This window comes from Conger conger, chromosome 4 (assembly GCF_963514075.1).
Source record: "Conger conger chromosome 4, fConCon1.1, whole genome shotgun sequence".
Classification (NCBI taxonomy): domain Eukaryota; kingdom Metazoa; phylum Chordata; class Actinopteri; order Anguilliformes; family Congridae; genus Conger; species Conger conger.
Window position 1 is genome coordinate 33,123,964 of NC_083763.1, and position 126,244 is coordinate 33,250,207.

General features: G+C 40.5%; 1 protein-coding gene across 2 annotated transcripts; it reads right to left on the reverse strand.

The window, feature by feature from the left end:
• Positions 1–50,079: 50,079 nt before the first annotated feature.
• Positions 50,080–120,828, reverse strand: map3k15 (mitogen-activated protein kinase kinase kinase 15). 2 transcript variants are annotated; one of them, XM_061238259.1, is made up of 29 exons: positions 120,298–120,828; positions 118,829–118,968; positions 108,825–108,848; positions 101,970–102,163; positions 97,893–98,061; positions 97,002–97,108; positions 96,414–96,584; positions 95,972–96,084; positions 94,716–94,875; positions 93,570–93,720; positions 89,359–89,466; positions 88,994–89,043; positions 86,254–86,349; positions 85,938–86,025; positions 85,441–85,574; positions 84,300–84,427; positions 84,076–84,206; positions 83,525–83,630; positions 79,751–79,908; positions 71,338–71,521; positions 65,257–65,431; positions 62,574–62,748; positions 60,886–61,071; positions 59,221–59,326; positions 58,397–58,628; positions 56,354–56,466; positions 54,930–55,036; positions 52,834–52,910; positions 50,080–52,599 (listed from the first exon to the last, which is right to left on the reverse strand). In XM_061238259.1, the coding sequence occupies exons 1-29, from the start codon at positions 120,602–120,604 to the stop codon at positions 52,503–52,505; spliced, it is 3,987 nt and encodes a 1,328-aa protein (XP_061094243.1). In that variant the 5' UTR covers positions 120,605–120,828; the 3' UTR covers positions 50,080–52,502. The 2 variants fall into 2 exon arrangements, with proteins under 2 accessions (XP_061094243.1, XP_061094244.1); XM_061238260.1 differs by lacking the exon at positions 108,825–108,848.
• Positions 120,829–126,244: the final 5,416 nt, after the last annotated feature.

Sequence of the window (126,244 nt, forward strand, 5' to 3'; positions counted from 1 at the left end):
ATTCAAAATGGCTGACTTCCTGTTCACATATTTGATTCGATGCGAATAACAAATGTGTTTGTCCAGAGGAGTCCCACATGCATACCAAATTAGGTGAAGGTAGCTCAAAGTGCCTGTCCACAATAGAAGACAAAGCATTAGGGGGCGCTGTGGAGTCCCTTGGCCACGCCCAGGTCTGAGCATCTGATACATCCTGACAGCCAACACTTCTCATGTGTGTGCAAAATTCCGTGAGTTTCCATCCATGGCAAGCACCTCAAAAATGCAAAATACATTGAAAAAAAAGAGAATAATAATTATAGGGGGCGCTGTCTAGCCCCGCCCCGATTGATATGTATATATTTAATATTGTACTCCAACAGTGAACATATTTATAAAATATCAGCCAGATCGGACGATGTCGGAAAAAAAGTCATTTTTTTGCACGCAATATGTGTACTGTACGACTCGCCATTTCCATACCGTTTGAGATTTCAAAAATCCCTTCACAACATAGCGTAAGGACTATCTTACGATCATGCTGACCGCATTTGGTGTGAATGTGATGAATGCCCTAGCAGGAAGGCATACAAATATGATAAAGACCTCACTTCCTGTTGCCAGATGGTGGCGCTATAACATTGACCCGTTCTTGGGATATGGATGTGATTATACTCCAACAATAAACGTATTTCTAAAATATCAGCCAGATCAGACAATGTAGACCATGAAATTACGGCCACTTCCTGTTGGCGTGGCGTGACATAAAAATTGTAATTCTCCCCGTGACTGTCCCGTTTGAGCTATCAAAAATATCCTGGCAATTTCGCATCATGACTATCCTGAGACCATTCTGACCACAGTTGGTGTGAATGCGAGGAACCCCTTAGGAGGAGTACTTAAAAGTGCAGTACGTGTAAAACGCACAAAATCTAAAATGGCTGACTTCCTGTTTGCATATTTGATTAGATGCGAATTTGAAATGTGTTTCGCCTGAGGAGTGCTATATGCATACTAAATATGGTGCAGGTAGCTCAAAGTGCCTGCCCACAATAGATGACAATGCGATAGGGGGCGCTGTGGAGTCCCTCAGCGACGCCCAGGTCTGAGCATCTGAGAGATCCTGACAGCCACCACTTCTGATGTGTGTGCAAAATTCCGTGAGTTTTCATTCATGGCAAGCACCTCAAAAATGCACAAAACATTGAAAAAAAAAGAATAATAATAATAAATATAGCTGCAAGCAGCAATGAACGGGCCCAAGCACCATGGGCGCAACCGCCTTGGTGGCATAGTTGTGCCAATGACATGTTTCACAATATGTACACACTTTGGAAATAATCACCTTCCTGGACAACGTATAGTGTGCACAGGAATTCCCCTTTGATCAATGAAGTTGTTTCTGCTGCTATTGGAATGCATCAATGATATAAGCCTCACTTCCTATTGCCAGATGGTGGCGCTATAATATTGAGCCGTGTATGGTTTATGGATTTGATTTCACTCCAATAATTAACATATTTGTACATTTTCAGCCAAATTGGAAGATGTCACGTAAAATTTAAGCCACTTCCTGTTGCCAGATGGTGGCGCTATAATATTGAGCCGTGTATGGTTCATGGATTTGATTACACTCCAATAATTAACATATTTGTCCATTTTCAGCCAAATTGGAAGATGTCAAGTAAAATTAAAGCCACTTCCTGTTGCCAGATGGTGGCGCTATGCCATTGAGCCTTTCTTGGTATATGGATGAGATTACACTCCAAAAATGAACATGTGTGAAGTTTCTGCCACATCAGACAATGTAGAATGAAACAAAAATTACTTCTTGCTTGCACAGTGTAATAATATGCTCCAGTCCTGTATGGAGAGCAGAGATTAATTAATTTCAATAGATTTTACAGCGGGAGGCACAATTTACGCTTGAGAAGTCATTCGGTTATAAATATGCACTCAAAATAAAACCATTGGCGTAAAGAAACTATTCAACTTTATTGTGGCCGCACCGGGGATGGAACCACGGACCTTGCATGTCTTAATCCACTGTCTGAACCATTAAACTATACTGCCCTCTTATACACGTACGTTATCTATTGGCCAAAAGTTGTATGTTTCCTTTCATCCTGGTTAAGTAATATCTCTCCGAAGTGTCGGATAATATTGCATTAAACGTCGAGTTAGCCAGCATCATTCTTTTCCATTTCACTGGTAATTATGCTGCCTGAAACGCATTTGTTCAGCCAAATCTAAAGGAGATGCCAAGTCTCTGCCTTCAATCCGGTATTTTCATATTAAGTCAAAAATTCCTAGCGAAATTGTATGTTCTCTTAATTCGTGTTTAATGACAAGCAAAATAAACTAACATATCTGGCGATTTAACTGAAAGTTTTCTATTCATGTAAACACACGTAGCTGACCTGTTTTTTTGACTCACACAGACAGTGGACAGGCTGGCTGCTGTTAGCCAATGCGCGTCATCTCGCAACGACCTGCATGCCATACCTTTGTTGAACATAACGGTCTCATGTTAACACAGAGTTCGACCAGAGCCATCTCAAACGTTAACGTTTCTTTTTGACTTTTGACTCTTTTAAATATATGCTACTCTCCTGCCAGTTAAAGACAGTCATTAAATGTCTTTAATATTTATTTCAGATATTCTATTGAAAAATGAAAATAGATGCAAAGAAACGTCGGGCTGGGTGTTGTCAATACATTTTGTCACGTAGGCTGCAGCTGTAAATCATACATCGTTATGCCTACTGGCTCGCTAGAAAAAAAACAAAAACCTATCGTTGAAAAATCACTTGAAGGAAGAAAAATATAAAAGTTCCACTTTCTGCCAATAAATGGAATCCCCGTATCAGAAATGGGGGGAAGTTACAGCGACGCAGTTAGTCTGTGAGTAGAATAGATTGTGTAGACAACTTCACTGTTTCCACAAAGGTGATGTGCTTTTTAACAGGACTTGGTCAGTGTAATGATATAAATGCTAGCATTCGATTATGGTCAACGGTACCGAAAATGCCCGTTGCACCAGCCATCATAACAAATGTCCCAATATAGGATCGATTTAAACCTCTATATATTTTTATTTCACGTTGACAGTGTAGGCTATTATGTGTATTCCGACGCGAATTACATTTAATTGGGTTACGGCATTCACTTCAACCGAATGAAGTCAAATAGAAACGGCTCGAATTCCTTAATAAGGCTTCTTGATTTTCAAGCTAACTTTCCGAACAGCTGTTTTGTATTGAGTCCTTAAAATGCTACAACACGGTTTTTTTTAAACCAAATAACATTGAACGTCATTGCAAGATATATGCAATACCAACTTTTGCCAGTAGATGGCAGTCGCGTATTAGAAATGGGAGAGTCATTTGCGACTTGCGTTGAAGTTTTAAGACTGGATATAATGAGTCTCCAGCGAAAATAGTGAACTATTATTGCTTAATGGATGTGATGACACTCCAACAATGAACATATGTGAAAAGTGTTAGCCTCAAAATCAGGCAATGTAGAATTTAATACCTTTTTGAAATTATTTAATACATAATTGTATTAAAACATGAACTGTTTGGGCAGCATTACAAGTTAATTTTAAGGCTGACCAGAGCCATACCATTCCAAGATATTAAAAATCAGTTCATAGTTTTGTGTCAGGGCTATAATATCATGCTGACCACATTTTGTGTGAATGTGATGAACCCCCTAGGAAGAGTATTTCAAAGTTTGGTACGTTAAAAAACACTTAAAAACACACAAAATCCAAAATAGCTCACTTCCTGTTGGGAAAAGTTAAGGGATGCAAATGAGAAATGTGTGTGTCTTGAGGAGACCCTTATGGCTACCAGACGTGGTGCATTTACGTGAAAGTATATGTCCACAATATTAGAAAAAAGTCATAGGGGGCGCTGTGTAGCCACGCCCAGGTGAATGTGGATATGGATGTGATTGCACTCCAAAAGTGAATATATTTGTAAAATATCAGCCCGATCAGATGATGTAGAACGGAATTAAGCTCACTTCCTGTTTTTGGGCGTAACGTGTGTATTATACGCCTCGCCATTGCCAAACCGTTTGAGATATCAAAAATCCTTTCGTCATTTAGGGTCAGGACTATTCTAAGATCATGATGACTACATTTGGTGTGAATGTGATGAATACCCTAGCAGGAACGCATACAAACATGAAAAAAACCTCACTTCCGTTGCCAGATGGTGGCGCTATAACATTGATTTCTTCTTGGTATTTGGATGTGATTACACTCTAACAGTGAACATATTTGTAAAATATCAGCCAGATCAGACAATGTAGACCATGAATTTATGGCTACTTCCTGTTGGCGCGGCGTGACATGAAAATTGTACGCCTCGCCATGACCATACCGTTTGAGATATCAAAAATATCCTTTGGAATTAGTATCATGACTATCCTCAGACCACTTTGACCCCATTTCGTGTGAATGCAATGAACCCCCTAGGAGGAGTACTTAAAAGTGTAGTACGTGTAAAATGCACAAAATTCAAAATGGCTGACTTCCTGTTCACATATTTGATTCAATGCGAATGAGAAATGTGTTTGTCCAGAGGAGGCCCACATGCCTACTAAATTAGGTGAAGGTAGCTCAAAGTGCCTGTCCTCAATAGAAGACAAAGCATTAGGGGGCGCTGTGGAGTCCCTCGGCCACGCCCAGGTCTGAGCATCTGATACATCCTGAGAGCCAACACTTCTCATGTGTGTGCAAAATTCCATGAGTTTCCATCCATGGCAAGCACCTCAAAAATGCAAAATACATTGAAAAAAAAGAGAATAATAATTATAGGGGGCGCTGTCTAGCCACGCCCCGATTGATATGTATATATTTAATATTGTACTCCAACAGTGAACATATTTATAAAATATCAGCCAGATCGGACGATGTCGAAAAAAAAATCATTTTTTTGCACGCAATATGTGTACTGTACGACTCGCCATTTCCATACCGTTTGAGATATCAAAAATCCCTTCACAGCTTATGGTCATGACTATCCTAAGATCATGCTGACCACATTTCGTGTGAATGTGATGAATGCCCTAGCAGGAAGGCATACAAATATGATAAAGACCTCACTTCCTGTTGCCAGATGGTGGCGCTATAACATTGACCCGTTCTTGGGATATGGATGTGATTATACTCCAACAATAAACATATTTCTAAAAGATCAGCCAGATCAGACAATGTAGACCATGAAATTACGGCCACTTCCTGTTGGCGCCGCGTGACATAAAAATTCTACGCCTCCCTAGGACCGTCCCGTTTCAGCTATCAAAAATATCCTGGCAATTTAGCATCATGAATATCCTCAGACCATTCTGACCACAGGTGGTGTGAATGTGATGAACCCCCTAGGAGGAGTACTTAAAAGTGCAGTACGTGTAAAACGCACAAAATCCAAAATGGCTGACTTCCTGTTTGTATATTTGATTAGATGCGAATTAGAAATGTGTTTAGGCCGAGGAGTGCTATATGCGTACTAAATTTTGTGAAGGTAGCTCAAAGTGCCTGCCCACAATAGATGACAATGCGATAGGGGGCGCTGTGGAGTTCCTCAGCGACGCCCAGGTCTCAGCATCTGAGCGATCCTGACAGCCACCACTTCTGATGTGTGTGCAAAATTCCGTGAGTTTTCATCCATGGCAAGCACCTCAAAAATGCACAAAACATTGAAAAAAAAAGAATAATAATAATAATAATAATAATAATCCTTCCAATAACAATAGGGTCCTTCGCACCCTACGGTGCTTGGGCCCTAATAATAATCCTTCCAATAACAATAGGGTCCTTCGCACCCTACGGTGCTTGGGCCCTAATAATAATAATAATAATAATAATAAATATAGCTGCAAGCAGCAATGAACGGGCCCAAGCACCATGGGCGCAACCGCCTTGGTGGTCTAGTTGTGCCAATGACATGTTTCACAATATGTACACACTTTGGAAATAATCACCTTCCTGGACAACGTATAGTTTGCACAGGAATTCCCCTTTGATCAATGAAGATGTTGGCGCTGCTATTGGAATGCATCAATGATATAAGCCTCACTTCCTGTTGCCAGATGGTGGCGCTATATTATTGAGCCGTGTATGGTTTTTGAATTTGATTACATTCCTGAAATAAACATATTTGTACATTTTCAGCCACATCGGAAGATGTACAGCGAGATTAAGGTCAATTTCTGTTTCCAGATGATGCTGCTATAACATTGAGTCGTTTTTGGAATATGGATTTGATTAGACTCCAACACTGAGCATCTTTGTAAAGTTGCAGTCCCATCAGACATTGGAGAATTTAAGTATGACCACTTCCTGTTTGTCTGGCATGATGGGTTTTTTATGTGCCTGACCATTGCTATATCATCCCAGTAAATCAAAAATCTGTTTTGTCAGGACCATCCTAGCATCAAGCTGACCACATTTACCGTGAATGTCATGAACCCATTGAAAAATAATGCTTAAGAATGCAATATAAGGCTCACTTCCTGTTGCCAGCGGGTGGCGCTTTGCCATTTAGCCTTTATTGGAAAATGGATGAGATTACACTCCAAAAATGAACGTGTGAAGTTTCAGCCACATCAGACAATGTAGAATGAAATAAAAATAACTTCTTGCTTGCACATTGTGATAACATGCTACAGTCCTGTATGGAGAGCAGAGATTAATTAATTTCCATAGTTTTTACACGGGGAGGCACAATTTATGCTTGAAATGTCATTAGGCTATAAATATGCACTCAAAATGAAAACAATTGGCTTCAAGAAACTATTCCAATTCATTGTGGCTGCAGCGGGGATCGAACGGCTGAATTTGCGTGCCTTAATCCACCGCCCTAACCATTACGCTATACTGCCCGCTTATACACGAATGCCATCTATTGGCCAAATGTTTCCTTTTATCTTCGTTAAATAATTTCTCTACGAAGTGTTGGATAATATTGCATGAAACGTCTAGTTAGCCAGCATCATTCTTTTCCATTTCACCGGTAATTATGCTGCCTGAAACGCATTTGTTCAGCCAAATCTAAAAGAGATGCCAACTCTCTGCCCTCAATACAGTATTTTAATATTAATTTACCTTTCCTAGCGAAATTGTATGTTCTCTTAATTCGTGTTTAATGACAAGCCTAATACACTAACATAGCTGGCGATTTAACTGAAAGTTTTCTATTCATGTAAACCAACTTAGCTGACCTGTTTTTTGACTCACACAGACAGTGGACTGGCTGGCTGCTGTTAGCCAGTGCGTGTCATCTCGCAACGACCTGCATGCGATACCTTTGTTGAACAAAACGGTCTCATGTTAACACAGCGTTCGAGCAGAACCACCTCAGACGCTAAAGTTTCTTTTTGACTTCATGTGTTAATCTTTTAAAAATATAATACTCTCCTGCCAGTTAAAGCCTGTCTTTAAGTCTTTAAATGTCTATAATATTTATTTTAGTTATTCAATTCATATAATGAAAATAGATGCAAAGAAACGTCGGGCTGGGTGTTGTCAATACATTTTGTCACGTAGGCTGCAGCTGTAAATCATACATCGTTATGCCTACTGGCTCGCTAGAAAAAAAACAAAAACCTATCGTTGAAAAATCAGTTGAAGGAAGAAAAATATAAAAGTTCCACTTTCTGCCAATAAATGGAATCCCCGTATCAGAAATGGGGGGAAGTTACAGCGACGCAGTTAGTCTGTGAGTAGAATAGATTGTGTAGACAACTTCACTGTTTCCACAAAGGAACCAAAAATGTGCTTTTTAACAGGTCAGTGTAATGATATAAATGCTAGCATTCGATTATGGTCAACGGTACCGAAAATGCCCGTTGCACCAGCCATCATAACAAATGTCCCAATATAGGATCGATTTAAACCTCTATATATTTTTATTTCACGTTGACAGTGTAGGCTATTATGTGTATTCCGACGCGAATTACATTTAATTGGGTTACGGCATTCACTTCAATCGAATGAAGTCAAATAGAAACGGCTCGAAATCCTTAATAAGGCTTCTTGGTTTTCAAGCTAACTTTCCGAACAGCTGTTTTGTATTGAGTCCTTAAAATGCTACAACACGGTTTTTTTAAAACCAAATAACATTGAACGTCATTGCAAGATATGCATTATATGTGTTAATCTTTGAAATATATGATACTTCCCTGCCAGTAAAAGCCTGTCTTTTATTTTAGTTATTCAATCCATATAATTAAGGTGGATGAGAAAAAACGTTGCTGTGGGCTGGGTGTTGTCAGTACATTTTGTAACGTAGGCTGCCGCTGTTACTCATACATCGTTATGGTTACTGGCTCGCAAAAAGAAACAAAACTTGTCATTGAGTAATAACTTGAGAAACAATACCAACTTTTGCCAGTAGATGGCAGTCGCGTATTAGAAATGGGAGAGTCATTTGCGACTTGCGTTGAAGTTTTAAGACTGGATATAATGAGTCTCCAGCGAAAATAGTGAACTATTATTGCTTAATGGATGTGATGACACTCCAACAATGAACATATGTGAAAAGTTGTAGCCTCAAAATCAGGCAATGTAGAATTTAATACCTTTTTGAAATGATTTAATACATAATTGTATTAAAACATGAACTGTTTGGGCAGCATTACAAGTTAATTTTAAGGCTGACCATAGCCATACCATTCCAAGATATTAAAAATCAGTTCATAGTTGTATGTCAGGGCTATAACATCTTGCTGACCACATTTTGTGTGAATGTGATGAACCCCCTAGGAAGAGTATTTCAAAGTTTGGTACGTGAAAAAACACTTAAAAACACACAAAATCTAAAATAGCTCACTTCCTGTTGGGAAAAGTTAAGGGATGCAAATGAGAAATGTGTGTGTCTTGAGGAGACCCTTATGCCTACCAGACGTGGTGCATTTACGTGAAAGTATATGTCCACAATATTAGAAAAAAGCCATAGGGGGCGCTGTGTAGCCACGCCCAGATGAATGTGGATATGGATGTGATTGCACTCCAAAAGTGAATATATTTGTAAAATATCAGCCCGATCAGATGATGTAGAACGGAATTAAGCCCACTTCCTGTTTTTGGGCGTAACGTGTGTATTATACGCCTCGCCATTGCCAAACCGTTTGAGATATCAAAAATCCTTTCGTCATTTAGGGTCAGGACTATTCTAAGATCATGATGACTACATTTGGTGTGAATGTGATGAATACCCTAGCAGTAACGCATACAAACATGATAAAAACCTCACTTCCGTTGCCAGATGGTGGCGCTATAACATTGATTTCTTCTTGGTATTTGGATGTGATTACACTCTAACAGTGAACATATTTGTAAAATATCAGCCAGATCAGACAATGTAGACCATGAATTTATGGCTACTTCCTGTTGGCGCGGCGTGACATGAAAATTTTACGCCTCGCCATGACCATACCGTTTGAGATATCAAAAATATCCTTTGGAATTAGTATCATGACTATCCTGAGACCACTTTGACCATATTTCGTGTGAATGCAATGAACCCCCTAGGAGGAGTACTTAAAAGTGTAGTACGTGTAAAATGCACAAAATTCAAAATGGCTGACTTCCTGTTCACATATTTCATTCGATGCGAATGAAAAATGTGTTTGTCCAGAGGAGGCCCACATGCCTACCAAATTAGGTGAAGGTAGCTCAAAGTGCCTGTCCACAATAGAAGACAAAGCATTAGGGGGCGCTGTGGAGTCCCTCGGCCACGCCCAGGTCTGAGCATCTGATACATCCTGACAGCCAACACTTCTCATGTGTGTGCAAAGTTCTGTGAGTTTTCATCCATGGCAAGCACCTCAAAAATGCAAAATACATTGAAAAAAAAGAGAATAATAATTATAGGGGGCGCTGTCTAGCCACGCCCCGATTGATATGTATATATTTCATATTGTACTCCAACACTGAACATATTTGTAAAATATCAGCCAGATCGGACGATGTCAAAAAAAAAGTCATTTTTTTGCACGCAATATGTGTACTGTACGACTCGCCATTTCCATACCGTTTGAGATATCAAAAATCCCTTCACAGCTTATGGTCATGCCTATCCTAAGATCATGCGGACCACATTTCGTGTGAATGTGATGAATGCCCTAGCAGGAAGGCATACAAATATGATAAAGACCTCACTTCCTGTTGCCAGATGGTGGCGCTATAACATTGACCCGTTCTTGGGATATGGATGTGATTATACTCCAACAATAAACGTATTTCTAAAATATCAGCCAGATCAGACGATGTAAACCATGAAATTACGGCCACTTCCTGTTGGCGTGGCGTGACATAAAAATTCTACGCCTCCCCAGGACCGTCCCGTTTGAGCTATCAAAAATATCCTGGCAATTTAGCATCATGAATATCCTGAGACCATTCTGACCACAGGTGGTGTGAATGTGATGAACCCCCTAGGAGGAGTACTTAAAAGTGCAGTACGTGTAAAACGCACAAAATCCAAAATGGCTGACTTCCTGTTTGTATATTTGATTAGATGCGAATGAGAAATGTGTTTGGACCGAGGAGTGCTATATGTGTACTAAATTTTGTGAAGGTAGCTCAAATGCCTGTCCACAATAGATGACAATGCGATAGGGGGCGCTGTGGAGTCCCTCAGCCACGCCCAGGTCTGAGCATCTGAGAAAACCTGACAGCCACCACTTCTGATGTGTGTGCAAAATTCTGTGAGTTTTCATCCATGGCAAGCATCTCAAAAATGCACAAAACATTGAAAAAAAAAGAATAATAATAATAAATATAGCTGCAAGCAGCAATGAACGGGCCCAAGCACCATGGGGGCAACCGCCTTGGTGGCATAGTTCTGCCAATGACATGTTTCACAACATGTACACACTTTGGAAATAATCACCTTCCTGGACAACGTATAGTGTGCACAGGAATTTCCCTTTGATCAATGAAGATGTTGGCGCTGCTATTGGAATGCATCAATGATATCAGCCTCACTTCCTGTTGCCAGATGGTGGTGCTATATTATTGATCCGTGTATGTTTTTTGAATTTGATTACACTCCAGAAATAAACATATTTGTACATTTTCAGCCACATCGGAAGATGTTCAGCGAAATTAAGGTCAATTCCTGTTTCCAGATGATGCTGCTATAACATTGAGTCGTTTTTGGAATATGGATTTGATTACACTCCAACACTGAGCATCTGTGTAAAGTTGCAGTCACATCAGACATTGGAGAATTTAAGTATGACCACTTCCTGTTTGTCTGGCATGATGTGTTTTTTATGTGCCTGACCATAGCTATATCATCCCAGTAAATCAAAAATCTGTTTTGTCAGGACCATCCTAGCATCATGCTGACCACATTTACCGTGAATGTCATGAACCCATTGAAAAATAATGCTTAAGAATGCAATATAAGGCTCACTTCCTGTTGCCAGCGGGTGGCGCTTTGCCATTTAGCCTTTATTGGAAAATGGATGAGATTACACTCCAAAAATGAACGTGTGAAGTTTCAGCCACATCAGACAATGTAGAATGAAATAAAAATAACGTCTTGCTTGCACATTGTGATAACATGCTACAGTCCTGTATGGAGAGCAGAGATTAATTAATTTCCATAGTTTTTACACGGGGAGGCACAATTTATGCTTGAAAAGTCATTAGGCCATAAATATGCACTCAAAATGAAAACAATTGGCTTCAAGAAACTATTCAAATTCATTGTGGCTGCAGCGGGGATCGAACGGCTGAATTTGCGTGCCTTAATCCACCGCCCTAACCATTACGCTATACTGCCCGTTTATACACGGGTGCCATCTATTGGCCAAATGTCTCCTTTTATCTTGGTTTAATAATTTCTCTACGAAGTGTCGGATAATATTGCAGGAAACGTCTAGTTAACCAGCATCATTCTTTTCCATTTCACTGGTAATTATGCTGCCTGAAACGCATTTGTTCAGCCAAATCTAAAAGAGATGCCAACTCAATACAGTATTTTCATATTAATTTACCATTCCTAGCGAAATTGTATGTTCTCTTAATTCGTGTTTAATGACAAGCCTAATAAACTAACATAGCTGGCGATTTAACTGAAAGTTTTCTATTCATGTAAACCAACGTAGCTGACCTGTTTTTTGACTCACACAGACAGTGGACTGGCTGGCTGCTGTTAGCCCGTGCGTGTCATCTCGCAACGACCTGCATGTGATACCTTTGTTGAACAAAACGGTCTCATGTTAACACAGCGTTCGAGCAGAGCCACCTCAGACGCTAAAGTTTCTTTTTGACTTCATGTGTTAATCTTTTAAAAATATGATACTCTCCTGCCAGTTAAAGCCTGTCTTTAAGTCTTTAAATGTCTTTCATATTTCTTTTAGTTATTCAATTCATGTAATGAAAATAGATGCAAAGAAACGTCGGGCTGGGTGTTGTCAATACATTTTGTCACGTAGGCTGCAGCTGTAAATCATACATCGTTATGCCTACAGGCTCGCTAGAAAAAAAACAAAAACCTATCGTTGAAAAATCACTTGAAGGAAGAAAAAAATGAAAGTACCACTTTCTGCCAATAAATTGAATCGCCGTATCAGAAATGGGGGGAAGTTACAGCGACGCAGTTAGTCTGTGAGTAGAACAGATTGTGTAGACAACTTCACTGTTTCCACAAAGGAACCAAAATGTGCTTTTTAACAGGACTTGGTCAGTGTAATGATATAAATGCTAGCATTCGATTATGGTCAACGGTACCGAAAATGCCCGTTGCACCAGCCATCATAACAAATTATTCCGACGCGAATTACATTTAATTGGGTTACGGCATTCACTTCAATCGAATGAAGTCAAATAGAAACGGCTCGAATTCCTTAATAAGGCTTCTTGGTTTTCAAGCCAACTTTCCGAACAGCTGTTTTGTATTGAGTCCTTAAAATGCTACAATACGGTTTTTTTTAAACCAAATAACATTGAACGTCAAAGCAATATATGCATTATATGTGTTAATCTTTTAAATATATGATACTTTCCTGCCAGTAAAAGCCTGTTTTTTATTTTAGTTATTCAATCGAGTTAATTAAGATAGATGAGAAAAAACCTTGCTGTGGGCTGGGTGTTTTCAGTACATTTTGTCATGTAGGCTGCCGCTGTTACTCATACATCGTTATGGTTACTGGCTCGCAAAAAGAAACAAAACTTGTCGTTGAGAAATCACTTTATCCAAGAAAAAGAGAAACAATACCGAAAATTAGAAAGAATACTAACCTTTGCCACTAGATGGCAGTCGCGTATTAGAAATGGGAGAGTCAGTTGCGACTTGAGTTGAAGTTTTAAGACTAGAGATAATGAGTCTCCAGCGAAAATAGTAAACTATTATTACTTAATGGATGTGATGACACTCCAACAATGAACATATGTGAAAAGATGTAGCCTCAAAATCAGGCAATGTAGAATTTAATACCTTTTTGAAATTATTTAATATATAATTTTCCTATTTGGGCAGCATTACAAGTTAATTTTAAGGCTGACCATAGCCATACCATTCCAAGATATTAAAAATCAGTTCATAGTTGTGTGTCAGGGCTATAATATCATGCTGACCACATTTTGTGTGAATGTGATGAACCCCCTAGGAAGAGTATTTCAAAGTTTGGTACGTGAAAAAACACTTAAAAACACACAAAATCCAAAATAGCTCACTTCCTGTTGGGAAAAGTTAAGGGATGCAAATGAGAAATGTGTGTGTCTTGAGGAGACCCTTATGCCTACCAGACGTGGTGCATTTACGTGTAAGTATTTGTCCACAATATTAGAAAAAAGCCATAGGGGGCGCTGTGTAGCCACGCCCAGATGAATGTGGATATGGATGTGATTGCACTCCAAAAGTGAATATATTTGTAAAATATCAGCCCGATCAGATGATGTAGAACGGAATTAAGCCCACTTTCTGTTTTTGGGCGTAACGTGTGTATTATACGCCTCACCATTGCCAAACCGTTTGAGATATCAAAAATCCTTTCGTCATTTAGGGTCAGGACTATTCTAAGATCATGATGACTACATTTGGTGTGAATGTGATGAATACCTTAGCAGAAACGCATACAAACATGATAAAAACTTCACGTCCGTTGCCAGATGGTGGCGCTATAACATTGATTTCTTCTTGGTATTTGGATGTGATTACACTCTAACAGTGAACATATTTGTAAAATATCAGCCAGATCAGACAATGTAGACCATGAATTTATGGCTACTTCCTGTTGGCGCGGCGTGACATGAAAATTGTACGCCTCGCCATGACCATACCGTTTGAGATATCAAAAATATCCTTTGGAATTAGTATCATGAATATCCTCAGACCACTTTGACCACATTTCGTGTGAATGCAATGAACCCCCTAGGAGGAGTACTTAAAAGTGTAGTACGTGTAAAATGCACAAAATTCAAAATGGCTGACTTCCTGTTCACATATTTGATTCGATGCGAATGAGAAATGTGTTTGTTTAGAGGAGCTTCACATGCATACCAAATTAGGTGAAAGTAGCTCAAAGTGCCTGTCCACAATAGAAGACAAAGCATTAGGGGGCGCTGTGGAGTCCCTTGGCCACGCCCAGGTCTGAGCATCTGATACATCCTGACAGCCAACAATTCTCATGTGTGTGCAAAATTCTGTGAGTTTCCATCCATGGCAAGCACCTCAAAAATGCAAAATACATTGAAAAAAAAGAGAATAATAATTATAGGGGGCGCTGTCTAGCCACGCCCCGATTGATATGTATATATCTGATATTGTACTGCTACAGTGAACATATTTGTAAAATATCAGCCAGATCGGACGATGTCGAAAAAAAAGTCATTTTTTTGCACGCAATATGTGTACTGTACGACTCGCCATTTCCATACCGTTTGAGATATCAAAAATCCCTTCACAATTTAGCGTAAGGACTATCTTAAGATCATGCTGACCGCATTTGGTGTGAATGTGCTGAATGCCCTAGCAGGAATGCATACAAATATGTTAAAGACATCACTTCCTATTGCCAGATGGTGGCGCTATAACATTGACCTGTTCTTGAGATATGGATGTGATTACACTCCAACAATAAACAAATTTCTAAAATATCAGCCAGATCAGACAATGTAGACCATGAAATTATGGCCACTTCCTGTTGGCGCGGCGTGACAAAAAAATTGTACTCCTCCCCATGACCGTCCCGTTTGAGCTATCAAAAATATCCTGGCAATTTAGCATCATGACTATCCTGAGACCATTCTGACCACAGTTGGTGTGAATGCGATGAACCCCCTAGGAGGAGTACTTAAAAGTGTAGTACGTGTAAAACTCAGAAAATCCAAAATGGCTGACTTCCTGTTTGGATATTTGATTAGATCCAAATGAGAAATGTGTTTGGACCGATGAGCGCTATATGGCCACCAAAGTAGGTGCAGGTAGCTCAAAGTGCCTGCCCACAATAGAAGACAATGCGATAGGGGGCGCTGTGGAGTCCCTCGGCCACGCCCAGGTCTGAGCATCTGAGAGCTCCTGACAGCAACCACTTCTGATGTGTCTGCAAAATGTCAAGACTTTTTACGCATGGCAAGGCCCTCAAAAAAGCCCATTTGCCTGAAGAAAAAGAATAATAATAATAATAATAATAATAATAATAATAATCCTTCCAATAACAATAGGGTCCTTCGCACCCTACGGTGCTTGGGCCCTAATAATAATAATAATAATAATAATCCTTCCAATAACAATAGGGTCCTTCGCACCCTACGGTGCTTGGGCCCTAATAATCTTTACAATAACAATAGGGTCCTTCGCACCCTACGGTGCTTGGGCCCTAAATATAGCTGCAAGCAGCAATGAACGGGCCCAAGCACCATGGGCGCAACCGCCTTGGTGGCATAGTTGTGCCAATGACATGTTTCACAATATGTACACACTTTGGAAATAATCACCTTCCTGGACAATGTATAGTGTGCACAGGAATTCCCCTTTGATCAATGAAGATGTTGCTGCTGCTATTGGAATGCATCAATGATATAAGCCTCACTTCCTATTTCTAGATGGTGGCGCTATAATATTGAGCCGGGTATGGTTTATGTATTTGATTTCACTCCAAAAATTAACATATTTGTACTTTTTCAGCCAAATTGGAAGATGTCAAGTAAAATTTAAGTCACTTCCTGTTGCCAGATGGTGGCGGTATAATATTGAGCCGTGTATGGTTTATGGATTTAATTACACTCCAATAATTAACATATTTGTACATTTTCAGCCAAATTGGAAGATGTCAAGTAAAATTAAAGCCACTTCCTGTTCCCAGATGGTGGCGCTATGCCATTGAGCCGTTCTTGGTATATGGATGAGATTACACTCCAAAAATGAACATGTGTGAAGTTTCTGCCACATCAGATAATGTAGAATGAAACAAAAATTACTTCTTGCTTGCACAGTGTAATAATATGCTCCAGTCCTGTATGGAGAGCAGAGATGAATTAATTTCAGTAGATTTTACAGCGGGAGGCACAATTTACGCTTGAGAAGTCATTCGGTTATAAATATGCACTCAAAATAAAACCATTGGCGTAAAGAAACTATTCAACTTCATTGTGGCCGCACCGGGGATGGAACCGCGGACCTTGCATGTCTTAATCCACTGTCTGAACCATTAAGCTATACTGCCCTCTTATACACGTACGCCATCTATTGGCCAAAAGTTGTATGTTTCCTTTTATCCTGGTTAAATAATTTCTCTCCGAAGTGTCGGATAATATTGCATTAAACGTCTAGTTAGCCAGCATCATTCTTTTCCATTTCACCGGTAATTATGCTGCCTGAAACGCATTTGTTCAGCCAAATCTAAAGGAGATGCCAAGTCTCTGCCCTCAATCCGGTATTTTCATATTAAGTCAAAAATTCCTAGCGAAATTGTATGTTCTCTTAATTCGTGTTTAATGACAAGCAAAATAAACTAACATATCTGGCGATTTAACTGAAAGTTTTCTATTCATGTAAACAAACGTAGCTGACCTGTTTTTTGACTCACACAGACAGTGGACAGGCTGGCTGCTGTTAGCCAATGCGTGTCATCTCGCAACGACCTGCATGCGATACCTTTGTTGAACATAACGGTCTCATGTTAACACAGAGTTCGACCAGAGCCACCTCAAACGCTCACGTTTCTTTTTGACTTCATGTCTTACTCTTTTAAATATATGATACTCTCCTGCCAGTTAAAGACAGTCATTAAATGTCTTTAATATTTATTTCAGATATTCAATTCATATAATGAAAATAGATGCAAAGAAACGTCGGGCTGGGTGTTGTCAATACATTTTGTCACGTAGGCTGCAGCTGTAAATCATACATCGTTATGCCTACTGACGCTAGAAAAAAACAAAAACCTATCGTTGAAAAATCACTTGAAGGAATAAAAAAATAATAATAACCACTTTCTACCAATAAATGGAATCCCCGTATCAGAAATGGGGGGAAGTTACAGCGACGCAGTTAGTCTGTGAGTAGAATAGATTGTGTAGACAACTTCACTGTTTCCAAGCATGAAGCAAAAATGTGCTTTTTAACAGGACTTGGTCAGTGTAATGATATAAATGCTAGCATTCGATTATGGTTAACGGTACCGAAAATTCCCGTTGCACCAGCCATCATAACAAATGTCCCAATATAGGATCGATTTAAACCTCTATATATTTTTATTTCACGTTGACAGTGTAGGCTATTATGTGTATTCCGACGCGAATTACATTTAATTGGGTTACGGCATTCACTTCAATCGAATGAAGTCAAATAGAAACGGCTCGAATTCCTTAATAAGGCTTCTTGGTTTTCAAGCCAACTTTCCGAACAGCTGTTTTGTATTGAGTCCTTAAAATGCTACAACACGGTTTTTTATAAACCAAATAACATTGAACGTCATTGCAAGATATGCATTATATGTGTTAATCTTTGAAATATATGATACTTTCCTGCCAGTAAAAGCCTGTCTTTTATTTTAGTTATTCAATCCATATAATTAAGGTGGATGAGAAAAAACGTTGCTGTGGGCTGGGTGTTGTCAGTACATTTTGTCACGTAGGCTGCCGCTGTTACTCATACATCGTTATGGTTACTGGCTCGCAAAAAGAAACAAAACTTGTCATTGAGAAATCACTTGAGAAACAATACCAACTTTTGCCGGTAGATGGCAGTCGCGTATTAGAAATGGGAGAGTCATTTGCGACTTGCGTTGAAGTTTTAAGACTGGATATAATGAGTCTCCAGCGAAAATCGTGAACTATTATTGCTTAATGGATGTGATGACACTCCAACAATGAACATATGTGAAAAGTTGTAGCCTCAAAATCAGGCAATGTAGAATTTAATACCTTTTTGAAATGATTTAATACATAATTGTATTAAAACATGAACTGTTTGGGCAGCATTACAAGTTAATTTTAAGGCTGACCATAGCCATACCATTCCAAGATATTAAAAATCAGTTCATAGTTGTGTGCCAGGGCTATAATATCATGCTGACCACATTTTGTGGGAATGTGATGAACCCCCTAGGAAGAGTATTTCAAAGTTTGGTACGTGAAAAAACACTTAAAAACACACAAAATCCAAAATAGCTCACTTCCTGTTGGGAAAAGTTAAGGGATGCAAATGAGAAATGTGTGTGTCTTGAGGAGACCCTTATGCCTACCAGACGTGGTGCATTTACGTGAAAGTATATGTCCACAATATTAGAAAAAAGCCATAGGGGGCGCTGTGTAGCCACGCCCAGATGAATGTGGATATGGATGTGATTGCACTCCAAAAGTGAATATATTTGTAAAATATCAGCCCGATCAGATGATGTAGAACGGAATTAAGCCCACTTCCTGTTTTTGGGCGTAACGTGTGTATTATACGCCTCGCCATTGCCAAACCGTTTGAGATATCAAAAATCCTTTCGTCATTTAGGATCAGGACTATTCTCAGATCATGATGACTACATTTGGTGTGAATGTGATGAATACTCTAGCAGGAACGCATACAAACATGATAAAAACCTCACTTCCGTTGCCAGATGGTGGCGCTATAACATTGATTTCTTCTTGGTATATGGATGTGATTAGACTCTAACAGTGAACATATTTGTAAAATATCAGCCAGATCAGACAATGTAGACCATGAATTTATGGCTACTTCCTGTTGGCGCGGCGTGACATGAAAATTTTACGCCTCGCCATGACCATACCGTTTGAGATATCAAAAATATCCTTTGCAATTAGTATCATGATTATGCTGAGACCACTTTGACCACATTTCGTGTGAATGCAATGAACCCCCTAGGAGGAGTACTTAAAAGTGTAGTACGTGTAAAATGCACAAAATTCAAAATGGCTGACTTCCTGTTCACATATTTCATTCGATGCGAATGAAAAATGTGTTTGTCCAGAGGAGGCCCACATGCCTACCAAATTAGGTGAAGGTAGCTCAAAGTGCCTGTCCACAATAGAAGACAAAGCATTAGGGGGCGCTGTGGAGTCCCTCGGCCACGCCCAGGTCTGAGCATCTAATACATCTTGACAGCCAACACTTCTCATGTGTGTGCAAAATTCCGTGAGTTTTCATCTATGGCAAGCACCTCAAAAATGCAAAATACATTGAAAAAAAAGAGAATAATAATTATAGGGGGCGCTGTCTAGCCACGCCCCGATTGATCTGTATATATTTCATATTGTACTCCAACAGTGAACATATTTGTAAAATATCAGCCAGATCAGACGATGTCGGAAAAAAAGTCATTTTTTTGCACGCAATATGTGTACTGTACGACTCGCCATTTCCATACCGTTTGAGATATCAAAAATCCCTTCACAGCTTATGGTCATGACTATCCTAAGATCATGCGGACCACATTTCGTGTGAATGTGATGAATGCCCTAGCAGGAAGGCATACAAATATGATAAAGACCTCACTTCCTGTTGCCAGATGGTGGCGCTATAACATTGACCCGTTCTTGGGATATGGATGTGATTATACTCCAACAATAAACGTATTGCTAAAATATCAGCCAGATCAGACGATGTAAACCATGAAATTACGGCCACTTCCTGTTGGCGTGGCGTGACATAAAAATTCTACGCCTCCCCAGGACCGTCCCGTTTGAGCTATCAAAAATATCCTGGCAATTTAGCATCATGAATATCCTGAGACCATTCTGACCACAGGTGGTGTGAATGTGATGAACCCCCTAGGAGGAGTACTTAAAAGTGCAGTACGTGTAAAACGCACAAAATCCAAAATGGCTGACTTCCTGTTTGTATATTTGATTAGATGCGAATGAGAAATGTGTTTGGACCGAGGAGTGCTATATGCGTACTAAATTTTGTGAAGGTAGCTCAAAGTGCCTGCCCACAATAGATGACAATGCGATAGGGGGCGCTGTGGAGTCCCTCAGCCACGCCCAGGTCTGAGCATCTGAGACAACCTGACAGCCACCACTTCTGATGTGTGTGCAAAATTCTGTGAGTTTTCATCTATGGCAAGCACCTCAAAAATGCACAAAACATTGAAAAAAAAAGAATAATAATAATAAATATAGCTGCAAGCAGCAATGAACGGGCCCAAGCACCATGGGCGCAACCGCCTTGGTGGCACAGTTGTGCCAATGACATGTTTAACAATATGTACACACTTTGGAAATAATCACCTTCCTTGGCAACGTATAGTGTGCACAGGAATTCCCCTTTGATCAATTAAGATGTTGGTGTTGCTATTGGAATGCATCAATGATATGAGACTCACTTCCTGTTGCCAGATGGTGGCGCTATATTATTGAGCCGTGTATGGTTTTTGAATTTGATTACACTCCAATAATAAACCTATTTCTAAATTTTTAGCCACATCGGAAGATGTTGAGTGAAATTAAGGTCAATTCAATGTTCTAGTTTCCAGATGGTGGCGCTATAACATTGAGTCGTTTTTGGAATATGGATTTAATTACCCTCCAACAATATACATATTTCTAAATTTTCGGCCACATCGGAAGATGTCGAGTGAAATTAAGGCCACTTCCTGTTGCCAGATGGTGGCGCTATAACATTGAGTCATTTTTGGGATATGGATGTGATTACACTCCCACAACAAACATATCTGTGTAATATCAACCAGATCAGACCATCTGGAATGAAATTAAGACCACTTCCTGTTCCCGCAGCGAGACCTCAAATTGTACGCCTCGCCATAGCCGTACCGTTTGACATATCAGAAATATCCTTTCAATTTAGCATCAGGATTATCCTGAGACCATTCTCACCACATTTGGTGTGAATGTGACGAACCCCCTAGGAGGAGTATTTCAGAGTTTGGTACGTGTAAAAACACTTAAAAACACACAAAATCCAGAATAGCTCACTTCCTGTTTGGAAAAGTTAAGGGATGCAAATGAGAAATGTGTGTGTCTTGAGGAGACCCATATGCATAAAATATTCGGTGAATTTACGTGAAAGTATATGTCCACAATATTAGAAAAGAACCATAGGGGGCGCTGCGTAGCCACGCCCAGATGTATGTGGATATGGATGTGATTGCACTCCAACAGTGAATATATCTGTAAAATATCAGCCCAATCAGATGATGTAGAACGGAATTAAGCCCACTTCCTGTTTTCGCTTGTAACGTGTGTATTGTACGCCTCGCCATTGCCAAACCGTTTGAGATATCAAAAATCCGTTTGGCTTTTAGGTTCAGGACTATCCTAAGATCATGCTGACTGCATTTTGTGTGAATGTGATGAATACCCTAGCAGGAACGCATACAAATATGATAAAAACCTCACTTCCTGTTGCCAGATGGTGGCGCTATAACATTGACTTCTTCTTGGGACATGAGTGTGAGTATACTCACACAGTAAACGTATTTCTAAAATATCAGCCAGATCAGACGATGTAAACCATGAAATTACGGCCACTTCCTGTTGGCGTGGCGTGACATAAAAATTCTACGCCTCCCCAGGACCGTCCCGTTTGAGATATCAAAAATATCCTGGCAATTTAGAATCATGACTATCTTGAGACCATTCTTACCGCATTTTGTGTGAATGCGATGAACCGCCTAGGAGGAGTACGTAAAAGTGTAGTACGTGTAAAACACACAAAATCCAAAATAGCTCACTTCCTGTTCGCATATTTGCATTAATGCCAATGAAAAATGTGTTTCAATTGAGGAGCCACACATGCATACCAAATTAGGTTCATGTAGCTCAAAGTGCCTGCCCACAATAGACAACAATGCAATGGGGGGGGGGGGTCAGCGCAATAGGGGGCGCTGTGGAGTCCCTCGGCCACACCCAGGTCTGAGCATCTGATAGACCCTGACGGCCACCACTTCTGATGTGTCTGCAAAATTTCAAGACTTTTTAGCCATGGCAAGGCCCTCAAAAATGCCCATTTGACGGAAGAGAAAGAATAATAATAATAATAAATATAGCTGCAAGCAGCAATGAACGGGCCCAAGCACCATGGGCGCAACCGCCTTGGTGGCACAGTTGTGCCAATGACATGTTTAACAATATGTACACACTTTGGAAATAATCACCTTCCTTGGCAACGTATAGTGTGCACAGGAATTCCCCTTTGATCAATTAAGATGTTGGTGTTGCTATTGGAATGCATCAATGATATGAGACTCACTTCCTGTTGCCAGATGGTGGCGCTATATTATTGAGCCGTGTATGGTTTTTGAATTTGATTACACTCCAATAATAAACCTATTTCTAAATTTTTAGCCACATCGGAAGATGTTGAGTGAAATTAAGGTCAATTCAATGTTCTAGTTTCCAGATGGTGGCGCTATAACATTGAGTCGTTTTTGGAATATGGATTTAATTACACTCCAACAATATACATATTTCTAAATTTTCGGCCACATCGGTAGATGTCGAGTGAAATTAAGGCCACTTCCTGTTGCCAGATGGTGGCGCTATAACATTGAGTCATTTTTGGGATATGGATGTGATTACACTCCCACAACAAACATATCTGTGTAATATCAACCAGATCAGACCATCTGGAATGAAATTAAGACCACTTCCTGTTCCCGCAGCGAGACCTCAAATTGTACGCCTCGCCATAGCCGTACCGTTTGACATATCAGAAATATCCTTTCAATTTAGCATCAGGATTATCCTGAGACCATTCTCACCACATTTGGTGTGAATGTGATGAACCCCCTAGGAGGAGTATTTCAGAGTTTGGTACGTGTAAAAACACTTAAAAACACACAAAATCCAGAATAGCTCACTTCCTGTTTGGAAAAGTTAAGGGATGCAAATGAGAAATGTGTGTGTCTTGAGGAGACCCATATGCATAAAATATTCGGTGAATTTACGTGAAAGTATATGTCCACAATATTAGAAAAGAACCATAGGGGGCGCTGCGTAGCCACGCCCAGATGTATGTGGATATGGATGTGATTGCACTCCAACAGTGAATATATCTGTAAAATATCAGCCCAATCAGATGATGTAGAACGGAATTAAGCCCACTTCCTGTTTTCGCTCGTAACGTGTGTATTGTACGCCTCGCCATTGCCAAACCGTTTGAGATATCAAAAATCCGTTTGGCTTTTAGGTTCAGGACTATCCTAAGTTCATGCTGACTGCATTTTGTGTGAATGTGATGAATACCGTAGCAGGAACGCATACAAATATGATAAAAACCTCACTTCCTGTTGCCAGATGGTGGCGCTATAACATTGACTTCTTCTTGGGACATGAGTGTGAGTATACTCACACAATGAACATAATTGTGAAATATCAGCCAGATCAGACGATGTAAACCACAAAATTATGGCCACTTCCTTTTGGCGCGGCGTGACATAAAAATTGTACGCCTCGCCATGACCATACCGTTTGAGATATCAAAAATATCCTGGCAATTTAGAATCATGACTATCTTGAGACCATTCTTACCGCATTTTGTGTGAATGCGATGAACCGCCTAGGAGGAGTACTTAAAAGTGTAGTACATGTGAAAATGCACAAAATTCAAAATGGCTGACTTCCTGTTCGCATATTTGCATCAATGCGAATGAGAAATGTGTTTCAATTGAGGAGCCACACATGCATACCAAATTAAGTTCAGGTAGCTCAAAGTGCCTGCCCACAATAGACAACAATGCCAAGGGGGGGGGGGGTCAGCGCAACAGGGGGCGCTGTGGAGTCCCTCGGCCACACCCAGGTCTGAGCATCTGATAGATCCTGACGGCCACCACTTCTGATGTGTGTGCAAAATTTCAAGACTTTTTAGCCATGGCAAGGCCCTCAAAAATGCCCATATGACGGAAGAGAAAGAATAATAATAATAATAATAATAATAATAATAATAATAATAATAATCCTTCCAATAACAATAGGGTCCTTCGCACCCTTCGGTGCTTGGGCCCTAATAATAATAATAATAATAATAATAATCCTTCCAATAACAATAGGGTCCTTCGCACCCTACGGTGCTTGGGCCCTAAATATAGCTGCAAGCAGCAATGAACGGGCCCAAGCACCATGGGCCACAGTTGTGCCAATGACATTTTTCACAATATGTACACACTTTGGAAATAATCACCTTCCTGGACAACGAATAGTGTGCACAGGAATTCCTCTTTGATCAATGAAGATGTTGCTGCTGCTATTGGAATGCATCAATGATATAAGCCTCACTTCCTATTGCCAGATGGTGGCGCTATAATATTGAGCTGTGTATGGTTTATGGATTTGATTTCACTCCAAAAATGAACATATTTGTACATTTTCAGCCAAATTGGAAGATGTCGAGTAAAATTAAAGCCACTTCCTGTTGCCAGATGCTGGCGCTATAATATTGAGCCGTGTATGGTTTATGGATTTGATCACACTCCAATAATTAACATATTTGTACATTTTCAGCCAAATTGGAAGATGTCAAGTAAAATTAAAGCCACTTCCTGTTGCCAGATGGTGGCGCTATGCCATTGAGCATGTCTTGGTATATTGATGAGATTACACTCCAAAAATGAACATGTGTGAAGTTTTTGCCACATCAGACAATGTAGAATGAAACAAAAATTACTTCTTGCTTGCACATTGTGATAACATGCTACAGTCCTGTATGGAGAGCAGAGATTAATTAATTTCCATAGTTTTTACACGGGGAGGCACAATTTACGCTTGAGAAGTCATTCGGCCATAAATATGCACTCAAAATGAAAACAATTTACTTCAAGAACCTATTCAAATTCATTGTGGCTGCAGCGGGGATCGAACGGCTGAATTTGCGTGCCTTAATCCACCGCCCTAACCATTACGCTATACTGTCCGCTTATGCACGGGTGCCATCTATTGGCCAAATGTCTCTTTTTATCTTGGTTTAATAATTTCTCTACGAAGTGTCGGATAATATTGCACGAAACGTCTAGTTAACCAGCATCATTCTTTTCCATTTCACTGGTAATTATGCTGCCTGAAACGCATTTGTTCAGCCAAATCTAAAAGAGATGCCAACTCTCTGCCCTCAATACAATATTTTCATATTAATTTACCATTCCTAGCGAAATTGTATGTTCTCTTAATTCGTGTTTAATGACAAGCCTAATAAACTAACATAGCTGGCGATTTAACTGAAAGTTTTCTATTCATGTAAACCAACGTAGCTGACCTGTTTTTTGACTCACACAGACAGTGGACTGGCTGGCTGCTGTTAGCCCGTGCGTGTCATCTCGCAACGACCTGCATGTGATAGCTTTGTTGAACAAAACGGTCTCTTGTTAACACAGCGTTCGAGCAGAGCCACCTCAGACGCTAAAGTTTCTTTTTGACTTCATGTGTTAATCTTTTAAAAATATGATACTCTCCTGCCAGTTAAAGCCTGTCTTTAAGTCTTTAAATGTCTTTCATATTTCTTTTAGTTATTCAATTCATGTAATGAAAATAGATGCAAAGAAACGTCGGGCTGGGTGTTGTCAATACATTTTGTCACGTAGGCTGCAGCTGTAAATCATACATCGTTATGCCTACTGGCTCGCTAGAAAAAAACAAAAACCTATCGTTGAAAAATCACTTGAAGGAAGAAAAAAATGAAAGTACCACTTTCTGCCAATTAATTGAATCGCCGTATCAGAAATGGGGGGAAGTTACAGCGACGCAGTTAGTCTGTGAGTAGAACAGATTGTGTAGACAACTTCACTGTTTCCACAAAGGAACCAAAAATGTGCTTTTTAACAGGACTTGGTCAGTGTAATGATATAAATGCTAGCATTCGATTATGGTCAACGGTACCGAAAATGCCCGTTGCACCAGCCATCATAACAAATGTCCCAATACAGGATCGATTTAAACCTCTATATATTTTTATTTCACGTTGACAGTGTAGGCTATTATGTGTATTCCGACGCGAATTACATTTAATTGGGTTACGGCATTCACTTCAATCGAATGAAGTCAAATAGAAACGGCTCGAATTCCTTAATAAGGCTTCTTGGTTTTCAAGCCAACTTTCCGAAAAGCTGTTTTGTATTGAGTCCTTAAAATGCTACAATACGGTTTTTTAAAAATCCAAATAACATTGAACGTCAAAGCAATATATGCATTATATGTATTAATCTTTTAAATATATGATACTTTCCTGCCAGCAAAAGCCTGTTTTTTATTTTAGTTATTCAATCGAGTTAATTAAGATAGATGAGAAAAAACATTGCTGTGGGCTGGGTGTTTTCAGTACATTTTGTCATGTAGGCTGCCGCTGTTACTCATACATCGTTATGGTTACTGGCTCGCAAAAAGAAACAAAACTTGTCGTTGAGAAATCACTTTATCCAAGAAAGAGAAACCATACCGAAAATTAGAAAGAATACTAACCTTTGCCACTAGATGGCAGTCGCGTATTAGAAATGGGAGAGTCAGTTGCGACTTGAGTTGAAGTTTTAAGACTGGAGATAATGAGTCTCCAGCGAAAATAGTAAACTATTATTGCTTAATGGATGTGATGACACTCCAACAATGAACATATGTGAAAAGATGTAGCCTCAAAATCAGGCAATGTAGAATTTAATACCTTTTTGAAATTATTTAATATATAATTTTCCTATTTGGGCAGCATTACAAGTTAATTTTAAGGCTGACCATAGCCATACCATTCCAAGATATTAAAAATCAGTTCATAGTTGTGTGTCAGGGCTATAATATCATGCTGACCACATTTTGTGTGAATGTGATGAACCCCCTAGGAAGAGTATTTCAAAGTTTGGTACGTGAAAAAACACTTAAAAACACACAAAATCCAAAATAGCTCACTTCCTGTTGGGAAAAGTTAAGGGATGCAAATGAGAAATGTGTGTGTCTTGAGGAGACCCTTATGCCTACCAGACGTGGTGCATTTACGTGAAAGTATATGTCCACAATATTAGAAAAAAGCCATAGGGGGCGCTGTGTAGCCACGCCCAGATGAATGTGGATATGGATGTGATTGCACTCCAAAAGTGAATATATTTGTAAAATATCAGCCCGATCAGATGATGTAGAACGGAATTAAGCCCACTTCCTGTTTTTGGGCGTAACGTGTGTATTATACGCCTCGCCATTGCCAAACCGTTTGAGCTATCAAAAATCCTTTTGTCATTTAGGGTCAGGACTATTCTAAGATCATGATGACTACATTTGGTGTGAATGTGATGAATACCTTAGCAGGAACGCATACAAACATGATAAAAACCTCACGTCCGTTGCCAGATGGTGGCGCTATAACATTGATTTCTTCTTGGTATTTGGATGTGATTACACTCTAACAGTGAACATATTTGTAAAATATCAGCCAGATCAGACAATGTAGACCATGAATTTATGGCAACTTCCTGTTGGCGTGGCGTGACATGAAAATTGTACGCCTCGCCATGACCATACCGTTTGAGATATCAAAAATATCCTTTGGAATTAGTATCATGACTATCCTGAGACCACTTTGACCACATTTCGTGTGAATGCAGTGAACCCCCTAGGAGGAGTACTTAAAAGTGTAGTACGTGTAAAATGCACAAAATTCAAAATGGCTGACTTCCTGTTTACATATTTGATTCGATACGAATGAGAAATGTGTTTGTCCAGAGGAGCCCCACATGCATACCAAATTAGGTGAAGGTAGCTCAAAGTGCCTGTCCACAATAGAAGACAAAGCATTAGGGGGCGCTGTGGAGTCCCTTGGCCACGCCCAGGTCTGAGCATCTGATACATCCTGACAGCCAACACTTCTCATGTGTGTGCAAAATTCTGTGAGTTTCCATCCATGGCAAGAACCTCAAAAATGCAAAATACATTGAAAAAAAAGAGAATAATAATTATAGGGGGCGCTGTCTAGCCACGCCCCGATTGATATGTATATATCTGATATTGTACTGCTACAGTGAACATATTTGTAAAATATCAGCCAGATCGGACGATGTCGAAAAAAAAGTCATTTTTTTGCACGCAATATGTGTACTGTACGACTCGCCATTTCCATACCGTTTGAGATATCAAAAATCCCTTCACAACTTAGCGTAAGGACTATCTTAAGATCATGCTGACCGCATTTGGTGTGAATGTGCTGAATGCCCTAGCAGGAATGCATACAAATATGTTAAAGACCTCACTTCCTGTTGCCAGATGGTGGCGCTATAACATTGACCTGTTCTTGGGATATGGATGTGATTACACTCCAACATTAAACAAATTTCTAAAATATCAGCCAGATCAGACAATGTAGACCATGAAATTATGGCCACTTCCTGTTGGCGCGGCGTGACATAAAAATTGTACTCCTCCCCATGACCGTCCCATTTGAACTATCAAAAATATCCTGGCAATTTAGCATCATGACTATCCTGAGACCATTCTGACCACCGTTGCTGTGAATGCGATGAACCCCCTAGGAGGAGTACTTAAAAGTGTAGTACGTGTAAAACTCAGAAAATCCAAAATGGCTGACTTCCTGTTTGGATATTTGATTAGATCCGAATGAGAAATGTGTTTGGACCGAGGAGCGCTATATGGCCACCAAATTAGGTGCAGGTAGCTCAAAGTGCCTGCCCACAATAGAAGACAATGCGATAGGGGGCGCTGTGGAGTCCCTCGGCCACGCCCAGGTCTGAGCATCTGAGAGCTCCTGACAGCAACCACTTCTGATGTGTGTGCAAAATGTCAAGACTTTTTACGCATGGCAAGGCCCTCAAAAAAGCCCATTTGCCTGAAGAAAAAGAATAATAATAATAAATATAGCTGCAAGCAGCAATGAACGGGCCCAAGCACCATGGGCGCAACCGCCTTGGTGGCATAGTTGTGCCAATGACATGTTTCACAATATGTACACACTTTGGAAATAATCACCTTCCTGGACAACGTATAGTGTGCACAGGAATTCCCCTTTGATCAATGAAGATGTTTCTGCTGCTATTGGAATGCATCAATGATATAAGCCTCACTTCCTATTGCCAGATGGTGGCGCTATAATATTGAGCCGTGTATGGTTTATGGATTTGATTTCACTCCAATAATTAACATATTTGTACATTTTCAGCCAAATTGGAAGATGTCACGTAAAATTTAAGCCACTTCCTGTTGCCAGATGGTGGCGGTATAATATTGAGCCGTGTATGGTTCATGGATTTGATTACACTCCAATAATTAACATATTTGTACATTTTCAGCCAAATTGGAAGATGTCAAGTAAAATTAAAGCCACTTCCTGTTGCCAGATGGTGGCGCTATGCCATTGAGCCTTTCTTGGTATATGGATGAGATTACACTCCAAAAATGAACATGTGTGAAGTTTCTGCCACATCAGACAATGTAGAATGAAACAAAAATTACTTCTTGCTTGCACAGTGTAATAATATGCTCCAGTCCTGTATGGAGAGCAGAGATTAATTCATTTCAATAGATTTTACAGCGGGAGGCACAATTTACGCTTGAGAAGTCATTCGGTTATAAATATGCACTCAAAATAGAACCATTGGCGTAAAGAAACTATTCATCTTTATTGTGGCCGCACCGGGGATGGAACCGCGGACCTTGCATGTCTTAATCCACTGTCTGAACCATTAAGCTATACTGCCCTCTTATACACGTACGTTATCTATTGGCCAAAAGTTGTATGTTTCCTTTAATCCTGGTTAAATAATTTCTCTCCGAAGTGTCGGATAATATTGCATTAAACGTCGAGTTACCCAGCATCATTCTTTTCCATTTCACCGGTAATTATGCTGCCTGAAACGCATTTGTTCAGCCAAATCTAAAGGAGATGCCAAGTCTCTGCCCTCAATCCGGTATTTTCATATTAAGTCAAAAATTCCTAGCGAAATTGTATGTTCTCTTAATTCGTGTTTAATGACAAGCAAAATAAACTAACATATCTGGCGATTTAACTGAAAGTTTTCTATTCATGTAAACAAACATAGCTGACCTGTTTTTTTGACTCACACAGACAGTGGACAGGCTGGCTGCTGTTAGCCAATGCGCGTCATCTCGCAACGACCTGCATGCCATACCTTTGTTGAACATAACGGTCTCATGTTAACACAGAGTTCGACCAGAGCCATCTCAAACGTTAACGTTTCTTTTTGACTTTTGACTCTTTTAAATATATGCTACTCTCCTGCCAGTTAAAGACAGTCATTAAATGTCTTTAATATTTATTTCAGATATTCTATTCAAAAATGAAAATAGATGCAAAGAAACGTCGGGCTGGGTGTTGTCAATACATTTTGTCACGTAGGCTGCAGCTGTAAATCATACATCGTTATGCCTACTGGCTCGCTAGAAAAAAAACAAAAACCTATCGTTGAAAAATCACTTGAAGGTAGAAAAATATAAAAGTTCCACTTTCTGCCAATAAATGGAATCCCCGTATCAGAAATGGGGGGAAGTTACAGCGACGCAGTTAGTCTGTGAGTAGAATAGATTGTGTAGACAACTTCACTGTTTCCACAAAGGTGATGTGCTTTTTAACAGGACTTGGTCAGTGTAATGATATAAATGCTAGCATTCGATTATGGTCAACGGTACCGAAAATGCCCGTTGCACCAGCCATCATAAAAAATGTCCCAATATAGGATCGATTTAAACCTCTATATATTTTTATTTCACGTTGACAGTGTAGGCTATTATGTGTATTCCGACGCGAATTACATTTAATTGGGTTACGGCATTCACTTCAACCGAATGAAGTCAAATAGAAACGGCTCGAATTCCTTAATAAGGCTTCTTGATTTTCAAGCTAACTTTCCGAACAGCTGTTTTGTATTGAGTCCTTAAAATGCTACAACACGGTTTTTTTTAAACCAAATAACATTGAACGTCATTGCAAGATATATGCAATACCAACTTTTGCCAATAGATGGCAGTCGCGTATTAGAAATGGGAGAGTCATTTGCGACTTGCGTTGAAGTTTTAAGACTGGATATAATGAGTCTCCAGCGAAAATAGTGAACTATTATTGCTTAATGGATGTGATGACACTCCAACAATGAACATATGTGAAAAGTTGTAGCCTCAAAATCAGGCAATGTAGAATTTAATACCTTTATGAAATTATTTAATACATAATTGTATTAAAACATGAACTGTTTGGGCAGCATTTCAAGTTAATTTTAAGGCTGACCATAGCCATACCATTCCAAGATATTAAAAATCAGTTCATAGTTGTGTGTCAGGGCTATAATATCATGCTGACCACATTTTGTGTGAATGTGATGAACCCCCTAGGAAGAGTATTTCAAAGTTTGGTACGTGAAAAAACACTTAAAAACACACAAAATCCAAAATAGCTCACTTCCTGTTGGGAAAAGTTAAGGGATGCAAATGAGAAATGTGTGTGTCTTGAGGAGACCCTTATGCCTACCAGACGTGGTGCATTTACGTGAAAGTATATGTCCACAATATTAGAAAAAAGCCATAGGGGGCGCTGTGTAGCCACGCCCAGATGAATGTGGATATGGATGTGATTGCACTCCAAAAGTGAATATATTTGTAAAATATCAGCCCGATCAGATGATGTAGAACGGAATTAAGCCCACTTCCTGTTTTTGGGCGTAACGTGTGTATTATACGCCTCGCCATTGCCAAACCGTTTGAGATATCAAAAATCCTTTCGTCATTTAGCGTCGGAACTATTCTAAGATCATGATGACTACATTTGGTGTGAATGTGATGAATACCTTAGCAGGAACGCATACAAACATGATAAAAACCTCACGTCCGTTGCCAGATGGTGGCGCTATAACATTGATTTCTTCTTGGTATTTGGATGTGATTACACTCTAACAGTGAACATATTTGTAAAATATCAGCCAGATCAGACAATGTAGACCATGAATTTATGGCAACTTCCTGTTGGCACGGCGTGACATGAAAATTGTACGCCTCGCCATGACCATACCGTTTGAGATATCAAAAATATCCTTTGGAATTAGTATCATGACTATCCTGAGACCACTTTGACCACATTTCGTGTGAATGCAATGAACCCCCTAGGAGGAGTACTTAAAAGTGTAGTACGTTTAAAATGCACAAAATTCAAAATGGCTGACTTCCTGTTTACATATTTGATTCGATGCGAATGAGAAATGTGTTTTTCCAGAGGAGCCCCACATGGGTACCAAATTAGGTGAAGGTAGCTCAAAGTGCCTGTCCACAATAGAAGACAAAGCATTAGGGGGCGCTGTGGAGTCCCTCGGCCACGCCCAGGTCTGAGCATCTGATACATCCTGACAGCCAACAGTTCTCATGTGTGTGCAAAATTCTGTGAGTTTCCATCCATGGCAAGCACCTGAAAAATGCAAAATACATTGAAAAAAAAGAGAATAATAATTATAGGGGGCGCTGTCTAGCCACGCCCCGATTGATATGTATATATCTGATATTGTAGTGCTACAGTGAACATATTTGTAAAATATCAGCCAGATCGGACGATGTCGAAAAAAAAGTCATTTTTTTGCACGCAGTATGTGTACTGTACGACTCGCCATTTCCATACCGTTTGAGATATCAAAAATCCCTTCACAACTTAGCGTAAGGACTATCTTAAGATCATGCTGACCGCATTTGGTGTGAATGTGCTGAATGCCCTAGCAGGAATGCATACAAATATGTTAAAGACCTCACTTCCTGTTGCCAGATGGTGGCGCTATAACATTGACCTGTTCTTGGGATATGGATGTGATTGTAGTCCAACAATAAACAAAGTTCTAAAATATCAGCCAGATCAGACAATGTAGACCATGAAATTATGGCCACTTCCTGTTGGCGCGGCGTGACATAAAAATTGTACTCCTCCCCATGACCGTCCCGTTTGAGCTATCAAAAATATCCTGGCAATTTAGCATCATGACTATCCTGAGACCATTCTGACCACAGGTGGTGTGAATGCAATGAACCCCCTAGGAGGAGTACTTAAAAGTGTAGTACGTGTAAAACTCAGAAAATCCAAAATGGCTGACTTCCTGTTTGGATATTTGATTAGATCCGAATGAGAAATGTGTTTGGACCGAGGAGCGCTATATGGCCACCAAATTAGGTGAAGGTACCTCAAAGTGCCTGCCCACAATAGAAGACAATGCGATAGGGGGCGCTGTGGAGTCCCTCGGCCACGCCCAGGTCTGAGCATCTGAGAGCTCCTGACAGCAACCACTTCTGATGTGTGTGCAAAATGTCAAGACTTTTTACGCATGGCAAGGCCCTCAAAAAAGCCCATTTGCCTGAAGAAAAAGAATAATAATAATAATAATAATAATAATAATAATCCTTCCAATAACAATAGGGTCCTTCGCACCCTACGGTGCTTGGGCCCTAATAATAATAATAATAATAATAATAATAATAATAATAATAATCCTTCCAATAACAATAGGGTCCTTCGCACCCTACGGTGCTTGGGCCCTAAATATAGCTGCAAGCAGCAATGAACGGGCCCAAGCACCATGGGCGCAACCGCCTTGGTGGCACAGTTGTGCCAATGACATTTTTCACAATATGTACACACTTTGGAAATAATCACCTTCCTGGACAACGAATAGTGTGCACAGGAATTCCCCTTTGATCAATGAAGATGTTGCTGCTGCTATTGGAATGCATCAATGATATAAGCCTCACTTCCTATTGCCAGATGGTGGCGCTATAATATTGAGCTGTGTATGGTTTATGGATTTGATTTCACTCCAAAAATGAACATATTTGTACATTTTAAGACAAATTGGAAGATGTCGAGTAAAATTAAAGCCACTTCCTGTTGCCAGATGCTGGCGCTATAATATTGAGCCGTGTATGGTTTATGGATTTGATCACACTCCAATAATTAACATATTTGTACATTTTCAGCCAAATTGGAAGATGTCAAGTAAAATTAAAGCCACTTCCTGTTGCCAGATGGTGGCGCTATGCCATTGAGCCTGTCTTGGTATATTGATGAGATTACACTCCAAAAATGAACATGTGTGAAGTTTTTGCCACATCAGACAATGCAGAATGAAACAAAAATTACTTCTTGCTTGCACATTGTGATAACATGCTACAGTCCTGTATGGAGAGCAGAGATTAATTAATTTCCATAGTTTTTACACGGGGAGGCACAATTTACGCTTGAGAAGTCATTCGGCCATAAATATGCACTCAAAATGAAAACAATTGGCTTCAAGAACCTATTCAAATTCATTGTGGCTGCAGCGGGGATCGAACGGCTGAATTTGCGTGCCTTAATCCACCGCCCTAACCATTACGCTATACTGCCCGCTTATACACGGGTGCCATCTATTGGCCAAATGTCTCTTTTTATCTTGGTTTAATAATTTCTCTACGAAGTGTCGGATAATATTGCACGAAACGTCTAGTTAACCAGCATCATTCTTTTCCATTTCACCGGTAATTATGCTGCCTGAAACGCATTTGTTCAGCCAAATCTAAAAGAGATGCCAACTCTCTGCCCTCAATACAGTATTTTCATATTAATTTACCATTCCTAGCGAAATTGTATGTTCTCTTAATTCGTGTTTAATGACAAGCCTAATAAACTAACATAGCTGGCGATTTAACTGAAAGTTTTCTATTCATGTAAACCAACGTAGCTGACCTGTTTTTTGACTCACACAGACAGTGGACTGGCTGGCTGCTGTTAGCCCGTGCGTGTCATCTCGCAACGACCTGCATGTGATACCTTTGTTGAACAAAACGGTCTCTTGTTAACACAGCGTTCGAGCAGAGCCACCTCAGACGCTAAAGTTTCTTTTTGACTTCATGTGTTAATCTTTTAAAAATATGATACTCTCCTGCCAGTTAAAGCCTGTCTTTAAGTCTTTAAATGTCTTTCATATTTCTTTTAGTTATTCAATTCATGTAATGAAAATAGATGCAAAGAAACGTCGGGCTGGGTGTTGTCAATACATTTTGTCACGTAGGCTGCAGCTGTAAATCATACATCGTTATGCCTACTGGCTCGCTAGAAAAAAACAAAAACCTATCGTTGAAAAATCACTTGAAGGAAGAAAAAAATGAAAGTACCACTTTCTGCCAATTAATTGAATCGCCGTATCAGAAATGGGGGGAAGTTACAGCGACGCAGTTAGTCTGTGAGTAGAATAGATTGTGTAGACAACTTCACTGTTTCCACAAAGGTGATGTGCTTTTTAACAGGACTTGGTCAGTGTAATGATATAAATGCTAGCATTCGATTATGGTCAACGGTACCGAAAATGCCCGTTGCACCAGCCATCATAACAAATGTCCCAATATAGGATCGATTTAAACCTCTATATATTTTTATTTCACGTTGACAGTGTAGGCTATTATGTGTATTCCGACGCGAATTACATTTAATTGGGTTACGGCATTCACTTCAACCGAATGAAGTCAAATAGAAACGGCTCGAATTCCTTAATAAGGCTTCTTGATTTTCAAGCTAACTTTCCGAACAGCTGTTTTGTATTGAGTCCTTAAAATGCTACAACACGGTTTTTTTTAAACCAAATAACATTGAACGTCATTGCAAGATATATGCAATACCAACTTTTGCCAGTAGATGGCAGTCGCGTATTAGAAATGGGAGAGTCATTTGCGACTTGCGTTGAAGTTTTAAGACTGGATATAATGAGTCTCCAGCGAAAATAGTGAACTATTATTGCTTAATGGATGTGATGACACTCCAACAATGAACATATGTGAAAAGTTGTAGCCTCAAAATCAGGCAATGTAGAATTTAATACCTTTATGAAATTATTTAATACATAATTGTATTAAAACATGAACTGTTTGGGCAGCATTTCAAGTTAATTTTAAGGCTGACCATAGCCATACCATTCCAAGATATAAAAAATCAGTTCATAGTTGTGTGTCAGGGCTATAATATCATGCTGACCACATTTTGTGTGAATGTGATGAACCCCCTAGGAAGAGTATTTCAAAGTTTGGTACGTGAAAAAACACTTAAAAACACACAAAATCCAAAATAGCTCACTTCCTGTAGGGAAAACTTAAGGGATGCAAATGAGAAATGTGTGTGTCTTGAGGAGACCCTTATGCCTACCAGACGTGGTGCATTTACGTGAAAGTATATGTCCACAATATTAGAAAAAAGCCATAGGGGGCGCTGTGTAGCCACGCCCAGATGAATGTGGATATGGATGTGATTGCACTCCAAAAGTGAATATATTTGTAAAATATCAGCCCGATCAGATGATGTAGAACGGAATTAAGCCCACTTCCTGTTTTTGGGCGTAACGTGTGTATTATACGCCTCGCCATTGCCAAACCGTTTGAGATATCAAAAATCCTTTCGTCATTTAGGGTCAGGACTATTCTAAGATCATGATGACTACATTTGGTGTGAATGTGATGAATACCCTAGCAGGAACGCATACAAACATGATAAAAACCTCACTTCCGTTGCCAGATGGTGGCGCTATAACATTGATTTATTCTTGGTATATGCATGTGATTACACTCTAACAGTGAACATATTTGTAAAATATCAGCCAGATCAGACAATGTAGACCATGAATTTATGGCTACTTCCTGTTGGCGCGGCGTGACATGAAAATTGTACGCCTCGCCATGACCATACCGTTTGAGATATCAAAAATATCCTTCAGAATTAGTATCATGACTATCCTGAGACCAATTTGACCACATTTCGTGTGAATGCAATGAACCCCCTAGGAGGAGTACTTAAAAGTGTAGTACGTGTAAAATGCACAAAATTCAAAATGGCTGACTTCCTGTTCACATATTTCATTCGATGCGAATGAGAAATGTGTTTGTCCAGAGGAGGCCCACATGCACACCAAATTAGGTGAAGGTAGCTCAAAGTGCCTGTCCACAATAGAAGACAAAGCATTAGGGGGCGCTGTGGAGTCCCTCGGCCACGCCCAGGTCTGAGCATCTGATACATCCTGACAGCCAACACTTCTCATGTGTGTGCAAAATACCGTGAGTTTTCATCCATGGCAAGCACCTCAAAATTGCAAAATTCATTGAAAAAAAAGAGAATAATAATTATAGGGGGCGCTGTCTAGCCACGCCCCGATTGATATGTATATATTTCATATTGTACTCCAACAGTGAACATATTTGTAAAATATCAGCCAGATCGGACGATGTCAAAAAAAAAGTCATTTTTTTGCACGCAATATGTGTACTGTACGACTCGCCATTTCCATACCGTTTGAGATATCAAAAATCCCTTCACAGCTTATGGTCATGACTATCCTAAGATCATGCGGACCACATTTCGTGTGAATGTGATGAATGCCCTAGCAGGAAGGCATACAAATATGATAAAGACCTCACTTCCTGTTGCCAGATGGTGGCGCTATAACATTGACCCGTTCTTGGGATATGGATGTGATTATACTCCAACACTAAACGTATTTCTAAAATATCAGCCAGATCAGACGATGGAGACCATGAAATTACGGCCACTTCCTGTTGGCGTGGCGTGACATAAAAATTCTACGCCTCCCCAAGACCGTCCCGTTTGAGCTATCAAAAATATCCTGGCAATTTAGCATCATGAATATCTTCAGACCATTCTGACCACAGGTGGTGTGAATGTGATGAACCCCCTAGGAGGAGTACTTAAAAGTGCAGTACGTGTAAAACGCACAAAATCCAAAATGGCTGACTTCCTGTTTGTATATTTGATTAGATGCGAATGAGAAATGTGTTTGGACCGAGGAGTGCTATATGCGTACTAAATTTTGTGAAGGTAGCTCAAAGTGCCTGCCCACAATAGATGACAATGCGATAGGGGGCGCTGTGGAGTCCCTCAGCCACGCCCAGGTCTGCGCATCTGAGACCACCTGACAGCCACCACTTCTGATGTGTGTGCAAAATTCTGTGAGTTTTCATCCATGGCAAGCACCTCAAAAATGCACAAAACATTGAAAAAAAAAGAATAATAATAATAATAATAATAATAATAATAATAATAAATATAGCTGCAAGCAGCAATGAACGGGCCCAAGCCCCATGGGGGCAACCGCCTTGGTGGCATAGTTCTGCCAATGACATGTTTCACAACATGTACACACTTTGGAAATAATCACCTTCCTGGACAACGTATAGTGTGCACAGGAATTTCCCTTTGATCAATGAAGACGTTGGCGCTGCTATTGGAATGCATCAATGATATAAGCCTCACTTCATGTTGCCAGATGGTGGCGCTATATTATTGATCCGTGTATGTTTTTTTAATTTGATTACACTCCAGAAATGAACATATTTGTACATTTTCAGCCACATCGGAAGATGTTCAGCGAAATTAAGGTCAATTCCTGTTTCCAGATGATGCTGCTATAACATTGAGTCGTTTTTGGAATATGGATTTGATTACACTCCAACACTGAGCATCTGTTTAAAGTTGCAGTCACATCAAACATTGGAGAATTTAAGTATGACCACTTCCTGTTTGTCTGGCATGATGTGTTTTTTATGTGCCTGACCATAGCTATATCATCCCAGTAAATCAAAAATCTGTTTTGTCAGGACCATCCTAGCATCATGCTGACCACATTTACCGTGAATGTCATGAACCCATTGAAAAATAATGCTTAAGAATGCAATATAAGGCTCACTTCCTGTTGCCAGCGGGTGGCGCTTTGCCATTTAGCCTTTATTGGAAAATGGATGAGATTACACTCCAAAAATGAACGTGTGAAGTTTCAGCCACATCAGACAATGTAGAATGAAATAAAAATAACGTCTTGCTTGCACATTGTGATAACATGCTACAGTCCTGTATGGAGAGCAGAGATTAATTAATTTCCATAGTTTTTACACGGGGAGGCACAATTTATGCTTGAAAAGTCATTAGGCCATAAATATGCACTCAAAATGAAAACAATTGGCTTCAAGAAACTATTCAAATTCATTGTGGCTGCAGCGGGGATCGAACGGCTGAATTTGCGTGCCTTAATCCACCGCCACCGCATTACGCTATACTGCCCGTTTATACACGGGTGCCATCTATTGGCCAAATGTCTCCTTTTATCTTGGTTTAATAATTTCTCTACGAAGTGTCGGATAATATTGCACGAAACGTCTAGTTAACCAGCATCATTCTTTTCCATTTCACTGGTAATTATGCTGCCTGAAACGCATTTGTTCAGCCAAATCTAAAAGAGATGCCAACTCTCTGCCCTCAATACAGTATTTTCATATTAATTTACCATTCCTAGCGAAATTGTATGTTCTCTTAATTCGTGTTTAATGACAAGCCTAATAAACTAACATAGCTGGCGATTTAACTGAAAGTTTTCTATTCATGTAAACCAACGTAGCTGACCTGTTTTTTGACTCACACAGACAGTGGACTGGCTGGCTGCTGTTAGCCCGTGCGTGTCATCTCGCAACGACCTGCATGTGATACCTTTGTTGAACAAAACGGTCTCATGTTAACACAGCGTTCGAGCAGAGCCACCTCAGACGCTAAAGTTTCTTTTTGACTTCATGTGTTAATCTTTTAAATGTCTTTAATATTTATTTTAGTTATTCAATTCATGTAATGAAAATAGATGCAAAGAAACGTCGGGCTGGGTGTTGTCAATACATTTTGTCACGTAGGCTGCAGCTGTAAATCATACATCGTTATGCCTACTGGCTCGCTAGAAAAAAACAAAAACCTATCGTTGAAAAATCACTTGAAGAAAGAAAAAAAATGAAAGTACCACTTTCTCCCAATAAATTGAATCGCCGTATCAGAAATGGGGGGAAGTTACAGCGACGCAGTTAGTCTGTGAGTAGAACAGATTGTGTAGACAACTTCACTGTTTCCACAAAGGAACCAAAAATGTGCTTTTTAACAGGACTTGGTCAGTGTAATGATATAAATGCTAGCATTCGATTATGGTCAACGGTACCGAAAATGCCCGTTGCACCAGCCATCATAACAAATGTCCCAATACAGGATCGATTTAAACCTCTATATATTTTTATTTCACGTTGACAGTGTAGGCTATTATGTGTATTCCGACGCGAATTACATTTAATTGGGTTACGGCATTCACTTCAATCGAATGAAGTCAAATAGAAACGGCTCGAATTCCTTAATAAGGCTTCTTGGTTTTCAAGCTAACTTTCCGAACAGCTGTTTTGTATTGAGTCCTTAAAATGCTACAATACGGTTTTTTTTAAATCCAAATAACATTGAATGTCAAAGCAATATATGCATTATATGTGTTAATCTTAAATATTAAATATATGATACTTTCCTGCCAGTAAAAGCCTGTTTTTTATTTTAGTTATTCAATCGAGTTAATTAAGATAGATGAGAAAAAACGTTGCTGTGGGCTGGGTGTTTTCAGTACATTTTGTCATGTAGGCTGCCGCTGTTACTCATACATCGTCATGGTTACTGGCTCGCAAAAAGAAACAAAACTTGTCGTTGAGAAATCACTTTATCCAAGAAAAAGAGAAACAATACCGAAAATTAGAAAGAATACTAACCTTTGCCACTAGATGGCAGTCGCGTATTAGAAATGGGAGAGTCAGTTGCGACTTGAGTTGAAGTTTTAAGACTGGAGATAATGAGTCTCCAGCGAAAATAGTAAACTATTATTGCTTAATGGATGTGATGACACTCCAACAATGAACATATGTAAAAAGATGTAGCCTCAAAATCAGGCAATGTAGAATTTAATACCTTTTTGAAATTATTTAATACATAATTGTATTAAAACATAAACTGTTTGGGCAGCATTACAAGTTAATTTTAAGGCTGACCAGAGCCATACCATTCCAAGATATTAAAAATCAGTTCATAGTTGTGTGTCAGGGCTATAATATCATGCTGACCACATTTTGTGTGAATGTGATGAACCCCCTAGGAAGAGTATTTCAAAGTTTGGTACGTGAAAAAACACTTAAAAACACACAAAATCCGAAATAGCTCACTTCCTGTTGGGAAAAGTTAAGGGATGCAAATGAGAAATGTGTGTGTCTTGAGGAGACCCTTATGGCTACCAGACGTGGTGCATTTACGTGAAAGTATATGTCCACAATATTAGAAAAAAGCCATAGGGGGCGCTGTGTAGCCACGCCCAGATGAATGTGGATATGGATGTGATTGCACTCCAAAAGTGAATATATTTGTAAAATATCAGCCCGATCAGATGATGTAGAACGGAATTAAGCCCACTTCCTGTTTTTGGGCGTAACGTGTGTATTATACGTCTCGCCATTGCCAAACCGTTTGAGATATCAAAAATCCTTTCGTCATTTAGGGTCAGGACTATTCTAAGATCATGATGACTACATTTGGTGTGAATGTGATGAATACCCTAGCAGGAACGCATACAAACATGATAAAAACGTCACTTCCGTTGCCAGATGGTGGCGCTATAACATTGATTTCTTCTTGGTATTTTGATGTGATTACACTCTAACAGTGAACATATTTGTAAAATATCAGCCAGATCAGGCTATGTAGACCATGAATTTATGGCTACTTCCTGTTGGCGCGGCGTGACATGAAAATTGTACGCCTCGCCATGACCATACCGTTTGAGATATCAAAAATATCCTTTGGAATTAGTATCATGACTATCTTGAGACCACTTTGACCACATTTTGTGTGAATGCAATGAACCCCCTAGGAGGAGTACTTAAAAGTGTAGTACGTGTAAAATGCACAAAATTCAAGATGGCTGACTTCCTGTTCACATATTTGATTCGATGCGAATGAGAAATGTGTTTTTCCAGAGGAGCCCCACATGCAGACCAAATTAGGTGAAGGTAGCTCAAAGTGCCTGTCCACAATAGAAGAGAAAGCATTAGGGGGCGCTGTGGAGTCCCTCAGCCACGCCCAGGTCTGAGCATCTGATACCTGCTGACAGTCACCACTTCTCATGTGTGTGCAAAATTCCATGAGTTTCCATCCATGGCAAGCACCTCAAAAATGCAAAATACATTGAAAAAAAAGAGAATAATAATTATAGGGGGCGCTGTCTAGCCACGCCCTGATTGATATGTATATATTTCATATTGTACTCCAACAGTGAACAAATTTATAAAATATCAGCCAGATCGGACGATGTCGAAAAAAAATTCATTTTTTTGCACGCAATATGTGTACTGTACGACTCGCCATTTCCATACCGTTTCAGATATCAAAAATCCCTTCACAGCTTATGGTCATGACTATCCTAAGATCATGCTGACCACATTTCGTGTGAATGTGATGAATGCCCTAGCAGGAAGGCATACAAATATGATAAAGACCTCACTTCCTGTTGCCAGATGGTGGCGCTATAACATTGACCCGTTCTTGGGATATGGATGTGATTATACTCCAACAATAAACGTATTTCTAAAATATCAACCAGATCAGACGATGTAGACCATGAAATTACGGCCACTTCCTGTTGGCGCCGCGTGACATAAAAATTCTACGCCTCCCTAGGACCGTCCCGTTTGAGCTATCAAAAATATCCTGGCAATTTAGCATCATGACTATCCTGAGACCATTCTGACCACAGTTGGTGTGAATGCGATGAACCCCCTAGGAGGAGTACTTAAAAGTGTAGAACGTGTAAAACGCACAAAATCCAAAATGGCTGACTTCCTGTTTGGATATTTGATTAGATGCGAATTTGAAATGTGTTTGCCCTGAGGAGTGCTATGTGCATACTAAATATGGTGCGGGTAGCTCAAAGTGCCTGCCCACAATAGAAGACAATGCGATAGGGGGCGCTGTGGAGTCCCTCAGCGACGCCCAGGTCTGAGCATGTGAGAGATTCTGACAGCCACCACTTCTGATGTGTGTGAAAAATTCCGTGAGTATTCATTCATGGCAAGCACCTCAAAAATGCACAAAACATTGAAAAAAAAAGAATAATAATAATAATAATAATAATAATCCTTCCAATAACAATAGGGTCCTTCGCACCCTACGGTGCTTGGGCCCTAATAATAATAATAATCCTTCCAATAACAATAGGGTCCTTCGCACCCTACGGTGCTTGGGCCCTAATAATAATAATAATAATAATAATAATAATAATAATAATAATAATAATCCTTCCAATAACAATAGGGTCCTTCGCACCCTACGGTGCTTGGGCCCTAATAATAATAATAATAATAATAATAATAATAATAATAATAATAATAATCCTTCCAATAACAATAGGGTCCTTCGCACCCTACGGTGCTTGGGCCCTAATAATAATAATAATAATAATAATAATAATAATAATAATCCTTCCAATAACAATAGGGTCCTTCGCACCCTACGGTGCTTGGGCCCTAATAATCCTTCCAATAACAATAGGGTCCTTCGCACCCTACGGTGCTTGGGCCCTAATAATAATAATAATAATAATAATAATAATAATCCTTCCAATAACAATAGGGTCCTTCGCACCCTACGGTGCTTGGGCCCTAATAATAATAATAATAATAATAATAATAATAATAATAATAATAATAATAATCCTTCCAATAACAATAGGGTCCTTCGCACCCTACGGTGCTTGGGCCCTAATAATCTTTACAATAACAATAGGGTCCTTCGCACCCTACGGTGCTTGGGCCCTAATAATAATAATAATAATAATCCTTCCAATAACAATAGGGTCCTTCGCACCCTACGGTGCTTGGGCCCTAATAATAATCCTTCCAATAACAATAGGGTCCTTCGCACCCTACGGTGCTTGGGCCCTAATAATAATAATAATAATAATAATAATAATCCTTCCAATAACAATAGGGTCCTTCGCACCCTACGGTGCTTGGGCCCTAATAATAATCCTTCCAATAACAATAGGGTCCTTCGCACCCTACGGTGCTTGGGCCCTAATAATAATAATAATAATCCTTCCAATAACAATAGGGTCCTTCGCACCCTACGGTGCTTGGGCCCTAATAATAATAATCCTTCCAATAACAATAGGGTCCTTCGCACCCTACGGTGCTTGGGCCCTAATAATAATAATAATAATAATAATCCTTCCAATAACAATAGGGTCCTTCGCACCCTACGGTGCTTGGGCCCTAATAATAATAATAATAATAATAATAATCTTTACAATAACAATAGGGTCCTTCGCACCCTACGGTGCTTGGGCCCTAATAATAATCCTTCCAATAACAATAGGGTCCTTCGCACCCTACGGTGCTTGGGCCCTAATAATAATAATAATAATAATAATAATAATAATAATAATCCTTCCAATAACAATAGGGTCCTTCGCACCCTACGGTGCTTGGGCCCTAATAATCCTTCCAATAACAATAGGGTCCTTCGCACCCTACGGTGCTTGGGCCCTAATAATAATAATAATCCTTCCAATAACAATAGGGTCCTTCGCACCCTACGGTGCTTGGGCCCTAATAATAATCTTTACAATAACAATAGGGTCCTTCGCACCCTACGGTGCTTGGGCCCTAATAATAATAATCCTTCCAATAACAATAGGGTCCTTCGCACCCTACGGTGCTTGGGCCCTAATAATAATCCTTCCAATAACAATAGGGTCCTTCGCACCCTACGGTGCTTGGGCCCTAATAATAATAATAATCCTTCCAATAACAATAGGGTCCTTCGCACCCTACGGTGCTTGGGCCCTAATAATAATAATAATAATCCTTCCAATAACAATAGGGTCCTTCGCACCCTACGGTGCTTGGGCCCTAAATATAAAATAAATTACAAAAAACAATTTTTCAGCATCAGTTGACAGTGGGAGGGAGGGCTAATGACCTTTATTTAGTGAGTATTTATGTGGTATGTGGTCCTGCCAGGGAAGTAGGGTTTTCACACCTTGCCTGACCCCTCCCTACCTCTCAGACAACCCCTCTCCACAAAGCAATAGGCTACTCAGTGAGCCATGTAGAAGACAGAAACAAACACATTTTTTGATTCAGTAATTCAGTAATAAGTTCACAAACTACATACAATGAAGATGCCATTCACAAACACCTCAAAGCTTTATATGCCATTTTTCGAAATAGTTCCTGATTCGCTGCAAGCACCAGGTGGCATCACACTCTTTGCACTTCCATAGTGTTCTGTTTTTTTCCCCAATATCCATCCTGCAGAGCATGCACATCTTGCAAAAATACAAAGGTATTATTTTGAAATGTAATGGTTAGAATCGTTCATAAACTCAGAACAGAGTGGTAACTTACAAACACGCATTACTGGATATTCAGACAAATACAGAGAGAAGTTGCAATACAACACACATATTTACCAATATGATCGTAAGAAATACACTTGCTCTTGGAGTTGGTCTGTTTAGAGAGTTATGTCTGCTTTTTCCTTCAACGTAGATACAGTATGCTGATATCGATTGTGCAAGGACACCCAGTTTTAGAATCCTGGCCACTATACATACATGTATTATTTTGAGATGCAATGGTTAGAGTGTGGGGATTTACAAATGTGCATACTGCTGAATATTGAAACAAAGCTGGAGAAGTTGCAGTAGACATGGAAGAAATGCACTTACTCATGACGTCCACTCATCTGTGCCATTTTCCGTAATGAAACGTGTTCAGTAATGAAAAATGTTTACCTCAAAATAAGTAAATAGCCTATGTTTCTGTATGTCATTGTATCATTGTATCATTTACAGTTGGCATTCTTGCACATGGCGTCGCCCCTTTCCTTCCTGAGAATAATTATCACATCGTTTCAATGGATTGAATTCACGCAGGGCGAAACTCACATATTAATGAGTGCATATAGGTGCATTGCGAAGTCAGGATTCTAAGGTTTCTGTCAATATGTTTGTTGCATCTGTATGGTAAAATCTCACAAAGTGAATCATTGAAATAGAAAGGTAAGTTGATCTGACCTTGTCAGTGTTGCCGGCAGCACCGCCGACCCCAGAGGGTTAAATTCGGGTTTCAAAGTGTACATTTGTTGGGCCATCACTCTGTATCAAAACACTGTACAGCTGCACAGCAATTCAAGCTCATTGGTTGAAAATGCCACAGCCAATGGCATGGGTGCTTATTCAGATTTTTTGTGTAGCTGCCCAAATTGCACTCCAGACAAGCGATCACTGAAACTCTGTGTACTATTGCTTATTATCCAAGCAAAGACTACATATCTAGTTATAAAACAATACCACTTTGTTATCGGTAGCAACAAGCAAATGAGCTACATTTAGCTTGACGAATTTACAAATATCCACTTACAATAAAATATAGGCAATATGAACATAGTAGTGATTGCACAAGTGCTGTGCTGCAGGTGGACATTTGTAAATTCAGGAAGCTAACTTGTAACAGTTAATTTGCTCTTTGTTACTGATAGCGAACAGGCATTGTTTTCAAAGTAGATAAGCAATAGTATACAGAGTTTCAGTGATCGCTTGTCTGGAGTGCAATTTGGGCAGCTACACGTTCCTTTTATCTCTTCATCATCCATGTTTAACTAAACTTTTCTCTCTCTCAAACTGTAAGTTACAGTCACATCATTTGTGGTAGACTATCATATCTTAGTTATATAGCCAGACATTTGACCAGGCAAAGATCACTGCGCAGATGCTTGCAGACAAACGGGGAGCTAAAAACACCTTTGAAAATGCAAGAAAAAGAAAAGTGAAGTGTTATTTTGATGAGCTTTGTGGAGAAGAGTGCCTCTCTGATGCAGGAAGCTATTTCAGAGTCAACATTTTCAATGGCAGTCTGGACACTATAATCAACCAGCTCTCCCAAAGATTTACTAGTCTGCGAGCAACATCTCACATACAGTTGTGTTCAAATAAATAGCAGTGTGTTAAAAAAATAAAGTGCAAATATTTTTGAATAGCTTTTAGTTCAATATTTCAAATGTAGTGGAAACATTACACATTCAATTCCAGTATTAGCAAATTTAATCAAGTCTGCGTTATTCACAGAAGCACCGAGAACTTTATCTTGACCTATGCAATGACAGGGCTTCCAACACACAATGCATTAATACCTGCTATGGGTACTGAAACTATGGTGGTCTACTTCAAACAACATGTACTCCTGCGAGACCTCTTTGTTTGGCCACCACAGGCCGCCTGGCGCCTCCCCCTCTCCAAACATCCACCTCCTGCTCAAGACTACTCTGTTCTGGCTCCACAGTGGTGGAACAAACTCCCCATGGAGGTCAGAACAGTAGAATCTCTTGCCGTCTTCAAGCACGGACAGAAGACGCACCTCTTCAAGCTACACCTCTCCCTGTCCCTCTCTACCTCCCTGAAAACCTTAATTGTTGTCTTTACCTGTGATATTTACTTGTGTATTAGGATGTTTTGTTTGGCTAGGTAAGCAGTGTTTGGCTAGGTAAGTGGTTTGTTCATACATCTGCGTGTTGTGGTAATAGGATAAAAATAAAAAAACACCGTTGTATAAAAAACACCCCCATGCCATGAGCAGCCTCTCTGTGTTTGCATGTTCTCCCCGTGTTCGCATGGGTTTCCTCCGGGTACTCCGGTTTTCTCCCACAGTCCAAAGACAGGCTGATTGGAGAGTCTAGGGTGTGGTGTGTGTGTACCCTGCGATGGACTGGCGACCTGTCCAGGGTGTATTCCTGCCTTTCGCCCAATGTATGCTGGGATAGGCTCCAGCCCCCCTGCGACCCTGTTCAGGATAAGCGGGTCAAGATAATGGATGGGTGGACTGTGCACTTTGTTGCACGTCGCTCTGGATAAGAGTGTCTGCCAAATGCCATAATGTAATATAATGTAGATCCACATAAGTCTGGTTTCAAACCTGGCCACTCGACAGAGACCGCACTCCTCTCCATCAGAATGAGGATGAGGGTATTTATTTTATTTGACTGAATAAATATAGTTTTTTGTAAATTGGTTGTTAAAGTGTTGGTATCTGCAACTGCAAAAGAGCAGCAATAAATTGAATGTCTTTGTGCTGCGACTGTTTCATTAGTAAATCTGGCCCTTAAAGTGTACAGAAACACTAGTAGTGTGTAGTTCTTGAAAGATCTGTTCAAACTGAATGACCCTTTTTACTGACTCGGGAGTAGAATTATTCTCAGTTGAATTGTTCATTTTACTTGTTTGTAGCACTCAGTCTCCAACCAACCATATTTTTAAACATGATTACTCGTATTGTGCAAGGCATTTAAATGATGTTGCAGGACACAACGTTGTAAAACCAAAAAGTAAACGCATTAGCTGCTGACTGTTCGTAAGTGATAGAACCTACTCTGACCTCTGAATGAGAATCACAACCCTTTAGGGGCCATTAGGGGCGCTCCTATGTGCTCTACTGAACTAAGCAAAACAATCACACTTTTAGTTCCTCGTTGAGCAATATACTTTATGTAATTTTCCCAAAGCACAAATATTTTTGATATGGGAATAATTGTCACGGTTAGCCTAGTGTTCTTTGACAGCCTACTGAAATTTGACAATCATTTGGTGAAGAGTACACACTATTACAACCGAGTTGCTCTCCACTACACTGAACAAACGATTGTCTGTGAAAGAGTCCTTCGGGAGAGTGGTGTTGCAGTTTGGGAACTATAAAGCCTAATGCTCTACTCATTAGATCTACTCTAATGAGATCATCTACTCTCCAACCAGTGATGTTTTTGAACATACTGTAACTGATTGCATTGTGAAAAAGCATAAATGACTTATGTTGCAGGACATAACAACAGAAAGCTGCTGTTTGCAATCCTACTCTCACTCCACTGAATGAACGAGTGTCTGAACTAATTGTTCAGGGAGCTGTGTTGCAGTTCGCAAATGATATAGCTTACTCTCCAATGAATTACACAATCTACTCTCCAACCATGTTTTTAAAAATGAGAATTGATTGCATTGTGCAAAACCATTTGATGCAATGTTGCAGGACATTATAAACCAAAAATGCAAACACATTACCTGCTAACAGTTTGCAAGCCTACTCGATGAGGTCTCAGCGGTTCATATGTGTTCTGGCATTACTGAATCAAGTGAACTGAGTCGTTCTTTTGACTGAACAAATCGAATGTGAATGAGAGTAAAAAGAATCACATTGCATTCTACAAAGAAACACCAGTTTTTGCCTTCTCTGCCCACTTCACAGATTTAAGGATGATTTGATTGTTAATCCCTTTTACGAATGTGAAAGCTGCAAAGTCAATTACAGGAGATTCTTCAGGTTGATTTCTGTTAGTAGAATGAGGGGGCATAAATGGAAATTAGCTAATGGTGAATTCCAGACATAAGTAAGTATTTTTTCACTGATTGGTCACTGTGTGGAATAGCTTGCCAGGTCATGACCAGGCTTCATATGGTGATAGAAACTATCTACTTTTTAGGTAAATTAAGCAAGTGGTAGGAAAATGGTGAGCATTGTTGGGCTGAATGGCCTGTTCTGGCCTGTTATTTTTCATACTACCTGTAGGACCTTAAGAAAGGGTGGTCCTTTTCCTACCCTGACATGTCCTCATAATATAACATTGGCAAGTATATGTGTGCATGTGCGTATACTTGGAGAGGAAGAGGCTGCGAGAGACTGAGGCAGAATGTAAAGAGATTACGATTAGGACAATTATGGTTGATTTTATTGTTTAAAAAGTCACAGTAAACCAGTAGGTATAAAACCAGTAACAAAGAATAACACTGTTTAATGTTTCTCACATATTTTATTACTACAACTAATAACAAGTGCAATATGTCAAGCACAACAGGAAGAGAGAAGGGTGTGTCCTAATAACATTGGTTTTCTAATAGCCTTGTACTCCTTCAGATGCTAGTTGGGAGACAGACAGTGCATGATCTAAATAGAAGCCAATTCATTCACTGTACACAGAACTGACCCGGTAGTGTAAAAGAAGAAAATGGCCTTATCACACCACAAGGGAATACTGAAGTGCATCAGGAGGTCTTAATCTATGGAGACAGTTGCACAGGCAAGCTGACTGGTAGAAAAAATATAAGATATGAGGGACATGCAGGCACACACATAAGAAAACACAGAACCAGTGTTATGTCCAGCTCCCATCCACTGTTGTCTTCCTCTAGTGACCAGCGTGTCCCAGCAGACACATCCTGGCAACAACTACTGTACATGCCTGGAAGGGCAGTGATTTAAAAAAACTGATTGAGAGAACATCAGCATGTTATCAGTACCTATAGCCCTTTAAAAAACCCTGTAAGAAGGGCAGACATTGAAATTAAACTTTGTTAGACCTGTCACTGTAGTAACATTACCTGACTACCTCCCCCTTATCCGTTACCCCAAACATAACAAACATGTAAAACTTTGGTACCAGTGTGTTCAACACTGTTATGCACACGGTGTGTTCCTAGCTTTCCATCTGATACAATAGAAACAGACTTGCCAAGCTGGAGAGTAAAGTGCAGAAAGTATCATAAGAATTTCCTTCATCATTTTACTTATTTGCCACCTCAGTCTCCTTGAACATCTCCTCAAGCTCCTTTGGATTCAGTGGGATGTACATTGTCTTGAATATATCCCCCCAAAATGCATGAAAGGGGTTCACATAGTCCCATACCCCACAAACACAAACAGAAGAAGGGTTCATCCACTTACATACCAGACAGACAAGCACAGGAATAATTGCTGATTCAAATAGTGGTTGAATTCCAGTTGGTAAAGTTTGAATATGTAGATAACTCTTCACCTCAGTCTTACCCTGTTAATGGCCCCCATGTCTGGAAACTAATAATCTCTGAGCACAGTTCACAGCCAACTCTGTCTTTCACAAGTGGTCATCAGAGCAGCAGTGTAGGTCAGTAGTCAGAGCAGCAGTGTGGAGCAGTGGTTACCATAATATACACAATGGTTGAACATGAGGTTTGGATGCAGATTTCTATTGAGCTGCTGTATGTTTATACACTCAGTGATCACTTTATTAGGTAGACCTGTACACCAGCTTGTTAATGCTCATCAGCCAATCATGTGGCAGCAACTATATCCATAAAAGCATGCAGGTGGTCAAGAGGTTCAGCTGTTTCCAGACCAAATGTCAGAATGAAGAAGAAATGTGATCTAAGTGACTTTGGCCGTGGAATGATTGTTGGTGCCAGACAGGGTGGATTGAGTATCTCAGAAACTGCTGATTTCCTGGGATTTTCACACACAACAGTCTCTAGAGTTTGTAGAGAGTGGTGTGAAAAAAACTAAAAAAACATCCAGTGAGAAGCAGTTCCACAGGTAAAACACATTGTTAATTAGAGAGCTCAGAGAGCCTGACTGGTCAAAGATGACAGGAAGATGACAGTAATGCAAATAACCACATATTACAACAGTGGTATGCAGTAGAGCATCTCTGAACACACAACGTGTCAAACCTCTAAGTGGATAGGCTACAGCAGCAGAAGACTTAATAAGTCTAAAACATAAGTCCAATAAATACCCAACAAAGTGCTCGCTGAGTGTATGTACAGTATAACCAGCACGTTAATTTCATAAACCTAAAGAAAGCAAAGCAGAGAACCACATTGAGCATTCAGAACAGCTAAAAAAATAAAATGCACACAGATTATAGTAAAAACAAGTACAAAATGCTTTCCCTTAACATTGAGTAAATTGACAGTTCAGACAAATATGATATCTTACCTCAATGTGCATGAAGGGTGATGAAATGACTGACAATTGCCACAAAGCCTACCCCACACTTGGACTGCTTCCTTTTTTTTTTTTTTTGTGAATAGTAAATTCAAGCTCTACTTGATAGTTTGGGGCTCACTAGAATCTACACAGTTCCCCGGGAAATGTTAAAAAAGGAGGGAATGAGAAGGAATGGGTTTTAGTACTCCAAGACAAACTCAGTTTGACATTTTAATGGAAGCATAACCATAGATTAATATGTTTATGAGGGGGTTCAGCTGACAAATAACAAAGAGAAAAAAACATCTCTGAACAATCAGGGGGAGAGAAAGCAGAGAGCACATCAAATACAAGGCAATATGAGCACTCTACCCAATGAGAGCATCATAATGTAAGTTCTGCATGCACTTGTGAGTATGTGCACGTGTCTCCATTCTGCTGTGGGAGTCAAGTGTCACAAACAAGAGTCCCGTCAGCCTTCCATTTTCTCTCCACTCTTCTGCTGTCTCCTCTGCTCCCGACCTCTGTGTTTCTGAATCGCCCTCCAAATCCGACAGAGGGTCCCACCCCTACGCTCACACAATGAAACCATAGAATAAATCAATCAGTATCACCCAAGGAATGCACTCAAACAGTTACACCACAAGCAAACAATATCATCCTGATAAGACACACAATCAACAATGAATGACATCTGTAATATAATAATAATAAATAAAGCTGTGTTTAACACAAAGCTGATGATCAGTAACATCTAAATCACCCTGATTACACAGATCGGAGGGCTTGTGACATAATTTTACCGTAGTCTCAGGTATCTTAGGTCCTCTTTGGTGACATCATTGAGAATGTCGTTCAGAGTGTAGTCCTCCATCACAAACTAAGGGGGAAGGAAAGCATGGACACACTCACATTCACAGTTTTACAGACAGGTTCACTGCACTCACTACCACAAGCACAGTTTTCACTACACTGCACAATAGACTCACTGCCTTGCTTATAGAGCCATCAACATTTAAAAGGTTTTTAGTATTTTAAAATACCAAAAACCAGAACATTCTCCAATTTTGTCTGGTCTTAACAAAATCCTGTGGAAAACAAATATGTATGTTCTGAACCTAATTGGAACATAGCTGCAAAGCCGTGGTTTGGCAGAAAAAAAAAATGTACAAACAATATGACTATGCTTAATCACTACAAAGTTTAAAAACAAATTGCCAGATGGGTGGGCAGTCAAAAAAACAGTCATCTATTATATTGTTGCACAACATTAGGTGTCAGAGGTTGAGGTGTTACAGTAAAAACGCTCTTACCTCCAGAACTATTTTAAAATGGCTGCCAATGATGGAATTTTGCACATACACACCAATAATTAATTCATTGCAATTGTATGATGAAGTTCATTAAGACTTTCAGGTGGGGATCAATAACTGTGGATGTTGATAGAAGATAGAGATGGTTATAGAAATGAAAACTATAAAGATACAGAAAACTAGAAATATTCTTAACTTTGTTCTGTGCAATACCTGTCACTTCACAAATAATGATGTTCAGGGTGAGCTTAGCATTATATTGTAGGTTACAATGGTTAAAGCTTGAATGGGGATTGTGAAATCTGATGCCAGATCTGCACCCAAAGTAATTTTTCCATAATACATTTAATATCTCTCCAGCCAAACTGCTAGATTGCTAGAGCATGCACTCAATGAGCTGGTCTATGGTCATTACCCAAAAAGAACTGAACATAACTACAGTCCGCTCCAAAAGTATGAAACAGCAAAGTATTTCTCCGTAGCAGCCATGCAGGCCAAAGCCATGACACTTTCTCCACCGTGCTTCACAGATGAGCTTGTATGTTTTGGATCATGAGCAGATCCCTTCTTTCTCCACACTTTGGCCTTTCCATCACTTTGGTAGAGGTTAATCTTGGTCTCATCAGTCCATAAAACTTTGTTCCAGAACTTTTGTGGCTCATCTCTGTACTTTGCAAATTGTAATCTTGCCTTTCAATTCTTACTACTGATGAGTGGTTTGCATCTTGTGGTATAGCCTCTATATTGCTAGGTCTCTTTTGAATGGTTGATTGAGATACCTTCACCCCTGCCCTGTGGAGATTGTTTTGAGATATGTCACTGACTGATGTTTCCTCACAGCTCTCACAATGTTTTTGTCATCAACTGCTGTTGTTTTCCTTTGTCTACCTGTTCGATGTCTGTTGCTCTGTACACCTGCAGTTTCTTTAATTTTCAGGATATTCCAATTTGTTGTATAAGCTATACCCAATGCTTGTGCAATTTCCCCTTTTTTCTAAGCTTCAAAATGGCTTGCTTTTCACCCCAAAACAGCTCTCTGTTCTTCATGTTGGCTAATCTTTTCTAATACAAATGCAGTCTTCACAGGCAAAACCCAAGGTTAAAACCAAGAGTAAACATTCAGGACAATTTATTGTTTAACCAATCAATTTAGCAGGACACATCTGGACAACAAGAAACACCTGTCAGTCCAATATTTCTGCTCACCTAAAAATGATCTCATACAAGAGGTGATATGTTCTAAGTTGTTTAACAAATCTAGATAAAAAACCAGGAAATAAAAGTTTCAATTTGGATCTTGTCATCTTTTCAAGACTCAATTGTCTTCAGTATATAGCAAAAACAAAGGAATTGCTGTTCCAATACCTTTACAGGGGACTCTATATATTGTATGTTTCTTTCATACTTTAAGTTTAATTTGTTAAGTTCATTAACATAAGGGCCATTATGCTGCAACAAGTCCTTTAAAGCCAATTGTCACTGCTACAGAAATTAAATTGTGATACACCCATGGAGTGAAAACCAGAGATCCAGTCCTCCACTCTGCCTTGATCTCAGCAATCTTAGGCTGCCCTGCATGTTCTCACCTTCTCTATGGTGTCTGAGTCTGCGCCCTGCTCCTTCAGCCAATCAGCAAGCTCCTTATCAGGTTCCATGTCAGCTGGGATGTGAAATATGGCAGGCGGAATCATTTCTACGGGACAGTAGGAGAGACACACTCAAAAAAACAAACAAAAAACCCCCCTTCAAACAATAGGGGCTCTATTTTCCAGTAGCTCTGATATTTTTGTCATGGATTTTTACGCAGCTGTGCTATTTGGTAATTTCATGCCATGCACCAAAGTGGGAGGAGAGCCACTGCTTGGGTCAGTCAAGGGTGAGCAGCACGTTGCTATATTGATGTAGCTTATTGCAATTTTGTCTCTTTGCCACCTGCCTGCTTATGGAGAGAGAGTCTAAATGTTATTGACAAATGCGCTAAATGACAAATGATTCCAGAGAAATAACATAAAGTGCATTTTGGAATCAGCTCACTCCCTAGAAAGAATTGGCACATATACCACGGAAAAACATGAATACAAATATTTTTTTCTATCTTTAGACCACTTTTTGTGTTTAGAATGGAATTTAGAATGGATATTGTTTTGGAAGGGGTTTGTGCTAATTAAAGTACAATCGCTGGATAAAACAATTTATTGAAGATGTGTCATGTGTCCCACATGTCCCTACATCAATATTGAATCCAGCCTGAATCCACAATTTCAGTGGGATCAATATTATCCCGATTTCCAGTATCAAATCTATCCCAATCTCCACTTTAGAATATTGAAATACCCAAACCAACATTTTATCTAGATTCTAGGCAGGATTGGATTACAAAATCCTGATCCCAATTTTTAAGATCAGGATCACAAAATTAGTTTTGAAATACTAAATTCTAAGATTTAATCCTATCCGATTACTGAAATCCTACCCAAAAGTTTTGAAATTCTGGGCCCAGGGGAGAGGCTGTGCAATCTCAGATGCAAGTCTTTAGAATGTGACTGGTTAAGCACCCTATTCAAAATGAGGACTTCTCACATCGAAAAGCAAGAAAGAATAGGCAGGACCTGAAACAAGCAGTGAAAACCAATTTCTCTGAATTAAGTTTGTTCTGCAAAGAAGAGCGAGCTAAAATCAGCAATGTGAAAGACTGATATCAAATTATAGAAAGCATATGGTTTCAATTATTATTGTGAAAGGTGGTGCAACCAGTTATTACGCTTATGAGAGCAGTAAAATTTTCATAGGGATGACTTGGGTGTTTTTTAACTTTTTCATTAAAAAAGTGTGCTTTATTTCTTGTATGTGAGAATGTTCATGTGTGTTATGTCTGTGTGTGTATGTTCATGTGAGGCTGTGTTTGTTTGTATATGTGTATTTTTTTATGTGTGTGATAGCGTGTGTATTCATCATGCCTGTGTTCGTTGTTTGTGTGTGTATGTTTGTGTGCGCTGCTTGTCTGCCGTACCAGTCGGTCGGCTCTTGATTCTAACAAGGTCCAGATCATGCGCCCTCTGCTGGAGGGTCTGCCGCAGCACTTGCTGGTACTCCTTCTCTTTCTGCACAAGCTCTTCCAGCAGCCTGACACAAAAAATATGAAAGTTTATGGACAGTTTGAGGCAAAATATTAGATTATCCGTATTGTACCTGTTTGCTGGAGATTTGACCCATCGCCTGGACTATTAACTACAAACTTCCTTATCCCTGCTGATGCTGTTTGCTGGCTATCAACCTCCGCCTCTCTGACCTGCCTTTTATTTAAGTAAAGACTCTTAACGAAAAGTAACACCTTGGTCTCGCATCTGGGTCTGGTGTTCTACGAACCTGATACACGCATCCCTTCCCGTGCTCCCACAATTACACACACTCTCACACCAGTGATTCATACATTCCACAGGATTTCTTTTTGTATTTTGTGCAAGCAGGGACCACACACAAAACTGCTGCATTTCATGCAATTGTCTTTATGTATCACCAGAGTGTAGTCTATTTACAGTGTATTCAACATCTTAGATTCAGGGAAAAAACAAATATATGTTAGAGGCCTTCTCCGTGGAGCTAAATCGATCATTAAATCTATCTATCATCAAAACTATCATTTCTATAATTACAACGCTCACAATTATTCAACCCCATCTACGGACTTCTTCATCTTCATCAAACCATTGCAATTAATTAAAAAAAATTAATTGCATGTGTAAAATTACTTTTGATAGCTTTTGATTGAGGAATTTGTATCAAAGCATTGGTCATTCAGTTGCTTAATAGCGTGCTTGGAAAACAGCAACACATTCACACCTTGGTCCCAGTACCTGCTTGTCTGTTGGCTGGTGTTGAATTTCGGTGAAGAAAATGGAACTGCCTGTATTTCTTTCCGGAGTAGATTTTTTTGAATTTCACAAATGCAGTTCTTTTAAGCCCAACTATTTAAGAAAAGTTGTGGAAGGAGGTGTGTTTCACATTTACAGTGTTGGAGTAATTTGCATTTAAAAGTCAGATGGCTTTGGTTCTGCCCTCTAGTGTTTATGAGTTTTGAGGTATTTGGTTGATACTTTTGCACTTCAGAATTAATTCTGCTGCTGCTATCAACAGTTAAAAATATTTTTAAATCTTCAAAAAAGAGAAGTGAGCAAGAACCTGTGGTAGCCATATATGCCTACTACCTCCACCACCATGAGTAGGGGGGGGGGATGCTTTGGTTCCGTTTGACTGCACCCGCCACTTTGCTCTGGTCTCATCAGTCAACAATACCTTTTCCCAGAACTTTGCAGGCTCTTTTATGTACTTAGCAAACTACAAACTGGCCATGCTGTTTATGTGGCTAACTAGTGGTTTGCATCTTGCAGTGTAGCCTCTGTAGTTGTGTTTGTGAAGGACAGTGGTCAGTGACACATCTACGCCTTTTTCCTGAAGCGTGTTTCTGATCTGTCGGACAGTTTACACTCAGTCACATACAGTTTATTTTGGTAAGCCTATTTTTTGGCCTCATAATGGCTTCCTTGACTTTCTCAGTCACAACGCTCATACTCATGTTGAAAATGGCAATGACAGACTCCAAAGGTCATCAAAAGCGTGGAATCAAGACTAGATACTGAGAGCTCTCTTACACCTGCACTAAGGAAGTTATTAAACACACTTGACTAATCAGAAACACCTGTGAAGCCATTTGTCCCCCTATTAATGCGCCCTGAAATGGGGGGGACTATGTGTAGAAAGTGCTGTAATTTCTACAGGGTGAAACCAAAATGTATAAAAATACTCTTTAATAAAAATATGCACATTGATTGTTATATTACATTGTTTGATTACAAATCTAATATTGTGGAGCACGGAGTCAAAATACAAAAATTAAATCACTGCCCAAATCATTATAGACTGCACTGTATATAGAAACATATTTAGATACAGACTGAAAACAGTGAGAGAGAGGGAGAGAGCAGGAGATAGAGAGCGCGGGAGGGATTAATTAAAAAGACCAAAGAGGTCACTCTGAACAGGTGGGCGCTTGTACCGGCTAGTCTCCTGTTTGAGCCGCCCCAGCTGTGCCCCCAATGGATGGTGCTGACGCTGAGACTCCTGGGACAGCACGGAACTCAGGGTGCTGACGCCCGACGTCAGCCCAGGGTCCTCCGGCACGACAGGCTCTGTTGCCCCAAACTCCGCCCCCTCCTCCTCGTCCACCTCATCTGCGTCCTTGTCCGCTCCCTCGCTCTCCGACGCCGGGCCGAAATGAGTCTGCAACTCTGCCAGGGAGGGTGATTTATTGTAGTCATGTGCCACTACAATAAACGGGTGTAGTCTTGGAGACAAATTGCATCCAATCGAAAGCTAATGGAAGAGTGAATGCAAATGGACATTCCTGGATAATGGCTCAGATGCAGAGGAGCGACCCTGGATTTAAGTGTGGGTAATACGAGCAATGCTCAGGATGTCCACATGAGGGGGTTCTGACTGTGAAGTTGAGAGAGCAAGAGCAAAAGGAATTGACAAAGGAGACCAAGATAGCAGGGTTGTATAGCAGAGATCAGCTGGCAGATGCTCCACTGAGCAGAAGAGGGTGTGAGATTATTCCCATTCCTCAATGCTGAGTCAGTAGTGCACAGTGTGACAAGCAGGCTGACTGGAAACAGTGTCTGCATCTCACACATATGCACATCAAGCCGCACACACACACACACACACACACACACATGCATTGACACTGTTTGAGAGTGTCAGACACACTCACCCACACACACACTGACCCTGGTTGAGAATTTCACATGCACACCACTTTCTCTCTTCTTTCTGGCTCTTCCTGCATCTCCCTCTGTCTGTCTCTGATATGGTCTGTACCTGGGATCAGGATGGTGACGGCAGCCTGCACTGCCCGACGGATGATGTTGTCCATGGCGAACATCCAGTGGGGTTTAATGTGGTGGTTTCTCAGGACCTTGTTCACCTGCAGAGACAGAGCTGAGTCACAAATCTGCATGGATCATCAATCCTGCTGGATCACCTATTCATTATCCATCAGATTCACTTACTCATCAGTCCTGCCGATTCACTGAACAATCAAATCAAATGGCTAGCTCACTTTATGGAGTGTTTGGATACTATTTCACTTCTGGTGCATGTCATGATTCACCAAACAAAAATGGTCTGGGCAACAGCAATGGCACATCCAAAGCACTGTACTGCAAAACACAAATGCCATCCCTTCACATACAGCATTCACTTCAGTGTGTTTTGCTGAGTATTAATGTTTTGTTCACAAATTGTCAGTTGCAGTTCTTTAATCATTTCATTCAATGCACAAATGCAAAAGCAAACATATTTGTAATTGAACACCTCATGTAAAAAGGTTGACAGAGGGAAATTCTTTCTCCAAGCAAAACATTGGAACCCGTTAGAGGAAGAATTGCCAGTATGAGATGAGGGAGTGGTGTGCAAGCTCTTCAAAGGTCTCAAAGACCCACAAAGATATCAAATGACAACAGCCTGAAGAAATGGCGTACTCGCGTGTATTTCAGTCCACCATCAAGGGGAAGATTCTCTATATCAAGCCAGAATCAAATGGTCATTTAGCCCAATGATTTAGTTAAGTTATGATTTAGTTCAGTTAATCATTTACTTCATTGTGGTGGAGTTATGTCTGTTGACACAAATCACGTATTGGCTTTTGTGGAGTGTGAATGAATTAAAACGGGCACCAAGAACATTAATTCATTCATTCATTATCCTAACCCGCTTATCCTCAACAGGGTCGCAGGGGTCGCAGCATACATTGGGTGAAAGGCAGGAATACACCCTGGACAGGTCGCCAGTCCATCGCAGGGCACACACACCATTCACTCACACACTCATACACTCATACCTACGGGCAATTTAGACTCTCCAATCAGCCTAACCTGCATGTCTTTGGACTGCGGGAGGAAACCGGAGTACCCAGAGGAAACCCACGCAGACACGGGGAAAACATGTAAACTCCGCACAGAGAGGCCCCGGCCGACAGGGATTCGAACCCCAGGACCTCCTTGCTGTGAGGCGGCAGTGCTACCCACTGCACCATCCGTGCCGCCACACCAAGAACATGTATAACTAATTACAAAATTAAATGTAATTATTATCAGTTTGTCTATGATCTCTTCTCTCTGTGATTTGACCTTGACCTTATTAAAATGTGGTTGCTTATCAGGGGCAGGCAAACCATGGCAATTGAAACCATGAACGGTTCAAATGCAAACTGCCACAGTGTCCTATCACATGTCATCTGAACATGGGAAATTCTCATGGCATGCATGGCTATTTCTGACATAACATGGTTTAAGAGGGTAAATAATCCCTCAAAACATCAATAGCACAAAATGAAAAATTAATAGCTTGTTAAAGAGTTCTGGGATGGCAATTGTGTTTGGAATGAAAACCAACATACAAAGGGGGGCCCCAGGACCGAGGTTGTGAACCACCACTGTTCTACCCTGACATTCTTCACAACACCCATGTGCACAATATGCTCACTGAATCTTGGAATCCAAATAGGACCAGCTGGATCTGGTTGATGGAGGTGCTGTCAAAGTCCAGGTCCAGCTTCAGCTTTGAGATGGTGGTTGCCATGACACGTCGTTCAGGGGAACGGATGAAGTCACGCAGGATGCAGATTATCTGCTTGATGTGGTCTACCGAGAGTTTTAACTCCTCACCACCCTGTGTGCACAGAGGCCATTATGAACAGACACACTCTCACACACAAGCATGTGCATACACACACACATGCATACACACATATGCACACACACACACACACACACTGCATATGCACTGGGACAATTTATTGCCACTGTCACCTTTGGTCTGTGGGGGTTTAGACCAGGGTATACTATGAACTGTATTGTGAAAAATACTAAATAAATACATAACCTTGAGCCAGAATTTTCTATTTAGAATCACACAATTAACATGTGGTTAAAGTGCATTTTTCACATATTATTAAAAAGGCTACTTTTATACATTTAGGTTTCACCATGTGGAAATTACAGCAGTGTTTATACATACACTCAGTGAGCAATTTATTAGGAAAACCTGTGCACCAGCTTTTAATGGAAATATTTAATCAGCCAATCATGTGGCAGGAACTAAATGCATAAAAACATGCCGATGTGGTCAAGAGATTCAGTTGTTGTTCACACGAAATATCAGAATGGGGAAGAAATGTGACCTAAGTGACTTTGATCGTGGAATGATTGTTGGTGCCAGACATTGTGGTTTGAGCATCCCAGAAACTGCTGATCTCCTCGGATTTTCACGCTGAGTTTGCAGAGAATGGTGTGAAAAAGAAAAAACATACAGTGAGCAGTGGTTCTGTGGGCAAAAACACTGAGAGAGGTCAAAGGAGAAGGGCCAGACTGGTCGAAGCTGACAGGAAGGTGACAGTAACGCAAATAACCATGCAATACAACAGTGGTATGCAGAAGTGAACTCTGAACCTTTGAAACTATTATTGCTGCTTTTCAACATGAGGACTAAAGTTGTGCCAATGAAAGCCAAAGAAGCAATTATGAGACTGAGAAACAAGACTGAAACTGTGAGTGACATCGGCCAAACCTCAGGCTTACCAAAATCAATTATTTGTAACATAATTATGAAGAAAAAGAGCACTGGCAGCCCAAGGAAGTCCTCCACAGCTTATGACAGAATAATTCTCTCCATTATAAAGAAAAATCTCCAAACACCTCACAGATCAGAAACACTCTTCAGGAGTCACATTTTTTCAAAGCTAGAAAATGGTCCTGAGCATGTCTTTCATATGCTGAAGAGGGTACCAGCCTCTGAAAAAAGCAGGCTAATGATGGCTACAATACAGGCCTGGCAGAACATTACCAGAGAAGACACCCAGCAACTGGTGATATCCATGAATCACAGAGCAGTCATTGCATGACTAAACATGACTACTTTCATTTAAATAACATTGCTGTGTCCCAAACATTATGCTGCCCTGAAATGGGGGGGACTATGTATAAACCTGTGGCACGGTGAAACCAAAATGTATAAAAAATGCCCTTTATTAAAATATTTTACCACATGTAAATAAAATTTATTACAAATCTCACATTGTGGAGTACAAATAAATACATGATGGGTCTTTACCCCACACTGCAGATATAGGATAAGAAAGAGACAAACAAATACACAGGGGTAGAAAGCCTTGCCTGTATATGGTTCTCCATGAGGTTGGATATCACCTTGTCCTGGTCCTCGTTTAAGACTTTGTACAGGATGGCCCGCCTCTCACTGTCTTTCTTCAGCAAGAAGAGGCCTGAGTCCCGGTCCTCCGGGGAAGGAGGTGCACTTCGGTCCTCTGAAGCAGAGCCCTCATCTGGTACGCTGTGGGGGGGGGGGGGGGTCACACCACCTTGCAAATTATTCAATTACTGAGAAGAATTAAGATTGAGATATATACTTTATTGACACCCTTTGAGTGAATTTTTCTCATGCATTTGACCCATCATTGTTGCTTAAGTGGTGCCTGGGAACCAACACAGGGTTAAAGGCCTTGCTTAAGGGCCCAACAGCTGTGCATACCTTATTGTGACTACTGATAAGGTCCTTGAACCACCAACATCCCAGGTCCCAGTCATGTACCTTAGCCACTATGCTACAAGCTGCCCCAAATGCATATAGCAGCACTTGTAGCTAGGTACGCAGTGACGTCCCAGAATACCCCTCATATAATATGAGTTATACTGTTTTGAGGTTTAAAGCACATACCATCAAAGCTTTGATTTTGCATAAATAATAATGTTCAATATAGTGACTGCACATATCCAGACCTCTTAATCCCAAAGAAGAGCTGCAACATTCTAAAACTCACCACCTGCGATCAGACTAGTTGAGTCACCTGCAACGGCAAGCACCAGCAACACTGCTACCAACAACTTTCTACAACATTCTAAATGGTTTCATCACATTGCAGGTCTTTGATTGAATTGGGCAGAGCAGATGCATGTCAAACTAAGATAGAGGGCTGCCATGTAGCAAACCAGGCCTTCTGTATTTTTGACACATTGGTGCATGTATCTGAGAAGCCTATAAGAAGAGACAATGAGAAGAAGAGATCTGAGGATCAGTGTCAATGTGTTATTGTGTCTCAGCTACTCTTTGTTATTCCAGCAGGCATATGCACAAGCTTTCTCTTTGACACACACATGCACACAAGAGCAAATACATATAAATACACACCACACACACATACAGACACCCACAAACACACATACACACATGAGTAACCATAAATAAACATATACACATACACAAAGATGTTGACATAAGCATACACATGAACACAAACAAACAAACACACACATACATAGACAACACCCACACAAACAGTCATAAAGATAGCACATACACACACATGAAACACGGATGCAGATACACCACCCGCAAATGCTTGTCTGCAAAGAAGCCACACACACACACACACATACTGACAAACACAAACGCACACATACAGAAAAGGACAGCAGGGAGTGTTGACACATGCACAGGTTTCCCGGTGGCTGGGTGGAGATATAGTCAGGTGTGTGGGGTCACCAAGTGTCATAAAACAATCAGAGCTGATGAGTTCAGCAGTATGGCTCTGACAGTCTTCTAAGAGGCCTGCAGTAAAAGGCATTATCAAATTAGAGCCAGATCAGAGAGCAGGGACATTACAGCTCCCTGTTAAAACACTGTTACCATGCCGCTTTTAGAGCCGGTCTGATCCATGCCGAGGCAGGGTGCGGCATTATAGGTTTGTAAATACTTGAACTCCATAAATATCCCAGACTCCCAGGTTGAGCAGCCCAGGGATGCCCTATGGCCGACCTGCTCTCTGGGCCCTATGCATGTGAGGGTGTAGACTCACCTCACAGAGAACAGTTTACACGTTAGTGGTTAATGACTCCCCAGAGGGAGTGCAAACTCACATGAGGGGATACACAGTTCTGGAAAAAATTAAGGAGACCACCCCAATATTTTTTGAAGACGAATAGGGGTTACTCCATCAAATTCTTGAACCTTTCCTAAGGCAAGATGTTATTTATATTTATGGGTGATTAACATGATTATAAGGATCTTCCCGAATCCAAATAACAATATTTGGTAGACCAGAAAGAATGCTTTTTATATGAATATTTGTTCCTTCCGAATTTTTTCTGAATTAGGAAAAGAAAATCGTATTCGGAAGCATATATATATATATAGTGACCATCATGATGAAAAAAAATCTAAAGTTCACTGAAATGAACTTGCTTTTCTTAATATGCCAACTGACGTTAACGTTAAATCACTTCAACAGATTCTCACCGGATCGATCAATACTTGGTGGAGACATCTTGCCGGTCTGGTCTATACCAGTACTGTCCTTTTAGCAGAGCTTGTTTGACCGGGAGGAGGTATGGTGATACTACATTATTAGTGTTTTATTGTTAGTATAGTGCTGTACTACTTGGCTAACTTTTGGTATTTAGCTAAGCTTGTATTGCTGCATGAACAGTCTAATTATTTAGAATCCTGTTATTTCATATCATATCTAATATTTGCAAGGACATTTATGAGCTGCATTGTCTGACAGGCCCTTGTTGCAGGGGGAAAGGGCTCATTTGCCAGGGTACCATAAAATAGTTAGCCGTAGGTTAGCCATCTACTTTTGCAGGTTACATAAACCTAAGTCTGTTGTTATACCTCATTATTAAAATGTGACTGTAGAACAATCCACGCCCATTGCCTGTTAAAACCACACCCACTTCCATCTTATCTGAACACAGATACAAAGACAGTTGTAAAGTTGTCATTTTCTGCAAAAAACTGAAAATGTCTCTTAATTTTTTCCAGATGGAGGAGCAGACTCACCTGAGGAAGTTGCCGCTAGGTGGTTTGATAAGGTTCTCAGACCCTGAGCGCTTCTTCTTGTCGAAGAAGACGTCGTGCTTAGCATCGCAGTCGGGTGAGACGGAGCCGTGTTCGCTGCTACTGCCTGTGGCTTCCACCTGCAGCTGCACTGGGAGTGACACGCTGCGGATGTAGTCTGTAGACGGACACGGACACAGGATTCCTCGTCACATGGCCTGGCCGTTGGGATCCAGGCAGATAAAGGTAGAGCCCAAACAGCTGGATTTTACATCAGGATAAAAATAACCCACAATGCACTTGGGCACATCCTCTCAGAGCCCGATTTCAGAAAAGAAAGGGATAAGGACAATGAACCTCCACCTCAGCAAAGAAAGCCAGAGGTGAGAGGTGTATTCAAAATCAACTCACATGCAGAAGACAGCCAATGCCTGGAAACAATTACTCAGAGAGAAAGAAGATATTGAAGTTAGCTACAGTAAATAAAGTGGAAGAAAGACAATGGGCAGGAGAAAGAGAGAGAAAAGGCTACACTATTGTTTCCAGCTATGCCAGCTTGACCAGCTAGAAAATTGTCATAAACTGGTCAAGCTGGGTATGAGCTGGTCAACCAGCTAGTTCGGGTAGCTTGTCTAAGCTGGTAGCTGGGCAACCAGCAAACAGCAGGACAGGAGCAGGCAGCGGGATGATGGCAGATGGGGGAGGGGTACTGATGAGCACAAACCTTGCCATACTGTCACACAGAGCATCCCGGCAGCACCACGGCCAGTTGGAATGGCCAGGGGAGAGATGGAAAGAACACAGGTCACCGTTAACACTACTGTAGCATCCCCTGTAAACCATCAGCTCAGCCAGGGGGGTCAGTCCTGGAGGTCTGAGGTCTGATCCTTTCTGATGCACTTCAGAACTTACACTCAGCAAGTTAACGTAATCCATTAGGTCACTCCTGGCCCTGGAGAGCTACGGGTTGTGCTGTTTTTTGTTGTTACTCAGCAGTTAATTGATCAATTTAAGCAGTTAATTATACAATTACCTCCCCTCACCTGGTTTCTTGGGTCTGAATTGGTTGCTGATATTAAGGTGAAAACCAGCACACCCTGCAGTTCTCAAGGACCAGGACTGAGGGCCACAGCTTTTAGGTATGAGATCACAAATATATAATGAGAATGTTCTGACCATTACCTAGCAATCACTACTGGTAATTGAAACATCAGAGATACCTTTACCCTGAGAACCCTGAGGTAAGCTGTTCCACCTCATAAATCTTTTAATGCAAAAAATAAGCGAAGCTTTGTCCATCTCTAACTTAGCTCTCAGATTAACACACCCTTGTTTGATTTTGTATGTACTCCAATTCCAATGTGAGGCACCTGTGAGTTGCATGTTTCCTGAAATGTGGTCTACAACTAAAGTTGTTGTTTATTATACATACTTATTATATTATTTATTATTATAATATAATGTTCATCTAACCCACAAGCTCAGATAGTTACACAGACTGATTGCTTTTTGAGGAGTAGACCTGTGGTTTGGCTGAACAAAGGTTTGTGGTGTCTACAGATACATTCAACAGAAGCATCAGTCTCCTTTTCCCTATGATGTCTCAGGCAGGCAAAACTGTGTTCTGCTCTCTGCCACTTAGTTTTTCTGTGATGTACGTTCTGTGTTGTTGTGGGCCTGGCTTGGCATCCTGCTTTGTGAAATGACAGTTATTGTGCAGGACAGTGTTGTTTTGGGCCTGCTTTGTTGTTTTGCACTGTGAAATGACAGCAGGCCTGTTGTAGTAGCAGTAGCAGGCCTGTTGTTGTGGGCCTAGCTGGGCCAGCTTCAAGGTGGCACAGTGAGTAGTGGTTCTGTTCCAGAGGCCTGGTGATATTTCAGGCCTGTTGTGTTAGTGTCACAGACAGAGAACACTGTGGGGAGCGTGCAGGAATGTGCAGCTGGCTGCCTGGGCTCTTCAGCATAGCAAAAACACCACAATTCCAGCAACCATGGCAACCATGCTGACTGGAGAAATGAAAAAAGGTCAACGTAACATGGGAAACTCCGGAGTGAATGACAACAAACCGGTACTCACATATACATGCAAGCGCACTAACCGACACCCAGAAAAACAGCTAAACATTACAAACACAGACAGATGATAGCTCTTCCTGCACATATACAGAGATGATGGTACACATATGCGTGCACGTGCACGTACACACACACATACACTATGAAAATGTACTTGCAAAGTTTTTACATCCATATTGGGTGAACCATGTAGGAATTACAACCTTTTGTATACACTGCACCCCCAATTTTAGGGGACCAAAAGTAATTGTACATATTAACACAAACTTAATCATCATCAATATTTAGTAGCAAATCCTTTGCAATTAATGGCTGCCTGAAGTTGACATATAGACATCACCAGATGCTGGATATCTTCCCTGGTGATGCTCTGCCAGGCCTGCACTGCAGCCATCTTCAGCTCCTGCTTCTTTTGGCGGCTATTTTCCTTCAGTCTGGTCTTCAGTATGTGAATTGCATGTTCAATTGAACTGAGGTCAGATGATTGACTTGGCCAGTCAAGAACATTCAAGTTTTTGGCCCAAAAAAAAGCTCCTTGGTTGCTTTGGCTTTATGTTTTATATCATTTCCTTGCTGCATCAGTTTTGAAGTTTTGATGCATTTGCTTGGATCTGAGTAGACAAGATGGTTTTGTGTACTTCGGCATTCATCCTACTGCTTCCATCAGCAGTAACATCATCAATGAACACAACTGAGCCAGTTCCAGTGGCGGCCATGCATGCCCAAGCCAAAATACTACCTCCACCATGTTTGACAGATGAGGTGGTATGCTTTGGATCATGAGCTGTTCTTTGTCTCAGCTATCCAGAACACTTTGTTCCAGAACTCTACAGGTTTTTGAATACACCTGACTAATCAGGATCAGCTGAGAAGTCAACTGTCTTTTGACTATGTTCAAAAAGGGATATATATATACACACCTACTTATTCATGTGATTATCTAATCAGCCAATCGTGTGGCAGCAGCGCAATGCATAAAATCATGTAGATATGTTCACATAACATCAGAATGGGGAAATATGATCTCAATGATTTTGCCCATGGCATGATTGTTGGTGCTAGTATGAGTATTTCTGTAACTGCTGATCTCCTGGTGATTTCCAGTGAGCAGCAGGTCAGTGGACAGAAATGCCTTGTTGATGAGAGAGGTCAACGGAGAATGGTCAGACTGGTTTGAGCTGAAAGAAACGCTATGGTAACACAGATAACCACTCTGTACAATTGTTTTGAGCAGAAAAGCATCTCAGATTGCAAAACAAGTCAAACCTTGAGGCAGATGGGCTACAACAGCAGAAGACCACGTCGGGTTTCACTTCTGTCAGCCAAGAACAAACAAAAAGCTGAGGCCTCAGTGGGCATATGCTCACCAAAACTGGACAGTTCAAGACTTGAAAAACGTCTCATGAATCTCAATTTCTGCTAAAACATACAGATATTATGGTCAGAATTTGGCGCCAATAGCATGATACCATGGACCAAACTTGCCTTGTGTCAACAGTCTAGGCTGGTGGCAGTGGTGTAATGTTGTGGGGAATGTTTTCTTTGCGCACTTGGGCACATTAATACCAATGAATCATTGCTTAAATGCAACAGCTTATTTGAGTATTGTCACTGACCATGTGAGTCCCTTCATGGCTACAATGTACCGATCTTCTAATTGCTACTTCCAGCATGATAATGCACCATGTCACAAAACAAAAGTAATACCAAACTGATTTCATGAACATGACAATTACTTTAATGTTCATCAGTGGCCTTCCTAGTCACCGGAACTGAATCCAACAGAACACCTTTGGGATGTGGCAGAACAGGAGTTTTGCAGAATGAATGTTCAGCTGACAAATCTGCAGAAATTGCGTGATGCAATCAAGTCCACATGGACCAGAATCTCAAAGGAATGTTTTAAACATCTTGTGGAATCCATGCAATGAAGAATTGAGACTGTTTTGAGAGCAAAGGGACGCCCTGTCCAGTATTTGTTCCTAATAAAGTGCTCAGTGAGTATATATTCACAAAAACTTCCATTTTATATGAAAAGCCTGAAAATACACTAAATTAAATTTATGAGTGTTAACGCTAACATCCTCATCTGCTCTCCATTAAAGTCTATCACCACAGATCTTCTTTGTCTACTGTACTTCAAACATGTACTCACCACCAGCTTAAGATTCTCAAAGCACCTAGTTTTTACACTGGGAGGCTTAATTAATAGGCAACTTATTATTATGCATGAAACCTTCACTGGAAATTATTACCATATATAATGTAACCCCTTATGTATTGCCCCTTTTCTGGACACAAGCTTAAAAATGACATACCCAAAATACCCTTGTACCCTTTTGAGTACAGTCAGATTTATTCCAAATATGACTGAAACAAAGTTACAGAAGCTTTTTCTGTTTTTGACTGGATACATATTATTGTAGCTGTGGTGTCAAGTCACAACACAAGTCACAAGTCACTGTTCAAATAAATCTACACATGTCTAGGCAGTTTTCCAAAAAGGACATTTGGAGACTCCAAAAGGACACATGGAAACTAAATGATGTTATGGGTATTATGAGGTGCAAAATGCTACATTCTGCTTACTAAACGACACAACACTTTTTATCGTGAAAAAAAGGGTTTGCACTTTTCCCCTCCTGTCACCCTGCCCTACCTCTCTGTCCCAAACTCCCTCTCCTTGCAGCTATCCTAAGACAGCAACAGCAAATCATAAAAAATATGTACCTATAATACCATCTTATATACTAATATACTCACTGAGGTCCATATATTGGCTTACCACAAAAGAGAGATGACCTACACAGCACGTGGGTTTATTACCCACATAATACCATTTAAATAGTATACTGACAAACATTGGGCACTAGCCAATCAGTGACATGGGATATAGATTAGTTTACATTCTACTTGCTGGGCTAAATGGGCTGATATTTATTGGAAGGTAGAGGCAGATGTTGTCTGAATGGGATGTATGTTTATTGGTTTTCAGGCTGGAAAATTCAAACAATAAGCTTGCTGTTCTCCCTGAGGAATCGGAGACAAAGCAGAAGCCTCAGGCATCCCCTTCTAAAAAAAGGTATGTTCTGGGTCCTGCTCTGTAAAGATGCTGGGTTCCAAGTTATGGATGTGCTCTGTGGTTTGGTACACTAAAATCGCACCCTAGGAGACACATGGCGTCCCATACAGGACAGTTGGCAGTTCAAATCTTCGGAGGGCCTAGGACGATACTCATCAATATGTTTTGTGTTGGAATGCTTTCCTTTCATCCATCAATCCTTTTATCTGGACTTCCCATTTTTCCACCCTCCAGTCTCTATGATGTCCTTTCCCCGTGACTGATACTTGTCTCACTGTTCCTCTTACACTAAAAGAAAAATATCTTTTAATTGAAAAATGGCATTTAAGATCTGATCTGATTTGGTAATTTTATGATGCATCTCTTCTAGATGTTTCTACTGTTGCCATCCCTCTAGCCATCACTGAACTCAAAAATGGGTGAGTTAAAAAATGTTCAGATAGCACTAGGAACATTTTTTTTTTCATACCTATTTAAATGTCTGTATTCAATCATTCAGCAATGATTGAATACATCAGATAATGGATTGCTTATCCAAGAGGTACCTGTAAAATTATACATTTTATACATATATAAATGATAAATTATACATTCCCAACTTGATTTTTTTTAATGTTGACTATAATTCCCTTCCTATCCCTCTGTTGATTAAGACAGGGACAGGAGACCGCAGAATGGGACATGGTCTGCTTTCAGAAGCTGAAGACAGAAAAGACGTTGTTTCCCTGTTTATGCTGAACTTATCTTATCTTACAGCCATACTCTAACTTTTTCTGTTATGCACCTGATCACTGTTAGTGCTGAAATAACAACAGCATTATGCAAATTAGTTCAGACTCTTGTGTTATTAATGGCACACTCACACACACACGCTTAATGTCAGTGATGTAACTAAGCGCATTAGTACCGACAGGCGGGGTCAGTACCAGAGGGTTTGAAGGCGATCTTGTTCTTCTTGCCCTTTATGTTGTGACGCACAAACAGGTCCTTCAGCAGGTCACCGGCCGTGGCCCTCTTGTTGGGGTCAGGTTCAAAGCAGTGCAGGATGAAGGACTTGGCCTCGGCTGACAGAGATTCTGGGATCTCTGGGTGGATCTTGAACATTCCCACCTGTAATATGTGGCAAAATAATAATTGAAAGAAATTTTTTGGAATGTTCTGCTTATGTTTCCCACTGTATTCTGGGGAACATGAGCAAATATATTCATGGATATACAGTGCATCTGGAAAAAGATGAACACAAAGACAATAGTTCAGAATTTTAGCTTTTATTTCCTGGTATTTACACCTAGATTTGTTAAACTACTTAGGACATGGTAAGTAGTAATACCTTTGGTATTATACCACCCAATTTCTAGGTGAACAAAAGTATTGGAACAGAGAGTATTTTAGTAAAAGTAAATAACACTTAATATTTGGAAGCATTTCTGTAAGTTGGTAGACAGAATGTTTTTGTCAAGAACTGAATTCATCCTGCTGCTATAATCATCAATAAAGATTAGGGAGCCCACTCCAGAAGCAGCCCTGCAAGCCCAAGCCATGACACTTCTTCCACTTCCACTTCACAGATGAGCTTGTATGTTTTGGATCATGAGCAGATCCCTTCTACCTCCACATTTTCGCCTTTCCATCACTTTGGTAGAGGTTAATCTCGGTCTCATCAGTCCATAAAACTTTGTTCCAGAACTTTTGTGGCTCATCTTTGTACTTTTTTGCAAATTGTAATCTCGCCTTCTGATTCTTACTACTGATGAGTGGTTTGCATCTTGTGATATAGCCTGATTTATACTTATTTGGTGAGTCTAGCTGCCTTCCCTATGGTGTAACCTACGCGTAGCTACGTTCCCTGATGCGCACCTCCACAGAAAGGTAACTATGCATTGCGGTTACACGGACCATAAGAACTGTCATTAGTCTACTTGGTAGCATTGCATTATGCATCCGCCATTGATCAGTTTCAGTCGCTTGTGCTGTGTCCAAAACCAAAATCAGTTGACTTGATGCCTTGTTGCCTGATACGTAATCTGTCCTTTAAAAAAAGGCGACTTCGGAGGTGTGTTCACAGCACGCAATTGAGACGCACTTTGAAGGCAGAAAGATGTCAGAGTGAAAGTAAAGTGATTACGTGATGCGGAATTACAAGCAAATTAGCTGGCTAGCTCATGGAGGCTTAAACATTACATACGTTATTTCAGTGTGTTAAGCAATTAAAACGTTGTTCATGAAGTATAACTAAAACGAAATGTCGAGCTTGTTGTGTACTTGCACTTGTGGACAAGCTCTTTTACAGTTCTTTATGAACTCCACCATTAATTTAACGGAAGTAAGATCCATAAAGTTAATTGCAAATGATTATGGGATATAATGACGACAAAAACTAGCGTTTTGGTGGTGTAATTGCAGGGTGACGCATACACCCCAACGCACAATTATACAGTGGTGTGAAAAAGTGTTTGCTCCCTTCCTGATTGCTTATTTTTTTGCATGTTTGTCACACTTAAATGTTTTAGATCATCAAACAAATTTAAATATTAGTCAAAATGCAGTTTTTAAATGAAGGTTTTTATTATTAAGGGAGAAAAAAAATCCAAACCTACATGGCCCTGTGTGAAAAAGTTATTGCCCCCTAAACCTAATAACTGGTTGGGCCACCCTTAGCAGCAACAACTGCAATCAAGCGTTTGCGATAACTTGCTGTGGAGGATTTTGGCCCACTCATCTTTGCAGAATTGTTGTAATTCAGCCACATTGGAGGGTTTTCGAGCATGAACCGCCTTTTTAAGGTCATGCCACAGCATTTCAGAAGGATTCAGGTCAGGACTTTGACTAGGCTACTCCAAAGTCTTCAGTTTGTTTTTCTTCAGCCATTCAGAGGTGGACTTGCTGGTGTCGTTTTGGATCATTGTCCTGCTGCAGAACCCAAGTTCGTTTCAGCTTGAGGTCACGAACAGATGGCCGGACATTCTCCTTCAGGATTTTTTGGTAGACAGCAGAATTCATGGTTCCATTTATCACAGCAAGTCTTCCAGGTCCTGAAGCAGCAAAACAGCCACAGACCATCACACTACCACCACCATATTTTACTGTTGGTATGATGTTCTTTTTCTGAAATGCGGTGTTACTTTTACGCCAGATGTAATGGGACACACACCTTCCAAAAAGTTTCCCAAAAGTCTTGGGGATCATCAAGATGTTTTCTGGCAAAACTGAGACGAGCCTTAATGTTCTTTTTGCTCAGCAGTGGTTTTCGTCTTGGAACTCTGCGATGCAGGCCATTTTTGCCCAGTCTCTTTCTTATGGTGGAGTCATGAACACTGACCTTAACTGAGGCAAGTGAGGCCTGCAGTTCTTTGGATGTTGTTGTGGGGTCTTTTGTGACCTCTTGGATGAGTCATCGCTGCGCTCTTGGGGTAATTTTGGTCAGCCGGCCACTCCTGGGAAGGTTCACCACTGTTCCATGTTTTCGCCATTTGTGGATAATGGCTCTCACTGTGGTTCGCTGGAGTCCCAAAGCTTTAGAAATGGCTTTATAACCTTTTCCAGACTGATCGATCTCAATTACTTTCTTTCTCATTTGTTCCTGAATTTCTTTAGATCTCAGCATGATGTCTAGTTTTTGAGGATCATTTGGTCTACTTCACTTTGTCAGGCAGGTCCTATTTAAGTGATTTCTTGATTGAGAACAGGTGTGGCAGTAATCAGGTCTGGGTGTGGCTAGAGAAATTGAACTCAGGTTTGATAAACCACAGTTAAGTTATGTTTTAACAGGGGGGGGCAATCACTTTTTCACACAGGGCCATGTAGGTTTGGATTTTCTTTCTTAATAATAAAAACCTTCATTTAAATACTGCATTTTGTGTGTACTTGTGTTGTCTTTGACTAATATTTAAATTTGTTTGATGATCTTTGAAACATTTAAGTGTGACAAACATGCAAAAAAATAAGAAATCAGGAAGGGGGCAAACACTTTTTCACACCACTGTAAATGTTCTCACGGCGTAAGGTACTTGCGTAGGCTACGCCATAGCTTCCGGGGAGACTCAACGCAAAAGTATAAATCAGGCTTAGATCTTCTTTGAGATTGTTTGTGAAGTCACTGACTGATGTTGTGGGGTTTTTCTTCATAGCTCTCACAATGTTTCTGTCATCAACTGCTGTTATTTTCCTAGGTAAACCTGTTCGATGTCAGTATGCCAGCAGTTTCCTTCCCCAATGCCCAATACCAAATGCTTGTGCAATGGCAATTTGCCCTCTTTTCTAAGCTTCAGAATGGCTTGCTCTTCTCCCAAAAACAGCTCTCTGGTCTTAATGTTGGTTTATCTTTTCTAACAGAAATTCACTCTTCACAGGCAAATCCCAAGGCTAAAACCAAGAGTAGACATTCAGAACTATTCACTGTTTAACCAAGGAAGCTAATGGGACACATCTGGGCAACAAGAAACACCTTTCTGTCACATGTTCCAATACTTTTTCTCACCTAATAATTGTTTGGTCTGATATTCCGAGGAATTGTCACCTTAACGTGGTGGTGGGGATTGTGTGTCCCGGTGATCCTGGGAGCTAGGTTGTCAGGGGCACTGTTAGCCCCCAGTAGGGTCTCCCAAGGCAAATTGGTCCCGGGGGAGGGGCTAGACTAAGAGCGATTCAAAGACTCCATGATACGGCCACACAATGACCCAGTTACCTTGCCCGGAAAAGGGAAACCGGGGACCCCTGCTGGAGCCAGACCCGGGAGGGGAGCTCGTCGGCGAGCGTCTGGTGGCCGGGCCTTATTCCATGGGGCCCGGCCGGGCACAGCCCGAACTGGTCACGTGGGGTCGCCGCCCTGTGGGCTCACCACCTGCAGGGGTCGGCATCGGAGTCGGGTGCTTTGCCCAACGGGCAGTAGGCAAAGGCGGCGATCCGGGCGTGCTGATCCTCGGCGTCGCAGACTGGTTCTGGGGACGTGGAACGTCACCTCTCTGGTGGGGAAGGAACCGGAGCTAGTGCGGGAGGCGGAGCGGTACCAACTAGATATAGTTGGGCTCACCTCCACACACAGTACTGGTTCCGGAACCAAACTCCTGGAGAGGGGCTGGACTCTGTTCTTTTCTGGAGTTGCTCAAGGTGAGAGGCGCCGGGCGGGTGTGGGGATACTCACAAGCCACCGGCTGAGCGCCACTGTGTTGGAGTTCCACCCGGGGAACGAGAGGGTCGCCTCTCTGCGACTACGTGTCGCTGGGGGGAAAGCTGACTGTCATTTGTGTGTATGCACCAAACGGCAGTTCAGAGTATCCGGCCTTCTTGGAGTCACTGGGCGGCATCCTGGAAAGGGTGCCACCCGGAGACTCCATAGTTCTGCTGGGAGACTTCAACGCTCACGTGGGCAATGACGGAGAAACCTGGAGGGGGGTGATTGGGAGGAATGGCCTGCCTGATCTGAACCCAAGCGGTGTTTTGTGATTGGACTTCTGTGCTGGTCATGGATTGTCGATAACAAACACCATGTTCAAGCATAGGGTAGCTTGGTACCAGAGCACCTTAGGCCAAAGATCGATGATCGACTTTGTGGTTGTATCATCAGACCTGCGGCCGTATGTCTTGGACACTCGGGTGAAGAGAGGAGCAGAGCTGTCAACTGATCACCACCTGGTGGTGAGTTGGATCAAGTGGCCGGGGAGGCTGCCGGACAGACCCGGTAAACCCAAACGTGTAGTGAGGGTGAACTGGGAACGTCTGGCGGAGGCCCCTGTTCGCGAGGTCTTCAACTCCCACCTCCGGAGGAACTTCTCACACATCCCGGGGAAGCTGGGGACATGGAGTCCGAGTGGGCCATGTTCAAAGCCTCCATTGCAGAGGCGGCAAGCAGGAGCTGTGGCCAGAAGGTCATCGGTGCCTGTTGGGGCGGCAACCCAAGAACCCGCTGGTGGACACCAGCGGTAAGGGAGGCTATCAAGCTGAAGAAGGAGGCCTTTCGGGCTTGGCTGGCCCGGGGGTCCCCTGAAGCAGCAGACAGGTACCGAGTGGCCAGAAGGGCTGCGGCTTTGGCAGTCGCTGAAGCAAAAACCTGGGTATGGGAGGAGTTCGGGGAGGCTACGGAGAAGGACTTTCGTTTGGCCTCAAGGAAGTTCTGGCAAACCATCCGACGACTCAGAAAGGGAAAGCAGGGCTTGTCTCAGGCTGTTTTTAGCTGACCCGGACTGGGGATATTGTCGGGCGGTGGAAAGAGCACTTCGAGGAGCTCCTGAACCCGAACAACACGTCCTCTGTGGAAGAGGCAGAGCCAGAAGCCTTGGGGGAATCTGAACCTATATCCCTGGCGGAAGTTGCTGAGGTAGTCAAAAAGCTCCTCAGTGGCAAGTCGCCAGGTGTAGATGAGATTCGCCCTGAGATGCTGAAGGCTCTGGACATTGTTGGGCTGTCTTGGCTGATACGCCTCTTCAGTGTCGCGTGGAGGTCGGGGACAGTACCTGCAGAGTGGCAGACCGGGGTGGTGGTCCCCATTTTCAAGAAGGGTGACCGGAGGGTGTGCTCCAATCCTCAGCCTCCCTGGGAAAGCTTACTCTAGGGTGCTGGAAAGGAGACTCCGACTGACGGTCGAACCTCGGATTCAGGAGGAGCAATGTGGCTTCCCTCCTGGTCGTGGAACAGTGGACCAGCTCTTTACCTTGGCAGGGTTGCTGGCAGGGTCATGGGATTTGCCAATCCAGTCCACTTGTGCTTTGTGGACTTGGAGAAGGCTTTCGACCGTGTCCCCCGGGGAACCCTGTATGGTGTACTGCGGGAGTATGGGGTACCGGAGCCGTTGTTACGAGCCATCAGGTCCCTGTATAACCAAAGTGAGAGCTGTGTCCGCATTCTCGGCACAAAGTCAAGCACGTTTCCTGTGGGTGTTGGACTCCGCCAAGGTTGCCCCTTGTCACCGGTCCTGTTTGTGGTATTCATGGACAGGATCTCAAGGCGCAGCCGAGGTGAGGAGAGTGTCCGGTTTGGTGACCTCAGAATCGCATCTCTGCTTTTTGCGGATGATGTGGTTCTGCTGGCTTCATCGGACCGTGACCTTCCGCACGCACTGGAGCGGTTTGCAGCCGAGTGTGAAGCGGCCGGGATGAGAGTCAGCACCTCAAAGTCAGAGGCTATAGTTCTCTGCCAGAAAACGGTGGATTGCTCCCTCTGGGTTGGGAATGAGTGATTGCCCCAAGTGAAGTTCAAGTATCTCGGGGTCTTGTTCATGAGTGAGGGTAGAAGGGAGCGTGAGATCGACAGGCGGATCGGTGCAGCGTCAGCAGTAATGCGGGCGTTGCACCGGACCGTCGTGGTGAAGAGGGAGCTGAGGCAAAGCTCTCGATTTACTGGTCGATCTACGTCCCAACCCTCAGCTATGGTCACGAGCTTTGGGTAGTGACCGAAAGAACGAGATCGCATGTACAAGCGGCCAAAATGAGCTTCCTCCGTAGGGTGGCCGGGCCCAGCCTTAGAGATAGGGTGAGGAGCTCGTACATCCGGAGGGAGCTCGGATTAGAGCCGCTGCTCCTTTGCGTCGAAAGGAGCCAATTGAGGTGGTTCGGGCATCTGATCAGGATGCCTCCTGGGCGCCTCCCTTTGGAGGTTTTCCGGGCTGGGCGGAGACCCCGAGGGAGACCCAGAGCGCACTAGAGAGACTGTATATCTCTCCTGGCCTGGGAATGCCTCGGGATCCCCCAGGAGGATCTAGAATGCGTTGCTGGGGAGAGGGACGCCTGGAATACCCGGCTTTGCCTACTGCCACCGCGACCCGACTCCGGATAAGCGGGTGATGATGGATGGATGATGGATGATATAAAAGGTGATATGTCCTAAGTTGTTTAACAAATCTAGATAAAAATACCAGGTAATAAAAATTTGAAATTTGATCTGTCATCTCATGTACATCTTTTGACCTCAAACTCAATTGTCTTCAGTGTATAGCAAACACAAACGAATTGACCTTGCTGTTCCAACACTTTTGGAGGGGACTCTATAAAGCAATTCCTAACTATGCAATAACTGTGCTGTATTAACTAGTTTGGTTTCACTTTTTTGTTGGTTTACTCCTCATTGTGTGGTTTCACAACAGTAGCTGTGGTCAGAAAATAAAGTGTGTTATTGGCTCTACAAGTGGAGGCATTGCTTAGCTGTGCATAATGAGATCATATACTCAAACCACAACCTGGGGACACATACTGAAGACAAATTGAGTGAGAACAACGCATCTGTATCACGCATCTTGTTGACTGTTGTAATTCTGCATCCTTAAGAACAAGAGCATTACATGATTAATGCATGTTGAGCACATTGTAGACAAAAACAAGCTTTTCAAATATCCCCATAGAATAATGAAAACCTCTGAAAACGTGCTTTTTACATATCATCTGTGGTTTACCCTACAGTACATTTATAATGAAGAGAGGAGTTTATTTCCTGACCTGAAACGGAAACATTCATTTCCTGGTTACTCATGGTTTTTATATCTCCAATTAAGATCCACACTTTGTGCACACAGGGTTCGACGGGATTCACCGTTAATTGCCCACCCAATGATTACATGGAATACGACAGACATTGAGGGTTTGATCTCAAATATTTACAATTATCTTATCACATTAAAATGCAAGACAATTAGTGTGACCTGTGCATGTAAACATGAAATAAACCAATCAGGATATCAGCTTGACTGGAATACCATTTGGGAAAACATGTTTACAACCAGCACACCAGTTTATTCATTAAGCAAGTACACAGACCTTATGCTTCTCCTTACAAGTGCTTCAAAACTAGTAGTGGTTTTGTCTAAACTAGTAGGGGTCTCTATACTGAAAGATCTCGTTTTGTTTCTGCTTCTTGATGATGCCTCTTCATTTCAAAGGAAATTAATATTTGTTGGTTAATTTTGTAACAAAATGGGCAAGTCAGTACGTAAAGCCACACATTAAAAGGCCTGTATTATTTCAAGTGAGAAGGTACGAGCTATGTTGTCTATTATTAGTCTATTATTAAGCAGTCTTGTACTAAGGGGGGCAGGTGGTTAATTTACCTTGTGCTAAGGGGGACAGGTGGTTAATTTACTTTAATTTAATAGTAGAATTGAAAACTACATTTGCATAGGTCAATGATTTCATGATTTGTGGCTTATTTCATACAGTAAGGGTTCTGCATACTCAGCTCAAATGATATTTTGAGTATCCTCATAGCTATACACAGGTCAACGATTAAATGAATTAAAACAACATGTTTTACTCCAGGTATTAAAAAAAATAAAAATCTAAATATTAACTTTAAAAAAATTGTCTAGTGTAGTTTACACCCCCACCCCAATACTCTAGTTCCTCTCTGCCTTCTCACCTTGAACATGGCGGCCTGGGGCTCTCCAAGCTCATGGAAAGGAGGTTTGCCTGTAGCCATTTCAATGATGGTGCAGCCCAGGGACCAGATGTCTGCAGGGGCTCCATACCCACGGGGCCCTTTATCAATGATCTCAGGGGCCATGTACTGCAACGTGCCTGCAGGAGTAGACCAGAACATAACCTAGTGAGTGTAGGATGTATAATAGGATGTATAAGTTCAGAATAAAAATTCAGAATAACTTCAGTTCATCAGAGAACCAAATACGGGAATGTTATAAAAGTGCCGACTAAAAAGCATTTTAGCCGATGACATTATGTTTCCATTGGTGCATAATTTGTTTGGCTTGCATAAAACAACACAGTATTTTTTTGCCTGCATAACAGAACTGTAGCATGTTCAATACGCACATAGAGTCTGTTGCGGATCGGTAAAAAACAGTTCTTGAGATTTTATGCCAAAAAAGGTTGACATTGTACAACAAAAAAATTATTTTGTGATGCCTACGTCTTCCTTTTCTTCCCTAGAATGCTTTTGACATTGGTTTCTTTGAATGATCTTCTCAAGACCACCTTAGGGAAGCCATTCTAATGAGGCAGAAAAGACATTCTGCATTTATTTCTGCTGGCTTCATAATATCTTGTCTGTACTTGATGACTGTGATTAAAAAAATGATGCATCCTCAAGAACAAGAGCATTACATGATTAATGCATGTTGAGCACATTGTAGACAAAAACAAGGTTTTCAAATCTCCCCATAGAATAATGAAAACCTCAGAAAACATGCTTTCTACATATCATCTATGGTTTACCCTACAGAGTTTATTTCCTGACCTGAAATGGAAACATTCACTTCCTGGTTACTCATCGATCATACCTGACCACATACTCCACACAGCTACTCTGTCAGGCTATGCTAAAGCAAGAAGCCATCAAATATTGAAAATAAATCACCAAATGGCAAGATTTAGCCTTTTTAAATGACCATAATTTTTCTTCTGAGTGATCAATGTAATCCAAATTCATAATCCAAAAGTAGACAGAAAAACACATCTGCAAGTTTTTCCCTGCTTTAATGCAAAATGTATTAGGCTCCAAATTTGACACCCCACTTGGCTGCCCCTCCCCCTTTTTTGAAGAGCTAATGTCTCTAGAACGACAAATCCTATGAGGCAAATTTCTCTGTTTAATTAATATATACAGTAAAAAACATTTACACAAAGATTGAACAAAATTTGAGTGGTCACCCCCCACAACTCTGGAATGAGCTAATGATAAAGGAACAAATTGTTTATTTTTTAGGAAAGAATTGTATTACTATATTTCCAATTGCTTGCTTTTTGTTTTGCAGGGGTACCTTCATGACTCAGCCTAATAGGATAATGTTTCCATGGTAGTAATATATTTGTGTACAGAACCAATAAATGGCTGCATTAGTGATTTGCAACAATAGTACAAATAAGCTATCTACAGTATCTGGCTCTTTTTCCAGAGTGACATCCTTGCTAGACTAGCAGCGGTCTTTTTTTTGCACAGCCTTAGCTGTAATATCTAAATTAGTCACACTTCTGTCCATTTCAAGCAATTTACTCACATCATTGCCTTTCTTTCTCTTTTTTGTTTTTATTCTACGTCCTTCACAAAAAACGTTCTGGAGCCTACAATGGCACGTAACAAAAAAAAAGAAAACAGAAGGAGAGCGTGTACATACAGCTACTCTGATAAGGGGGGAGCACCTGTCTTCAAGCTCTGATAGGCATTCATAAAAGGCAAACACACTCCTGCCATTTACTTAATTACCCTTGTCATGACTCACTCACTGAGGTGAGGCCAGGACACAGTTTCCCCACCCAGCTTAGCTGAAAAAGGCAGATAGCGTTTCCCTGCCAACTCTCTGCCAATGCTTTCCCTACACTCTTCCAACATGTATGTTCTCTCTCTGTATAATAATAATATGCTGCCAGGGCCCAGGTCAGGCAGTACTACTGTAACAGAACCAGGTTCTGCTGTAGCCCTTGTTCTGGGGGAGACAGCGAAACCAGGTAATCTGCATGCATGAAAAATGCTGTAGAGTATGGTCGGGACACATAACAATCTGGCAAACTGGGTGGGTATAAACACAATGAGAAATGAACCGAGATGACAAACAGGTACGAAAGCAGGGACACAGGTAACGACATACAGGTAAGTGAAAAGTTCCTCCTCAAAATATGGGGATTCTGATCTCTCCCATTTGTCTACATTCCTCCTCAGTCTCTACCTCACCTGACCTCACCTCTGCTCAGTTTCACATGATTTCATTATAGCCTGAGGGACAGTGAGTAGGGATATCGTCACGGCATCATGTCTCCAATAAAAATAAAATTACAATACTTTGCACACTTCTATGGAACTCCAGGTCTGCACTCTTTAGCCTAAATGTTGAAGGGTACAGACCTTGTATGTCTGAAAAGCTTTGAATGAGTCCATAAACACTTTATACTTTTACAAATACTTTAACAAACATTTTAATGCAGTAGTCTAGACCAGAGGGTGCTGAGCAGTTGCGTTATCTCACTCAAATCTGAGGTTGCAGGGGTGTTGGGGGTGGCCTGGGCGAGCCGGCTTATGGAGATGCTGGACAGGCATGTGCCTGGCAGGCCTGGATCAAATACAGAATTGTTTTGGATTCCAATACTTTTCTGTGCTCAATTGATCTTGCCTGGAGCAAACCAAGAGGGGCAAAAGGCAGGGTTTGCACTTGAGAGTATTTCATAGGTTCCAATACACCAGACAAGCTTAGTAAAGCATAGAAAGGTATTTGATTTCAAAGCAATTTAAGATTGAAGTATCTGACCCAGGTCCAGATGGAGGCCTTCATACAGGTCCCAGGGTCTGAGGATTGGGTGGTGGGCCAGGTCCTGCACAGCCCTTAGCAAGCACGTGGTAACATTACTACCACCAACAGTGGATATTACTATCCTGGCATCTGGAAACTCCTGTGCAGTTTTCTCCTCACTACCCTGAAGGTGTTGTGCTGGAGGGAGCTCAGGTCCTTGGTACCTGTGTGAATGATGACGTGAATGATGAGCGGGGGCTGCCCAGCGTGCCTCAGTTTAGGAGTCCCAGAGCCCATGTTGTATTGCTGCTGCGGTTTGTGTTCACTGTCTGTCCAGGAAACAGCTTTCTGTAGTTACATCAGCAGAGCCACATGTACACTGTTCCCTGAGGCAGGGCTAGGAGATGCTTGGGGCATTGACATGGACGGGGGCTCTGAATGGGGCTTTGCCTTTGCTTTGCAGGGCTGCGGCTGTAGCAAAGGTTGTGGGCGTTGACGTGGTTATGGCAGTAGTCGGGGCTCAGGGTGGGGCAGTCCTTCTGGAGGAGCCTGGGCAGGGTGTTTTGGCGAAGTGACTGCAGTATCCAGAGCCAAAATCGATACATCACTTCCTGTATTTTTCTTCTGAATACACTCTCTGTCTCTGTATCATGTTCTCTATTACTGTTGTAAGCTGGACTTTTAGAGCCTTGTTTTCATATTTGATCTCTCATTACATTAGTTATTTAGCTGACACTTTTTTAGTGATTAGACCAAGCAGGGGACAATGACCCCTGGAGCAAAATGGGGTTAAGGGCCTTGCTCAAGGGTCCAACAGCTGTGTGGATCTTATCATGGCTAAGCCAGGGCTTGCAACACCAACCTTTCAGATCCCAGACATGCACCTGAGCCACTATCCAGATCGAATGAGAAAAGCCGGTTACCTCTCCGACATTAAGGGAAAGAAAGGGAATTACCTGTGAAGGTCTCAGTGCAAGGGTTGACCCCGGCCAGCCTCTTGGATGTCCCGAAGTCAGAGATTTTGAGCACACCACTGTAGGTGTTCACCAGAACATTGTCCCCCTGTAAACACAGGGCCTTGTCAGCAAAGTCACTGAAAGTAACTCTGAATACTAGTCGAGGTCATCATTTTTTCTGCTTGACAAAAACACTCATCAACACGAAATGAGACCTCATGAACAGAAGGAGAGCGAAATTGTCAATTTTATGCTATAAAACTGACTAAATGTCTAAATGAAGCAAAGAAAATCCACCTCGTATAGAGTTTGCCTCTATGCACAAACAGAATACCTTCATCTGGGCTACTCAAGGCACTCTGAGTGTACTTTCCAAATGACCTATAAAATCATTCCAGCTGCTGTACCTTACTCAAGGGTACCATGGAAACACTAGAGACAGGGAATTGAATCTCCATTCACAGTGCACTGAAAAGCCTAGACCATTGATTACAACCTGCCTGTTGTGTGACCTATACTGTCATGAAGATCAGGCCTATAGGCATTGGCACCTTGATGTCTCGGTGGACAATTTGGTTCTCATGCAGGTAACGCAGCCCCTCCAAGATCTGACGTGTGTAGAAGATGATGGTGGCCTCCTTCAGTGGACCCCACTTGGATCGCAGCAAGGCAGATAGACTTCCTGTGGAGACAGGCCAAAGCCAAAGTTACTTATTTGATAGAAACTTCTAAATGCACAAACATGAAAGCACGCCCACACAGAACACACACACACCTCCAGGGACCTGCTCCATGAATATCTTGATGTAGCCATCTTCAGACACAGAGCCCAGGTACTGTACAATGTTCCTGTGTTTCAGGTACTTGTGCAGAGCGATCTCCTCATGGAGGGGCTGAGAATACCTACAGAGAAAAAGAGAACAGCCATCAGCACACCTACAAGATGCCACATACTTTGAACCATGATCAGAACCTATAATACCACAGCCTATTATACATATATAGCCAAGTAGTGTAGTCAGGTGGTATACCTGTACATCAGACGATTTAGCAGTCTAGCACACACCAGTGCATCAGATAATATGGCAGTCTACCGGACATCTGTACATCTGTACTGCATACTACAGTCTTATCATACAGCTACAATATAAACAAAGTAATATATTCAGGAACAGTCTACCACATACACTCACTAGGCACTGTATTAGGTGTTTATTAGAGTTATTTTTTGACTTGGTGGTCTTCTACCGCTGTAGCCTATCCACTTAAGAGCTGTGACGTGTTGTGGGTTCAAAGATGCTCTTCTGCATAGAATCCAAGGAGATCAGTAATTTCTGAGATACTCAAACCACCCTGTTTGCCACCAATAATCATCCCATGGTCAAAGTCACTTAAATCACATTTCTTCCCCATTCTGACATTTGGTCTGAAAAACAATGACCATGTGTGTCTGCATGCTTTTATGCATTGCTGGCACATAATTGGCTGATTACATATTTGCATTAACAAGCTGGTGTACAGGTCTACCCAATAAATTGCTCACTGAGTGAATTTCTACATTAGATAATATACTACATTCAACCACAGTACATCAGATAATAGACATTATTATTATAGAAACTATTTTCCAGGAGACCAAGGGACCAGGGGGTGGGGAGAGGGCTTGGGTTGGGGCAAGATGCTGCGGAGTACTTTCAGAAATAATTAATTTGCTTAATTTCTGTCCGTCAATTTGTGACAGGATAATGTGAATTTTTATTTCACACATCTGTACATCGTAATATACTAAAGTCTACCACATATCTGTATTTCGTAACAAAGTAATATACTCATGAACAGGTTACCAAAGCCTTTCTGCTGGGTACCATACCCCCTCCTAAACAGGGGCCGCTTTTTCACCTTTGCAGGCTCCTCACCTGCTGTCCTTCTCTGGGATCTCTTTGATGGCGATGCGCACCTGGTTGCTCAGGTCCCTTCCTGCGTACACCACGCCATATGTGCCCCGTCCCAACACCACCCTGTCCCCATTCTCATTGTAGTCATATTCATACTGCAAGACACACAGAATGTATGGCAAGTAAATTGATGCACACACACACACACACACCCACATACACACTCCACTATATATACACACACCAACACCTCTAGCCATATGCACTCACTGTACATACATGCTTACACATTTGTACACACTCACACATATGCCCAATATATGTACTGTACATATTGGACATATACATACACTCTACTGTGCATTCAACAAAGACATAGACATACAATAGGTACACATCTCAAACCAATGAAAACACATGAAGACAAACACAGGCACATACACATACATGTAATCTTCATTCACCAATGAGAATACACACACACACACACACACATACACATACATTCTGTGCCTCACCTCCAGCGTGTCTCCATCCCCTTCCCCCTCCAACTCAACAGCATTCCCAGACCCATCTGAAATGACCTCCTTCACCATGGAGCAGAACCTGACAGCACAGTCAGCATAGGGTCAGGAGACACTCGCCACAAGGTGATCAAACATCTATAACAATGAGGCAAGCACATGCTATGGGCATAGTCAGCACTATAGTCTACACAGAGACAGTACAAGATGGCTCAATAAGCAGGACTCAGTTGCAGAGAAAGACTAAATAAACAGCCTACACACACAACAGTCCAAAGCACACCACAGTTCCCAAGAGCCCCTAGCTCACCGTCCACACTGGTCCTCAGTGGAGAAGTAGATCTGGAAGTCGTCTGAGTTGTCATGCACATAAAGGAAGCAGCAACGCTCATCAAATTTGGAAATGCTGGGTATGAGGCACAATGAGGGTCATGAGGTGGGGGTGGAGATGAGAGCTCCCAGAATGCATTGCATAGACAAATGATCACATTCAGTGTTGAAAATACTTGTCTGAGTGAACTAAGAGGAGGTAGCCTTGATAAATATGCACAACAAATTAAAAAAAAGTGTTACATTTCTGAAATCAAAATGTTTTTCTCTAAAAAAATGGGTTTGACAATATTGGCACCCATGGTTTAATACTTTTTGCAACCACCCCTGGCAACAATGACAGTCTTCCTATAATATTTGATAAGGTTAGAGAACACATTTAGAGGGATTTTTGACCATTCCTCCATGTATAAAATTTCAAGGTCATTGATATCCACGGGCGCTTATGGACTGCCCTTTTCAGTTCAGGCCATATGCTTTATGGATTTAAGCCCGGAGACTGAGATGGTTATTGCAGAACATGGATGTTGTTTTTACTTAACCACTTCTGTATGGATTTTGATTGATATGGTTGTGGTCATTGTCCTTGATGACCATGTCTCAGCCTTTAAGTAGAGGCAACTAGGTTTTCTGCCCAGAATTCCTGGTAATTTGAGGAATTCATTATGCTATTGATCTTAGCTAGTACCCCTGGACCACGGGCAGGACAACATCCCCAAAACATCAATGACCCACGTCTATATTTGACTGTAGGTATGAGGTGCTTCTCCTTGTATGCATTCCTCTTTTGCCGCCAAACATACACCAAAAAGTTACATTTTAGCACTCTCTTCCAGACCAATGACATTTGCCAACTCCAGATGCTTAGATTGGTTTCTTGTGCTCAGGAAGGGCTTTCTTCGTGCAACCCAAACAAAGAGTTTCTGACATGGAGGTGGCATCTCATGCTTGTTTTTGAGACTTACTGACCCCAAGATTGGTTGGCAATGTCTGCAATGTCCTGGCAAGTTTGCAACCAATCCATGTTTTATGTTTCTGTACTATTCCCCTTACAGTGCTAAGTAGTATGTTTAACCATTTATGTATTTTTTGTACCCATCACCAGACTTTGACGGTTAATTACTATCTGTCTCTTCTGAATTGACAGTTATTTGGCTTTCCCCATTCTGATGGATGAAAAAGGGATTATGCATGTTACGTCATTTTTATACCTTAGTGAAGTGATGGAATGCCTCAATATACACTCACCAAGCACTTTAAGTATTCATTAGACTTATTTCTTAGACTTCTACTGCTGTAGCCTATCCACGTAAGAGTTATGATGTGTTGTGTGTTCAGAGATGCTTTTCTGCATACCATCATGTAATGTGTGGTTATTTGTGTTACTGTCACCTTTCAGTCAGCTTTGACCAGTCAGTACAAGATGGCTCAGACAATCCCCCCAGGAGCAATGTGGGGTTAAGGGCCTTGCATAAGGGCCCAACAGCTGTGTGGATCTTATCGTGGCTACACCTGCGAACCACTGACCTTGGAGGTCCCAGTCATGTACCTTAACCACTAGGCTACTTTTGTTACAGTTTTTTAATTAAGCAGGTTTTACTTTTTTCTTGACACAAGCTTAAAAATGACATACCCAAAATGAAATGGTTACTATTCTTGAACCCTTTTGACTAAGGCATACTCCTGGTCTTTTCTGAAAGGTAACCCTTTGGGGTTTGAAATATTATGAAAACATTATGAAAAGTTACAGAAGCTCAAACACAGCGAAAGTAGCTTTTTCCAATCTATGTCTAGGCAATTTTCCAAAAAGGACATTTGGAGACTCCAAAAGGACACATGGAAACTAAATTATATTAAGAGGTGTAAAATATGGCATTTTGCTTACTAAACTATACAACTTTTCTTCCTGAAAGTGTTTGCAATTCCCCCCGCCTGTCACAGTGCCCCTACCTCTCTGTCTCAACCTCCCTCTCCTTGCAGCTCTCCTCGACAAACAGGTTGAGAAGATCATCAAAAATAAGTACAATAATCTCAATAATACCATCTTGTAGACGAATAAATTCATTGATTTTTGTCGAATACCCATCCCTATCAACAAGTCAAACACATTCCATTATTTCATATGCTATTTATTATTCAAAAGCAGGCTGGCTGGTTATTTATAAGCATATTGAATAATAATAAACTATTTTCAGACTTTTTGTATTTAGATGCTTACCGATTATTCATACATTTGCATGTTGCCGTATTATTATAAAAATAAAAAATAAAAATATCTCAGATGATCAAATAGGCCCGAGGCCCTAGTCCTTATCTTGTTGTGCAGGTAGCAGTTGAAATTGCACTTCCCTCTACGGTCTTTCAGCGCACTTATCCCTGGTTATGGGTATGCACTTTGCACTTTGTTGTACGTCGCTCTGGATGAGAGCGTCTGCCAAATTCCATTAATGTAATAAAATTGGGTCACGTCCCTGAAAAAGCAATTCAATTGGGGAGCCAACAGTGTTTTCACTGTCTTCCTCAGAAATATTCACTCCTCAAAATGAAGTCCTCTATTTAGATGTAGGCATCGCAAAACAATTGTTTTTGTTTAATACATCAACCTTTTTTTGCATAAAATCTCAAAAACAGTTTTTGCCATTAACAAATATTTACCATTGGAAACCTAATGTCACTAGCGAATCATTAATGCACAGGTATATGTAAGATGGTCCCCATACCTGATTCCTTTGATCGATGTGGCTGTGAAGTTCCACTCATGGATTCCTTTCTGGTACGGAAATGAAAGAAATAAACCATATTTTATCCGCATCCAATAAAACTGAGACTGACTTCTTGTTTAGACCATGAACCTCCAATGCTCCTATACCAGCTGGCTTGTTGTCAGAAACTTACTTACAGAATATTGTAACTATCCAACATATCTTTCATTGCACATAATAACTGTGTGGGCCAATCACACTGAAATAATATCAATTATTACCCATGAAGTGGACTATCCCTTTCAGCATGACATAATATCAGAGGTGTGTTGTTTTCTTACAGTCTGCAGAAACAGTCAGGTGTTCAGTAATAGGGCTCTTACTGTTTCTGCTGGAGACACATGCCATATGCACACCATCTTCTCCTCAGCTTCACTGTTAATGGATACATAGGAAGGCTGGTAGATCTTAGTTGGCTCCAGGATCAGCACCTTTGTGATGAGACAGACAGACAAAAAACTTTTAGTACAAGCTAATCAAGAAGTACCGGTGGTAAAATTGACAGTCAGGCCCAGAACCCTTGATAAATATGCACAGAGAATGCTGTAAACTAAAAGATCATGTAGTCATTGACATACGCCTTTTACAACATGTGTAAAGCAGTGTGATTTATGAATGATTCAATGGAACCAACCAAAGTCTTATATTTAAAAATAATAAAACAGGTTCCACAATTATTGGCACCCCTGGTTTAATACAATGTGCAAACACCCCTGGCAAAGATGACAGCCACAAGTCTTTTCCTATAATTCGTGATAAACACATTTGGAGGGATTTTTGACCATGCAGAACTTTTCAGAATCATTGATATCCTTGGAATTCCCCCCTCTTCTATTCAGACTACAGGTCTTTTACAAATTGATCTTAAACAGTGCCCCTGTTGCACTGGCAGCAAAACATCTCCAAAACATCAATGGCCCACCACCATATTTGACAGTAGGTATAAAGTGCTTCTCCTTGAATGCATTCCATTCTGCCGCCAAACATTGTTGATGGTGTGTATGACCAAAACATTACATTTTGGCCTCATCTGTCCATAGCACTCTCTTCCAGTCATAATTTCAATGAGGTTTGGAAAACTCAAGATTGGTTTTGTTTATTGTACTGAGTAAGGGCTGTCTTTGTGCCACCGTTCCAAAGAGTTTGTTGGTATGGAGGTGCCATTTTATATATTGTTTTAGACTTGGTGACCCCCAAGGCACAACCAGTCTCTGCAATTCTTAAACTGTGATCCTTGGGTTACTTATGGCCTCCCTCACTATCTTCCTTACTGTCTGTGGGGATAATATGCACTCATGTTGTCTTCCTGGCATGTTTGTCCTTTCTTTTATTACCCTGACAGTGCAAAGTATTTTTTGTACCCGTTACCCAACTTGTGATGGTGATTACCATCTGTGGCTTCTGAATTGACAGTTCTTTGGCCTTTCCCATGCTGATTTTGCATGCTTGTTACCTCATTTTTATACTCTAGTGAAACAGGAAGTTATGGAATGATACAATATTGTTCCCCTCGACTAAGATGGGGAAAATACATTTTGTGCACCAATCACAGCTAGAAGCAAGCGAGTTACTGTTGAATGTAATCAACTGAATGAGACTTAACTATTCATATTAACTGTTCGATGTCTGTATACAATGGAATAGCAATAGCTGGTTTAACTCACAGTCAACATATAAATTAAAAACTTAGCCTACGCAATGTTCTTTATTATAACAACTATAGACCTGCTTGGTGAGCGCACAATCTTGCATTCTAGTGTTCGGCTGGAGAGATACTAAATGTACTTTTAAAAATTACTTTGGGTGCGCCTTGATACACAGCTCCAGGGTGAAGTTGTGCAAAATATAATTTTCTAGTTTACTGTATCTTTAGATAGTAGGCTAGTTCTGGAAGAGTTAATTTGTAAGGGGGAGTGGGGTCGGAGGACCAAAAGTGACTGAGTTTGGTTCTAAAAATTACCCAGAAGACGTGAGAACTAGAGCTGCAACTAACAATTATTTTGTTATCGATTAATCTGTATATTATTTTTATCGATCAGTCGATTCATCGATTAATTTACTGGGGGGGAAATTGATTCAATTTGCAATAGCAAGCTAGATTAAAGGAAGCATCCAGGAGCTGTGATGCTAGGTTATGGTGTTTTCTGTCATGCATCTGTGCATGGCCATCATGCTGCTGTGATCTGCCGTAATTCCCACACTTTGGATGAAGTCTCTCTCGCACTCTCAGCTGGGTCTGCTGCCACCATGTTCAACATAATACGACCCGTCGTTCATGAATATGCAAATCAACTAAATAACATGGTCGATGTCATCGACGACATTGACAAATCGATGCAGCCCTAGAGGTAATCAGTGATATTTTCCTAGTGACAAGGGATACACCCCAGAGGAGGAAGGGGTAAACAAGAAAGGGATTAAATAATTTCCCAGCAATTAGCCAACCAATAAAACAACCTATCAAAACCGTCAAGAAGTTTAATCTGAGTCGAGCGAGGAGGTAGCGAAACTCAACCTTATGTCCTACAGATTATGGTGGTCATAAAACGAGGCGAGTAGGACATAGGTATGCCTACAGCGCAAGGGAGATGCCTACCCAGGCTCCCCACTGCATTATAGCCTACCTACCGGAACGGTACCGTGATAATGAAAGACATACAAGACATCCCACCTCTGATTCCACCGCAGGAATACTGACCCTAACACTAGAATGCACAACCAACAACCATCACAATCTAATTCCCTGACAAAGCAGGATTACTTTAAAAACAGACAGGAACCCATGAAACACATTAACCCTACTTTAGCAACTGAAGCAGAACGCCTATACTGAGGCTAGAATACACAAAACAACCTTACGCCTCGAATGCCCCCAGGAAAACAGGATTATTTATATTTAGCAAACGAGCCACACGGGTATCAAACACAGAAACATTTTGACTTCAATAGAGCCACTTCAAGGCTCTACCACCAGTGCGGAAGACCTAAGAGGAAGGAAGATAAATACGCGAACAGCCACGAAGATCTCCCGTATAGAACTCCGGGCTATCAGAGATTCGCAACGCTCCTTCCAGGTTGAGCAAGCTCTAAACTTGCGTATTTAAACTAGTGTTACAAATAAAACAGACCTGCACCAAGAAGTAATGCAGATGAAATGCATAAGCATCCCAGCCAAGAGACCCATGCGGAAGTAACCAAACTACACATCCCACCATGAAGACCTCCTCCTTAGATCCCCGGGTATCGAAGGTGCAAATGCTGTCTCATAGGGCTGTTACCTTTGACAGTGGTGTATAGCCTCAGTGCAACCCGTACAATAACTGACATTAAACTATGACGAGAACAAAAACACTGCGTTTTGAATAAAGTGACACAAAGAAACACCTCACTATGAAGAAACAAACGCAAAGCCGCTGTCAGCCTTGGAAACAGCACACCATGGAAAAATGACACACAAAGTCCCAAGCCACAGGAAGTCTGACTCTCATCATAATTACAAGCAGGCCTCAGCACTTCCGCCATCCACCTTAAACTCAGAACCCCATGGGTAAATGATACTGGTCGATCTACACCTCACATTAGTGCAACAAATTCAAATGTCTAATGTGCTGAAAAAGTGATGAGGTATGATCAAGTATGACAAACAAGCCCCGGTTAACCAAGACGCAGGACTTAAATAGAAAGGCACACAGCTGACCCTCATCAGCAATCAGACCACACAGGGCAGACAATTGGAATCGGTAGTCAGCACAAGGGTATTGATTACCTGATAGCCAAAGTGAAGTAATCATCAAATTGGCAAAAATATGAGAAGTACGCCTTCTAGGGGTAGTGCCTGGAAATTACTAAAGAAAAGCCTAGAACTGTGACACTTTTCTTGAAACAGGCCTATATTGGAAATATGACACTCTGCCCCCTACTGTCAGAACACAGCTATGGGATTAGACTGCTCATATTTGTTTGGTTACTCCCGAGGCAGCAGCGCCAATGAAACACAAAACCACTGCATAGCTGCAAGTAAGCTAACTAAATACAAACATGAGTAACATCAGTTAAATACCTAGCTAAATATGGAAAGCATCTACTAAAGCAGATGTTTTTTACGACCGTGGCTTTTTACTGTAGCTTGTTGCTATGATGACACACAGTAGTGTGAATGGGGCATATATGCTTTTTTGTGTGTAAACATATGAGCAAAGCAAAGAAAGAAATCCAGCATAGTATGCCTTTAAAGCACTGCATCTAGGGCGGCCTGTAGCGTAGTGGTTAAGGTGCATGAATTGGACACGCAAAGTCGGTGGTTTGATCCCTGGTGTAGCCACAATAAGATTCACACAGCCATTGGGCCCTTGAGCAAGGCCCTTAACCCTGCATTGCTCCAGGGGAGGATTGTCTCCTGCTTAGTTTAATCAACTGTATGTTGCTCTGGATAAGAGCATCTGCCAAATATAATGTAATTCATCTTTTGGTTCTGGGTTATATTTTAGAATTACTTATAAGAGCACAAGACAGAAAGTTGTGGTTGCAAGCTTACTGGGAATCTGAGTCCTTTGGTGGTGCCACGGGTAGCCTCTACAATTATGTCCATCCAGAAATTCAGCCTCTCCCTCTGAGGTGAATGTTCCAGGTTCTGTTTTTTAAAACGCTGGATCAACTGGAGGTTCTGAACGACTGAGCGCAGGTACCTAGAGACAAAGAGAGAGGAGGAAAGATATTGTAATATAAATATTGTGCATTTTATGTGATTAAAGTATGCAGTTCTGTCATATGTACATTATTTTTTATTTCATGCCAATACACAATAACTGAATAGAAAGAGAGAGAGGCAGAAGGAGGAAGAATATGACCACCTGTTAAATTCAGCGCTGATACCTAGATCTTCTCACAGGAGTAATCATGCTCATTACTGTTATGCAGTTACGCCCTCATCACCATTACAGTATTGCACACTGTTATATTCTCACAATTTACTATCAGTCAACAGAACAGTCAATGTTTATGGATGCACAGTGTATTATTACTGTAAACTGACACCATCTGTATCCACACTAACATCAGGGTATTACTGCAATCTAGATACCAAAGAGCCAACAAATGGAGGCTTTATGAGCCCACAAGTTGCAACACATGCCTGATATTCATATTTCTCAGTCATGACAACATTTCTAGCTGCCACTGCTACACAAGGATTCCCAATATGAAGGCTTTATCAAAGGCCTGGTGACATATCCACTAGTTTCCAGGGATATCCACTCGTATTCAGGGTGCGCCACTTTCAGAGCATCAGCAAAGCATTCAGCAGTGAAAGCTTACTAATGCTCATTCTTGGCCACAATTCAACTACTATTCGGTGGGCTATGTGCTGCAGTGACCTTCTTCTGGGCCTCCCCTTGTACTGTAGCAAAATAGGACAGCTCATTAAAACTCACTGAAAACTTACTTAAGAATGCAGCATAGCACAGGAGTGACTGAATGTTGGCCATTAACTGAGAATCACAGAGGCAGGGATTTGGGGGAATCATCACTGATAAATATGCACACAGTCAGTAATCACAGTGCATACTTCTAATGACCAGTAAGCACTGGTTGTTATTTGTCAGGAGCATGTTACAGAGGAGGGGCAAGGGGGCTCTAGTTGTATTACTGGTGGTTACAGTTTACTTGGCGTGAAGGAGCATACCAGATTGGGGGCTTGAGTTTGAAGAGCTTCTCAGCAGCCTGTACGGCTTTAGGGATATCATTGGCCAACATGCTGACTGTGAAGAACTGACCCATGTCCCAGTAGTTATTCATCTTCTCTAAGCTCCCCTTCCGCCCCAAAAGGCTGTTCAAACGAACCCCTGAGCAAAAGAGACACAGAAAGAGAGAGAACCATAGGTAACAATAGACTGAGTAAAGAACTACATACTGTACAATATATGGCACAGACATTATTTGCAGAATTTGTTTAAATTCTAGGAGTTGATAAATTGTGAGTGTTTATTATTGTTGTTATTGTGGTCATTTTATTATTATTACTTTTATTTACAGTCATACTGTGTTTACTGATCTGAAATATAAACATCTGTAAAACGATTGCTGGACACACAATGTTTTATTACCCAGCCTCTGAACCCATCCCTAACACTGGCTTTCAAGGGTAGAGGTCAGCCTACCTAAATTGTTAATTGAATACAAATTTTACTTCAATTTGTATATTTTAAGCTATATTTTTTAGGCTTTCTCAATTGAAAATGTTTAGGTTCATTCAAATGATATTAATGTATATCAACTATATGGCAATATTGTTTAATTGCTTTCATGCCAATAAAGCTCTTTGAGTTGAATTTGAAAAAAAAGAAAAGAATCAGTGTAACCTAGTATTGTGTACCAGGGCGTGTGTTTGTAGCAAAAGAAAACAAAAATCCACAGGCAGTCCCAAACCGATTTGTGAAGAGTGGGTGACTCAGTCAATCTTCCTGAAAGCCTTTGTGCTAGAAAAGCGCCCTTATTTTTTACCATACTAACATCAATGTCTAACTGCTTTTCCAAATTTCACTACTACATATGTCCAGGGATTTTCCAAAAATGAAAAAATATTGAGCCCCAGACACAAACCTCCTCATTTGCCAGCTTTTCCTAATGTCGCACTCTAGATTCAAACACTCCGAAGGTATCTGTCCCTCTCAACCATCTTTCACATTTTTAACCCCAGGGACTGTACCCTGCTACATCAATTAGATGTATGGTGTGTCAAAACAAACAAATGTATGTGCTATTCCTCAGGTCCTACCTAATGCTGGTTCCTTACAGTGTCAAAAGTATTTTGTTTTCAAATAAGGAGGGGAGGGGCATAGCAAGAATGATTGGGGGAGAGGGGGATGGGTTGGTTGAATTAATTATTAAAACAACTGTTGCCATGGGGGCAGTGGTTCTGGGGTTCCACTCCAGTCTCACCAATTTTTCGTAGCTCAATAGAGCTCTCAAACTGCTGCCCGGCGACAATAAGCAGGACAGCCAGATTTATCCCAGAATACAGCGTTGGCTGCAATTCAAAACCCTTACGGTACCTGAGCAGGACAGAGAGATTATTGTTATTAATATTATTATTATTAATAGTAGTAGTAGTTGTTTTTTTGTTTGTAATTTTGTTACTACTATTACTTAAAGAAATAATAAATGACTTACATTTTATAAAGTAAGTATGAGTATGACACAGAAATGTTTGTTGATGTTCATTTACATCTCATGTTAATGATTGCTTTAGCAATAATGTAGAAATAACTTATGTATGGTCATGCCAAAGAATAGAAATGAAGAAAAGAGTGAGAGAAATTATCAGGGGGGCCTAGGAAAAACAAGAGAATGTGTAAAACAAGGGTGTTATAAGCGCACATACCACTGGATAGCATTGTCTCTGTTCTTAGTGTCCTTACAGTCAGAGTCCAGAAAGATGTCCTTATAGATCCTCCCACACAGACAGAACATATCTGGGGCAGGGTGGTCACATGACTGCAGCACCTGGAGCATCACCCGCAGTGCCTGTTCCCTGTCCCCTGGACTGTTCCGCCTGTTCACACATTTAATTCTTCAACAGTGCCTGTTTGCTGCGAACTATGTTTGCAGCAAACAGACACTGTTGAACGATTTTCAATGAAAATTCAGTTTAGTTGGCACCACTGCCTATTTAATACAAATGGGACTTAGGTCTAACAATGCTAGATAATTGATTAGCTGCTTACATGATATTCTCGCCATGCACTACCTTTTCAAACTCTTAGCTAACGTTAGGTAATGTACAAGGGGAACAAAAAAAAGTTTGAATATGTTGGTGAAAGTTAGCCAACGCTAATATTTGCCATCTTGAACACACGCCAAGTGAGACACACCATGTGTGTGTGTGTGCATGTGTGGGAATGTAGGTATACGTCTGTGTCTGTATGTGTGTATGCACGTACATGTGTGGGTGCATACAAGAGCCTGCTACCTGTTGAGAGCAAAGGCATAGTGGAACTGGATCATGGGCTGGTTGGCCAGGTCGCAGGTGGGCAGCATCTCCAGAGTCTGAACAAGCTTCACCATGGCATCATAGTCCTGGTGAGGAGGGGTCCGAGAACAATCGCAGTGTCATTACTGGATCATATTCCTAGTACAGGAAGAGGTCAGAGACCAATCAGCTGATCATTATTGCACCTGGAGAACATACCTACCCACGTACACTGGGATTGAACTGGACATCCAGAGTTGCTGCAATCATTGATCAAATTTATGTCCCATTCTGACATATAGTCTGAAAAACAGCTGAACCTCTTGACCATGCCTGCATGCTTGTATGCATTTAGTTGCTGCCACATGATTAGGTGATTGAATATTTGCATTAACAAGCTGGTGTACAGATCTACCTCCTAAAGTGCTCACTGAGTGTACATTATTCATTTTAGCAGAATAAAGTTGTGTTTTTCCTACCTGAAGTGCAGTTATAATGGAACACAAAATATGATTGTAACATATTGGAAACAGATGGCGCAGTGGGTGCCCTGAATGGATTAGTGACCAGTCCAGTGTGTATCCCTCGCTCTTGCCCAAAGGTATGTCTATTGTTTGGCCTATGTCTCTGACATTATTATTTTTTTTGCTTCATAATGCACTAAGGAAGTCAACACACCCTGAAATGTGAAATGGGGGGACTAAGTATAAAAAGGGCTCTAATTACACTGATCACCTGATATGGATGTAAATACCCTGAAGTTAAAACTGACCTCGTATTCATTTTTCCTTTTCAAATCCAATGAGCTGGAGTAGAAAGCCAAAAGTCACTTTCCAAACACTTAAGGACTGCACTGTATCTCTACAGGAAAAGTGTAAGTGTGTGTAGTACCTGTATGTCTCTGTAGGAGAAGAGCAAGTTCATAACAATGTCCTGGGTCAGAACTTCTGTGTTGTCGATGCGGAGTTTGATGCGGGACAACTCTTTGGCCAGCTCCTCTCCCTGGTACTTATCGCGTGCTTTTCGGATGTCGTTTAGGAGCGTGTCTTTGAAGGAGGCACTATAAATATTGACAAACAGAGAAATGAGTGAAAGAGAGGCAAAGAGATGTGAGGGGAGGTAGATCAGAAGGGAAATATGAGGAAAAGCAACAGAAAGAATAATTGAATTTTTTGCTGTCTTAGTGTGTTTACTCATTACATAGCTTATTCTGGCAGAAAGTATGGAGGCTAGGTCCAGTTACATTTCAGGGTGATGATATCTGAGTTAGGAAGTGAACAATGAAATCTGAGCCAGGAAGTGAAGCATCCTTCTCTGAGAAAAGGGGCCTTGATACTGAAGGATATAATAGAGCAAATGAGGCAGGTCATGGAGCAGGACCGTAAATCTTTCAGACGGTTACGTATCTGGAGGGTGGGAGGGTGAGTGGGGTGGGATAGGACTGTAGAGACCAAGTAGTTTGAACAAGGGCAAGGGCAAAAGGGCAGCACATCTTCCTCAAAATATAGAGACACCTCTGTGGGCATCCTGTAGCCTAGTAGTTAAAGTGCTTGACTGGGACTCGAAAGGTTGTTGGTTCAAGCCCCGGTGTAGCCAGCCGTTGGGCCCTTTAACCCCGCATTGCTCCGGGGGGGGGGGGGCATGTCTCCTACTAGTGACTTTGGATCAAATTATTAATGATTACTATTATTCCTAAAAAAATGGAAACACAAATGACGCGAAGCCTGTGGAGTTCAGGCAGACAATGTCTGTTTACATCTTAATGGGAGGGGCTATTTAAACCACCAACCTTACCTGTTCACGTCATTGCTCAATCTGCTGCTGCTCTGTGCTTGAATTATCCTGCTTATTCCTAAAATCATGCCTTTCAGGAGGTTTTTGCACTCCCACCACCACCCCAGCAACCACCTGGATTTTATTGGTGAATCAACTGAAGCGCTGCATGAGTAACCATCTGCGACGGTGTGTCCTATACGAATGACAGTGAAACTGAATCCCTGACTGGACATCTGAGGGAAAACTGACAGTGATGGTGAAGAAAGCCAAGTGATTTGAGTTAAGTAAGTTTGATAAATTAACAGAGAATGTATAACTTTAACATATGCAACTCACGACAGGCATAGCTTGTATGTTGCAATAACTTGGTTCAACTGGCTCGTTGCTGAGTGTAACATGCCGAGTCAACAATAAAAATATCTACAGTAGTAAAAAATTGTATTACTACTCATTACTATTCTAGCTATATTTATACTATTTCTACCTCTTTTTTTGTTTACTTGTTTACTTTGTTTACTATTTACTTCTTTTATCTTTACCACTTTAACACTGTTTCATCATTTAATTGTAATGACAATTGTCCCAATAAAATTGAACATTGACATTAGTTAAAGTTACTTTCTCTTATTTAACGATAACATGCCACAAACGGCATTTAAAATCATAATGGATAAGTACATACGTAAAATACCGATCTAGCTAGGCAATTTAACTTAAATTATTGTGTGAATAATAATTATTCATTAACGTTAATCTACTTCGTAAGTCTAACATCAGTTAGCTACAAAAAGGGGAGACTATGTATAAAAGGGCTGTAATTCAAATGTGTCACTGTCAAAATATTTATGGACTGCACTGTAAGAAATTAAACTGTACTGTAAAGTTAAATTAATCGGCCTATTCCCATCATTCAAAATCATTGTTTTTACCTGATGGCCTTATTGCCCTGGCATGTGGCCTTCATGCCCTCAAAAAATTGGTCCCACCAAAGGCCAAGTGGCCTTGCGCCTAAAATTATGAAAGTCCAGGCCTGGTCGGATGTGAAATAAGTCGGATGTCGCCATGCTAGAGCCAGCACAGAGGACGTGTACCGACCACCAGTTGCAGTCTTTCTTTTTCTCAATTTTGCTAAAAGTGGAGCCACTCTAACTCTAAGCCATAAACGGTGGCATGCATTCAACTCTATGATAGTTTAGCTTTCGAAAAATAAGTAAATGATCCCACCTACCATACCATTAAGCCAGCTACCGCAATAAATAATAGTTTGTTGCTGGAGGTCAGATACCATTTCTCAAGCCAACAGTAAGCCTTACATTATGCTGCTGAACTCCTCATTTAGCCATCCAGTCACAAAGTGCTGTCCTCAATATTGGTAACACACTGTCCCTAGTTATGTAGAAGAAAATGCCCTTGTTATCCTCCAGGGGTTATTGTTCTGTCGGATGTGAAATAAGTTGGTGCTACATTTGTATAAACACTACTGACGATTTCACTACTGACGATGGTTCCATCCATATTTTAGCTAGTGTCTGGTTTTAGCATATCGTGATAAGTAACTTACAGCTTTAAAGGTATTTTACTATAAACCTAGCTTATTGTTCTAAAAGATACGCTACCGAACCGTGTCCGTGTGAATTAATAGGATAACTTGGTAGAATGTGTATTTTACACTAAAATGACGGGATGATTTCACAGGACTGCTGGCAAACTAAAGAAACACTAAAAAACTGTGGCAAAAAATGCTCAAAAAACCTTGAAGGCTGATTTCACAAAACCACTTCTGTCAGATACTTTGCAACTGGACGCTGTAAAACAGTGCCCTCCAAAATATTTGGGACAAAGACCCATTACGTATTGATTTGCCTCTAATTTGCTAAAATTTTAGATTTGGAATCACACAATTGACATGTGGTTAAAGTGCATATTCTCAAGATTTATTTTTCTCTGGGTATACATTTTGGTTTCACCATGTAGAAATTAGAGCGGTTTTTATATATAGTCCCTCCATTTCAGGGTACCATAATGTTGGCTTCACAGTGTTTAGTTGTGTCTTATTCCTTAATGCAGGTTTAAGAGAGCTCTCAGCACCTAGTCTTTCGATTATTGCTGTTTATCAACATGAGGACCAAAGTTGTGCCGATGAAAGTCAAAGAAGCCATTATGAGAGTGAGAAAAAAGAATAAAATGGTTAGAGACATCGGCCAACCAAAATAAACTGTTTGGAACATAATTAAGAAGAAAGCACTGGTGAACTTACTACTTGCAAAGGGACTGGCAGGCCAAGGAAGCCCTCCACAGCTAATGACAGAAGAATTCTCTCCATAATAAAGAAAAATCCCCTAACACCTGTCCTACAGGTCAGAAACACTCTCCAGGAGTCAGTTATTTGTCTCTAACTTGTCAACAACTACTGTCCGCTGAAGACTTCATGAACAGAAACACAGAGGCTACACACTGCAAGATGGAAACTACTGCAAAAACAGGATGACCAGGTTACAGTTTACCAAAAAATACTTAAACAAGCAAGTTCTGGAAAAAGGTTTTGTTGATAACTAAGATGAAGACTGATGGCATGGGAGCAAATAGGAGAGAAGGAACTGCCCAAGATCCAAAGCATACCACCTCATCTGTGAAACACGGTGGTGGGGGTGTTATGGCCTGGGCATGTATTGCTGCCAAAGGTACTGGAGCACTTATCTGCTCAAGTTCAAGTGAATGCCTCAGAACTCAATGGATAGCAGTTCATTCTACAGCAAGACAATGATCCCAAATATACTACGAGTTTTTCAAAGCTAAAACCTTTCATATGCTGAAGAGAAAGTGTAAGGGTACTAGCACCCCAAAACGAGCAAAAAGATGGCAGCAATACAGGCCTGGCAGAGAATCACCAGAGAAGACACGCATCAACCGGTGATCTCCATGAATTGCACCACATGCAATTTCTTTATGACAAATCTCAAATTGTGGAGTACAGAGGCAAATAAATTAATGATGGGTCTTCGTCCCAAACATTATGACTTTGTTTCGTAGTACTTATCACTGAAATCAAACAGTCCCAATAATTACCCAAGTTACTGTGCACTTACCCAGTAAATACAGTGAAGCATAAAGGCCATTAAAAGTGATAAAGGAATAGATTGAGCAATGAGTCAAGAATTTGTGAGTTGTGGATGAAGGGGATGTAAATGGTACCAAGAGGTGACATGGATGTCCTTGAGCAAGCTGGCAAAGCGGTCCACCAAGGGGAGGCACAGAGGGCCCAACAGGTTGTCCCAGCTGGGCTGCATGTATTCTGAGGCTCTGCGCTGGGCGTCATTCTCGCAGCACATGTACTCATTGTTGGGCGTCATCACATATGGAATGAAGTAGTAGTTTCCACTGGATGCCTATAGGGGAGCCAAGAGGAGGACATGTTATATTACATTACATGTTATTTAGCTGACGCTTTTATCCAAAGCAACTTACAGCAGGGGACAACATTCCCGCTTTCAAGCAACCGATTATTTTTTTGCCTCATCATATGCACCACACTGTACAGATTACGGGTTGGTTTGATCTGAATTGGTCAACACTTCATATTTCACATTCAACTGTTGGAAAAGATGCATTAGAAACCCAGTCTATGTACCCAGTCTATGAAAGATCTGGATGATATTTGACTGGAGCCTAGATTCGATCAATTTGTCCTTAACTTTGAATTGCAATTAAATTCACTGCACTTTTAGTAATTTTTTAGTACAGTTTGGCAACTTAATTTTGGTCATTACTGTGTTGAGGACAAATCCTCATTGATAGAGGACTGCAGCTCCTAATTCTGTGGGTAACATTTCCAACATGTTCAATTAATCTATCATTTGTGTTATTATGGGGTGTGTGGGTAAGGTGCTAGTAGTGGGTAAGTAGCCAGTAGTAAGATGAGTAGTCACATTAGTACCAATGAAGGACAGGCCGTTTCATGAAGAGAAGAAACCGCCTCCAAACCCATCAACATCCCTCATCCCAGTCCACTCTCCACCACTCATCTCTGGTCCTGGGGGCTCCATGAGGGGCAAGACCCACCCAGCACCCACTAAACACTGTGGACACTGACATGCCACTTGATAGCGCAGATCTAATGACTGCCAACAGCTTATTTTTAATTGGATAAACTGTGTTGTATGGGAATTAGCTGGAATATTCGTAGCATGACATCGAAGTATGTGCCAAAAGCAATCAATCATGGTGCCCAAGAGGAGAACTTTCTGTCCAACGCTTTTCATAGTGTGTGGTTTAGGTAGGACGTGTACCGACCACCAGTTGCAGTCTTTCTTTTTCTCAATTTTGCTAAAAGTGGAGCCACTCTAAGCCATAAACGGTGGCATGCATTCAACTCTATGATATTTTAGCTTTCAAAAAATAAGTAAATGATCCCATCTACCATACCAATAAGCCAGCTACCGCAATAAATAATAGTTTGTTGCTGGAGGTCAGATACCATTTCTCAAGCCAACAGCAATATAAAAAAAGATAATTAATATTGTCCATCACTGATTCATACACATGGCCCCAAAAAAGCACGTCAAACATAAGTTCAAATCAGAAATGGAACATTATGTGGGACAAGGGGTGTTAAGACAAAGGGCTTAAGCTACACCTTTTTGTGGAGCTATCCAGTCCAAGCACAGACATTGGTAACCAAGAGGAGTATCCAGCATGCAATGCTGCATGGAGATACCTACTTTGTTCCTCAGGCCAGAACCACGGTATTCTGGAGGCAACTGCACCCAAGGGAAGCCTAGATTACTCGACCTTGCAGCCTACTCCAGATAACACACAGAAAAGAAAATGTGGTTGAGGGCCACAGATACAGAGAATGAGGGGGAGAAGGTGGCAGGGAAAGGAAGAGAGACAGAAAGAGAGAAAAATGGAAAGATGGAAAGAAATCAAGAGGTGGGAGAATGACAGACAGACAGAAAGAGACCAGGAAAATTAGTGAAGGCACAGTAAGTGAAAAAGAGAGTGAGTGGGGAAACGAGAAAGGGAAAGAGGGTGAGAGAGAGGGAATGGTTCAGAGAGAAGGAGAAAGGAAAAAACAAGGCATAAAAAAGAATGAGGCAGTCTTAAGTGATATATGAAGAGACAGAGACAGAAAAAGGAAAGATAATTAATGTATTTAAAGTAAATGTGTCCGCATGTCTGCAACACAAATATTTGTCACTACAGTACTGTTGAAAGGAGAAAATGGGAAAGGAGAAGGAGAAACAGAGAAAGAAAGAGCCATTATTCTATTTGACACATTATCTTCTTCTTTATACTTATTGAATAGATGCAGGGGGAATTTTATAATGTATTTCAAGGAATATAGTACATACAGAGAAAATGTACTGTTGAAACCAATACATTGATTCCTTCACTCAGGGGAGTGGAGAGAAACAGGGCAGCCATTTGAGTCTGACCTTATTCAATATTTGGGTCAGTAATGGATAAAGAAGGGCAAAAATGTGAAAGAAATAAACTATACCTATTATATTTTCACTTGAATTTCAATTATTATTATACCACGGTCTGGGTGAACATGATTCTGATTTGATGCTAGGTGGTGATTATTTTTGTGTAATCGTTCCAACTTTTGGCAGGTAGCACCGATCAAGCCTAGTCACTGTTTTAAATTCATATGTTGCCTGCAACATTTAAGGAGAGGACCAAAAGCCATTAGCGTGATATGAGTTAAAAAGGTTTTTTATTGACCACGACTTTGTCATGCCAATAACGTGACTTGTGAAATTGCGAAATTTGTGAAGTAGAATAACATTACATTGAGATATTAATAGCCGTAAAACCTCTATTGTTTTGCTAGTTCGCGAGCTAATGATGTTACTATGTGACGTTCTGAAATGGTTGTTTGTAAATGGAAAACTCTCAATTATCTATTATCTTTTTCTTTAGTGGCTAGCTATTTGTTATCTGTGAACAAAATTGGATAAACATTTATATTTATCCAGATTGATTCAGAAATGTTTAATTATAGTTGCATGAATAATATAATGGTGTTCCTTTTCATTTGACAACTTCCTTTAATAGAATGAAATAAAATGTTCTTGTTATTTCTCTTGTAGACTGACATTCTGTATCTTTCAGTCAACAAACATTGTTACTGTATTTTTGGTCAGTTGTCTGTGGTCCTGCCAGCATGGTTCCTATTTCAACCATCTTGTTGATAGCTTGACCATTTCCACCACAGATTTAAACCAGCTGAACCAGCTTAAAACCAGGCTGGCACCAAGCAGGAGCCAGCTACAGTTGGAATCTGGTACTGTTAGAAGCTAGAGCTAGATGGAACAGCTAGAGTCAGGGACAAGTACATTCAGCAAGTACATTACATCTCAATAACAGTCAAGACAACTACTCTAATACTACATATTTATTTGTAAAATATATTGTCCACATTTGAAATGCCAGATATACAGTGTAGTCCATAAATATTTTGGACAGTGGTACAATTTCTGTTCTTTTTGGCTTTGTGCTTCAGCACATTGGACTTCAAGTGAAATGTGACTGACACCAATACAATATTCCAGTACGCTGCAGGCACTTTAGGTACTTCTTAGCAAACTGTAACCTGGCCATCCTGTTATGCAGCTAACTAGGGGTTGCATTTTGCTTAATAAAACTGTATAGAAGTACTATGTGAAAATAGTAAACATGGTATCCCAGTTAGCAAAAACAAAATGTACTTAAACTTCATATATCCCTTGAAACATTTCATAAGTTTCAGTTTTGGGAGCATGGATTAGTTTTTTGGACAAAGTGAAGTAGATCAATTAATTAAAAGGACCCGAGATGGCCAGAGGCTTTAGAGGGCAGATATGGAGGATATTGTAATATACATTCAAATTTCAACATTAGCTTCTCTTTATAGGAAAGCAGCACAAAAAGTAGAGAAACAGAAAGCCTGAAAACAGAAAACAGAAAGCCTGCAACTCAAAACAGTAGACCCTCTCTTTAAACCAAAGGGATTTCCTTCACAGTGCTAAACATCATGTTAAATAAACACATATCTACAATTCTGACCAACAGATCTAATATATTAGATACCAAAACATAGATGTAAATCAGCACAGCCTAGAACCGGGGCTGCAAGTGATTGAATACACATACAATACAATATGGATGTAAATTAAAGGTGACAGTTTATTCTCATTATTCTTTACTTTATTTAAAATCCAATGTGCTTGGGTACATAGCCAAAAGAAGAAAAATCTGGATACAGTTTAAAAACAAAGATTAATTAAGCATTATGGAACGAGAACCTGTGGTATATTATGGATATTGGCACAGCTTGCAGGGTGGTTAGGCAAGACGCAAAGCGGAATGCTGTAACACGCCCTAGCTGTGGCAATATCCACGCTTTTATACAACGCTTACCACATTTATCTTTCAAAATTTCCCAAAAGAAAAACAAGACAAACTTTAAATTTATGTATTTTTAATGGAACTTTGTTTTATGGTAAATGTATTCTTCCGCTGACAGGTAGTTTATTGGTTGCTAAGCAACAATACTGCAAACATTAGCTAGCAATAATGTATCCCCACTCCACTATCTAAGCAATTGGCTATTGACGTTATCTAACGTTAATAGCAATAATGTGTCCACACTGCACTAATGTTAGCTCAGCAACACTATTGAAATAATGTATCCCCACTGCATTAATGTTAGCTAACTAGCTTGCTAGTTTATGTTACACCAGATGCATTCAGGTCTTTGTCCTCAGAGGTAAATCTGTATTTCCAAAGCCTTGATAAATCTACTGTTATATTAGAAAACCACCAAGGGACACAGGTGGCTTTAAAGGGAATGGAAGACAACACTGATTAGTTCATAGCATGTTATGCCCAAGAAACACCTATTAATTAATTAAGCCATGAAGCCCAGCTTTTTTAAATCTTGAAAATAGAAAAAAGTCATACCCTAGGCATACCCTAAAAGGACTTGTGCATTGCGCTTTAGACCATGCTTGAACTAAAAATATTTATTTTCTAGTAGGAAATATTAGCGTGTTTTACATTCTGTTTGCCTGATAAGTGAAAGTTTCATTGGCAAATCATTGACAAATTACTAAAAATTCTCATCTCATTGCCTTAGTTAGCAAAAAATGAATATAAGTAATATATAATAAACTTATTTTTGGTGAATATCCAGCAAAAAGTGAAAAATTGTTTCGAGCTAAACTAAAAAAAGACAAACCAAGTAACACATACTAAATGAAATCAGCAGCACATCAAACATTTTCAGAACATGTAGATAACATACTTCTATTGATTTCTATTTAGCCTGTCAGTGACTGAATCTGATCTAGCAGACATTCAAAGGAAAACATTATGAGAAATCTTTCAATCTAAAATATTGATCTGTAGTTATATAATAGTTTAAGATGTTTTAAATGCCAGAAGGAGGGTGGTCTTGCTGCTAAACTTCCTCTAGCAAGTAAGGGAATACATTTGTTATGAAAAACACATAAGAAACCAGTGCAAGGTGGGGAATTGCTGTTGATAGCTGATAGTATCAGGCACATTTGGTGTGCATACAAAACAACAAAGGTAGGTTGATGGACAATACATCATACCATACCATTCTTGTTTCCACAGTGAGAATGTTGACCTTCACTCATCCTCTCTCCTCTCTAAATGTAAAACTACAACCATTTTAGATGACAAACTGATGATAGCTCTCCTGGCCCCTGATGGTCCCACCAGCAACATCATCCCTCCCATTATAAACAAGACCCATGCTCCCTGTCAACCCATCCTGAACCTGCAACCCTGAAGGTCACCCAACAGAAGAGACAGATGAGGATGAAACCTTTTTAACAAATGGCCATTTGCCATAATAAATTAAATACACAAATGAGTAGCCTACAACTAAAAATAAAATGAAGCAACTGCCGGAAGAACTATATGTTCCATAATGCATCAGGACAGGTTGGCATGTTTGTAGCAGCTCCAATATCAGGACAAGTGTTACACTTTTTTTGTTGAAGTAGAAATTGCTAGCTACATTGCTTGAAGTCATTTCGGAAATAAATCCCCCAATGGGTGCTACTGCTAGCTACCAGGATAATTGCGATGAGATGGTGGAAACGAGCAAAAAGAATGAAAGCATAGGGGGTGAGAGCTAACACTGACTGCTTTGTAGCTTCATACTGTGGAAAAAGGCCTCAGCCAACCCAAAGTAGCGGATAAACGCTCATTCCAAACTGGCTGGTATCAAATTCCAGAAGCTAAACAGTGGCTTGAATATTCAGACAAATCCGACCAAATGTTTTGCTTTGTGTGCAGGTTATTTGCATCCAGTAGCCTATAACCGCATTTAATGACACTGCTTTCATTGTGTGAGGGTGTGCTAATTGGAAAATTGGGTTGCCAAAAATAAATTCAAACACGCAGCAGGGGATCGCCATAATACAGAATTTGTATAATACAGTCTCCGTCTCCATCCTGTCAGCGCCCTCAATTATCCTTAGGATATAAGGTGTAAGTCACATAATTATATTACAAACTGAAGTATTCACGTGAAAATAAATGTTTCCTTTTGGTTTCATTTAGTAAAGCATGCTTATCAACATAATATTTTTGTTTATGGGTCTTGGCTCCAATACTATTCTATTTTTATGCTGTGCACCAACTTCAATTACATCAGGATTGTTACAACAGGCTTTACAGTGGATGTGGATGGTATCTATCTCTATGGATATATTATTTGTATCATGGTTCTAGGCTGACAATAAGTTACTTACATTTAGTTCTTTAATGATATTGCACATACATTTGATAGCCTGCCTGGGAGTGGTATTTGCCAGACCGGGCACAGTTCAGGCGTTCCAGTTCATTGTCATTCTGGACAAGAGCATCTAAATGCTCAATGGACAATTCTGACCTAAAGCTGAACATAACGTTTTAAGTGAACAACAATACATCACATGAAAGCACAATAAATCAAATGAAACCACACCACTTGGTTTCTTTCCTACCCTGTGGCCTGACTACATATATTGCTGACTCAATACTTACTGTGTTTTTCTGCGCCACCATGTCCTAGAAAGGAAGAAAGAGTGGACATCTGTCAGTAAGATGACATATAGGCAATTTACATGATTATGCCAGAAACTGTTCCCTCTTTAGCTCTGCTGCCATCTCAAAAGACATACAAGCCAAAGGCTCAAAGTTAAAACAGAACAGAATAATGCTGGACATAACCAATTGGATATTGGAAAACCAATATAGGGAGCAATATTCACACAAAATAATTGTGTGTATGGCATTATACACACAAAAGAGCAGTGTGTGTGTTGGGGGCAGGGGTATTTACACTAAGGAGCAATGTAGGCATGGGTTACTTCAATTTAGGAGTAGCATAGAAAGGGTTATTTAGATTAAGGTCCAGTCTAGGCATTTTTATTTAGAATAAGGAGCAGTGCATGCAGGGTTATTTATACTAAGGAGCAGTGTAGGTGGGGTTATTTATACTAAGGAGCAGTGTAGGTGGAGTTATTTATACTAAGGAGCAGTGTGGTTGGGTTATTCATACTAAGGAGTAGTGTAGGAAGGGTTATTTAGAATAAGGAGCAGTGTATGCAGGGTTATTTAGAATAAGGAGCAGTGCATGCAGGATTATTTAGAATAAGGAGCAGTGTATGCAGGGTTATTTAGAATAAGGAGCAGTGCGTGCAGGATTATTTAAGAGTAAGGAACAGTGAAGGCAGTGTTATTTTGATTAAGATAATTACACTCTAGATCATATTTGTTTTGTTGTAAATGTATTTGTGTATCTACACAAACACATGTTTTGCTGCCCTATAAAGTTTGAAAAATGCTTTATGCAGTCCACTTTGGTCCAAACCCTTTTTTGATGTTAGAGTACCCTTTTCGCTTTTTGACGTTCATATTTATATCATACAAAAACCTGTGATGTAATAAAACTGAGAAAATGTGATTTAGATGCTAATCAGCCTCTTATTCACAAAGCTGGGCAATAAAAGTCTACCTTCCCCCAAGCTTATGGTTTACAACCCTGCCCTCGCAACAGACATATTCTGAACATCCCATATTCTAAACATCCATTCAGAAAATGCTCATTTGAATCAAGTGTTTAGTCCATCGTAAAATTGTACACAAACCGTTTGTGATCAAACATGATGTGACTTATTGGCACTCTCTGAAGTTACATTTCAAAGCTTTTAATTGCATTACCTTTGAGTAATTGAGTAAGAAGTGAAAAATGTTACAGTTGTGCCAGTTCTCTCCTACCCTACTTAATTGAGGGAAGGAAGCGTCTGCTTTATTTCAAGTGGCATCAAAGGGGCTACACTAATAAGGCCTGTCAAAATGTTTTATGTTTCATTACGTTTGTCAGTTCCGTGAAACAATTATTCTTATTTTTTTAACCAATTATTTTGTCATTTAAGAAAAAATATTGTAAACCTGATTTTATGTTTTATTACATTTGTCTGTTTGGTTTGAGTGTGACAGCCAACATAGGCCTGTTCGTGAAACAATTATTGTTATTTGTTAACCAATTATTAAGAAAAATATTGGTAAATCTAATTTGTGTACGGTTTATATTCAATTATTTATGAGACAATAATAACCCCATAATATAGCCTACCTCTAATTTGTTGTTCTGATTTAAAAAAAGAAATGTTGTTCTTAGCTCTGTTAAGTCATTCAATAATTTGCTAAAAATTACTACTAGCCTATTAAACAGACTGAACTTTCAAAACGGCTGACATGGACGACTGCGCCTCCTTGGTGTTCTTGTCAACCACTGCAGGTCATTGTTAGAATTATTTTTAGTTTTTTTACAGCTACAGTGATGCCTTATGTTTTTACAGTTTACCAAGGACCAACCCAGCACTACTTTATGTACACACAAAGCTCTCCCATTTTAGGCTACCGAAAGTAACTGGATTCATGAACTTAATCTGAAATAAAGACATCATATTTAGTGCTTTGTTGCAAATCCCTTGCATTCAATGACTGACACTCTGCCTGAATCGGCAACCCATATACAGTATCACACCCTGGGTATTTTCCCTGGTGGTGCACTGCCAAGCCTGCACCGCCACCTTTTGCAGTTCCTTTTTCTTTTGGGGGGGATTTTGCCTTCAGTCTTGTCTTCAGGAAGTGAAATGCAGGTTCAGTAGATTTCAGTTTGGGTGATTGAATCATACCACTGAAAAACTAAAATGAACATACCACTGGAAGCAATCACATCATCAATAATGACAAGTGAGACAGTTCCTGTAGCAGCCATACATGCCCAAGCCATAACACTACCTCCACCATGTTTCACAAATGAGGTGGGTGCTTTGGATCAGGAACAGTTATTTTCTTTCTATAAACGTTCCTCATTTTCGTACAGGCTAATACTCATCTCATCTGCCCATAGATTGTTCCGGGACTCTACACTTTTTTAAATAGCCTTTTAGCTAACTTGCCATGGCTATTCGGTTATTGAGGTTTACCAGTGGTTTGCATTTTATGAGATTATCCTGCTGTAGTCTTCTCTTAATTTTCATCATTCAACCATCAATGACAATATCCTGGATTTTTTCTTGATCTGTTCAACAGCAGAAAGGATTCTTCACGTTTGAAAGTATTCTTCTTTCATCCACTACAGGTCAGCAATCAGTGACCTGCTATTAGCTAACACTGTTGCATTTCACTACACTGAGTCTCATCTTCCATTCCCATTAACGCTACCTCAATTTGCCCCTTGGCAGATTGTTAATATCATGGCAGATTTAGCAAGACTTTAAAAAGATACATTTTGTTCTCAGGAAAAAATCCTTGCGCTTTTGTCCATTATTGTGAATTATTGTGCTGTGCAAGACAACCTCACTTTTAGCTTCCTTAATTTGCGATTGTCCGTCAATTCACAACTGGTTAAGGGACATTTCTAATCTTCACTTTGCTTTTGGTGCTGCTTTGTGGAAGAATTCTGCTCGCTCACAGGTATCAGGGAGCGGGTGCTGAATTACGGGAGTCTCCTGGATCTTCTGGGAGAGGTGGGATGTCTGGATTACTGTCAGGAGTCCAAGATAGTGCCCCTAGTGTTCTTCCAATGCAAAGTGGTTCATCAAGGTAGATGTGATGGAGGCAACCAACTAACTTAATGGTCATATGGTTCCACCACGGTGCAGCAGTTCTGGAGTCGTTCCAAGCACACCCAAGGACATTGATGATGTCTCTCCCACCAAACTCACCATTCCTAAGTGCTTGTCATGGCAATAAGATGTTTAGTATTATAACCATCATGTTTAGTACACACTAAACATGAAGGTCTTAGCCTATCATGACATCACCACAGAGGTGTGCTTTTTAATCCAAGGTGCAAGCTATCTGTCCAGGTTGTGGATACCCATGAGAATTTGCATTATAAATTATTATTCAATCCAATGGATCCCGACAGACCCCTCGCTTCATTGGTCATTTGACCTCAAAATTAAAAATCTTGCTGCTTAATTAATTGTCCATAAACTTAATATGGCAAGACACAATTCTAACCTATGAATCAGGCTAGCTTATTCAAGTTTTCATCATTCTAAATTTGGACTGAACGAGAGAACGTTATGTCCAGCAATGGTGCCACATCACAGGCAAACACTGCCAGTCAGGCAGCAGCCAATTGAGAGTAGTAGCAGCTAGTGCCAGTTACACTGACTCTGTCCAAAGTGGCACTCAATTTGTGTTAATGTGTCCATTCCAGCAAGGCAAGGGTGGCCAAAGGAGACCAGTTAAGTTAGGTTGGTGTACGTGACAGAAAACTTCATGGCCTTTTCTGAGCTGTACTCTATCGCACTTCAGCTAATGTGGCTAAGTTGATGAGCTACCATCCAATAGTAAAGCTCGGGGCCTGAGTTTTCCCATCCTGCACTGCATGAAAACATTCAAGTCATTTTGATAGCCAGCTCAGTGGCTAGCAATAATAATGTTGCTAGCTAGTCAACAGTAGCTATTAACATTGATATACTTGTTTTTAGATGAATCAATAAATGATTTGGCTATATTGCATGTCTTTCTGTTGCTGGAACATTTTAAACATAGTTAGCCTTTTCCAAATAATTAAATGAGTACTCTACCTACTACCTATGTGATTCCTGATGTTGGACAGTTTTTCAGTGTTTGCACAATGGGAATGTACACTCGGTGAGCACTTTATTAGGTATTTATTACTTCTTTTTTTAGACATCTACTGCTGTAGCCTGTCCACTTAGAGGTTTGAAGCATTGTGTGTTCAGAGATGCTCTTCTACATACCACTGTTGTAATGTGTAGTTATTTGCGTTACTGCCACCTTCCTGTCAGCTTTGACCAGTCTGGCCATTCTCCTCTGACGTCTCTCATTAACAAGGCATTTCTGTCTGCAGAACTGCTGCTCAATTGATTTTTTTAGTTTTTTGCACCATTCTGTGTGTGAAAATCCCAGGAGATCAGAAGTTTCTGAGAGACGCAAACCACCCTGTCGCCTACCAACATTCATTCCACAATCAAAGTCACTTAGATCACATTTTTCCTCATTCTGATGGTTGATGTGAACATTAACTGAAGCTCCTGACCCATGACTGTATGCCTTGCACTGCTGCCACACAATTGGCTGATTAGATAACCGCATTAATAAGCAGGTGTAATAAAGAAAAAATGTTCCTAATAAAGTGCTCAGTGAGTGTATAGATAAAAAACAATACGGCAACTCTTGTTTGCTCACTAATGCTAGCTTGCTAGCTATTTAGCTTGCTAATTTGACAGAATTACAGATGTACAATTTGACATTCAGTACCCAGTCCCTAAAATAGACACAGTGCTACTAGAAGATGGACCAGAGGAGACGAGTGAGCAGTCATACGCAGACTAAAAAAAATACTGAGGTCAGTGGTGAATCTTTTGACAATTTGAACAATTAAATGCATCAATCTGGCATACTCTGAAGTCAAAATGGAAAGATTTGCTTTGATTAAAAATATATTATTAAAATACTGAGGTCATGACCTCAGTGTCCTCAATGGTAGTTACGGGCCTGCGAGTGAGGGTCCAGTTGGTCCAGTTCATACAACAAATATACAATGTTTTCCGCATTGAATGGCTAATTTCCCTGGCTTAAGATACAATAAAGAATGTTACAAAATGTACTGTGTGTATTTTTTTGTGCACAGTATGTGATAGCCAGTGCTGTTAATACAAAACAGCCTAAGTGGAACCCTTTCCACTTTGGCCTAGAAGGGAATTTTACAGACATGGTTGAAAACTTAAATTAAAGAAGAGGCTTGTACCATTCACAAATTTACATCAGAGCATGTAAATACAGAGTACACAAAAGATACATAAAAATACAAATAAAATGGAAAAAAACATTTAAAAAAAACGCCTGAATATCTCAATGTCTAAGTAAAAGACCAACATTGAACTACTTTATATTCTGCACAAATTTGATATCAATGTGTGTACAAGATTGCACCAAGATGTCCTCAAGTGTCCTCCAAATACAAAACATCTGCATATCTTTTTGTCCAGACACATGAATGGTCAGAAAAGCTTTTCTATTAAACCCAATTTTTTAAATACAAAATGTAAAGAAAATTAGGTTAACCAGAGCCCCGTTAGCCCTGTTAGCCAGTAAAATTGCGGTTTATCTATGGCAAGTGCAATGCAAACACTCACTTGATGCTTTATACACATCTGATTGCAACGTTTAAATTAGTTCCATATTGAAATGACCAAGCAATGCATTTATGCCACAACAACAAGTAATTTGTTTGCTTGGTATAGTCCCAGCAAAAACATAGTTTTCCTGAAAATGGCTGAAATAGGTAACTCTACCTAGGAAGTGGTTTTGCCCATAGAGCTAAAGTTAAAAATTCTATTCATGAGCAAACAATTACACAACTTGTTCTCAATTTTTTTATATTGCCATGCTAGGTTGTATGGGGCTTTTTGAGATATGCTTTAATGTTTTAATTTTCTTCATTATTGCACTTCATTCAATTTTGCGCTTAATTGCACTCAATTCACTTTAATATTAAACACTGTTGCACCTTATTTCATTTTAAGTCTATCTCCTTTAATTTCATTGTAAACATCCACATGTCTTAAAGGAAAATGCAAGCATTTCTAAGATGATATGCGTTTCTGTTTTGTAAAGCCATCGGAAGAAATGGTGCCACCAAAACTGGTGCCTGTGCCACCATCTGATAAACTTGCCGCTGAGTCCTGACATGGTGGAGGATCTGATCAGAATCAGCATTGAGGGAATGAGCCTTGAGGAAGTTGATGTGAGGGAATATGTTCAAGTTGGTTTAACCAGGGAAAAAGGCCTATCAGACTGTCAGAGCTGGCCATCTGCGGAACCTTGCACCACAGGTGGATTTCAAGGGGAGGCTTGTTAAGGAAATACCGTTGGCACTTCCATTTGTTGTTCTGCACTTAATGTATTCTCAAAAGTGCATGCAAAATTATGTACATTTTTGCTTTCAAAACTGATTTCAAAGCCTTAAGGTAGGCCTACTACATAATGATGAATCATACAGGCTGCTGCAAAACGTAGCAAAATAACAAATTGTTGCATCACCAAACGTTTTGATTGTGCCACCAGCCTAAAAAGTTAGTCTGGAGCCCTGCTAGCCATTACTTTTTTCCATTGGCCAATTACTACAAATATTACAAAGGTTAATAATTATGTAGGCACATATATTGATCATACCGAATCTGTTTCTTAGCAGACACTTTTATCCAGAGCGACATACAGTCTGCCTCTATGAATGAGATCATAACAATACACACTATAATATGCACTCTCATGTAGGATCTATCGATGAATCACACAAGTTTAAAAACTGTATGCTTATGTACCAACACAGTTTGTGGACCAGCTCTTTCTTATTGAAGAAAGTAGGTTTCTGTTTCTCTTCTTCTTTTCTCCAACCAGAAATGGTGGACTCACTTCTCTAGTCACAAGCCAGCTGTGTTTGTTACTTTCCTTGTTCACGCTGATTTAGTACATTCAGATTGTCATTAATATACGTTTTTTTGCTCCCATTCTCAAGAGAACCAAAGGAGTGGCGAGATTGGTAGGCTTGTTCACAATGTATTTTATCGCTGAAATTTATGTGGATAATTTTTCTAAATTAAAAATCACTATAATTGCTTGTCAGTATAACTGAGGAGACTGAGACTGGCATTGAAACTAATCTCTATCTTCAAAGTCTTAGTGCATAGTCAAAAAGTGCAGTGCACAAATTCATTTAGGGTGTGGTAAGGTGCACTTTTGCTAGTTTCACAGCAGATAGTTGAAGTGCAAAGTAAGGCAAAAGGTTCACAAGGGCTGGACTTAGTGGCTTAATTAATTAATATGTGTGTCTTGGATGTAATGTGGAAAAACCAACCATCTGGTGGACTGCTATTAAAACGGCAGATTTAGCAAGATGTCAAACAGACAGATTTACAGCTGAGGACAAACTGCCATTCTGCCAGTCCATTAAAATTGTCTGAATTGTATAATGTTGTCCAAATTTATTTTAGTTTCTGATTATATCTTAAAGGATAACACCAATAATTTTTTTCACTTTTTCAGAATTGTCAACATATCTTGTGATTGTCATTAAGCCATTGATTTCAGTAGTGCACTGAAGTCATTAACTCCCCTAGAGGCCATGGTGCCAGTGCTCAAATTTGACATTCAGCGCTCCTGCAACCAAACTATGAGCAGAAGCAAAAAAATCTCTGTTGCAGTTTTATTGGTAAGTGAAACTCTAAATAAAGTGCTACAAATACAAAACAATGAAGGCGAAAATAAAAAAATTAAGTTAAGTTCTCCTTTATTGAAATGAAATACTGAGTCACAAATGTAAAACAGGCAAACCTATACCTTTTCTGAATCTACTTAACCACAAGTGTGCAAAATCTGACGGTGACTACAAAACTACGCAAACTTTAAGCAGTGTACCGAGCTGTCCCTTTTTGTGTCTACAAATCTATCCAAAATGGCTAAATTGTACATTGCCGTAAATAATAAAATAATCATATATTTTTACCACAACTCAACTCTTATAACTAATAAAATTCACTATTGCATATTTTTCAAGTAGTATAGGTATAGGGTCTAAAAGAGGCGTGCATAACAAGGGCCGATCCATTTCAGGATTTTGTGCCAACTTCTGGTCATAATTATCTAATTGACTGAATCATATCTGACACGTGTATGAGTACTGGCTACAGCTGCAGACTGCAAGTGTATCCTGATGATTTTACTGTTTTCAAGTACAGGCTTGAACCACGGTAATTTATAGAGCTCTCCGTAAATTGAAAACAAGGCAATTGGTTGGAACAAAAACCAGTACGCCGACCGGCCCTTGAGGACCGGAGTTGTGCACCCCTGGACTAAAATATTTATGGGTCCAAAAACCTATCAAATACATTGTCCATTAAAAGCATTTAAAATTTCCCCAAATTATGCTTGAAGATGAGACATTGATACCACATTGAGATATAATGCAAACACATTGTGACTAATATGTAATAATTCACTCTTGTACTTTTTGCTGTACCCTATAGAGTATGTAATCTTTTGTTTAATGGAGATGATACAGCGTTTTACAAATGTTTTTCCGATCAATCAAGGGAAATCTTATGTTCATCTATTTATTTATTTATTCATTTATTCACCTTTATTTAACCAGGAATGTCCCAATGAGATTAAAAATCTCCTTTTCAAGAGAGACCTTGCCAAGACAGGCAGCAGCACAAAATAATTTACAAACAAATAGGTTCACACAAACCACAAAAACCATCTAACATATTAGCACATGGGTACACAAACAATCCTCCCATACAAACAGCTTAGACCCCAGCTGGACCTCTCTGCTCCACCACATTAGGATAACTGGCTATCTCATTATTCCATTGCTTCTCACAGTCACAATGCCAATCTGTACTGCCCCCCATGGGTGGAAAAAACTTTCCATGGTGGTTAGGACAGCAGAATCCTTCTCCATCTTGTGACACAAACTCAGATCAAACTCTTCAGACTGTATCTTGTTTCCCTTTCTTCCCTACACATATACTCCTAACACACAAACCTAATGTACAACCAGGTCTGGCACAATTAACCATGCAAATCAGATTAATGCACTTCCTCCATCAATTCAACAATGTTCTCCTACATTGTGTGTGTGCTATATTTCTGTAGAAGTGTGTATCCTAAATGAATGTATTACAATGCAATGTAATGTAGTAACTACTCATGGTGTGCATAGACGATGCTGTATCAGTTCAGCAAAATAATTATCTGTATCTTACCTTCTGAATACCATTGGCCAACTCAGAACACAATCTGTGCATTTTTTCTGAATATGATATTCTAGTTTAGATACCGCCAGTCTATATTATCTATGCACTTCAGTTTTTATCCATCTTGTTGAATACTGCAGGTACAGCTGATCTAGTGTCAGTGGACACATGCCTTTTATGCATGTAAGCTTGTATGTCTGTATGCAAGCACCTATGTGCATGTATGATGTGTTTGTATGGGTAGACAAATGTGTGTGTACAACATATGTATATACGTGTGTGATGTAGGTAGGTGTATGCATATGCGATGTGGGTGGTTTGTACATCTGTATGCATGTGTATATGTGTATGTGTGATATGGGTGGGTGTATGTACATTGCATTTAGAAACGTACAAAGAAAGTGCATATGAAGCTCATTGAACAAACTACAGAACAGGTCAGATAAGGAACACATAGGAACGGTTGTAAAGCCATGAACATAAGTCTAGTACTCAAGGTACAGTAGATAGGCCTAGTCTGTTAGTAACAAGGTCAGAAAATACAAACACAAAGTCAAAAGTCCTAGATATAGGTTTGTATGTGTGTGTGTGTGCATGTTTATATACGCATGTGTGATGTGGGTGGCTGTATGTAGGTTTGAATGTGTGTGCATTTGTATACTGCATGTTTCATGTGGGTGTTTGTATGTAGGTTTGTATGTGTCTTTGCATGTGCAGCTGAGAGAGGGGTCAGACCTTTAGGGACTGGGCAGTATCAGGATCAGTGTCGTGGTACAGGATGACATTGTTGGCCATGTCGAAGCTCTCCCGCACACCCAGATGGTAAAAGAGGGATGGCTGCCTGAACACATCACTCATGTCCACCACAGCAATGTCTGCAGAGACATGAGACAGTGAGACAGTCGCACACACATGCTGATGCATGCCCACATGCAGTCACAAACATGACCACCACCTAAATATTCTGCTGAGATATGAGGCAGAAATACACACACACAAACATCACTCATATCACTCAACATTTGAAGCACTGAACTAATCTCAATACTTCAAAAGTTGATTGTAACATATTGAAGCTCAAAGGCAGACGCTTGTTGGAGGTTCAGGGCTTCTCGCTATGCAGGTTTCCTCAACCTGTGAATGTGTGGAGCTCAATGCAAGCCTAGGCAAGATGTATAAAAATAGAATCAAATTAAAACTAGAGTGGGCTCGCTTTACAAGCTATGAGAGTGGAGAGCTATTAAAAGGAGCAGCAGATAAACCATCAGCTACTGTTTCTGGAGTTGTACTGCAAATTATAGCGCTCCATGTCAGAAATACCACACTCAGACAAGGGCTTTTTTAAAGTGTGAAATATGCACTTATGTCATGCAGATAGAAATAACGTCCAGCTCTTGTCTTTTTTGTGGGGGTGGGTAAAGGACAGCTGTTGGCTTGTCAAGCTTTCTGGGATAGGCTAGACCAGGGCTGCCCTACCTTGTTCCTGGAGATCTACCATGCAGTAGTTTTTTCCTTTCAACCCAAACAGCTCAACAGGATCTCTGTTGAATTAGGTGCGCTCTGTTACTCTGTTCAGGTAGACTATATCGTAACTTAACTACATATCGCCGTCATTACTGTGTACTGTACGTTTATAAAGGAACATGACATGGAACGAAGAAGCCCTTGTAGCAGCAACCGTCACTTTTTAATCACCTGTTGCTCACTCGCTGGCTGTCACAATGAAAATAATAATAGTTATATCTTTGTAAGCAAAATGTAATGTGTGTAACACTATTTCCATAGTTTCCGTTTAGTAGCAAGGACCAGCAAATATCAGAAAATCAATGTGTGATGTGACTATCCGTGATTTGCGCAAACTGTGATTCACCGTGATTTGGATTAGGTTCGATTTGGATTGTGCAGCTGTCTTTCTCAGTAATTTGACCATCGCAAATTGAGATTAGCTTCCATTCTTGAGATAACCTGAGTCGTACAGGTGAAATATGGTTAAGGTGAATTAAATAAGACACACTGGTACAATATCAGACTTAAATATTAGCCTACAATGAAAGTTTGCCTCCACAAAGATAAGTGGTAAACAGACACGCAAAGCATGATGAAACCTAACGTAGGCCTACATTCGTAAATTGGCTCCAGGTTCCTACATGCTCGTTTAAAGAGTTCATGCACGGTGGTTGGTGAGATCGCAACCGATAACTCACCTGCATCATAGAACGTGTCCAATACCGTAGTCTCCCCAAAGTCCAGTCGACCGAAAGTCACTGTGGTCAGGATTGCACTCTCGGCGTCGCACGCTCGCTGAAGGCACTGCAGGGCACCGGATTCTGGACTATTAGCAGCCACAGCCTTCAGTCCATCATTAAGCACATAAACCGCCCGGAGAGAGCGCTGCTTGGACAGCAGGCTGGGGCTGGCGACCTCCGCTCTCTCCACGCCCGCTGTCATCAAAATGCTTGCGGAGTGGTCACCTCCGGTCTCCGCTGCAGGCTGACAAGGTGCGACCTCCATCGCAATTCAGTCAGTTGATCCGTGTTATTTTCCCACCTCCTTATTCCTTAACTTTTTTGCCTGTAGGCCACGAAATTTCGAGTTCTCTCCTGAAAACGGTGCTTCACTCGGTTTGCGGTACGAGCACCTTACGCCCAGGGAGGCGCGTGTTTATGCTACCCTGCATCTTGCGCATTGTCATCTCGTGCGCATCACAATTATTCTCGGGTCAGGTAGTTTGTCTAATCTGCTTGGTCCAGTTTTAACTAGATTTAATTTCAGAGAGAGTGACAGAGAGAAAGCGAGAGAGAGAGAGAGAGAGAGAGAGAGAGAGAGAGAGAGAGAGATAGCTCAAAGAGCGTAAACGTGTAAAGCACGAATCAGAAAATCTCTCCCATATCACTGCCCTGCAATACAGCGTATGCAACAGTGTGCATTTCACTGCAAATGTATTTAAAACAAGCAAAAACAAGTTCATAAATAATTAACGACAGTGTTCCGTGCGAGTGTTAACATGCTGCTTTTCACGCAGCACAAACTAACATTTCTTGTTATAGTAACCTACACATTTTGATCATGTTATAAGGACAATTGGTTCACTCGAATAAACCCTTTATTCGATAGAGGAGGCAATTTACGGGCATTAAAAAGTGAGAGCGAACCGTTCAAGACAGCGGACAGCTACAGCAACGCCCGTCAACGCCTGAACTTTGGGTAACGTACGTCGTTATCAGTAGCCTACAACTGATAAATGGAGACGAGAAATCTCTATTTTTGATATTTAACATTTCCAAGTCTTCGAAGCGTTAATAGTACACTTCAGCGATTTTTTATTATTTTTTATTATAGCCTACTTCCGAAACTCCTTTAATTCGATGTTTTCATTTCTAGCGGTGCTGAAATGCTATCGTGCGGTTGGCTAAATAAAAAGCTTAATTTTCACGTGCGACAGGAAAGTAAGACAAGTTATTCCAAGTTACGTCGGCGTTGGACATACACGATTGACCATCGATTCTGGAAATTCTGGAACTGTAGCGTGGACTATCCGTTTTGACCGCGTTTCCAGCTAGAGTTAGAAACAAATATTTTGTCTCGAGTTCCCGGTCGCTGGCATGGTGCCAAAGAGGAGGCTGACATATGATCTTTATTATCGCGAAATGTATTTCCGGATTCCATAGTAACATCTAAATAATACCATCTCAGAAAAGGCTGACGTGAAGTTTAGCCTAATGCTTGCAATCCGAGAAGCAAATTATTACAATGTGTTTCGTTTTTACAATCAGCATACAGTCAGTGGAATGCCATAAGATTTTCGACATGGCTTCCGTTCTAAACTAAGCAACGGGGGCAGCGCTAGTGTCCACCAATGGCAAAGGCCACTCTGCGGTGAGTTTCCAGAAGCATGTCGTACGGGTAAGAATGTCTGGAAGTCTCTCTTCAAGACATTAGCTCATTTTATGAGTGTTTCCCGAAACACGTGTCTACTTTTTCCGGGACTAATCGTGAAATTCCAAGTATTGCCATGTTAAATTGCTTTGTAGCCAATACAGAAGAAATCGCGTAGCATTGTACAATTACCTAAGTCTATAAACATATCTAAATCTATCAAAATTATTTATACTAAGCTACCACAAATGTGTATTTTTCAGATATGAGCAGTTTTGGGAAAGTGATCATGTTCTACTCCTTCTGCCAGTTTAATTTGTGTTGATTAAAAAGGATATTCAAACTGATAATTTGATGTGGCCCATTGTCTAGTTTCAATTATGTTTAAGAAAGTGCAATTTGTTTGCAGAAACTTGTTATTTTGATTACATATTGCAAACACACCTGAAGAGTTAACTGAAGTCATATTGCAAACACACCTGAAGAGTTAACTGAAGTCATATTGCAAACACACCTGAAGTCAAGTAACTGAGAATTTTCTTCATGTCATCTTTTGGGAAACGCAGGTGGAATTTTCAAAAGCTGAACGTCCTGCATTTTGCTATCTGGAATCTCGACCTGCCCTCCAACTCTCCATTTCTATAAACAAGTCACAGACCAAATATCTCTCATTACGAGCTGTACCATTCTACTCTGTCCACCCCTCTGTCTACTAGGAGACTTCTCAAAAATCAACCCACCAAATCAAAATGCCAAACCTATACTCATTGCCTTAGCTATTGCCATGAAAACCGTCATCTTAAACTGGAAAACTAGAAACACAATAAACATAACACAATGGTTAAACCTTCTCAAAGAATACATATTCATGGAAATACTCACACCAGCACCAAAACTCACACTTTGCAAACATTTGGTGTCCTTTCATGAAATAATTTAATTCTCCTGTTGACTAATACCCCCATCCTCACCCTCACCAACATATACTCACATAACATGAATCCAGAAACACTCTCCATGCAATACCATATCCCAATCCTGCCCATCCACAATCATGCATATTTTCCTTTATTATTGTTATTTTTTCTGTATTTAGGAATGTATTATTAATATTTTTTCCCTTTCTTTATTTTATTTTATTTCGTTTCTTCTCTCCCCTTTTCCATGCTACCCAGACAAGGCTCCCAGTCAACAATCCTGCCTATCTATCCTTCTGTCTGTTTGTCTATTCACCCGCCTGTCTATCTGTCTGTTGTTCTACATGCCCAAATGTCTACACAATTCTGCACACACAAGTCACACTTTGCACACAGTTTTTTCTCTTCAATATTTTCATTTATTGTTATCCTTAATTAATATGTTGTCTGTTTTCTTTGAACCCCTTTCAAAGGCTTCATATTTTCCTCTTCTCTCACTCTTTCTCAAAAATACCAATGTACCAATATATATATATATTTGTTATGAAAAATAAAGTTAAACCTCCTAAATTGACCTCCTAAGAGGTGGTGATGGGAATACAAAATACTACTACTACTACTACTACTACTACTACTAATAATAATAATAGTAATAATAATAATAATAATAATAATAATAATAATAAAAAAGATAATAATAAAAAAGATAATAATAAAAAGAAAAGTGATTGTTATTCAGCCAAATGTTACATAGCAACTTTTACTTCATCATGGACTGCAGTCCTAATCCAAATATGATCCACACCACCTTTAGTGTGTATTGGATGTAAAGGTGCATCTTCATTAATGATTTAAAAATTGCTATTTTGACTCGGTGCTGTACATGGGCCCTTTTTAAATGTATATATATTTCCAAAATTTTAATATTTGTTGGATATGAAGCAGGTGCGTTCAAATATGATTTACCCAAATTCATGCATATTCATATTCAGTTGCCTTGTACGGAGGGGGACATGCTTCGCAGGACTGTTGGAGGGAAGCCTTCTGCGGGCTGTACAATTTGACCCAATGGAGCCTATGCTGTATGCTCCAATGACTGTAATGCAATGTACAGTAATCTATGCAAACGAGTATTTTGGAGAAAGTGCCGCCTACTGTGAAAGCCATATTCCAAAACAACATTATCTATCATCCCCTGAATTATTGTTGCCTTCGGGGTAAATTTGTGGCTGTATGCATATTTTGGGTGTGGTCAGCCATTTCTGCTGAGTGTAACTTGGATTCCTGTGGTCATGTTTTGACACATCACAATTTCCTTTCTCAATTTCACACAGTGCTATGCTGTAGATTTCATGTGCCAAATCTGGCAGGAATCAGGCAAACATTGCAGGAGAAAAACGTGTTTGAGGAGATTGAGGTGGAAGAAATTTGGTGCATGTACATGAAACAAATTTTTTTTAAATTTAATTTAACATGGCTGCCAAATGTTATGAGATTCTGAGCATGGAAAAAGGGTGACTATTTAGCGCAAGGCAGAAGAAGAATCCTTGCAAAAACAATAGGGGTCCTATGCACTGTTCCCTGTACTGCACTGTACTGAGTTCTGCCCCCTTGAAGTGCAGGGCTCACTCGGAGAGATCACATGGTCCTCTAGGTTTCCCTATATGGACAATGGTCCGTAATACAATTGAGCAACTTCCTTGCAATGTCGTAACCAGCACTAACAGGAAAACTGATCAAAACAGCAACTTGTGAAGTAATATATGTAATAACTCAACATGTACATGAAGGGCTCATATATAAACCCTGGGTTTTCAACAAGTCTCTGCACCTTTGGCCAGACCTAGCATTGCAATCATTTTATACAGATTTGGGCAAACATTTAAAAACATAAAACCTTTTTTATCAATAGGGTGGTGCATTCATCATTTAGTTATCAGCACATTTATTGAAAACACTGTCTGAATGTTTGGGAACAACATTCTTAGTTTCACATGGCAAGTTTCTGAAATGTTCGTAGAAGTTTCATCAAAACATCTAAGAACATTTTTGAAAACATTTGGAAAACTAGAATGTTTTTTCAAAAGTTATAAGAATGTTCTCTGAAAACAGTCCCTTATTCTGTAACAGACTACACAAATCAAAGTAATGTCAATGCATGGTACAGTCAATACAGTTGTTTGAGGACAGGTGAAAGGTTGACGTTTTTCAACAAAAAACATTTTTTTCAGGCCTTTGGAGGACTGAGGGAATATTTCCAAGGGATACAACAAAAAGTCACTGTCCAAATACCTACTGACTGCACTGTGACTTTGGAAAAAAAAAAGCCTGCTTTTTTCGGAACATTTCAAGCTAATAATGGTAATGTTAGGGGAACCATCTTGGAGCCTAAAATTTTAGCTTGGCGTGTATCTGTTGCATATTTCCAGTCTTAAGACATCATGTCCTTATTCCTGTGTCTCTTCATAGTCCTGGTTACGGTATCTGTCTCCATAGTTCCTGTCCTGGTCAGCAGTACTCTGAATGACGACAACACATGCTCTCCTGTTTCTCTGGGAGAAAGATGAATCCACACAGCCTCACTGGACACCCCTGGTCTTCCTAATTGCCAATGAAAATAAACTCAATAAAGATCAGTGGACCATTACTGACAGGATAAACACACCAGACTGTTTACTTATGGTCTGTGTGTATAAGAAAGAGATTTTAATCTTGTGTGTGACTCAGTATTTCTCAAGAAATATGATTTCTGTATGAGGTGTGGGTGTGAGGTCTGTATATGGGTGTATGTTTTCATATTCATGCCATTGTATGTATTGATACATTTCTGATTGTGTTTTTGTGTGTCTGTTTGCACATTTGCATATAGTTGTATATACACTCACTGATTACCGAATCAGACAATTGTGTGGCAGCAGTGCAATGCATGCAATCATGTAGATATGGGTCAGATAATGTGCAGTTTGTAAGTATAGGGTGTCACAGTTCTTGTTGTTTTGGGTCTATGCTCCAGTACATTGAATTTGAAATGAAACAATTAATTGGTAGTAGGTGTAGGTAGAAATTGTAGGTCTGTCAGTTTTAAACTTTTTAAACAGCCCTCTCATTTTCAAGGAGTAATCAGACAAATTAACATAATCTGAAATAAAGTTGTCATATTTTGTACTTGCTTCCTGGCCTGTACTGCAGTCATCTTGAATTCCTGTTTATATCTGGGGCATTTTGCCTTTAGTTTTTTTTCTTCAGCACATGAAACGCATGTTCATGTTCAGTACAGCAACTCTGTACTGCTTTAGCAGTATATTCGCATTATCCAATGCTTTTGGAAGCATTTGGTTTTTCCACTTACAATACTTTG

What these genes read in the sequence shown, in the direction of transcription:
- map3k15 (XM_061238259.1), bottom strand. Translation starts at nt 120,604, where the DNA reads ATGGAGGTCGCACCTTGTCAGCCTGCAGCGGAGACCGGAGGTGACCAC. An exon ending in CCAAAGGACTCAGATTCCCA is followed by an intron (nt 89,467 to 93,569) that starts GTAAGCTTGCAA and finishes CTCATCACAAAG; the next exon opens with GTGCTGATCCTGGAGCCAAC. An exon ending in CTCAAACAGGAGACTAGCCG is followed by an intron (nt 56,467 to 58,396) that starts GTACAAGCGCCC and finishes TTTTTGTGTCAG; the next exon opens with GCTGCTGGAAGAGCTTGTGC.